Source organism: Ixodes scapularis, unplaced genomic scaffold (genome assembly GCF_016920785.2).
Source record: "Ixodes scapularis isolate PalLabHiFi unplaced genomic scaffold, ASM1692078v2 PGA_scaffold1__304_contigs__length_218370807, whole genome shotgun sequence".
Classification (NCBI taxonomy): Eukaryota; Metazoa; Arthropoda; class Arachnida; order Ixodida; family Ixodidae; genus Ixodes; species Ixodes scapularis.
In genome coordinates, this window is record NW_024609846.1 from 13,848,240 (window position 1) to 13,992,418 (window position 144,179).

At 44.4% G+C, this 144,179-nt stretch overlaps 1 protein-coding gene and 1 pseudogene across 1 annotated transcript; both read left to right on the forward strand.

Annotated features, from left to right (window-relative positions):
- The first annotated feature begins 38,759 nt into the window (after positions 1-38,759).
- On the forward strand, positions 38,760-81,348 carry LOC115329817 (enteropeptidase-like). Its single transcript, XM_029991490.2, has 6 exons — positions 38,760-38,808; positions 62,004-62,229; positions 64,890-65,100; positions 65,180-65,315; positions 76,335-76,606; positions 81,052-81,348. Exons 1-6 carry the CDS (start codon positions 38,760-38,762, stop codon positions 81,346-81,348), a joined length of 1,191 nt encoding a protein of 396 aa, XP_029847350.2.
- A 12,559-nt stretch (positions 81,349-93,907) lies between these two features.
- Positions 93,908-94,821, forward strand: LOC120841175 (annotated as a pseudogene).
- The last annotated feature ends 49,358 nt before the right edge of the window (positions 94,822-144,179 follow it).

The window sequence follows — 144,179 nt, forward strand, 5'->3', positions numbered from 1 at the left end:
TGTAGGCGTTACTGGTACGAAAACAAACGCAGAGCGCAAAGCGGCAGTGTAGCTAGAATATGTCAGCCGTGCCGACACAGTGGCAGACATGATCGGGAGACCAAATTTCTAGCGTCGTACGGCACGGGTCCATCGTTGTGGCTGTCCCACAAAACATCGGCGAGGTGAAAAACTGTGAAACTTTGTCCCCCCGAGATACGACGCATAACTATTGAAGTACTTAACGACGCAGCACCGGCAGCACTTCATGCTGTGAACCCAGCGCAACCGCACCACTCCGACTTCAATGCGTACCAACGTACGCGGCTTGTTTCGGTTTCGTTTTCTCTGGGGTTCTCACTGCCTACCTTCGGTACCGGCCGCGCGGCGGCGCGCCAGTCGCGTCGCACGGAGTGTATAGGAAGTTCCATAACTGAGTTGATCTAGTAACGGTGCACAAGACGTCGCTGCATAGACTCCATTTTGTTGCATCAGGTTTGCTGAGCGATTTCTATAGAATCGAAACACTATAATCTAGAAATATTGATAGACGAGAATAACATAAACATGCATGTAAGACACATAAAAACGTTTAGTTATACGAGTGATGAGTCCCAGCATTATAACTGCAGAGCTGCCAATATGAGTGGCCTGGCAAATAAACCAGAAATACCACTCGAAATACATTCAGATATCACGAATCATTGGCCTAAGAGTAATGATTCTTCTGTAAGGTGAATATTGTCACAGGATGGAAAGTATTAGACGCATGTAAAACTTAAAGTAAATGTTTGATGAAGCAATGTTGTTCTTCTAAAACGCTAAAAACGTACTACGGAGCTTGATTCCACGCACTAAGCGTTGTGCAACTGTGCCCAAGCAGGGCGCGACTGCTTCTATTTTACAAAAGGCAACTTCAGGAATGTTCCACACCAAAACACACCATGACATCCGAGAAGCAGCTGGACAAGCCTATTCTTGGAACTCGTCGTGTGCGTTGTACAAAATTAATCAATAACTATGAAGTACAAAATCATATAATTGAACCGGGTCTTGCGGTGCTAGAACTGCCTTCATCCGCATGGCAACTGGATGCGTCGCCATTTTCGCCAGGCTCAGCAATAAGAAATAACATTTCAGGTTTTCGCAGAACGACAAACATTTTGTTGCAAAGGACTCCGGAATTTGCGGCAACTTAGTAAAACGGCACTTAAAGTGAAGAACAAAACCTTTTTTTATCTGGCGAAAACAAAAAAAAAAAAACGACATAACTGTATTATCAAGCTGCACAGCGAAGCGACAGCGCATTGTTTGAAGATGGCATTGAAACCTAGGACGCAAAAACACTTTTTAGCTAACACGAACCCACGGAGGCAGATAATATATATATATATATATATATATATATATATATATATTATGTGCAGACGATACCCTTGCGGTATAGCATGCCCGGCGAGAATTTATCAACGATGGTTGTGGAAGTTTGTCGGATTCTTGCATATGACTTGTGTTCCAAATTCCGTCTTGTAGGTGTCTGCATGAACGATGGTCATGTCTTCGCAGCATACTTTGCACAGCATATGACTGATGACTTTTGATGAGTTAAGAATTTCTACCTTCTTCCACATGTGGGTAGTCGCTCAAGAGATAACTGCATTCACACAGAAAAGTTCAATCGTGGTTTTCCTGCCTGTAAACACAAACGAGACTGTATCTGCCAGCTGCAAGCTGAAGAGAGGTGCCTTTTCCAGATCGTATTTGCTGGACTCTAATGAAAACCTGAATACTCCTGCTTTCTGCCTCCATTGGCAGAATGAAAACAAAATTAAAACGCTATAGTACGGTCGCCACTTTGGTATTCTTGCGCATCTGAAGACATTTGAGTACAGTTGGCACTCAGATTATCTAACGCAGAAAATCTAAAATTAAAATTACTGAATCCAATAATAGTAAAAAAGATTCGTACTACTGATGCCAACAAAACCATGACGTCAATGCGCCCGTCACACGGAAGTAAATCCTTAAATCATATCGCACAATTGTTGTCTTACAAAACGTACAAGTTGCGCGCAAATTAATAAAAAAGTAATATATCGTGTTTTTTTATTACTTTGAGTGCACTCCCGCTGGTGTAAGATCAACAACACCTACCATATGCAGTAACACGTGGGGGATCAGTGGCCGAGCTGAATTCGGCCACCGATTCCCCCGTGTTTCTAACATCGTGTGAGTGCTCTTTGTTCCGAACTTTCCTTTAAGAAAGCTGTACTTGAAAGTATCCAAACACATTTGAGACCATACTGGAAGCTCTCTCTGCGCGCGGTTGAAAGCTGATCGCAGTGCCCCTGACGAGCCTAAAGTCTCCGCTAGCAGACAAACTCCTCGAAATGCATTGGCTTTGCCTATCTCCGCCCGAACGAGGGAAACAACAAAATAACACCACGAAAGTGTTTTCTTCTTATTGCGAAATCATTAACTTCTCCATGGAGTAAAGCCAACAACGTGTCCACAAAAAAAAAAAAAAAAAAAAAAAAAACGCGCACGAAATTACGATTTTTTTATTGGCTGAGCAAAACGGCTCCTATACTCGGCGACAACTTTTCCTGGCAATGCAGTGGAAGGTACGTCCCGCGTCCCCTCTCCCATTTCTAGTATTAAGGTGGCGATGCAAGCGAGTTGGTTCATGACTTCTGAAATTGGAAAACAGCGCGTAAAAAGACGAAGACGACGAGAGAAGAGCACAGGACAAGCGCTTGTCCCGTGCTCTTCTCTCGTCGTCTTCGTTTTTTTGCGCCCTGTTTTCCAATTTCAGAAGCCATTTCTAGTGTACGCAGGCTCTCCTCGTCCGCCATTTCCGGGGAGAGGAGGAGAGTCCGCGTACACTCAAAATGGGAGAGGGGACGCGGGCCTGTACCTTTCACTGCATTACCAAGAAAAGTTGTCGCCGAGTATAGATACCCATTTGCGGCCGCTGCACGAGAGCGCGCGCTCGGTCGCCGCCCGCTCTCGCGTCATGCGTTACCGGAGGGGGCTGCGGCCGCTTCACGAGAGAGTACACTCGGGGCCGCCTGCCGCAACCTCGGCAGTAGCGGAACGTGGCCGTCTACACCAGTACAGCGCAAACAAACTAAGGGAGCGGAAGAACGACATTCCAGCGTTCGCATTCACAACTTATAAGAAGTGCTTCGGTGTTCTCGGAATATTTTTTTTCTCACATTGTTTGTTAAGGACACGTACCTTCCGCGAAAAAATGTTTTTCTTGGCTCTTAAATACTAGATTTTTTTAGCCAAGAATCATTCTGAGGTCAGATCTCATGCAAGAAATGCGAACCAAGAACTTATCTTTGCTTATTTTTTTATTATTTATTAAACATTTAAAGCTTTTAAAACTTACCTATTAAGCAGCTCTAATGTTCGGATCATCAAATACGCCCTACCTTTGATGTTGAGATTAGCGCTTTCATGAATAGCTTGGTCATATCTGTTTTACCAAAAAGAAAATTGGCTAACCCTGCCGACACAATCGCCAGCTATAAATAAAAGAACGCGGCATAAAACCTATGACAATGTATTCACTACCACGACGTCAATATGCTGCGTGGAGGCGATTGTGCATATAAAATGTGAGGTCATTACAGAAATGAACGTACACGTACACTTAACTAAAAAAAACGAAGTGTGAAATAATTGGCACTTTACATATATGCGAAAAAAGAGCCTTATAACGGAAATGAAAAAGAAACTCGTTTGAAATAATACAATGCACACATTAAGTAGATGGCTAACTTCCCTTGCGCGCGATAAAGGCAAGCAATTGGAGGACGGTCTCACTACTGAGTTCGTCTTTCTGACTTTATTTTACTTTTTTTTATCAAACGCCGCGGCGCCCTAGCGACTTTTCTGCGCCTGATTTTCTGTTTCTATTTTTCTGTGTCTTTATGGGCGTGGACCCCGTGCTAGAGCCATCCGGCTGTTTATTGTTATGGTTGTTTCGTTTTGCATGCTTCGACTCTTTCTAAACCACTTTGTTGCTTATGGCCGGTTCACACGACCAACTGCTCCGCTGACCGATTGATCACGTCACGACATGTCCGCGGTTCGCCCGTATCCCAGGCGCATCCACACGAGGAAGACGACGATCAAACGCTAGCGGGGACGAACCGAACCTTCTCGCCACCTCACAGTGCTGCGAAACTCGAACATCGCAGCGTGGCACATTTGTCCAAAAGAGTAATCAACGTTTGCTACAGAGATAAAGAATCGTAGCCACTGTTACGCACAGATCGAGACAAACACCGTGATAGGCTTCGTGTGAAGTGCCACTAGCTTTACTAACCCAAGGCTAAAGTTTCATGCTGAACTGAGGCCACGGCTTCTTTTACTTTGCTTAAGTTTTCCTTCATACTCGCGACTTCTTGCACCTGTTTTTCAAGGTTCGTGACGCGTGCACCCAAGGCACTGATGCCGTTGTTTATCTGGTCAACTTTCATAGAATTCGTTTCTCGATTTTGGTTTGAGTCCGTGATCAGACTGTGTATCGCGTTTTTAAGTCAGTCTATTTTTTTCAGTATTCGTAACGGGTTATAATGCAATTAAATGCAAAGGTGCAAGCGAGCTGGACAAGAATGATGAAAATAATCCCTGGAGAAGGGGAACAAGAGGGACAGAGGACAAACACAATTCCCCAAACACGGCTAGGTGACTGGTGTGTGACCGAAAAAATCCGCCTGGTCCGGGTATCGAACCCGGGACCTCTCCATTACAAGTGGAGTGCTCTACCAACTGAGCTAACCAGGGGTTAGTCGTGAGTAGAGCAAACGGGTTTTATCAGCCAACACCAACAATGGTGAAGCTTGCAATTTAAGGTTGTGATTATAATGCAATTAAATGCAAAGGTGCAAGCGAGCTGGACAAGAATGATGAAAATAATCCCTGGAGAAGGGGAACAAGAGGGACAGAGGACAAACATGTTTGTCCTCTGTCCCTCTTGTCCCCTTCTCCAGGAATTATTTTCATCATTCGTAACGGGGCCTGGGTTCATTTCAACGTCTCCTGCGGTTGCCAGCAAAAGAAACATGACTGTTGCTACGTGAATAGCTTCAGAGATCCAGGCAACCATATGGCAGACACGTTCAGAAAGCGCATCTTCGCGGAAGATAAGGTTCGCTTTCTTTTGTTAGGGAGGAACGAATCGATCCAAGCCCGCTAAATCACAATGTGGGTACCCATTCCCAAAACACCCCGACTAAAGATCAACAAAAACACAAGGAAAAGGTGGGATTCGCAGCCACCGAAGATGCGCGGGTGTGTCCGTAGGTAATCATGGTGGGGTATCCCTAATCCGGTGAATGTCGACAGAAGTCGCAGTGTGGCCATATCTCGTCTGGTGGCAAGACAGGTGTAGGTCAATGAATTATAATCCGCAAGCCATCAAAAGTGAACTTGATGCCGTTGATGACACCAGGTTGCTGTTGCAAAACAAAAAGGGGATGGTATTACTTTTTCATGAAGAACCACGGCTTACCGCGCATGATGGCGAGTGTCATGATTGAAGGCTGCCTTCTTTACAGACCTTCCAGCGTGAGCCAAAGGAATCATTGGCTGTTCGAAGGTTCCGCATAAATCGGTTTGTTCCGGTAAAGCGCTAGGCTTTATCACTGGCGTGCCTTTAAGTAGCGCCTCATGTGTGTAAAAATTTACCTGAGGAAATTCAACTGTGTAAAATAATCAAGCATTGAAACGTTTTACCTACGGTGGCTGCCTGCTAAATAAAGATTCCTGATTGGCGCAACAGTTGACAGAGGGCAAAAACTCATCAACAGACAACATATCTGTCGCATTTGTTTAAGGTTTAGTGTTTATTTATTTTTTTATAAGAAATAAAGAACAATGCGCTAGCAACTCGCAGAACAAGAGCGCATCGCCTCAGGCTCTGGTGAGGAACAAAACGTGCGTCGGTTATTAGCATGCATGAAAGAGGCATCCGGTGTGGCAGCTCGTAGGGATCCCAGATTTAAGAAGTCTGAACCCATGGAAACCGTTTGCAATTTTTTTTTTTTTTTTGACGAACGCCTTTTGTTTATATTGGTTTCAAGTGCACATGCGTTGCGTTGCCTTGCGGCGAAGAGGAAAACTGGCGGCGAGGCGTATAGACGCTCGCAGACAATTACCGCGTTCGCAAGCTCATCGCAACTGAAATTTTAAACTCCTCCTACAAGCTACGTAACCCTGACTGAGCAGTTGAAAACACTCTCTATTCTATTCATGCCAACTGCCAATAGTCTTCCGTACCTTCGTCTCTTGCGTCAATCAGACGCTTTTCGTTAGCAGACGGGTGCCGTAAGATGGATATCGAGTTCTTCATATCTGTCTTTACTCAAGTCATTATGCTCTATTAGATTTTTTATACAGAAGATTCAGCGCCTTCAGACATCTCTGCGGAAAATACTTGCGCAATACGTTAAGGAGACAATTTATGGGGCTATTTAAATATCTAACGATTCATTTGACTCAACTGTAAGGCCGGACTCGTCCGAAAAAAATGAGTCATATTCATTTCCCGGTCTAGTTCGAACTCGTTCGTAGAGAGCCGTGTGTGGCTTGGTTCGGCATGTATTTGGGGTGTTGGGATGGAACCAACTCTCATTTACAAATGCGGAAATTCGGTCTTGGAGTCCCGCTAACTAACACAGAACATCCTGAATATACAGAATGCAGACAAAAAAGTGTGCAGGTTGTAAAAATTAAAATGCTACCCTTAGCGAAAAGTCGTTCAAAATCAGTATACTAAAAGTATACTGAAAGTATACTAATAGTGAACTTAGGGTATGTACTGAAACCGTACTAGTTTCACACTTTTATGAAACAAAATAGTGTACCTCTAGTACACCCCAAGTACATATGTAGTATACCATAAGTGCACCTCGAGTGTACTTTTAGCATACTATAAGTGCACGTTTAGTACACTACATGAATGCTTTTAGTGTACTAAATGTACACTACCAGTACATATATGCGGAGTGTCCCAGATAACTTCCACCAAACTTTAAAAAAAAAACAAAAAAAAAACGGAGCGTTCTCCGGGAGTGAAACCAACTGTACGCTGTTAAAAAAGTCTCTTGCGAAAGTGCACGAAATTGTTTTAGTGCGCCTATTTACTTAATTAAGAGTAACAAGCTAACTTTTTAAATCTTTGTTTAAAAGCCGAGGTGTGAAATGGAAAGTTGTAGAGCGCATTAACACCCAATTAAACCATTTTCAACAAGGTGCGCTTTGCATGCTCCTTTTTCCTAGCCTTCAAAAGAAACGCCCGCGAAATACAAAAAAATACCGCGTGACAACTCGCTTCCCCAATCACGGCGTGCGAGCGCGCCGCGAATGTGCGTGCTTTGAAGGCCGGAAAAAAGCACGAAAACGTATTATGTTTCAAACACTTTAAATGGGTGTTTCTCAATGCGCCCGGCAACTTTACAATTAACATCTTGGCCCTTAAAAGAATATTCGAAAGGTTAGCTCAATAATCTTAGTTATTTACATAACCAGGCGCATTAAAAAAATCTGTGCACTTTCTCAAGACACTTGCTAACGACAGTTGATTTCACTCCTGCAGAGCCCTCCGGTGTTTCTTAAGTATGGTGCAAGTTATCTGGGACGCCGTGTATGTCGGGCGTTTTGAATGGAAAGCACGGTCTCAAATTGACCAGAAAAATCGCCGCCTGCATTTAAAAAGCTGACTTTTCAAAGGTGTTTTTTTGAACGGCTGTATTCCAACCTGTGAAATTTCATCTTATACAGCTCCATTCTCGTGAAATGTTAAGAAACGCCGTTGACAACTCAATTGATGATGATAATGCAGAGGCGACACCACCGGGAGATGCACTCTTAAAAATGAGTCAGGAAATTAACGAGGAAATCTTTGGCAGCTCTATTCCTCGTGAGAATGACGTACCGGCCTCTTCTGAAACTGTGTGAGAAAAGCCATAAAGAAGAGGTGCACTGCATTTTTCAACTGAAAGTATGTATGTGTAGCATACAAACATTATGGTCAGTGTTCTTCACGTAATTGATAAGACAGAAATTGAAATCCTACTTATCACTTTATTCAAGTTTCCGAGCCTGGCTCACTGTACACTCTCCTTCGTGATGATGGTATGCCATTACATCCTGCGTAAAAAGAGAAGAGAAAATTAGCCTATGGCCACTCTATGATATAACATCACATAATTCGCTCAAAGGACCACTATGTGAGGAAGGCAAGATAGTAACAACTTCATCCTGACAAAAGGGCGAGGAAAATCGGGCAATATCGTTTCTGAAAACCTGATACCTGAAAGAAGCTCTAACACAGAGCAAACAAAATGATTGGCATTTTCTTAATGCCTCCTTTTCTTATGCAGTGAACACACATACAAGTCATACGCTATTACACATTCAGTGGTGCGGCTTGATTTATGATAAGTACTTTTTTATATAACTTCGAGCTTTTAGAAAAAATATTCAATATAATGGGTCGGACATAAATGGTTGCTATGAACTATCCTATATATTTACACATTATCTCATATCATAAAAGCACTAGAGCAGGGTAGGGCTGTACTGCATCAGTTATAAATTTCTAACCAATTAAAAGCTGGCATTTATTTAATATATTAGTATTGGCTATTATTCTTTGACAAAGAATAACTGGGCGAGTTGGTACGTTGGTAGTCTTTCAACTCCATCGAATATTCAGGTCCTTTTAACATTTTTTTCATGCTTTTGCTTTTTCTAACTGCTCTGCCTTTTGTAGCGGCTTTCGCCGCCACTAAAAAACGTGACATAGAAACTCACTTTATTCACAACACAAAATCGCAAACTTGGAAAGCGTGCCGCTTCGGCATACGCAGAGATCGCCCGTCTCTACGGCACAGGCATCAGCACGGGCAAGAAATCATGCTGCTCGCTCTTGTAACGTTTTTCACGCTAACGCTTTATGAAACAAATCGTTGACGAGAGACTGTTGGAACCACACCTCAGAACTAGCATGACCTGTGATTGCTTGAACTGCCGTCAGACTCTTGAACGCTCCGCAAAAGCGTCGTCGGGCGACCGTCGTAGGGACGGCGCCCAGGACAGGCCCTCGGTTGGCCCTCGGTTCCGCCGCACGCGAATCTTTCTCGCTCTGCGGAGAGAGCCATAAATTTTGAAGATACGCTCTTTTCAAATAACGAAATAAAACCGGGTAGAGCATAGTGAGAGTCCAGCATAGCTTAGCAAGCACACGGTACAAGGCAAAGTTTGAAACAGCGGCGCACTTCGCAGAAACAAAAGGAACTTCCTCACCTTCGCTTGCACCAGTCGGCCATGACTATCCGCCACTTGCGACGCTGTGTCTCACAGCTCTCAGTAATCGCTTGCTATTATTGAACACGGTATTCGTAAGTAAGGTATCTAAAATATCCGCAAAAACGGCTAAAACGTAAAAAGGAAGCGATGCTCGAACTCTCCGGAACTCAAACGGCGGCCGAACGGGCCGAACGGAAGCTGATTGCAATAGCGATGGTTTTGCGCAGTTTTCAAAAGTCTCTTCTTTTTGTTCTTTTTTTTCTTTTTTTAAGACAAAACTATGCAAATCAATATATTAATAATAATAATGTTACTTTATTATATTCGTAAAAAATTAACAAAACGTTTAGTCTATCTTAGGTTTTATCTAAACTTTCGGTTTTATTTTTCAGTGTAAAACCGAAACTATCTCAAGCAATTTCTCCCTTGTCGCCAAGGCTATTTTGATTCATCAGCGCATGCTCGCACCGCTGGTATTTCGGCTTTTCTGGAAGGATCGGCTCTCGCTGCACATAAATAATGAGGGTAACCTCGTGTTTTGAAACAATGAGCGTGCCCGTCTTTTTTGACGAGGGAAAGACACGTTAAATCTACGTCGATTTTTTACAGTGTGGAAATCTCGATCGACGGTGTTGTTCGTTGTTGCAATTGTCAATCTCTTTTCACGTGAATTGAGATGTCCTTAGAGTTTTGCAAGATAAATCTACACCATGAAACACTTTCGGTGAAAGCTTGAGGTTGTTGCATAAAGGCGCCGATTTCTCCAGCCAATTTCAGAGCGAGCTTCCATTCATAACATCACTTCGCTTACGCGGTTCTGGAGTTTATTTGCGCTGCATGCGACCATGCAAGGTGGAGGATCTTATGTCCCCATTATTAGCCGTGGTTTCTTTTGCCTCCTGTCTTTTTGATTGCTGTGGATGCAGATATCCGAAACAGCGTATAGTACGCTGAGACCTGCATTACAAAAACACCGGATTATTTTGGGTTATTCATAGCTATGAATAACCCAAAACTCGTCACCTTTTCGCAAATTGTTTCAGTTGGGCTAGAGTTTATTCATAGCCCCTTTAGAATTGAAAATTCAACATGGTCAATTACACTGTCAATTCAAAAAAGCTAATTAGGCAACGTACTGTGACGTTGATTTACTCATCTAATGTACACCGAGCCCCACAAATATTCTGTGAAAACGGCATCGGCCTATCTATCGCGTTTTTAGTGTGTTGATGTTAACAATCGCACTATATATATATATATATATATATATATATATATATATATATATATATATATATATATATATATATATGTGGGTGGTTTCATCTCAAATCGTGCAGGCAAAAAGGGTCGAATTTTTAATTTCGATGAAAAAAATATATGTTATGGCGCCGTTTCTAAAACCGCAGTCGACACAAACCGCAAGTTCGTCGGATTTTTTGTTCTCGACTTATGAATTTTTAAAGAGGCCGCGGCGAAAAACAGTGTTTTCCACACCCGTCGTGGGTCGGATGTTTCGCTTGATCTCCCGCCATTAATTTTCAGTCCACATTATATTATATTTTTTCAAGCACTCTGTGGACACATTTAAAAGGCTCCAATACCATGAAATATTTTTAGGCCTTTTGCTTTTTTTCTGTAAAAATGTCAAAAACGCCTCCTCGGTCAATTGTTGACGAACTTTGACAATTAATTACTGGCGATCTACTTGGGTTACACCGATATTTTTTATGTCCACGGAGAGCCCAAAACACGGTCTTTATATTTATTATAAAATGCCTTGGCTGTATAAAATATCCCTTGCGGTACGTTTACGTTAATATTATGCAAAAACCAAAAAGAACCATTTTTGAAATTGATTTTCTCAAAAAACCCATTTTTTATTTTTTTTATTTTTTGTTCAAATGTAGATATGATAGTTGTCTATACGAAAATTAAGCCTAGAAAGTGTATATTTTGTTTGTATATTCTACATTTAAGCATCAATATCGTACAAAAACGTGTTTTTACGGCTCGAAATGGACTTGCGAATTGCGCGTCTTCACAAGCTTGGAAATACTTTTTTTCTTTTTTCAACGTTCCCACATAAAAATGAAATACAGTATTTCCACCCTGATATATTTATTGATTATCTCAATTTTATTATAGGCGGCAAGCTACATTGGAGGAGTTCCAAAAAGAGAATGCAACACTTCTTAACAGACCAGCAGGTATCGTAAATTTTTAACGTGTAGGAGTCGGCAGACGTCTTATTGATTCGGGGCCCTCATTGGCCTGCATGAACGTCCCGCCCTTTCGGAGCCAGCAGATGACCACGACCTTTCGCGCTCGTTGTGTTAGATGGGACGGCCCGTGACAGTAAAGCGAGCAGCGCACCCTCTGTCACGAGGAGTGAAATGGTACGATTGTGTCGTTGACGCGGCGAACAGTGACAGCCACCCAGGAGGAGTCTGTCAGAGTATTGCACAAGGGAAAGCAAAGGAATCGTTGCCTGAAAGGATGAGGACACCACGGCCTTCCAATGTCGACGGTCAACAACTGTTCTGCCAGCCAAAACAACGCCGCGTGCGAGCTAAAACCGGCGGCGCGGGACAGAAATCCCGCAGACGCACAAACGAAGATGGGCCGCTTTCGTTAGGGATGTGGGAAAATTTGAAACCAGCCATCCGTGCATGCGTGAAACGATACCGCCTGTCTGCCCTAGCTTCGAGCGCCCTATCCTTACCTTGAAACGGCCGTGCTCTCTCTCTCTCTCCGGGGAGATCCGATAGCACCGAAGGGTTACCTATTAAACATGAGGAAGAAAACGAGAAGGGAGTGTTTAAGTTTAATTATCCCCACCAACCCGCTCGTTCTGTCCCTATAAAGGGTTATCTCTTTTGGAAACAGCAAAGCCCGGAGACTGACATTAAAACGAGCGTGTTGGTAAATATACTTGTGTTTGTATTCTGCCCGGAGACTAGTTGGGTCGAAGTCAGCCTCCTTGTCAACTATAACCGTTTGTGAAGAGTGGGCTTCTCCCGAGATGAAACGTTAGCGCCGGCTGACGTGTTCTTTTGAAAAAGGGAAGGGGAAAGAGAAAGTTTGAGTAACTGCAGAAACTACCTCGAAAGCTCCTCTCCCGATATGAAGCTTGAAGCATAGTCTCGGTTACCTTCTCGCGCATCGCCTGCTCGAATCCATTCTTCACTTTCTTTCGTACAGCCACTGTTCCGCACAGCCGTCGTGGATGTGCGTAATAGAGGGAGGAACAGATTCGAGCATCATCTGGACGCCGTCATCCTGCCAGACTTCAATGTCGTGGGACCGACTCGTGTGTGTTTCTTCGCCCTGCTGAAATTTGTTTCTCGGGAGCGGTTCTTTCTGAAAGTTTTTTTTTTTTTTTTATGTTTTCTAACTGTTTGTTAGCACTGTTCAGTTGTTGGGTTTATTTCGTCATGGCGTAGCGGCCTGGCGGTGATGTAGAGAGCGTGTTCGCACGCAAATTTGGTTGCGTCCCGTTTAGGGAATGCCCGGGGGAGCTGGTTTTTGTTCTTGCCATGTGCGGCTGAGTTTTCCCGTCTTTATTAAATTATTAATTTTTTTGTTTTTGTTTTACCTTTATGTGCCGTCGACTTTTTTGTCTGACTCTCCACCAGGCGTGGACCTATCGCCTTGCCACCGCTCGAACCTAAATACTTTTTTTTTTTAACGCAATTTTCGTTAAGATCGGAGTGGGGCAATTTAATTCCTCTTTATTTATTTTTATTTCCTACCCTTCTCCATGACACACTCTCTGTGTGTTTCGGACCGTTTCTGTGTCACCATTTTTGTGTATTACGGAAGTGAAAGGACATTCCCTGGTGACATGTGCGATGTGCGGTGAACAAGCCCCAGTGTTTGGTTTCGTAAAGAATTGTATATAATATATCGACGATGTGGTGACTTTCTTTGTCTTAGTAATATGACAGCTAATAGCTAGTCGTGCTAGTTTACTTTGAAAGGTTTATAAATCGAAAGAATACTACGTCTGTGCCTTTTGGTTATTGAAAGTCTACTAGGCCTGCTGATTTGGTTAGATATGTACCTCATGGTTCCCGCTCTTATCAAAACATACAGAAATATTCAATACCACAAAATCCGTTTATAATTGATTACAAAATGCAGAAGAAAATTCAAGAAAACTTTTTCACAATTCATAGAGCCGCATGGGTCGCTATGTCTGACTTAGGTCTTGCAAAACAAAGACGTCTTTTTCCCATATTGAGCCCTAAATATAAAACATACAAACAAAATATACACTTTCTAGGCTTGATTTTTGTGTAGACAACTATCATATCTACATTTGAACAAAAAATAAAAAAAATAAAAAATGGGTTTTTTGAGAAAATCACTTTCAAAAATGCTACTTTTTGGTTTTCGCATAATATTAACGTAAACGTACCGCAAAGGATATTTTATACAGCCGAGTCATTTTATAATAATATAAAGAGCGTGTTTTGGGCTCTCCGTGGACATAAAATTTATCAATGTAACCCAAGTAGATTGCCAGTAATTAATTGTCAAATTTCGTCAACAATTGACCGAGGGGGCGTATTTGACATTTTTACAGAAAAAAAAGCCAAACGCCTAAAATTATTTCATGGTATTGGAGCCTTTTAAATGTGTCCACAGAGTGCTTGAAAAAAGATAATATAATGTGGACTGAAAATCCATGGCGGGAGATCAAGCGAAACATCCGACCCACGACGGGTGTGAAAAACACTGCTTTTCGCCGCGGCCTCTTTAAAAATTCATAGGTCGAGAACAAAAATTCCGACGAACTTGCGGTTTGTGTCGACTGCGGTTTTAAAAACGGCGCCATAATATATATTTTTTTCATCGAAATTAAAAATTCGACCATTTTTGCCTGCACGATTTGAGATGAAACCACCCATATATATATATATATATATATACATACCCATTACTATAATTTGAGTACGCCGACTGCAAGCACTGAAAGTAAGCCTTTAGTACACTTGAGTGCACTCCTTGTATACTAATTTTGAACTACTTTTTACCGTGGGCACTACGATTCTACTACATGTACTAGTTTTGTACGGACGAGTATACTTTCAGTCCACCGCCATTTTTACTGGAAGTATACTTTAAGTACGCTTAAAGTATACAATCAGTACAAAGACCGCACTGAAAGTATACTTTTAGTATACTTCAGTACACTTCGAGTGTACTGATTTTGAACGACTTTTCGCTAAGGGTAGCGCAGCTATCCCGCCGGAGGCCTTTAAAGGTTCCTAGCGCCATACGTCATAAAATGTCGTCGTGTTATGCTTTCTCACGTCAACTGTGCCTTCAAATGAAGGACTGAAAACGCAAGCAGGCTAGTGTAAGAACGATAACTGACAAGCTACTACTAAAGGAATGTAGATGAAACAGAACATTTTCTCCGCTGAATACGCACTATATAAATTGTTCTGATCTCCGGAACCACAGTGAAGGATGAACCTGAGAATGAAATTAGACGTAAAGATGCGATCCGCCCACTGCGTGAGGACGATGAGCCGGCACTTACTCCCCGTTTGTTCCGCGCACGCCCCACTCACTTGTTTTATTTACATTCTAAGATCTATGTTTTAATTCTGATCCAGTGTGCAGCGCAGTGATTCACGCGACGAGCATTGCGCAGGAAAGTGAAATAGACAAACTTTCAAGTGTTGTTTTAATTTGTGCTACACGTAATAAATCGTGCATGGTTCTTGCGTGCCATTACAGCCGATAATTAGAAGACACAATACTGCTTTAAAACGCCGTTTGTTTTGTTACTTATGAAATAAGAAATAAAGAAGACAAGAAATACTTTCAGACAGTGGTTATGCCAATACAAAAATCGCTGCGTTTTTTTTTTGTTTTTTTTAGCAGTTAGTTACGTTTGCTTGCTGCCATAAAGTAGCCGCGCTCCAATAATCACCGTGAATTAGAAATATATAGGCATTGTGACGTCACGATCGTTTCTCGCGAAAAGAGCTGACGACATGCTCGCAGTATGAATGTTGGAAATTATTTTTTAGGACTGCGGCAACCGAGAAGAAAACAGTTCTTCGTACCAACCCTTGGCCCGCTTATCGACTGCCGGGACAAATATTGCTTTTGGAGTTGCCTGCGAGGTCCCTTCGAATTGAGTTTGGTCAAGCCTGTTTATCAGTTTTCAAGCGAAATGAGGAAAATGTATGCGATGCGGTCCCTGTACGTGAAAGCGAATATTGAGGGGCATCCTAAGGGTCCTTGATGACATAAGATGTTTTGCTTAGGACGTGCATTCGTACTTATAAAAAAAAAAGAAAACAGCGCTAAATGAACTGAAAGAAAATACGCAAATGAGCCGGTGCAGATCGAAAATGACGAAATTCCGAAACCGCGGATATAAAACGACGGAAACACTGAAATGTATCAAACACAGCTGCTGCGTCATTTCTTATCTGTAGCCTACGGTTGTTTTTTTTGTATTGTTCAGCGTTCAATGTTAAAACGTAAGAATCAAATTGAAATCAGGTGAATTAGGTACGACACCGTAACTAAATGAAAAACGTGGTGCTTCGGTAAATTTCCTATGAATTATTCAGCCTTATACTATGCGCAACAATCTAGCTGTGTCTTAGAATACGATATAAGGAACAGCTAACTGATCTGTGTAGGGCACGCTCAGGGACAGCGTTTATTGCGCAGTTTTAGCAGCTAACAGCGCTGTACTTGGACCTTGTTTAAAGGGTAACTGCAAAGAAAAAAAAGTTTTTTTTTAAATAGCCTAATTGGGACAAGCATGTCAAAAAACAATTTTTCCGCGAGAAAAAACATTTTTCACAGCAATATTTATTGCGTGAGACTCATTTTAGTTTGCGGCTATTTCGTCAGTTTTAAATCGCGCGCCACGAAGTTGTGATTATGTGACGTCAATCCCAAAAGGTTCTCATTGGCTAGGAGTTTGATTGACAGCTTAGATCTTGGTTGTTAAACCTTTGTTATAAGTTGCAATTTCCTTTTGAGCGGCATATTTTTACGTTTAAAGAATAACCCATGTGATGAGAGTTATTATTCTTTACAAAAGGTTTACAAGACGGGCACTTCCGTTTGGATTCATACAAACAGAAGCTTCGCCATTCTTTCATGGCCGCCGAAGTCTCTGCTCCCGCCTGTCTCGCCTACCTCGACTAACCGTTTCGCCTAAGTGATCAGTGTTTCGTCGTTTCGTACTGACCCAGGTACTTCTTAAAGTGAAGTAGTGTGTGTTTAGCAGCTGTCGCAGGTGTTAGTGATAGGAAGCGACGCGGGGTTTTGGCTTTCATAGCGCGGTTCTTTCGTCTTCCTCTTTGCTTGCTTAGGGTGCTTTTTTTTTTTTTGTTTGTTTGTTTGCGCGTGCAAATGCTGACTTTTCGGAGATGTCAGATGCGTGATCACGACAGTGAGCCTTCCAGCAGCCATGTCGCCCCGAAAGGAATGCTATTTGGCTGGAGGCAATCGGGCGTTCGCGTAGCGACCAACGTGTCTAGTTACGTTCTCGTCATATCGCTCTGGAGGCCGTCGAGATTGGGTCCATATCACAAGAGCGAATGACATTTTAGCGAACGGCGACATTTGAGCGAATGATCGTTTTAGCGAATAACGGGGGCGCGCGTTAACCCATCCGTCGCGCTGCGCTTTACGCCGCTTCGCGGCGACAGTCTGCGGCAACTCATTACAAAAATATGAACTCACTTGGCCCACCCGAAAACGCCGCTTCGCGGCGTCCGACTATTCGCTAAAGTGTCATTCGATGAAACGTGGGCGTTCGCTAAAACGTCATTCGATCAAGTGAGTGCCTCCCGTCGAGATTCGCCCCGTGTGCACCTAACGTCCGCGACTAGACAGAAAATAAATAAGCACTATGTCCACTACGTAAAAATGGTCTCAGTTCATGCATCTGTAGGCAGGTACGAAATCGTGCCCAAATTTATTCACACCGCACGATGCAACACGTCGCTGTGCAAACGCAGTCTAACACGAAGCATAAAAACGGCAGATTTAGGACAACAATTCGGAGTCCAGTGTTCAATTAAAACGACGTAATTTTGTTGAAAACGCCCGCAGCTTTATACTCACGGTATGCGTCGGGAAACTTCCACATTTTGAAACAGAACGAGGCAGATTTACTTTTAAAAACGTTCCCAGCGTCCTCCCGGACCAGTTTGACTGGATCAGCTGACGACGACGGGACTTATCTGGTTGAACGTCAACCCCACAACAACCAATTTGCGCTCCGTGTTAGCACCGCATTACACACACCACGAACGTTTCAGCTCTGTCGCATCGCCGTGTTGCACCAAACAGAACGAGATCGCCGAAACCAACGCAGCGCTGTCGTGAACCTTGGCTTGTGGTTGCGCACACGTGGATTCTGTGACTCCGTTCGCTTTCAAAGCGCGCACGACGATTACGAACGACACTTTCCGTCATCCGGGAACATCACAGGGGCACTTCTCAGGTCATGTCTTCGCTACATGTGCTCGCAAACCGCGTCAAACCATAACAACCAAAATAATACCGCGGCCTGGCGTAGTTGCCAGATCTTGCCGGAAGTCGAGACGCTGCGCCGTTCAACTCCGCAACGCAAGGAGAGTGAGGGGCGGGGCGTACTCCTCTTCCGCGGGGGTCGAAAGAGCGGGAGTTTCAAATGTGGAGAGGTTCTGACTCTACTAAATTACGTCCTGTGGCGTAAATATTGATAAAAAAAATAATTTTTTTCGCGGAACATTTGATTTGTGACATGCTTGTCCCATTTAGGCTGTTTAAAAAAAAAACTTTTTTTTCTTTGCAGTTACCCTTTAAGGCTCTTTTTGAGTGCCATTAGTGCATTTGAAATTCAAAGAAGCGAAGGTTTTTTGTGGGATAGTACACGCGCTTGTCAAGTATGATACCCTTCACGCCAATGTAGCCACACAATAGGTGCCATTCTAATGGAATATGCCGGGAGAAAAGTGAACATTTAAGATACTCTGGCGATAAAAACTCGCTAGACACTATTCCAAAATTGATTTTCAGTTGGAGCTCGCTGCTTACCAAATTTATCAAATGACAATCATCGTGATAACATAATTAACACCCTGGAAAACTGCGGGCACACGTACTCTAGAGCTTAAGCTATGAATTCGGTGTTTTGCAATGTTTTAAACTATTGTGGGTGGAAACACATTATATGCTATGCATGTAAGGAGGTCTGCACAGCAGAATACTACTCTATAAATGTTCATGCAGGTTGACTCGTTTAACTAACCTGATATTGGCATACACAATTTGTGTCAAAACTGGATTCCTCGTATCTACAGGGGACATGTAGGAATACGTTATCGAAAGCGCAGTGGAATCTGTCGTAAAAGGGTTCTTCTATTTAAGATTTTAAGATTTCTCTAATAGATGAACGACTTCTATCCTGGGGAATCCGCTTAATCAGGTCATCTATACATGACAGAGTAAAATGAGCCCAAATTCTTTAACCGGGCATTGCACGGCTAGGGCTGTGCGAATATTCGAAATTTCAAATACTTCGCTTCGAGTGCTTCCTGCTCGATTCGATTTGCTTCACACTTTTAATGTTAAACGTATTCTAGTTCTTCGAATATACGTAAACTACGAATAACACAGAACTCGTTGATTAGTGTCAACTCGCGATCGAGCGCCCTGTGATTTTTTTGGACTGCGCAGCATGGTTTCAAGCTTGGAAAACTCCTTAAAGCCAACCTAAGTAATTTTTTTTTAGTATGAAGCACTGAAATTTGCATCCGATAACACGATCTGTCCTTCGCATGCCGTGATTTCTGGATTGCGGAGTTGACGAGGTTGTCATGGCCCAAGCATGACCAAAGTCTTCGCCGCGATAGATTAGATGAAAGACTACGATTGGCATCGTCGTGAGCACAAACGCCACGAGCCACACTCACTACAGTCTCTCCTACAGTCACAACAGTAGCCAAGCTGCTATGGATTCGGATAGGGATATACGGCTGACCTCGGTTATCAACAATATGTGTTTGACAGTTTTAGTGTATCGTACTCTAAAGCTTTGCGTACGCAAATAAATTGCGAGTCGGGAGCGCGCATGTGCAAGACGCTATGGAAGGAATACCGTATGGCGTACGCACGCAACGCTGCGGAATTTGAGTGCCGGCTAGCGAATTTCGCGGGAAGCTCTCCAGGCACCTCGGGCCCAGCGAGAGCGCCAGTTTCAACATAGCGGTTGCCTCGACTGGCACAGCAAGGGCGACGCGGTGTTCTCGAAGTTCAGTGTAACGTGAAATGGCGTGGTGTTCAGGTTAGCAATTTTTTCCGGGACCTACCGCCGTCGAATCAGATCGCCGTGCAGCTAAGGGAGTGCATAGTGAGAATGGTCACCGCTCGCAATGTGGATGAACGCTGCGATCTGCTCAACACTAAGCCTCTTCGCGTAGTTCATCGCCGACGGACGAACGACTGTTCAAGAATTTGCCCAAGTTGTCGCTATGCACTGGACATCAGTAGGTTATGTGTTTCTTTCCGGGAAAGCATTGATAAAAGGTGCCGTTTCCAAGGGACGATTGACGGAGGCTCAGTGGTCGAATTTGGCTACGTACTCGTCCTCCCACCGTTGTAGCGCGCCCTTGACCAGGCAGCTGCGGGTTTGTTTAGTTTAAAATAAAATGAATGGAAACGTTTTTGTTTTCAACATTTCTTTTGCGAAGCATGGTAGCGCTATGAGCACGCGGAACTATACGGCCCTGGCAAGTTGAATTAAGAAGAGAATACGAGATATTTCCTCGGCAACGTAACGCACGTTTAAAATCGGTACGAGCCCGTCGTTTTTAGCGTACGCTATGCAATTGCTTATGGCGTACGTAAGAACTGGCAAAGCTATTTTAAAACTGTCTATTTTCCGCTTGATTTTATGGTTCTTCAGTTTTCCATATTCTTGTTTTTTTTTCACCCGTTGTCACTGGTAAAAATGAGAGGCTTGCGCCTGCCGCACAAAGAAAAAAGTTTTTTTTTTTTTTTTTTAGTTTATAGTTTTTTTTGTTCTTCTTTTTATGGCGGCCTTACTCGGCACAGCATTTGCGCAAGGTAATATGTTGCGCAAAATCAGTGCGGCTGCGCGGCGCAGTCTTAGGATCTCCGACTTTATGTGGCTTGCCGACCCGCCACCGCTTGTGCACTTCCGTTTACTTTCAGGTGGTGGCGTTCACTCGCGTAAGAGATTGCACAAAGTCGGTGTAGCGGCGCGACGCGATCTTCAGCTTTCTCTTTTGACTTTCCAACCCGCCTCCGCTTGTGTACTTTCACTTGCGTTTTGTAAATAAATTTTAATAAAAAACCCGTGGCTCTACGGTGGCCAAATGTAAAGATGTGGGCTTCACGGTAGCTAAGCGCGTGGACGTGCCCATGTAAAACACCCCTAGGTCCCACCTCGGCTCTGCAGGGGTCACGTTTATGAAGATAGCACCTCCATGGCAGAAAATTGTGATCATGACCGACTTGGGCTCCCCACGTAAAGCCCCCACTGTGTACCACCTAGGCGGTGCGTGGGTCACGTTAGCTATGGTGCGGGCTCTACTGTGCCAAAGTGCGGGCGTGTCGAACTTGGGCTACCCATGTGAAACCCTTGTGAATACCACCTTGGCTCTGCAGGCGCCAAGTTTACGGAGATGGGGGCGCCACTGCGGCAAAGCGAGGCATGCCCAACTTCGGCTGCCCATGTAAAAGCCCCGTGTGTCCCACCTCGGCTCTACGGGGCGAAGTTGCAATGCTGTTGGCTCCACGGCGGCAAAACGTGGGAATTTTAGAGTTGGTTTGCAAATGCGAAACACCAGTGTGTCCCACCTCGGTTATACGGGGTAGAAGTTGGGATGATATGGGCTGCATGGTGGCGAAGGGTAGGCATGCCCGACTTGGTCTACCCCCGTAAAAAAACACGTGGGACCCAGCTCGGCTTTACGGGTGCCGAATGCAATGATGTGCGCTCCACGGTGTTTAAATGTGGATGTGTCCGAGATGGGCTGCCCTTTGTTATGTGGGGGCAGAGTTTACAAACATTAAAACTCCATTGCTGAAAAGCATGAGCATGACCGACTTTACCTGCCCGCGTAAAATTCCCCATCGATTCCACTTCGGCACTACGGGATTTAAGTTAACAAAGGTGTGGACGACGGTCGCGAAGCGTGATTATGCCGAACATGAGCTGCTTGAGTAAAAGCCCCCTGGGTTCCAACCTTCGCTGTGCGTGGGCCATGTTAGCAATGGTGCCGGCTCCACAGTAGAAAGGCGTGGCGATGCTCGATTAAGACTGTCCATGTAAACCCCGGTAGGTTTCACCACGGCTCCGTGGCGGCCAAGTTATCAACAGTGTAGGCGCCACAGCGGCAAAGCGTGGGCATGCCCGTCTTGGGCTGACCTTATAAAAATCCGTGGGTCACAACTAGGCAGTGCGTGAGACATGTTAGCAATGGTGCAGGCTCCATGGTGGTAAAGCGTGGGCGTGCCCGACTTAGCTTGCCGAAGTAAAACCCCCGTGGGTCCCACCTCTGTCGTGCAAGGGCCAAGTTACCATTCAGGGGGGCTCGACGATGGCAAAGCGTGGGTATGCCCAACTTGGGCCGTCCGCGTGCAATGCTTCCGTAGGACCAACCTCGGTTATGCGGGGGCAGACTTAGCAAAGACTTGAGCTCCAAGGGGGCACAGCGAGGGCATACCCAATGTGGACTGTCCATGCGCTAACCCGTGGGTCTCACTCGGCCATACAGGGGCAGATTTAGCAAAGAGGCTGGCTTCAGAGATGCACCGCATAGGGATGCCCAACTTGGCATGGCCGTGTAATGTCACCGTGGGTTTAACCTCTGCTATACGAATGCAGAGATATATCAGAGAGGTGGGCTATAGGGGGCATGCCCAACTTGGGCTGCACATGAAACCCCCACGTCGGTTCCACCTCGGCCGAGTTAGCACTAAGGTATGCTCCACGGACGCAAGGTGTGGGGATGCTTAACTTGGGTTTCCTACGAATGTCCTGTGAATCCCACCACGGCTATAAGGACGCAAAAATGTTAGCATTGATGTGGGCTCAAGACAGCAACGAATGGGCATGCTAAACCTGGACTGTATGCGCAAGTCCCATGAAGGCTCTTTCTGCTAATATTCAGAATGTTTACTGCACTCTCTGAAAATACAACTTAGGAGATCCCCTTAATTTTATATAAAATCATGTAGACTTGTAATTGAGTCAGAAATTTAGAGTGCTAAACCTTATTACTAACTTATTTATCTACCTTCATGTTTAGTAGGTTCGTTTACCTGTGTGGAATTTGTTTACGCAGAACATTAATTGTTAAGCGTGAATCTGACACACCCTCACCAGAATCTTGTGCCAGTTTTAAAATTCGGTGTCTGCAGATAGCTCGGGCTGGTTATGTATCCCGATTACCTGTTCAACTCTATTTTATATAGAAATGCGGACAGGTTTTTTTTTTTTTTCTTGTTCCATTTCGTACACTTAAAATGCCCGATTTTTTTTTTTACAGTCTTGCACAAGACGTCTTAATAATCTATCAAGATTGTATGGTGGCCAGTAAGCAGATGCGAAATGTGAGGCATGCTCAATTTCGTATGAGCTACAATACCCCACACCCTAAGAAAATATTATATCACCCAGAACGAAATTCGTTTCCCAGGGCTACCTCATATGGGCTGCGCACAAGGGGGGCCGATATGGGGTTCTCACATTGGTCCCCTATGATTCCCACAAATAGGGCCTTTGTGAGCTGTCGAAGTAGTCCCCTTGTTTGTCTCCCCACTGAGCCCAGGTGGGCTGCCCAAGCGGGCCCCACTTGGGCCTGATTTGAAGAAAACACGTTGGATATACAAGGGCTGCACAAGTGGCAACCCCGTCGTCCCCCCTTTTGGAGTCGTCCTTGTGCTACCATTGGGACAATGAATGTGCTCTGGCTGAGCTTTCAGAAGCTGTGTTCGTGTGTTTTGTATGTAGCTTATTCCTTGACCACGCTAGGGCTTTTGATAAAACAGCCAACCTACAAAAGTGCCTTTCGAACCGGACCGAGCAGAAAAACTGAGCGTTCGTTCACTTCAACTCAAAACGCTTAAAAGGCTCCTAGATTGGTAGCTAAATTTAATAAAGTATAATATGAAAATAAAAAAAATATTATCACACGTTATGAAGTTCAATGTAATTGAATATTTAATCAAACATTTGAGCATCACAGGCCTCGCAGATGATATGTAAAAAAAGCTGCTGCGCTTTCTCTAAAATTCTAGTACCCCCATTCGGTTGCAAATCAAATTCGCGTCCACGCCGCTCCTAAGCTTACACTTGTCGATGTAAGTCGCTCTGGAAACGAGGACTGCTTCGTAGGTCACTTTGTTTCTCTTAATGCTTGCGCGCGATGTCCCATATTACTGCATAAATAAAATCTACGCAAAAAGAGCGCTAAGTTATATGAATTATCATCGACAAAACTGCATCACACAATTAGAGAAGCTTGGATACGTGCCATAAGGGGAAAGAAGGATGACGACCAACGATGTCGGCCGAACGAGCACTGCGAGATCTGATGCACGTGTTTTGTCATAACTCTTTCAATTTCGTAAGATGACGTATTTCTATGACGTGTTTCCCATGCACCTTGGTGCCTGGTTTTGCTACCGTTATCCTGCGCCGCTCCAAAAAACGCCGAAACGTTTGGTACGGTTTGATAGACGGTTTGCACCATTTGTTTTTCCCAAATCTACAATTCAATGTTGCCTGAGGAAACGGCAAGGTATCTTAAAGCTTCGGTGTCTTGCTATTGAACAGACCTGAAGCCCATCTTTTCGTTATATCATCGTAACAATCACCTTAAAATACACTTGCCCTCGCATCGATGACTTCTTGCGTTTTTCCTAATATTTGTCTTTTCTTCTAGAACAGAAGTGTAGACTTTAGGCAGAGCTGCTTTTTTGTTTCGTCTGCCTAAGAGGCGTCTCTTTCTGCTTTTTTTTAGCCGCTCAACAGCTTACGCAACATGGTAGAATTTACTGCTCTCTTAATAATGATATAAAAAGCAAAAGTAACAGGGGCGTTGATGCTAGCGCTTGGTTTCCGCCATTAGATATAGGGACAAAATTCCGAGAAACTCAAGTACTTCTACACCGACAGCGAAGTTAGGCTGTAATCGGTGCAGAGACGAGAGGTGAGGAAATCCGTAAATGCCGTTGTTTTATACAGCATTCACACGGCAATGTAGAGGTACATAGAACAGGTCTCGGCAGTAAAAGGAGCCGGAGTTCGCATTCAAACGGCGAATAGAGATCTCTTGCTGAGCTCTTGTTTCAAATCCTCTTTTGGATCTTATTTTCTCCCGCGTGTTCGGTCACATGAAAGCCCATGTAGGCTAACGCTGAATGCAGATATGTTTTCAAACACCAAGATATAAAAGCTTTACTTTAGAGTCAGATGAAGTAAACGTCGGAACACCACCTAATAAAGGACTTTGGTTAAATGGAAATCAACAACCTTCATGTGCAGCTACAGGGAGTTGCCTCGGGCCTATGAATTAAAACAGGAGGACCGCACATGTATAATATTGTTTTCTTTAATGCTGCATAATATGTAAAATATTTATAAACCCAACGTAACAGATTACGCTAGTGACATCAGTGGCGGTAGCACATAGCAGCCGCAGCATAATATACTATGATGATAATTTTAAACCAGCCAGGAAGGCTTTGCCTAAGCTCCTGGCTTGTGATTCAGCATGCCGGTTGTGTTACACACAACAAATACCCATTTTCTACGCTAGATTGTAATTCTTTATCTAAAAAACGTATCACTTGCTTTCTCTCGTGAAAGATATATCTTCGTCGCCATGGTACCGCCTACAGGCACATGGATTTGGGTGAAAACACTAGTGACATCAGCAAGAAGTGTAAGTTACTCAATGGATAAAAGCCGGAACACTAGAATTCAAACGCGCAAAATCAGGCTTGAGGAAAGATCTGTTTTTTTTTTTTTTTTTTTTTCTATTGATGATACGTACGTGACCACTTTGGTTAGACTTAAAGCGATGTCAACCTTCAAAGTGGTCTCCTCAATATATATATATTTATATATATATATAACTGAGAAGAAAAAGCCCTTAGTGAAAAACAGCAACAACAGACGGTTTAATCTTCGACGTTTCGGCCGGAGTCCGGCCTTCGTGTATATATATATATATATAATTAATGCCGAGCAACACTAGAAGAATTTAAATTTTATTTTTAAAGAGATATTTTACACACAGTGCTGTGAAAAGTTTATTTTACACCTATGTAGAATGATGATTGCATCTCACTAGGTAGGCGGCGCGCAGGGTTTTCCCGTATGCAATAAATTTACACATTTACTCTTCCGTTTACTTACAACCTAATGCCAAATATATTTTACTACAGTAACCTTTAGCTAATATCAATCTACGCTAAAAGTTCTGAAGGCCGCCCTCGTAAATGAGGTATAAGTCTGAACACTTTCCATCTTCAATGGAACTTGGCAAATCTGTCAAGAAAAATACGAGTTGTAAACATTACCTTCAACGTAAATCAGTTTAGTAGAAAAAACACAGAATTTTCACTTACTTAAACCACAATATCGAGTTAGTAACATTTTCGCAAGGTATTTCTTGTAATCCTAATATATTTTATGTACAAGTTTCAAGAAGTTTAGGGCGTCATGCTTCCACGCTTTATATTTAAGCGTTGTATTTGAAGATAACAACATCGTAAAATTAATAACTCTTCTATATTTAAGGTTGCGATAAAAATTGACCTTCAATATTATACAATGGTATTCCTATTCTTGACTCTCATTTTATGTTCGTAATGCAGACGTTTATACGCACCTTGACAATGATCAGTTGCAAAAACATTATTAATTTTCTTTAAGAACATCGCCATGATAATTAATTGCAAACCTGTAGAATATATTACAAATATTAATATTAACTAAAAATCAACTCTGAGAGGAAACGGCACGCTCTAATCTAGGATTCTTTTTTCTTTCCTTTTTTAACGTTAAAGTTTAAAAAGATAATCTTTTTATAAGTCTTTCATCAGACTTCGTGCAGTTCCTCATACATTTTGTGCATTGCAGCTTTAAAGGAAAAATTAACTTTTTTTACTAAAAAGCTTAAGCCATTGTAGACAATTACGGCGGGAGAGGTCGAAAACAAAGGGGATTATAAACGCTCAAGAACTTAAAAGATACAAGTGTCGGGCGAAATCACATACACATGGTGACATTCGGGAGTATCCTGCAGCTGGGTGGTGTCGGCCAACATAAAAAGAAACAGCCGACACAGGGAAAAGGAAAATACCCTCCTCTCTGAATTAAAATCATAAAACGAATTGAGTAGAGACGGGGAGTTTGGATTGAGATGCACTTATTTTTCTAGACTCCGTTTCACCGTAATATTGCCACGCGCGTCGGCGAGCGAGTGCGTGCGTGGCCGAGAGGTAATCGAAAACATAGTGAACGGGGAACAATCAGAGAATGGCGCGCAACGGGAGCTTGCTAAACAAGAAATAAAATTAATAGCGTTAGAGCGGGCAAGTGCAATTAAACGCAATGAAAGAAAGAATGAGATGTTTTTGCGAAATAATTTGCAGACGCTTCTTAACGTGATTAGAATGCCGGGGGCATTGAAGGACGACATTTCGTCTTTAAAAGATAAACTGGAGGTTCTATACTTCGTCTCACCCTACGATGGTCTAAATGAAGAAGCTACAAACCGCCAGATTCAATTACGAGCCACTTAGACATTGCGGGGTATTTCGCTTTGATGCAGGTATCGGTGCCCGCGTCCCGGATCACTGATAGGAATGGGCGGACAGTGGTTCGGATTCAGCAATGAGTTACTCAACAATTTTATAATGCATATAAAGCCACGACGTACTGCTCTTAAGCAGAGTCGAAGCTATAAAAATGACGCAGCGCTTTTGGATTCGAAACATTATTCGTCCGAACCTAATCAATGATAAGCTGTCATAGTTTAGCGTGGAACGTGATTGGACCGAGCGGCCCGTGGCTTTGGCCTTCAGTCCATCGTAGGATGAGACGAAGTATAGATAGATAACGATATCGCGGGGCGATTGTGAGAGCGAGGGCAGATAGGTGGGAAACTGGCGAAGTGCCAACTAAACGCGCATTGAGCCTCGAGAAAAACTACGCTCGGCGTATAAAGAGGACGGAAGAGTGACGGGCGGTAAATAAGAAATTAAATCTGCGTTTCGGCAAGTCACCGCTTATCGGCCGATCAGTCTGACAAATGTCGACTATAAAGGTGTTGGCAAGCAGCTGCAATCAGTAATAGCAGATATAGTAGGTCCGCATAAAAAAATGCGGCATTAAAGGCAGGACAATATTCACAAATATTCATAAAGCACGTAGTGTTGTAGAGTGTTGCGATGCAATGCGTACTCGCGTCGCAATGCCCCAGGTTTACTTGCGAAAGGACTACTCAGTTGAGACCCCACGACCTTTTTTTAAACATTTTGGATTCTGTGAACGTCGGAGCTGTCATTCGCAAAGGTGTACGCATGGCGCACAACAGTTGCTCGACTACACTTAAAGTCAACAAGGCGGTTGGAAAGCACATTAAAGCAAATCGATCCGTCCGCCCAAGGGTGTCCTTTGTTCCCTCTCTTTTTTCGTATTCATAAAGAATCTCTCTACGCTGGTGTCATTCATGAAGTTTATGGTTTTAAGTTTCACGCAGCCGAGGTTAGGGTTTTAGCTTATGCGGACGACATTGCAGAGTTTTGTACTGCCCGGGAGAGTGTTGTCGAAGTCGTCAACACGCTTAAACGTTTTTGTGATGTTAGCATCAGCTCGGTTAACTGGGAAAAGTGCCTGGGATTTTGGCACGGTAAGTGGAGTTCCAGTCTGAGTTTTTTTTTTTTTTTTTTTGAACATGCAGTGGGTTATTGTAACAACAAAATATTTAGGAGTCCCACTAGAAAACTACCAGGACAGTGACCCGTATTGGCGAGGGCATACGGCAGAGCTTCGCGAAAAGGTTGATAAAAGAAGGGGGAATGATTTGTTTATTTTCGAGCGTGCCAAAGTTTGAAATTTATATTTTTTTCTTAGCAAACTATGTACGTGCTACAAGTTTTGCATTGTTCGCGGGAAAGTGTGCAAAAAACTGCATCTTGTGTTCGCGGTGTTCATTTGGGCTCCATTTGGAAGCGATCCAGTAAAAAGAATCTTTTCCGGCGCGTGCGCAATGGGGGGCTTAGTTTGTCGCATTTGTTTTCGCGCCAAAATGGAAATCATTTTCTTTATTGGAGGTACGTTCGGGACCTTTTTTTGCACACTGTTTGTCAAGCGAGGCTTGCGAGCAGGTTTCCCGAGTTGATGTATTCCGCGGCTGCGCTGACAGGTGGCATTCATGGCCATCTCAAAGAAGTGGTTGAGTAATGTAAATTATTGTTGGTGAGTTTTTTGGCAGAGCACTTGAGCGACGTATCTTGCTTTTCCTGTGCCTTTATACAGGTCCTTATACCGTGCGGGCCCGAGGCAGGATGCTTTAACCCGTGTTAAGAAGAGGACATTTCCCGCAGGCATGAAGACTTTTTTTTTCAATCATATTCGGGTACCTTGCTTGTCGAGTCAAGGTTGGACGAGAAGGGGCTCTTTGTACCTTGGGGGGTTCACTGCTTTTTAACCAAGAAGCCCGACACGATCAAACACGTGTTCCTTGAGTGCTGGGATGGAGTCTTCTTCTGGGACGTGCTCCAACGCAACTTGATAAAGCGCCTCCCCCTAAATGCGCACTGAATACGTTTTCTTTCGGTTAAAAATGAGGAGGGCTTTCCGTTTTACTTGGTTATGTTGCTAGGGCTGCACGGTATTCGGAAGCCCCGAATGGGTGTGCGTCATGCCGACAGTGATTCGCGAGAGGCGCGGCAATATTTACGAGAAAGTGTTCCTTTGTATGAAGTACTCAAGGCGAAGAAGTGTGCCTGAGGGACTTCCACATATCGCATTGCGGCTGACTATGAAACCTTTTTAATTCCCATGACACCAGCCCTCGTGAACTGCGCTCCTAGTGATGTCGTTCTTGTATTATTAACGTCTTTGTTTTGTATCTTTAAGGTGCACATCCCGCAATAAGAAAAAGAAGTGCGTGGCCGAGTGGTTACTGCGCTTGACCCTTGTGCCGAAGCCCATGGTTTGATTCCTGGGAGCGACGCGTCTCTCATTTATTCTTGCTATATAGATTTACGGTAAGTTCGAGAACCCTGTTGCTTGTTCGAGGTCCGAATGCTCTACACGCCGAACCTTCTACGTCGATTGTTCCAGAAGCCCGCAAGCGTATATAAGGGGCTGAGCGTGGCGAGCCACAGGCAGTCTGGCCCCAGCGTTCGACTGTGCTCTTTCGTCGACTTCGACGCCCGCGACGCTCTGCTGTTATCTTCCGTTTCCTTTTTGTCCTGGGCACAAGTTCGCCCCAACAAACGTTTCCGCTCTCTCAGTTATTCCTTGTTTGTCACCTCGTCATTCGTGGCATTTTGGTGGAGGTGCTGTGTAACGCATGTCCGAGCAGCGCACCCCTCCGAGGGCTTGAAGTGGAAGTCCGACCTCAAGCTTCCGAGGACCCAACGAAGACCAGACTGAGACCAGATCGACTCGCCGCAATCAAGGCCTACACCCGGAGTACGGACCTTTGCCAACCGAGATGAGGCAGCCAACGAGACCAAAGATGGACCACCAGTCGTTGCAGACCCCTACCGCCGCCGCCATCGTTTACCTGCCCGTCGCACCGCGGATGGCTGCTCCGTTCGACGGCTGGCATTATGAAGACGTCGAAGACTGGGTCGACCAGTATGAACGCGTTGCCCGCCACAATGGGTGAACCGACGAGCAGCGCCTGCACAACCCTTATTTCTCACTTGAGGGAACTGCAAGGCGATGGTTCGAAAACCACGCAGCTTCCCTGACTTTTTGGGGCCTTTGCAAATCCGAGCTCACGCGTACGTGACAGAGCTGACCAGAGAGGAGGAAGGGGGCGACGGCGAGGTCCAGGTGCGTTGCAACTTCGTTTGTCCTGCCTGCTTCGATCTCCCGCCTTTCCCTGCGGTAATATTAGGATGTCTCTCGACAACGTGTAGGATGTGCACCAAATGTTCGAAACGTCCTACGTGTATATCGGCAACAAGCGATTCTTCAAAGTCAGGAATTCTTGCGGTTTGGCTGGGTTCGGCAAATGACAGCTTGTGCGCCGCACCATGTTGAAACTTCAAGGAGCCTTCCTTCTAGTTTTAGTGTTTGTTTGGTTGTCCTGTTTTGACCGCGTCGACATTTATCCTGGATTACATCTTTCAAGTCCGCTGTTACTATGGTATGTGCATTCCTACCTACTTGTTGGCAACGATTCACCGTTCTTCTACTGGCACCACGGCAAGATTATATATAGAATTATGCAGCGTCTGGTTCTCGCGGCAGCCGGGAAAGTAATTTTTCCTAAAGTCTCTTATTACAGTCTAGAATTAATACGGTTATTTTTTGCTTTGCAATCTTCTCAGTGGTATGAAAGCTTACAGTGCCTCTTCACATTTCACAGATGTCTTCACATTTCACAGATCGCTTGCACGTTTGTACTTGTCTACGGAATAGGCTGTAATAAACTTTTATGATAATTGAAAACATTTTCTTTTGTGTCGGTTTTCTTGCCTATTTGCAAGCACCTGTGCGAGCACATTATTTCTACGTGTTTCCTCCCTTTTATAAGTAGGCGTATGAGTTTCGGGATGTCTTAAATAAGTTTAAGCTGACCAACCTTCCGGAGGATACCGATTTAGGGATAGCAAATAATTTGCCTATCCGAATGGCGCGTTCAAATGTGGTCACGTGGCTGGTCGAACGGGCACCCGTATCCCATTATCACGTTTGAACCAAACAGATTGAGAAGTTTGCGACCCGTTTAATTCAAACAGGTCGACGAGTTTGCCACCAGTTTGAATTTCAAGTATTTTTTTTCAGTAGGGCAACGCCGGGGGATGGTTTTCAAATAGAAACCGCAGGGGGGCACCTCATGACACCGGTCGGGAGATGCACTGCTCCCGTTGAGATCCACGCCGGCGCGTGCCCTGTAAAGTTTGTCGTTCTGCAAGACTGTGCGAGGGACGTTATCCTCGGACTGGACTTTCTCTGCGAATTCTGCAAGACTGCGCGAGGGAAGTTATCCTTGGAATGGATTTTCTTTGCGAGTATGGCGCCGTCATCGAGCTCAGGGCAAACCAGTTGACACTGCGAAAGCCTGTTCTGACGCCGGTGGAAACAAACACGACGCTAACGGCGATCCGAGTTACCACCAACCACGTGAGCCTGCCGCCACGGTTTAGCGTTTTCGTCACCGTCATAACTGACGGAGCCATGCATGGTGAAGCTCTTATGAAAGGCAGCGTCCAACTGCTCCTTGAAAAAAAAATTGGCAGCGCACGAGGTGTAACGGATCTCTAAGAAGGACGTAAAACTGTTCTCGTGACAAACCTCTGAGAAAAGCAGCAACACCTAACGAATGGTACCACCGTGAGCCACGTCGAGGATCTTCAAACGGAAGCCGTAATCACTGCAATCTCTGAGGAAACCTCGTCGTCATAGCAGACGAGCACGTTGCCGCCGCAGCTTGACATAGACCCCGAGCTCCCAGCTCCCAAGCGCCGGCAAGTGGTGATCTCCTCGGCGAATACAGTGACTGTTTAGCCACGTCTTCTAAAGTTCGCCAAACACCAATGGCAAAACATCGCATTATTACTGGCGACGACGCGCTCCCTATCCACCAGTCACCGTATCAAGCCTCGTTAAAAGAAAGGGAGGTGATTCAAGATCAAGTCCAGGAAACGCTCGACGACGATATCATTCAACCTTCAAGAAGTCCATGGCCGTCCCCCGTCGTCCTTGTAAAGAAGATGGACGGAACCCTGAGGTTCTGCGTGGAGCTATCATCGACTGAACGCTGTGATGAAGAAAGATCTTTATCCGCTCTTCCGCATCAGCAATACGTTAGACCGACTGCGCCACTCCCGATATTTTGTTGCAGATGGACCAGAAGAGTGGTTACTGGCAGATTGAAGTCGAGGAACGCGACCGGGAGAAAAATGCCTTCGTCATTCCCGACGGACTGTAGGAAGTCAAAGTGATCCCATTCGGATTTTGTACAGCACCAGCCACCTGCCAGTGTGTCATGGGCACCGTGCTGTCAGGTCTGAAATGGCGGAGCTGCCATGTCTATCTCGACGATGTCGGGGTATTTTTACGGAACCTCGACGGACACCTGAGACGACTTCGTGCCGTGCTTCAAGCCATGAAGACCGCCGGCCTATCACTCAAGTCAACAAAGTGTTGGTTCGCCTATGGTGAACGAAATTTCCTTGGCCACGTCGTGAACCAGAATGGTGTTCTCCCTGACCCCGTGACGACCCGCGCCGTAGCTGCATCTATGCCGCCGCCCGACAAAGAGGCCGTAAGAAGATTCTTCGGACTCGGTGCCTACTACAGACGGTTTGTTCGGGACTTTGCCTAGCTGTCTGGACCCCTGACGAACCTCACGAAGGACATCGTAAAGTTTGAATGGACAGGAGAACACCAGCGGTCATTCGACGAGCTCAAACGAAGACTCTAGACACCCCCGATTCTTGGCCATTTCGACCAGTTCGCTGAAACAGATCCACACGTGGACACCAGAAACACCGGACTTGGCGCAGTACTGGTCCAAATACAAGACGGGGCAGAAAATGAGTCATCGCATACCCGAGTCGGACACTGTCGAAGGCGCAGAAGAACTATTTAATGACCAGAAAGGAGTGCCTCGCTGTCGTTTGAGCAATAACAAAGTTCCGTCCATATTTGTATGGAAGTCCTTTTTGCGTGGTCACGGACCACCACTCGCTCTGCTGGCTCGCGAATCTGAAGGACCCCTCCGGACGCCTCGCGCGGTGGATCCTACGACTGCAGGAGTTCGACATGACCGTGGAGTACTAGTCTGGCCCGAAGCACATTGACGCCAGCTGTCTGTCAAGGGTCCCATTCGAGGCCGCCCCTGTCTGTGTCAAAGACGACGACGATGAGTGTTGCTTCGGTTCTCTGTAGGTCAGCGACTTGGCAGCACTCCAACGGGACTACCCTGAACTGCGAGCGCTCATCGAGCACCTAGAGGGACAAGCGAGTGCGGTTTGCCGTGCTTTCTTACGAATCCTGCCTGCCTTCTCCATACGGCAAGGGGTGTATATGCAAAAAGAACATCGTCAACAACAACACAGCGTGGCTGCAGCCTTCGAAACAAGATCTTCCAAGGATGCCATGACGACCCAACGGCTGGACACCTTGGCTACAGCGGGACTCTCGTTAGGTTTCGAGAAATGTACTACTGGCCGAAACTACCGAAGACCGTTCACCTTTACACTCGATCATGCCACGAGTGTCAACGACACAAGAAACTGCCGACGAAGCCGTCAGGACTTCTGCATCCGATTTCTCCCCCATCCACGCCGTTCCAGCAGATCGGAATAAATTTACTTGGCCCTTTCCCACTGTCAACATCGGGAAACCGCTCGATGGTTGTCGCTACAGATCTTCTCACACGCTACTCCGAGACGAAAGCCCTTCCATCCGGTACGGTTGTTGAAGTCACCAAGTTTTTCATCGAGTCCATTGTCCTCCGGCACGGCGCCCCCGAATGTCTCATCACAGACCGTGGATCATCATTCATAAGCCAGCTGACACAAGAGATCCTTCGTGTCAGTGGCACCGGCCACGGTCGAACCACCGCGTACCATCCGCAGAGAAATGAACTAATAGAACAGCGAAACAAAACTATAGCAGAAATGATCTCCATGTATGCGTTCGTAGAGCACAAGACTTGGGACGAGGTGCTACCCTACGTCACGTTTGCTTACAACACGGCGGTGCAAGATACCACAGGAGTAATCCCGTTTCAGCTGGTGCATGGTAGAAAAGTAACAACCACGCTCGACGCAAAGATACCCTACACACCATCTGACGTTGGGATCCCCGACTCCCAGGTGGTTTCTCAACGAGCCGAAGAAGAAGCTGCGTGATCGTTAGTGATAACGGCAAACGTAGGCTGAAACTCGCAATTAATGCTTTATTTAATCAAAATTGACAAACAAGCCCTCGGGCTTAACTGCGATTGATAAAAAATGATCATTCGTAGAAAGGCCATCTGAAAACGTCGGTATGTTCCGTGTACCACGCGTCAGAAAGCACAAGAATCTCAAAATCAGAAAGCTGCGCAAAAGAAAAAAAAAAACACTTAAGATTAACACTCTCATTTTTAGCTAATCAAATATTAATATGTAAACAGCGATTTGATCAAGAAAACTCTTTTCCATTACAAGCTTCAAACTGAGAAGCAAACTCTCCCCAAGTACAGACTGGAACAGGAGAAGTCCCAAAACCACATCTATCCCATCCCCTGCGCGGAATGCCCTGCCGCCTACGTGGGGCAAGCAAAGAACCTCCCGTATCGCTTCCGCCGCCAACAAACACGCCGTAAAGAATTACGACGTTCAAGCCAGAGCCCTCACTGAACACCCAGCAAAACTGGGTCAGAGCCTGTCCCTTGACAAAAGCTAGATCCTCGACACGGAACGACACTGGTGTAAACGTTTGCACGTATAATCCTAGTACACTCAGAAAATAAAAGGTAACATCAACAGGTCGTCTGATACTTTCCCAAGCGTCTGTGTGTCAGGGCTCCGTCGATTCGTGGAAAAACCCGAATGCAGCAATCCCTACCGGCCTCCGTAAGGGGCTTCCCCCTCCGTCCAACCTACACTCACCCGTGAACAAGGGACCGAGCGTGGCCCGAAACGTCGCCGAATTTAGTTTTATTTCACTTTGGTTAGAGTTTCGAATTTCAGTTAGTCTATCTTCTTGTAGGTCCGTTTAATTGGCTTCGAAATCACCCTGTATGACAGGATAAATGCAGGTTGTTTTAAGGGTCCAGGATATTCGAAACTTTGATATCACTAAGCCTGGTTTTCTTCAGATATTTTAGGTTGAACGAAGTTGAGCGCAGTGCGACTCTTGTAATATAGAAGCACGTTCCTAGCCTCTAGGTCTGTAATGCTATACTTCGTTTCAACGTGGCTCGGTTAAAGGACAACTACGGTTTCCACACTCTAAGAAAATGGTTTTCTACATGCTACCTATGGGTGGTAAAACGTTGTCGCAAATAAAAAGGCCCTACACTCTAAAAAAAGTCTGTGCGTCTACTTTCACGCACAACACTCGGAGAGCCAATCAGCGCAACTTACGGAGGCAGCACAGCGAATGACGATGCCGAAACATATGCTTAGACCAAAAAACGCAGTCTGAGTTGTGACATTAAGCAGTGCAAAACGTCACGGTTGCATTGCTTAATGTAGCGACTCAGTCTGCGTTTTTTGGTCTAAACAGATGTTTCGGCATCGTCATTCGCTGAGCTGCCTCCGAAAGCTGCGCTGATTGGTTCTCCGAGTTTTGTGCGTGAAACTAGACGCACAGACTTTTTTTAGAGTGTAGGGTAAAAATGACAGCCCCACAAATAACAATTGATGAGGCTACGGATAAGTGCAGGAAACTAGACGTTTAATAAAGTTAACATGTGCCCCCCCCCCTCTTCCAAAAAAAAATAAGAAAAGTGAAGGTTAGCGTCGCAGGCGTTGATGCAGCGTAACAGCACGATCGTGAGCTGCCACGCGGAGTCCCTTTTGTACACGCGTGGGCTTCTTGAATCATCGGCGCAGAAAATTTGGCGCGTAGAACATTCTGACCTCGAATAAGCAACAAAGTTCTCCAATTTACTAGAACGCGGCGCAAGAAGTTTTTGCAGATTCTGTTAGTACCTGTCATTGGCCTTAAAGAGGCACCGAGACATCAAAATCAGATTTTAATTATGAACCCAAAACGATTGAAAACGATGCCGGGACATTACCCTCCAATTTCGAAACTTAGGAATTCAGTATTTGTGAAATGAAAAAAATTGTATTGGCTTAGCTCGGCTATGCCAGGATATACGTAGCGTGAGCTTATGCGCACAAGATGAGAGGCGCTATCAAGCGGCTCCGGTGCAGCGTCAGACTTGGCTACTGCGCAACGGAGGCGCACATCTGGGCACGCGGCGGCGCCAGTGCGTCTGCCCCGGCTATGACGTCACTCCTCTGGAATGCGCAGACCGGCGAAGCGGGCGCGGCGGCGGTGGAGCGCGCGGCGGCGGTGGCTCCGGCGCTCCAGCTGTGCGCCATGTGACGTCACTGCTCCTCGCGCATGCGCAGCACGAAGCACGGCTCATTATGCGAGCCACGCGAAACTGCTCAAAATCGGCCAGAACAATTTCCATAGGCCGATTTGAAGTTCCCGCGCGATCCGCGCCTGTGCGGTGATGTCAAAACTTGCGGTGCTCTGCGAGTCGACTTTCGTTCATTCCGCCGCTCCAAACGTTGCCAAACCGCCGTTGCCTCCGCGACGCGCGAAGCGAGGAGTTCAGGAGCGGGAGAGAAGGGCGCCGGCGGACCGGGGAAAACCGGTTGTGTGCCGTGTCGCGTGCCTATCGCGTCGAGTAGACGACCCTTGACGTCTGAAACGCTGCCCCGGCGGAGTCACAACCGAAAGTACGATACACAGTCATCAAACTCGGTTGTTTTGAACGTTTGACGATTTTCTTTTCGAAGTCTGAGAGGTCGTCGGGCATCTAAAAAAGACCACTTCATCCGATTCCCCGACTCACCGATCATCCTTTGCTATGTGCGTCGAGCGCCGCCATGTTTTCCGAGGGAGGATACAAATCCAGAAGGCGACATCACACCGGACTCCGATTTTTGAGATTTCAAAAAGAAGGGCCGTAGTGCCTTCGCAGTTGTGTTAGAAAACATGTTTTGCAATTTCCGTTATTGAATGTTAGAGAAATGTCGCCTACCAAGCTTCTAAATTTTATGATTTTTGACGTCACAAATCAAAAGACGCGGCGAGGTGAGGAGCGGGAGAGAAAAACGCGGAAAATAAAAAGACGCGCGCTTGGCAAAAGTTTTCTTAGCGAGTCGGCATTTTTTTTGCAAGTCTATGACTCCAACTTGGAGCGTTTTAGACAATAAAAAAACTGCCTTTGTGTTGTCAGTGCTTCTTTAATGTGGAAGAGTTAAAGAAAAAATCAACCATGGACTTTTCTTTAATTCAGTTTTAAACTAACTCGTCATAATAAAAACGACTCCCTTTAACCATTTCTAATAAATTAATTTTGATGCTCAGGGCAACTATATTTAGCGCCAATATCAACCAGATACAAGACAGCACGCTGGCAAAGCTTAAAGTTCTGGTATATATTCGAGTGGAGAAAAAATTAAATGAGATTTAAATATTTTTGCGGAATGTGCCATGTTTGCGATTTTTTTTTAGAAAATAACAACGCCAATACGTGATCAATATATTGAGTCAATTCGTTATACCTCGTGTCTGAGTAAACATTTCTAGACCCGCAGCCATGACAGTTTTGTTGGGAGAGGTGCTAGAATTGTCAACTTCGCGCAATCACCGGAAAGCGCTTCGCACTGAGAATGTGCTTCTAATTATTTTTTCTTTTACACAAAGACAAACAATTGTTTTGCAAAACAAATTTCGGGTTTGCTCTGCTGGGCATTGAGTCTACAAAATGTACATTTTTCGTAAAAATTAAAAATTACCACCGGACACGGTCGGCGAAACATATCTGAAAACCCCCTCTATGAACGCTCGAGATTAAGCGAGGGGCTTCAATTCAAACCGAGATGTAAAGGAATAATCTGCTATGCATAGTAACCTTCACCTCAACGTTTTGTGTAGGATAGTAAGGGGTGCGCTAAAACGATTGCTCAAACAACGGGTCCATTCAACTGTGTTGAGGTTGCGTAGCTCGTAAGCAGCATGCGTAACGGTCTACAGCCATGCAGATAATAAAGAGCTCCATGCGAGCGGCCGTTTTTGTTCTGAGGAGCACTGGACTGGTTCCTAACGTTGGAAGTAGCACCGACGTCAGGCCTCTTCCATGCGGAGAAGCAAGGGGGAGACCCATCATGTGCCGTTTCGAGAATCCTTTCCCCATTCTAAACATACCGCGGTGACTCAGGCACACAGGCACAGATGATTACGGCAATTCGCGTTCATGGACTGCCCACTCCCTGCTTCATATGAACGAGTCCTGGCGTTAGCGCTAGTTCGAAGATACACCAGCCGTCAAGCGCTCCTCACAAAAGAAGAAGCTCGCTCGCAAGGGGCTTTTTAGTATCGGTATAACTGTACGTAAGTGCAGCCAGAGGTTTCTCCCATTGATCGGTGGCTTAGATATAGGAAATAACCTTGTTCTAACGCTCAAAAACGAAAGCAGCGTTCTATAGCCTCGTGGGAAGGAAATATGAGCTCACGCCACTTCGGTCTCCTGCTTATTGTCAGCACATTTTTCGGTAAGTAAACATTCCCTCTCACGATCACGAAAAAAAAAAGAGTACCTGGGCTATTAGCCCGTAAACTTCAAGCAAAATTTACCTAGAATTTTTTTTTTGTGTGGTGGTTGAATTTTTTTTTAAATCTGAAAGATTTAGAATGTTCTGAAAAGAAATCAGAGGTCTTTTCGATAAGTCTCTAGCTAGTATCTACGAAATGCAAAGTAAAATCGGCAACTGCTAATATCTATGTCGCAAGACTGAACATGTTACCCTTTTCTACATTTCACATTTAGCCCGAACCCGCCCAACGCTAAAACCCGATGAGACGTGTAATGCCAAAAGTTTATGGTTTTGACTTTCCTCGTTTTTGTGCGTTTGAAATCACCGGCTAAATATAATCGGGCACTGATGTAAGCGCAGTATCACGCCTCATTCAGCGTGCTTGATTCATTCAGAAGGTGAAGATGGAAGCGCTGCGTTACAGAATGAGAAATCTCCTTCGTCCAGGACTCATCTTCTGGAATCCGAAGTTAGCGGCAAATGTGTCATTAAAAGAAAAAAAAAACGAAAAAAAAAACCTGAGGAGTATTTTTAGCACAAAGCTAAGATTGAAGCGAAAATATATAAGACTTGGTCTGTTGGTATTTGAGCCCGCTCTTTGACATATGAGTTCTCAAGAAACTTATGTGTTGTTCAATACACTGTGCTGTCTCAACGTCTGAAGCCGGCTACCTAGCAAATGCCTAGCTGCTTAATAATAGGATCCACAGTGATCCCATCTGCAGTCCAGAGTAAGCCAGAATGCGTAGAAATGTAAAAAAAAAACTTTCGACTTTTGTGTACAAAAGCTAAAGGACATAATTCATAGCATATCGTCGTTATGAGTTTCCCCTTTTTCGTTTTCATTGCTATATTCTGCACGTTGCTCATTAGTGAACTTGTAGCTTGAGTACCACGTGCGAAACTTGACTACTTGAGTGCTGAAATTATGACACCAAGTTCTGAGATAATCGTTAGAGTAAATTATTTTACAGAGTTCTCTAGCGTACACATATACTACATTTAACATAACGACTGAATTCGTATAAATATTGAAATTAGCGATGAATTTCAGATAAACACATTATATTTGTAATGCTTCCCACTTCAATTCTGTTAGGCGCTGAAATACTGGAATGGTATGCAGTGTTATTCTTTAAATCATTAAGTTATCTGAAATTCGGATTTTGGGCAAACCTGTTTTATGCTTTAAGTGGGTCTGGGCACCAATTAAAGTTTTGACCCAATTAATCGTCACAATTTATTGATTAATTATTTTATTATTCGGTTGCATTGACGTCCACGCATATAATATGTTAAAAAGTGTAAAAACTACATTTCTATGGAATTATTGTGAGAGGGCAGGCGCGCTCGTGTATATTTACCATTCTTTTAAACAAAAAAATATTTAATAAAAAAAAATAAAATCGTCAGTTGTTGACACAGCAGGAGTTTTGCATGCCACGCGTTGTTACTCACTGTAGATGAGCAATTTAGCCAGTGCAGTACGACTGATAGCGTGACGTCCTGAACGTGTACCAGGCAGTCGTGATACATGATCGCACGCTGGTACGATGCTCATCCAGATCTAAACAGGCGGGTAGGAGATTGAACTTGAATTAGCCGAAACTGGGGCGAGAACCCTAAAGAAAACTCAAACCGTAAAAGACAAAGGAAAAAGTGACAGGATGACAAAGTCTCATCTTTCTAATTTTTCTTACTACTTATTGCTGTGACATTCGTGGTGGAATACACAGCCTCATTTAAAAACTGACCCTGTACCCCCGTAAAGAAGGCAAACCATTATTTTTTTTTAATATCTCAAACATGTTATATAATATGTTATATATGTTATACATACTTGCAGCATGTTACAAAATTTACAACGCTCGATTACAACAAGAAATACTGAACTGGCTTTCCGTCGAACGCGATGGCGCAGCCTGCTAAAATTAATGAATATGAACCAAGTTGTAAAGCAAGCATTTTTAATTTCTCCCCATACTGTCTAACATAAAACAAAACCAATTAATTGTTTAGAAACTACTGATCACAACTAATGCATATAATGTTTAATCGGGAACTTTGCTCATCAATTATGCAGCACTAGTTTTCAGTCTTAATAAGCAATGCAAAAATGCGAGAGGTTTCACTTAGAGGTAAACATTCGACTGCATTTGCATTTTTATTTTCAATACTTTGTATTTACATTTTGCGACGTATATCGCGAGAATTAACACTTTATAACGATACATTTATTAAAAAAAAAAATTGAAATTACAAAGCAACTCGAAATCACGTTGGGGTTTTAAAGATCGTGGACTGTTACATTTTTTCTCGCCTTCGATACCAAACTATGGCCGACAAATCCTCAATACAATTTACGGTAGTCTATGTATATTGTATTTTACGGTTAATAGGGAGTTTGAGTAGAACGTTTTAGTAACCCTGATAACGCCACCCGATGCTCCGTTGATGCCTTCACACAGACAACTTATTGTTATATGGTATCGGTATCGGAGGTATAACAACGATCTACTCAAACTCATTTATAAGTAGCCCAGTTGCGTAGCAGCACCCTCCTATAAACGTCAGAGAGCACAAACTATCTGCACGCAACAGTTCGGGGGATCATCTGTCGGAGCATTGCAAGCGTTGTGGTTGCGAGCCGATTTTGGAGTCAACAACGTTCTTGCAAAAAGCGAAAGAAAAAACAGCGGGAGATTATAGAGGCTTTCTTTATTAAAAAGAAGAATGACAAGTGCATCAGTGCGCCATCTGTTAGCCTACTAGATAAAGAAGTGACCTATCTCGATGGGTGTTTGTAAGGTGTTTTATTGGCTGTTGGCGCTGTTTGAAATGTAAACGGTGGATGAGTTGTCTATAAAAGCGATGAACGGTCTAGCAATACAATCAGTTGAGAGTAGCACATCGTCCCTATCGTTTGTTATTTTCTGTTGTCCCTGGCTGTTTGCGCTTTTAAACCTTATATCATCTAGCAGGTTTATGCTAGCGGCTTCGATAGTTTCTCTAGTTAGTTTGTTCTAGCTTCTTCCAAGTACCGCGCAATTGTTTAGAGAGGGGAGCATCCACAATCTCTGCAATGAATGCCCAGACGACCTGAGTTAGCGTTAATGACGTTGTTGTTATGTTCTCGAAGCCTATCGTTAAGACAGCGAGCCCCCTGCCCGACGTAACGCTTCCCGCGGGCAAGAGGGAAAGAATAAATCACTCCTTCTGCACAGGAAATGAACTTGGTTTTGTGGTACTTGTTGCAGCGTTCTGGTAGAATATATGACCCGTTCATCCGCTTCCATAAGCTGGAAAGTTTTTGCGGAGCAGAGGAAACAACGTTGACGTTGACTCCACTCGCTAACTTTTTAAGCTTGCTGTTGTGGTCGCGGAGGGCCACTATGAAAGGGGTGGGAAGAGGCGTGAAAGATACGACCAAGACAGCGCCTCGGAAAGCCTGTAAAGATACTGAAAGGCTTACATTGCGTGGCGCGTGGGACGCGAGATGGTCGGTGGCAGGGGACCAACCAGGCACACCGGTAAAGGAAGACACGTCAGGCCAGCTCAGAGTTTTGATCAAGACTGGTTATATTTACAATATGTACAAACATCCAGAGACAGCGCGCGCCACTGTCAGACACGTGGCGCCATCTCTTTTGGCGCCATCTATGGCACACTACATCTTCTACTCCCATAATAGAAAATGAATGTTGGATAATTTGATATGGGACAGGGGAAAACAGCTTACGTTTTGAAGCAAATACAGAGTTCACGCACACAAAAATCCTACCAATCACTACTAGCAAAAAAAAAAAAACTATGCAGTGACGGGAGGGAATGTAAGGACGAAAGGAACTACACATAAGGGCGCAGTAATTACCGGGGACGCTTTGCTCTTTGTCGAGAAACATTCATTTAGACTGAAGTGTGCACCAAAAGCACTAGTCTTATAAAACAAAAATCTGCATGTCTGAATAACTGTAAATGTCAAATGTTCTACTCGTAGTGTGACTGGGTGAAAAAAAAAATCTAACACAGTCTCTCAATCGTTCCGGCAGGCGTCTCTGCTGCCTTAGGCGACGGTTATCCGACGGAGATGCCTGCGGAGTCTTACGGTTGGATGGCTCCGATCGATCGCGATCACTTGCTGTTGGTGATGATTCTAGCGTCACGTTAGGACTCTCTCCAAAGCCCTCTGTTAAAGTAGGAGCCACCGGGGGTTTGTGAAGTGCTGCAACCCCTGACCCCACGGAGCTCAGGGACTCCGCCGAGACCGTCGTCGTTGCAGAACTGGAAGATGAGAGCTCGCTTCAATAGCCGAATTCAAGCTCAGATCTACCTGAGGCGGTGCTTAGCATAGCACTGCTTTAAAGGGACCCTGCAAGGGCTTTTTACTGGTTTTTAGTTTGCACCGAACCTGAGCGTACTGAACCGTTATTTTAAAAGTTATAGGCAAATTAAAATTACAAAAGCAAGCAAAAAATAAGCTCCCTCATGACGTCCTTGGTTTCTTGAGAGTGGCCGTGAAGTAGAGGAGGGGTAGTCGCTTATCGAGCGCTCGCGGCTGCCGCACTCCGTGTCGACGGCACGAGAGGGCGCCACTAAACCATATTCTGGATAGGATGTATGCAGCGGGCAGCCAGAGCGGCTCTCGTTGCATTTGCTGCGCGATTAAATACTAATTCGGCATGACACTTCATTGGCCACAAACTACAGCAAACACGGGGTAAAGGTCAGTTCAGAATGTTAGCCACTTTGCGCTGCCATACCGCGAAACGGCCAAACCGCAAGACAAAGCTCCTCGCCGAAGGCCTTCGGAACGGTCGGAGCCGGTCGGATCCTCCTGTCCTTACGACCGCAGCGCCGCCCCGTAGATCCTGGACCTTTCCGTGTCGGCGCCTGATCCCACTACTCCTTTCTAGAATGCGCCGCCTTTTCCACCACTTGGTGGCGGGTTTGTCGACAGGTTATTTCTTGTTTCCGCACTTTATAAACTACATTCGTTTCTTGTCTGATCTAAAATACTGAACAAAAACAACTTTTGTAAATATTTTAAACGGTTCGTGCCACTTATATTTTGTATTTCGATTAAAACGAAGCTTTTAGCGGCTCTGACCAGTAGTAAGCCCAGGACCAAAGACGTCACATTTTGCGCGCTTTCGGTACCCCGGGTCGCCCTCGTCGGTGGAAGAGGTTTCCGCGTCGTCCGGTTAAAATATGACGCACTGATATTTAGTTACTCTCTCGGTGCCCGTTGGCTTGCCCGAACCCCAAGAGACGTGGAAGCCAGAAAAAAGGTAAACATTTAAATATGATTGCAGGGCCCCTTTTTAAGGGAACTGGAGGTTCAGGACCCTCCTCGCCAGTGACCTTGGAGGCCCGAACGGCAGGCAGGACAGGAACCGACGGGGCGCGGAAGGCCACTTGGGAGTTGGAAGCAGGAACGGCACCGGGGACTGGAGTGGCGCGAATGCAACCGAGAACCCCAGCGTCTTGAACGGTACAGGGTACCGCAGGGGCAGGAACGGCACCAGGTACCACAGGGATGGTACTGGGTACAACAGGAACGGGAAGGGCACCGGGTACCGCCGGGACATGGACAGCATCAGGCACCACAGGAACATAGGCTGCAGGAGCCGCTCGACGATAGACGACGCCCGTTGCCACAGGAACTTGGGCAGCGCCAGGGGTCGCAGGACGGTGGACGACGCCATGCACCACAAGAACATGGTCAGGACCTAGTGCCGCAGTAACATTGACGACATCGGGAGCCGCTGCGGTGTGGACGGCATCAGGGGCCGCAAGAACAGGAACGGCAGCATGGGCCGCAAAAACAGGAACGGCAGCAGAGGCCGCAAAGACAGGAGTGACACTCGGGGCCGCAGCACGCCGAATTGCAGGTGTCGGACCCTCAGGTGGCACTTGGCCCAGACTTAAAGCTGGAGCCGCATTGGACGGTGTTGTTAACATATCGCCATCCATAAGACACTACAATGTAAGCTGATGTTGTGGAGGTTTGAATGTTTTACGTATTATCTTGACAGCGTTCCATGTGGTTCCGTCATCTATTCTATACGTGTCTGGTCCTACTTGCTTATTTATGCGTTGCGGTGGAGCGTACTTGCTGCCCATTTTTTCCTCTAATGTTGGGTCGAACGCCTTCACCGATTGAACAGGACCAAAAGCAGGGTGCTGATATACTCGCCTGGGATCTGAACACTTTTTTTATCTTTGTTTGATACTTTTTGACTCTATCAGGAAGTCCTTCCTGAACGACATGTGGAGGGACGGCGGACTCTGGGGTCCCTCGCACTTGGAGATGCAGTCGCGTTCGGCGAGTGCGACCTTGTAGAAAAAATGCTGATGTTTCTCCTGCCGCTGCATGACGAGTACTTTGGTAAACACCGAGATATTCAGTAATGTCTTCAGAAAGCGGATGATGTTGGACGAGAGCCGACTGAATGACAGACTTAATAACTCGATTGAATCGCTCTACCTGCCCATTAGCTTGGGGATGGTAGAGGGATGACTTTACATGCTTGATGTCATGCGTCTTCAAGAAATCGCTGAACTACTTTGAAATAAATTGTGGAACGTTGTCTGTCGTGACCTCTTGTGGCGGACCCTCGCGGGCAAAGACAGACTTCAAGAACTTTATGACTGTGGCAGTCGTGACGTTGTGGGCTGGTGCCACTTCAGGCCATTAGCTGTTGTGATCTACCAATGTGGTAAAAAAAATCTTTCCTGAGCAGGAGCTCGTTCGAAGGGACCAACAATATCCCTACCAAGTTTTACCCATGGACGAGTGGGAAATTCAACTGGTTGAAGAGGTGCGGGGATGCCTTTGCGGGCTTATCTGTTGACTGACATACTGTGCAGTTTTGAACTCTGGTCCTGACATGCTGATTTAGATGCGGCCGCCAGTAAAGTTCCCTGATGATGCTGGTGGTGTGCGATATACCTTGGTGTGTTTCTTGTGCTACATCAATGACCTGCATGGTCGCGGAGGGTGAACGGAACCACTATCTTCTCTCACTGGAACAACAATGCATCTGTAACTGATAGCAGGTCTCTCACAACAAATATGGTTTGGCAACTTGTCTTCTGCAGGCCATGTGTTGGAAATACATGTCATGATAATTGGCAATACAGAATCTTTTGCAGTTTCTTCTTTTGATTCTTTCTCTGTGAAGCATGCAAAGACAATTGAAACTACTTCCTCTTCAAAAGCCGTACCTTTTTCGGTATCTGGGACCGGAAGACGGGACAGAACGTCGGCAACTACATTGTCGCTGCCTTTACGATACTTCATGGTGAAATGGAAATTGAAAAGTCTAGCCGTCCAGCAACTGATGCGTCGTTGAGGGACACCTGTCCGTTGAGTGGACCTTAATGTGACAAGAGCATGGTGATCGGTGTGAATATCAAAGTGTCGACCCCAAAGACATGCATGCCACTTTACGCAGGCCAATACGATTGCGAGAGCTTCCTTTTCTCCTGCGGAGTACTTTAACTCTGCTTCAGTAAGCGAGCGCGAAGCGAAAGCAACAGTCTTTAGCTGCTTTCCATGCTGTTGCTAGAGAACAGCTCCTAGCCCGTAGTAGGATACGTCGTTCGAGACGACGACTGGAAGATTGGTGTCGAACATAGCAAAAAGCGGTGCCTGTTGAAGACAGGACTTTAAACTTTGAAAACTGTCCTCCAATTCAGATGACCAGACAAAAGATTCTCCTTTACAAAGAAGCCTACGGGGGGGTTCTACGAGGGTAGCAGAGTGCGGGAGAAACTAACAGTAATATTCATCTAGACTTAGGAAGGCCTTCAACTGTGAAGGTTCTGATGAAACTGGAAAATTCAGGACCGAGTCTATCTTTGACGGAAGGGGTGCTAGGCTCTCCTCAGACAGACGATGGCCAAGAAAAGAAAGTTCGGACACACAGAAAACTGCTTTGTTGTTGAATTTCATGCCGGTCTCTTTGATACATCTGAGTATTGACGGAGATTGTCATCCTGCTTTTTGTGACACGATCCATAGACGATTACATCGTCCAGGTAGAACTGGATTCCTCAACAGTGATTCAAGATTTTGGACATGACCTGTTGGAAGGCCGCTGGCGCAGATGCCAGACCGAAATAAACTTGTTTAAAACGAAAAAGCCCTTCATGGGTAATAAACGCGGTTAAATCACAGGTCTTCGGGTCGAGGCGGACCTGGTGATATGCGGACGCAAAGTCCAACTTTGAAAAATGAGGTGCTCCACTGAGGGAGTTCATCGGTGTGGGGGAGCTAAAAGAGTCTATTACGACTGCCTGGTTCGCCGCCCTAAGATCGGCACACATACGGATCCCACCGTCTTTCTTTTTGACTACTACGATGGGGGATACCCATTCTTATGCGCTTACGCGCTCGATAGCGCCTTGGCGCTCGAGCTTCTGGATTTCTGCAGTTACAGCACCACGCAAAGTGATCGGTAACCGATGTAGTTTGGCCTGTACCGACGGAACTTGGGGCCGGACAGTGACAGTGTCAGTCTTCGAATTCTTCAAAGCCACAAGGAAGTTTAGAAACATCTTTCACCGGTGTTCAATGTGGACTCCATTGCGACGCACACGGATCGCTTGAAGGCTGGTCTCCGAAGACACCTTTACTTGAGTAATATACAGATGAGGTGGTCGGCTGATCGCCGAGAACAGGTGACGATTTTGGGGTGCGCTTGCGGGGAGCACTTGAAGGACTCGGTAGAGAACTGGGCTGACTTAACATGGCCCGGGAAGGCTGCGCGAGAGTCCGCTGAATTGACATGGATACATCGGAGTGGACTACACCACAAAATGTGACGAAGTTCATGCACGGCATCTGTCCCCAGCAGGGATCGGCCATTTCGAACAACGTAGAAAAGCATCTCGGCGGATCGCTCTTTGAAGCCGACTTTGGTCTGAAAACATCCCATGGCAGAAATAGAACCTCTGAGGTAAAGCACAAGAATGCGCGGCGGTTTCTTTAGCCAAATGTGCTGCTTGGGTTTGATTTTGTTAAGCCTGCTTACAGACAGAATTGAAACCTCAGAACCAGCATCAATGAGTAAAGGCAATTTGAATCCATCCACCTGTACATCTGCGTTGAAATTCCGTGGGCGCCACTCAGCGCGTTCTTTTGGAGGGACTTCCGGTGATCCAACAGTGCAAACGTTCGGCTGCTGCTCCACCTCGCCAGGAAAATTCACGATTCCATGGCTGGGTGTCTGGTTACGGCCAACTCCAAGCCGCTGGTACCGGCGACCGGCGGCCCGACCACGTCCCGGCGGAAAGGCCAGCTGAAGACGATCGGTGGCAGCTGACGACGGGGAAGAGCTATAAAATATACTACAATTAAAAAAAAAAAAAGAAAAGCTAAAAGAAATCTTGGTAGGCAGTGACACTGTGTTCGCAAACCTATGCAATTCCATAAATCATATTCATATTTGATATTTATGTATTCCGCTCAGGCTTTTAAATTTTCTGACAAAACTGTTGTGCGGCTGCTTGCTATGCTTCTTTTTATGTGCCTGTGCTTACAACATGTTGTCTTGACGGCATTTCTTACGCGAACGTTTTGCGCTATTTTGCGATGCTGTGCTAGAGCTGTTAGGGGCAGAGACCTCGTCAGGCATCACGCCTTTAGTCTCTTCCCACCTCTAGACCCGATCGGGAAAAAAAACAATAAAGAACTCCGGCGAACATTTGAAAAGTGACCCAGTTTGCCGCAAGAAAAACAAGGCATTCCTGAAGCAGGACATTCCTCACGTATATGGGGTCGACGACCGCAGAACTGACACGACTCTGCCCCGCGCCCAAGAGTTTGCGCGCCAGGTGGAGCATCACGCGTCGTTCGGCTAACGAAAGCGCGGATATGTGCGCGCGACTGGTGACGCGACGAGAAGGAAACATTTGCGGGAGAGGAGGAAACGGCATGCCACCGTCAGTCATCTTGTTCACGCCAAATGGAAGCCCCTTGTGCGATCTGAAGGGCGTTTGGCGTTCCAGAACGCAGAAAACTAGAGGAAAATTGGCGGTACCGATCGCAATCTCAAGACGCCTGTTCGAACTGCTGTGCTAGGAACACAACGCGTTCGGGGTTAGGTTGTCAAGCTCCCGCTGACTCTTGGATTACCCGATGTTGTACCCCGGATGAGGTTAACCCGGTCAAAAAGACTTCCGCGATGCGGTTTTCATGGGACTCACCAAAATCACAAAACGAACCTAGTTGCCTGAGTGTACTGAGGTAGTTGAGGACGCTCTCTCCCGGGGACTCGACGAGGGCGAGAAATTGTCTGCGTTGGACGATAACGTTAACTTTGGCAGCAAAATGGTCATCGAGTGCCGCTACGAGTTCGTCAAATTCAGAAATGGCCGCGCTGCTGGCGGGAACAGTTTTAGAAAATGTTGAAATTATTCGTTGGCCTTCAAAGCCAAGCAACGACCACAGCAGTGCACGCTTGCGCTTCGTAGAGCTTTCATCGGCCTCTATGGCCACAAGGTAATTCAAAAACGACGTTTTCCAACTTAGCCAAGGCAGCGCAGGGCCACGAGGCATGGGAAGAAATGCTGGTGCCGTCGGTAGCGAAGCCGTCGGCATCGTCTTACCGCTGCGAGACAATGCTTCAAAGGTTAATAAGAATTATAAAAATTTAACCCCAATTGAAAACGACAACAGTTTCCTGAGTCATGAAAAAGAGGAGGACGCTTCCGTGCTGTGCACACTACATGCGTAAGAGCAAAAGAACCATTCGAACGCGTTACGTCTAACGCTACTGACCTTCGAAATGGAACGTTGACGTTCAAAACGGCAGCAGTTACGCTATGTGTCGACAGTATTTTATGTATTAAATTTCATGCGGAAACGATGCGGTGGATGCAAATATTCAAAATGACCTTACATTTGAACGCTACAACATCAACTAACACACAAAAGAAAACTATACATTCCGGTGTTGTGACCACTCATCTCCGGCACGGAGTCTGATCAAAAGCTCACGAGAGGCTAAAATGGAAAAATTAATAAATACCTCGTCGCCAAAATGTAGTGATCGCGGAGGGCCACTATGAAAGGGATGGGAAGAGACATGAAAGCTACGACAAAGACAGCGCCTCGGAAAGACTGTAATGATACAGAAAGGCTTACATTGCGTGGCGCGTGAGACGCGAGATGGTCGGTGGCTCGGACCCAGGCACACCGGTAAAGAAAGACACGTCACGCCAGCTCGGAATTTTGGTCAAGAGTGGTTATATTTGCAATATGTACAAGCATCCAGATACAGCGCGTACCGCTGTCAGGCACGTGGCGCCATCTAGTTGTAACAACACGCACTATAAACATTTGGTGCCATCTAAATGACTGATGGCACACTACACTTGTGAGACAGGTTGTGAATATAAGGCACTATATAGAAACACCGTGAATATTCATAATGCACGCAAAACAATTGAACGAAACGAAGTGAGGATTAAGTAATATTTAACCATGCCTAAGAAGTTAGCTAAGCAGCTGATCAAATGAATATAAAATTAAAAGGAAAAGTAAATCTAAGATTAACTGCAAAAATCGACAACTCACGCGAGAAGATCATTACACACAGCAGTATACATCACAAATATTGATTTACGAACCCGAGCAATTTAACTATGCAATAAATTTAACCGGATTTCAAATACATCAAGATTCCAACAGTTGACAACTTAATTATTCAAATCAATCTGATCAATAATATTGCGACAAAATAAAGATAATTTAAAAACATCATTCCTGTACTGAAACAGAGCAAAAGTTCCTGGTATTTTTGGAGCGTGAGGCTAAAAGCTGAAGATACCGTTAGGATCAATCTTTATTAGGCCAGTTGCTATATAAAGTAGTTATTAATCTGGAAATACTTTTTTTGGTCATAGGTCTATTTATATGCCCATAAATATTAATATTCTGTACTGAGGCGCAACGTAATAAAACGTAAAACGTACTGAAAAACGAAGTACAAATACTGCACAAACATAATAAAAAACGAAGTAAAGAAAATAACAAAAATTCTCAGCTAAGAAATAAGCATCTTATTCAACCTTGTTTTTAACTTAAAGGGCAACTCCCCTCAAAAAGTCGACCCTATCGACATGACTGATATCGCTTTAGGGGGGCAAAATACTGTCATACCCAAAATATCACGTCAAACCGACGCCGCATTGCCGATTAAAGCCAATATTAAAAATGTTCTCCCGGCTTGGTTAGCGGCCCAAAAGCGGGTGAGCAACGCTGGCACCGGGTGAGCTAGTGAAGCAACACTGGGCAATGACGTAGGTTTAGTCCTACGCTCTCGTACGGACGCCGCGGACGCTTCGTTTCCCGTGGCATTCTGCGAATCTGCTGACGGCAAGAGCTGCTTACCACGTTATCCTGTGTTGTCCTATTTTTATTAGCGTCCAGGCAGTTAATTTAACTCCAGCATTGCTTTCGCGACAGCGCGGAAGAGAGCGAAGCGGTGCTGCTCGCTCACGCGCGTGTCGTGGAGCCGGAGAGACTTGCCGGACTCGCGTTGGGCAATGTCGAGCGCGGCTTGTAGTGCTGTGGGTTGCACCACCAATCCGGTGCACAACATGGACATGCGGTTCCACAAGTTCCCAAGAGACCGGAAGAGGCACAAAGTGTGGGTCGGTGCCGTTTGCCGGATAGACTTCGGAAGACCGTCGACTCCGAGCTCCGACGCGAAGCTCTGCTCCCAGCACTTTGCGCCAGACACCTATACACGGGATCTGCGGCTGCTGACTGTTGCGTGTTTCTCCACGAAACACGCGTCTTTGAAGAATGATGCGGTGCCGTCGCTGTTCGCGTCTGGCCGATCGTGCTGCTCCAGCACGATCGGCCAGACGCAGCAGGTCGCGGCTGATTTAACTAGCGTACACATAAAGGCACCTTAGCTTCAACAACTTAGACCGCTTGTGAATACATATGTCCATCTATCTCCCATTATTTCTTTTTGTCTAGGTCCGCGAGGCAGAAACAAATACAGTTACGCTGCGCCGGCACTGACCGCGTAATATTTATAGCAGTTGGATTCGCTTTTTGGCTGGCAAATTTATAAATGGAGACTAAAACTTACTACATTTGGTGCATATCAAGAAAGTGAAGCGGTGAAAAAGAAAATGTGCAACTTACCTTCTGTTTTAAAACTCCACGTGCGACTGAGCCGACATTGTCGGTGCGTCGGATCGGGAGCGCGGGACCAAAACTAGGTCATGCCGACGACGCGCCACTAGTATCAATGTTGCCAGGCTGCTTCAGCCGGTAGTTTCGGTTTCGCCGTGCCGCCGTAACGATACTTGGATTCGCGATATCTACAAAACTATACACACTACCAGAAAACAAATTATATCTCGTAATTCAGGGTCGCCGACTTCGACTAAATACATCACACACCAAATACGGTAAAAATGCAGAGGAGTTGTCCTTTAACATAATTATTTAAAACAAAAAATTTTTTTATGCTCGGATTGATTTACAGATGTCTGAATTCTTGTCATTGATGATGGCATATGTTGATAGTGAGGGTAAAAATAGCACTCCTATTCAAACGAGCAGGTGCATTATTATTCACTGTGCACAGAAGCTCAGAGCGTAAATATCACTGGGCATTATTTTGCAAAAATATCTACACCTTGGGATAGCCGTCTTTTATATACCACTTAATGAATTTATGAATAAATAAGCATTCACACTTATAAAAAAAGAATCTTAGGCATATATCTGTCATACCCCAAACGCACAAAATGTTCCTGTATGATCGCTATTTTTGCTGCATCGGGTGCGCTGCGCACATACCATACAATCGAAGCACTATTCTAGATATAATTAGAGACGAGAATAACCTATGTATGCATATAACACTCACAAAAACGTTTAGATATACGAGGGATCAGTCCCAGTATGATAACTGCAGATTTACCAATATGAGTGGCATGACAGATAAACTAGAAAGAACAATTAAAATACATTCTAATATCCCAAATCATAGGCCAACGAGTAATAATCCTAATCTCAGATGAATCGTGTCACAGGATGACAGTATGAGATGAATTTAAAACTTAAAATAAATATTTTATAAGGCGAACTTGTACCTATAAAACGTTAAAAAAAAAGGTATCACGGAGCTTGATTCACTGCACCGGCCGAAGTGCAACTGTTCCCAAACAGCAAGCGACCGCGTCTGTTTTACACGAGGCTAATTCAGGAATGTTCGGCACCAAAAACACCATGACAGCCGTGAAGGAGCAGGAACAGCCTATTCTCGGCGGTTGTCGTGTGCTCTGTGCATAATTAGGAAATACTTATGAAGTACAAAATGCTAAAAAAAATTATGGAATGAAGTAAAAGAAAATCGTACTAGAAACTCAACAAAGCCATGACGTCGATCCACCCGACATAGGGAAGAAAAGCCTTAAATTATATCGAACAATTCTTGGCTCGCAGAGCGTAAAAGTGGCACACCAGTTACAAACACACACACACACACACACACACATATATATATATATAGATAGATAGATACAACACGGGCACTTCACGTCATCGTACGTGGTCTCCGAGGAGGGTATAAACGAATATGTGCAGATGAATGAACCGTACTTAATCCAATGAATCAAAGAATCAAAGTTTTCAGGAACCCGCCGAAAGCCAAAAAACGGCAGAGCCAGGATTTGAACTCTGGGCCTTCCAATGTCCGGTCGAGTGTGCTAACCTCTACACCACTCCACCTTGGCTTTCTGGCGTTTCCTACCTGTCTTATTAATGCACAAGAAACGAAATGTGTCTAATCGGAGGTGTTCTGGAAACACACGCCGCCGCGTGGAACGCGGTACGACGCTTAGTGTCACGTGGTACGTGCTCGTTTGTGCTCCAGAAATCCTCCCACTGTTTGTCTCGCCCCGTGTACATGTAGTATTCTTTGTTTATGAGCTTTTAGAGACACGGTATAATCATCTGCGAGAATCAAGAGCCACGTTATTGAATATACAACACGGGCACTTCACGTCATCGTACGTGGTCTCCGAGGAGGGTATAAACGAATATGTGCAGATGAATGAACCGTACTTCATCCAATGAATAAAGGAATCAAAGTTTTCAGGAACCCGCCGAAAGCCAAAAAACGGCGGAGCCAGGATTTGAACTCTGGGCCTCCCAATGTCCGGTCGGGTGTGCTAACCTCTACACCACTCCACCTTTTTTTTTTTTTTTTTTTTTTTTTTTTTTAAAGCAGTTGTTTATTTACATGTTAAAAACATAAGTAGCAAGAATGAAGGAAATGAGGTATATACATATGTTAGAGCAGAAAAAGAACGTTACATATGTTAGACATTGCATTAAATGACCCAGGTGCAAAGTAAATCAGTTAAAGGTTACAACATTGTTAAAGAGTATAGTAAACTCGCCTCTGGATGTATATTACACTCAAAGATGTTAAAAGTGTATTAGAGTGAGGCACATGCGAAGGCGACGGATAGTCTTCCTGAGGCATGAAAATTTAGTGCTACCTTCTGACCTTTCACCAGAGTGTCTCTCAGATCTTTTTCTATTTCTACTGGTTCTAAAATTCTAATAGTCCACTCCAATTTGCTAGCAAAGTGTCGCCACGCAGGTTTAGGGTTCAGTGTGCACTCTGTCATGTCTAGCGAATGTAGGCCTAAAACCATGATTATCTCAGTCAGGTCAGTCAGCGTCCTTTGGTCGTGCCGCCGTAGGAATTTCAAGGTACACCAACTAATCTGCAAGTCCAGATCAAAGAAAGACTGTAGTTCGGCCCAAAATATTTCTGCATTGGAACAAAAAATAAACACATGCTCGAGTGTTTCTTCTTTACCACATAAATCACAATTGTGTGACCATGGCACGAAGAAACCCTTGGCCTGCTGCCACACTTTGACGGGAAGCACTTCCATGTGGAACTTGAAAAAGAAGTCTTTCGATGATGTGGCGACGGGCAAACGTTTTAGACGATTAAATACGTCATTGTCGGTTGGCTGGTTCTTCAAGGGTCTGTAAAGCGGAGGAGGAATCAGCGCGGAGACTGTAGCCCAATACAGTTGCTTACGGTTGCTTTTCAGAAGAAAGTCCCACGAAAAAGTGTTTTGCAGCAGGCGGATTGACTGGGCGATTTCTTTGTAAAAGAAAAGCACTCGAGAAAAGGGTGTAGGGGTAGCAGTGGTGACTTGCCATGCCATAAGTTGCGACGCACCGAGGTGGTGAAATGCAGACAGTATGAAGGGGTCTTGCTGATCTCGGAAGAAGAGGAAACGATGAATGACGAGCTTTAGGCCGACATTGATGAGACCTAAGCCTCCTTTTGCAAGACTTAGAAAGAGGTTTTGACGTCGCATTCGTTCCATGGACGATTTCCATATAAAAACAGCCCAGGAACGCTGAACTTTGTCTGCCGTGGCAGTAGAGAAGGGCATCACTTGCGCAGAATAGAGGATGGCTGGATATGATATGGCGTTGCACAGGTAGCTTCTTGTAAAAAAAAGAAATGTGCCGGGATTTCCATCGAAATAGCTTCGCTCCTTGTGCTCCGATGCGTTTCTTCCATAAGGACGCCGCACCTCCATGAAGGTCTAAGTTGGTCCCCAAGTAGGTCGTCACTGATTCTGACCACTGAATACCCATAAACTTAGAAGGTTTGGTTCCCCAGTCTCCGAGCCAGGCACCGCAAGACTTTTTTCGATTCAAAGAAGAACCGGAGTATTTGCTATAGCTCTCTACAAGCTCAAGAGCAATCTGCACTTCTTTCTTAGATGAGCATACAAAGGTAATGTCATCGGCATATGCAAGAAACTTCAGGACGTGTTCGGAAAATTGGAATCCAGCGATCGAAGTATTGTGAAGTACAGTGCGGCAGAGTGGTTCTAAATATAACGAAAACAGAAGGGGCGAAAGCGGGCAGCCCTGCCTTACTGATCTGCGCACAAAAATAGAGGTTCCTACATTCCCATTGATGACGAGTTTCATTGTAATGTCCGTGTAAATTATCGAAATCCATTTCTCAATGTAATCTCCCAGTTCACAGTGTCGTATAAGGGAAAATAGAAACTTCCGGTCGACTCTGTCGAATGCTTTACTTAGGTCTAGCTGAAGCGCAGCTAGGTGTGCATAACCTTGTTCAGCAGCTTCGCACATGATGCGCATCCGGTGAAGGTTGTGTGTGATGGAACGACCTTTGAAGCCGTAGCTCTGGTGGTCTCCGACGATATGACGAAGTCCTATCTCGAGTCGTCGTGCCAGTATTCTTGTAAGAATTTTATTATCCGTACAAAGTAAGCTGATGGGACGAAAATCGGATACTTCTGGTGCTCCCTCATTACGGGCTTTTTTGGGTATTAATACTACGTGACTTTTCCTCATTGACGGTGGCAGGAGCTCTCGTTTCCTGATGTCTTCAAATACGTGCACGAGAGAAGCGCCAACAATATCCGCAATTGTTTTATAAAATTCAGCACCAATGCCATCAGGACCAGGACTCTTGTTTGTAGGGAGCTCTTTTATCACTCGCTGTATCTCTCTCGGTGTTATGGGAGAGTTTATTATTTCTCTCGCTTCTTCTGGAACCTTAGGGAGTAAGGAGAGCACCTTCTCTGGAATATCCGACAAGGTTTCCGTCCTTGCAAATAGGTCTCCATAAAAGCTTTCAAACGCAGCGCATATATCTGATTGTGTAGATGCTATTGAGTCTTTATGATGAACCGCGGTGATAGCATTACGCTTGCGTCGTAGTCTTTCGAATGTGTGAAAAACTTTAGATGGCTGTTCCTCGTGTTCTAGTGTCAGCTCTCGACTTCGAATGAGCGCTCCCCAGTGTCGCTGTTCAATAAGCTGTTGCAATTGTTTTTTATGTTCTTAATATCTTCAATAAATACGCCTGGGCGTCGTTCTTCTTCAGTGACGAAGGATCGTAAAGCATTTACGAGAGCTAGTTCTTTGGCCTTTTTTCGTGCACTCTCTACAGAGCTTCGGATGACCGCTTGCACTTTCACATAAGATTTGAACGCTTCCCATTTGCAAGCGTCGATTGGCTCACTTTCGGCTAGAACGGTTAGCTCCTTACGAATTTGTTCGCGAAATACTTCATCTTCCAAAATTGTGTTGTTCATCTTCCAAGATTCAATTCCTGAACTACGTGTGGAGCGATCTGTCTGTCTTTTAAACGAGATGGACACTAGCGCATGGTCTGAGAGGTGAGTGGGATTCGCAGTATATTGAATCTTGTCACTGGGGATTTCACCTGAGATGTAAATTCTATCAAGCCGCGCATGAGAAGCACCTTGCCAATGGGTGAATTTGGGATCAAAACATTTTATGTCTCCTGTCGCGTCCTTGAGGTCGAAGTCATGAAGAATGTTTTTCAACTCCACTATGCTTCCATCACTTTTCCATCCAGAAGTTGTGCAATCGTTCCGCGACAGTACGCAATTAAAGTCACCCGCTAAGATAACTTTACTTGGGGTGTCTAAAGTTAAACGTAAGCTTTTGAAAAACGTTAAACGATCCGAAGAGTTGTTTGGTGCGTAGATGGAAACTATTCTGACTAATTCTTCGCCAACCAAAACGTCTATGGCAGCTGTGCGACCATCTGCTGCTAGCTCACAGTCAACGAAACTGCAGTGGCGTGAGGCTTTTCGCAGAAAGATAGCGGTCCCAGCACTTAGGCCAGAGGATGGAGCGTGATAACAATAATATGTATCCTGGAAGTAGGTGACAAGATCAATTTCTTGCTCCCTAGTTGAGATTTTGGTTTCCTGTAGACATATTATATCAATTTTGTGTTGATAAAGAATCTCTTTTAGCCATACCTTACGGCGTTGACTTATAAGGCTGGCTACGTTAAAAGTCCCGATTGTAAAAGCACCATAAGAATCGTCGTTCATTGAACGTATTAGGTGATGGAGCAAAGTGAAGCGTCTCTTACTGACTCTTCGGGTCCTCGTGGCCGGACAGGATGGAATCCTGATCGGTGATGGGAGATTTGGGAGATAGAGATTTTGTTCTCCTCTTCCTTCTCCTCTTTGACTCTGCCCGCTCCCATTGAGATGTTGAGGCAGGATCTGTGGTGCACAGAATTTCGTCTCCCTTTCTTTTCCCGAGCATTTCTTTGTCGCTGGTTTCGTCCATTTCGGATGCCTCTTCCTCTGGTTGCATTGACTCTTCAGCTTGGTCTTCAGGAACGAGAGCACTGAAAGAGTTGGTGATGACAATATTGCTCACTGTCTCCTTCGTTGCAGAGCATGACGACGCCGACCTGTCTACGCACTTCTCAGTCCGTGAGGCTGCCTCGACGTAGGCTGTCCTGTGAGCGGTGCTGACTTCTGCCGAAACCTCTGTTTGTGCTGTTTCTTCTTCGTCCATCAAGTAGTCTGCAGGAATCTGGAGAGATGCAGTCGTTCGGTTGGCGTACGTTGGGACACAGTCTTCGAGATCATGGCCGAATTTTCGACATGCGCTACACCAGGGAGCACGGCACTGGCCTCGGACGTGTCCGACTTGCCTGCATCGCAGACATTGCGGTGCTCTGCCAGGCACGGAGACAAGGACGGTTGTTCCTAAAATCCTGAGCTGATGCGGCAAGCTGTCCGCAGTCACACCTTCGTTCAATTCAATTGATAGTATTCTTGTGGTCGTCTCCACATCCTCGAAGCCGGAGTAGTGCCACTTGTCTCGAACGATGCTTTTTATCTTTCCAAACGTAGAGAACGCGCTGGCCACGTTTGCATCTGGGACGGTAGTTGGAACCCAGTGCACCTTCATGGACAGCGCAGTCTTGCTCCCGTCTATTATCAAACATGTTTTGTTCTTTACATGGATCTCTCGGAGCTGCAGCAGTCTTTCTTTTTCCTTGGCAGAACGCACTGTGAGCAGCCACACATGATTGTACTGGTAGGCCCCAAGCGAAGCTAGCTCATTTGGGTTGATGATTTTCTTCAAAGCAGGACCGAAATCGTCGATGCGGTATGGCCGGGCTGATGGGTCCCCATGAAGAATCAGTGAATTTTCGAGCAGCTTACCGTTGGGAAGGGGTGGCAGTAAAATCTTGTATTCCGTTGTACTTGGTGCAGAGGGGGCAGAAGCAGAAATAGTTTCAGAATATTCCCGGCTAGGCTTAGCCGTTGAGATTTCCTTTACGGAGCCCATTTCCAACGCGGCCATTCAGCTCGTCGTCTTCTTCGAACTCCTACACCACTCCACCTTGGCTTTCTGGCGTTTCCTACCTGTCTTATTAATGCACAAGAAACGAAATGTGTCCAATCGGAGGTGTTCTGGAAACACACGCCGCCGCGTGGAACGCGGTACGACGCTTAGTGTTCAATAATATATATATCGTGTTCCTTTATAACTTTTGACCTCGGCGTATACACCCGCTAGTGTAAGAGCTACACACGCGCAATACGCAGCAACACGTGGGGGATCGGTGGCCGAGCTGAATTCGGCCGACCACCGATCTTTACGTGGTGCTACACATTGTGGCAGTGTTGTTTGTTCCGAACTTGCTCTTTCATAACAGTGTAGTCCAAAGTGTATCCAAACACCTTTGAGAACAGTATTGAAAAATCCCGCTTCGCGCGGGCGAAAACTGATCGCGGCGCCCCCGACGAGCCTGGAGTCTCTGCTAGCAGACGAACTCCTCGGAACAGCATTGGCTTTGTCTATCTCCGCAAGAGGTAACCAACAAAAACACCGCGACGGTTTATTGTTTTTAGTTTTTGCTTTGATTCTTTAACACTATTTGCGGTTTCGTGAGTGAAGGATATCTATCTTTCTGCGAAAAATACTTTTGATTAGCTTTTAAGTCGCAGTTTTGTCTTTTTTATCGAGAAAACATCCTATTGGCAGAATTTATGCAAGGCATGCGAAGCAGAAATTAATCTTCGCACTGTTTCTTTTGTTCTTTAAAGGCCGGTTCTCACATGCAGCGAAGCGCTGATGTAGCGCTCCTCACGTGCCCTCAGCTACTTATCGTCTGCCATGAGCAACAGTTTTGACGGTGCGATACAAAGCTGGTGAACGCTCCCATCAGCACGCGCTTAGCGCGAGGTAAGCGCTATGCTTGTAGCGCTCCGCTGCATGTGGGAAAAGGCCTTTACCCCCCATTCACACTGGAAGCGGATCCGCGTTCGCGAAGCGGTTGCGAAAGCGGTTGTATAAAGATCGAGTGCAATTGCACGCGCATTTGATGTCATCGTGTGCGCGTGCAATTGTACTGAATCCTTATACAACCGCGTTCGCAACCGCTTTGCGAACGCGGATCCGCTTCCAGTGTGAATGAGCCCTTATACTTATAAATAATATTTTGTTCAAACTTATCTATGGCTCAACTCTATTGTTCCGATCAATCAATACGCGCTACCTTTGCTGCTGACATTGCCGTTTTCATGAATAGCATGGTCACACCTGCTTTGCCGAAAATAAAATCTGGCTAATCGATCCAACATCATCGCCAACTATAGAAATGAAATTCAGCGTAAAACCTATCTTAATATATTCACTACCACAGTGTCATAATGCTGCGTGGAGAATCGTGCGTATAAAAATTGAAGTCCTTACCGAAAGGAATATACACATACAATTAGCTGAAAGGAAAAAAAAACGGTGTTTGAAAGGATGCCTGCCACTTTTTACACTTCCGAAAAAAGAGAGCGTTATAGCGGAAATAAAAATGATACTCGTTTGCAATAATACAATGCAAATATTCAGTTAATAGCTAACTTCCCTTACGCACGATAAATGCAAGCACTTGGAGGACACTCGCTACTGAGTCTGTTTTTTTCTAATTTTATTTTACTTTTTTGGCAAGCAACGCCGCGGCGCCCCGGCGTCGTTTCCACGCCTGGCTTTCCGTGTCTTTCTTTTTCTGTGCCTTTCTGTGCGGACTTCATGTTAGAGCCATCGGGTTGTGTATTTTTATGGTTACTTTGTTTTGTATAATTCATCTCTTTCTCAGTCACTTCGTTGCTTATAGCCGATTCACACGACGCACTGATCCTCGGACGGAGTGATCACGTGACGATATGTCCGCGGTTCACCCGCATCCCAGGCGCATCCACACGAGGGAGGCGGCGACCAGACGCTAGCGAGAACGAACCAAACCTTATGCTTGCAACTCCACAGTGCCGCGAAACTCCAATATCGCTCCGTGGTACCTTTGTCCAAGATAGAAATCAACCTTTTCTACAGTGATGAAGAATCGCAAACCGCTGTTACGAACAGCTCGAGAAAAAACACCTTGGTAGGCTTCGCGCGAAGAACTACTAGCCTCACTAACCCAAGGCACGACAGTGACACAGGCAGGGTCCTGCTCGAGAAGTCTTCGGCGTAGACGTGACGAAGTTCTGCTGGACTCCGGACAAGGCGTTTAGTGACACCTTCACAGACTTTGCTCCCGTGCGGAACACTTCAGCACACCACAGCCATATGAAAGGTCTTGCTCGGTGAAAGGATGATTGGACGTGCAAGAATTATCGCGGCGTGCTAGACGAGTTTTGAAGTAAGCTCCTTGATACGGTCCCGGAGGAGTACCGGATCCTGCGGAGGGGCAGCCGGGCAAAGTTTCTGAACAAAGAGTTAAACCAAGAGTCGCGCGACAAAATAAACCAGCGAACGCACAAAACACAACGATGGGCCATTTTTGCATTAGGCGTCCGGAAACAAACAAAAATAGCTAAAAAAAGCATTGCACCTTTGCCAGACTAATCTCTTATCAAGTCACTCTCCCGTCAAAAATTCTGCGAATGAAAATGGGCTCGACTTTACTGGTCCGCGCGTCCGCGGACGAGAAGCGGATCGCAGGAATCAGTGACGTGACGGTTACATGGTACACGGTCCGCGGACGAAAATCGCGATTCGGTCCGTTGTGTGACTCGGCGATTATAGCCGATTCACGCTACAGACCGTATCGCCATTTTCGTCAGAGGACCACGTACCACGTGACCGTCGCGTCACCGATTCCTGCGACCTGTGCAGTGTTAATGAACTGGTCAAGCTCTGCACAACAAGCTTTTCCACACTATATCTTTACTTTTAAAAAAGTATATATTATTAATGATTATATAACCGCCTATATGCCCTCAAATAAAAACGGTTATTTCCTCATTTCCATTTACAGCAGGGGTATGCTCGAGGTACACAAGAGGGGAAAAATATGATTTAATGGAGATATGTGGACGAAGTGGAGTCCAGGGTACCGTTTCTGAACGAATTATTAATGGTACACCGGCGACTCCGGGTCACTGGCCGTGGATGGTGGGGCTGTATACAGCAGAAGATCAATTCTATTGTGGTGGCGTTTTAATTACCAGCCAGTTTGTCTTAACTGCTGCTCATTGCTATAGGTATGTATGCACCAAAACAAGGATTAAGCTTCGAGAGCCCCCCTTCAGTTCCGGGAATTCACATTGGTTAACGTGGGCTTATAAAAGTCGAGCTGTTGACGAAGTATACTATCTCAATAACCGTTAGCGGGAACATAGGTGCGCGTGTTCTCGGGTACTAACAGAGCGCTCTACCAGCCAGGCGGACAACTGCAGAGTGTCCGGATCGCTACACTGCACTCCTGTCATGCCGAATGCTCGAATAGCGTCTGATGTCAAGCGTTCCCCTGTTCCCGCCAACTATGATTAAGACCGTACGCAGACGAGGCAGGAGACATTTCGAGCTACGGTTACGTTATCCTTTACGGAACACTTCGCAATTTTAGTCAATGTCTATAAAGTGGAAAATAACCACGAGCTTCAAGTCGTTTTAAAATTCATTTATATAGTGGTTTTCGAGTATGCTCAGAATGTTTCTAATGATTATTTTTATAATTAGAAACTTAACGAGGGAAAATTAGTTAATTATTCGATTTATCGCAAAGATTAGCCACCCACATAATGTAGCCCTAGCCGTATAACTCACCGGCACAAACCGTATTCGCACATGTAGAATGAATGTTTTGCAATAAATTTGTTTGAATTAAAATTGAATACCCGGTATATTTGTATAAAAAAGTGGCGAAACGGCATTGGAAATTCAGCATATAGGTAATATGAACGAAATATACGCGTATGCGTGGAGAAGAAGCTTAAGTACTTTCATCATCAAATCGAACGAGAAATAAAACCCCTAACAAATTTTCGCAGTTTCAAAGTTCATTTTTAAAGAAAATCTCCATGAGTCGCACCACTGTCTCAAACTCACCGACGAAATTTATTGAAAACAGAGACGCAACAAATACTCCGACAAACACGGAAACATTTAATGCAATAATTATTAAAGTTGTTGTTGTAGCCAGACCGCTGTCTAAAGCAAATCCCCCGCCCCCCCCCCCCCCCCCCCCCCCCCGCGCGTATGGCGGGCGATGAAAAAGATATCGCAGTTGATTTTTTTTCGTTCATAGAAATGTATTAACAATCTCAACTGATTTCTGTGCTGCTTCTTTGTTGATCTGACTTTTTAACTTTTGGCGAAAGCTTTTTTTGTTTCTTTATGAAATATGTATTTAACAAAGTGCATCGAATTTTGTTTTGGATAACATGAAACGCTTGAGCTCGTAAAACAGGGACCTAGAGGAAGCCACATTTCAAAAACTGGGAGCTGAACATATGCGTGAAAATCACTACAGCTGTGAATAACGTTAACAAATCATATTTTTGTGCACATTTGAAGTAGAATACGTTTGTTGCGAGGGCCACAAGGTAAAAACGTAAGACGCGAAAATAAGCGTCAAAGCCAGGCGCATATTTCAGACGCAAATGTTAGAAGCAAAAAGCGTTTTCGAGGGAGGGCAAAGGCGGGGGGGGGGGGGGGGGGGGGGGGGGTTGAACTATTTGTTTTAGAAAAGCGCTGAAAGCTAGAGTGATTTGCTCTATGCTGGTGAGTTAGGCGACCAGGGGAACATAATGTAGGGGGCTAAGCCTCACATTAAAATTAATAATTAACTAAAATATGACAAATAAACTGGTAATCTTTGAAAAGGAACACATGCTTACAATCACAAGCATGCTGAGTGTCATAGAAAGCAACAGTCAGTAAATTTGACCAAGATTTAGAGCGCGTGAGAAAGGCGGCGGTGCGCTACAGCTCACACAACAGGCGCAACGCAATAAGCGACTCAAAGCACGTGCTTTCAGGCCCTTACGAAGTAAAGTTTTCTTTTCAGCACCACGCGACCAACAATCCCGTTGCAGAAAAATTAATTTGCTCGAGAAAGTCTGCACTGTGAAGATTCGAATATGGAACGGTGTTTAGTTCTGTTTAAAACTTTGTTTAGTTCGAGTCGCGAATAGTAAAGCGAAAAAAAAAAAACGGATACATATATTAACATTAACACCGTCGCGCACCTAGTTCACCACCGCGCTTCCCCCGAGCTCCAAATCCTTTTAAAATTTAATAAACAAATGATTTTCGATGACGCTCTGCAAGTTTATAATTGAAATGAAGCTTATTTTTACTAATTAATAGGTTAATTCACGAATTGTATATAAATTTGTATTTTGACATCTCGTGACGATTAGCCTCCTATATATGTCATCCTGGTCGTATTCCTCACGTGAACTGACCGCATTAGTGTGGTTTTTACGGCTTGTTTTCAGCAAAACTCTAAATACTTAAAGCCATAACAGTTGATAATATAATGTGACAGTGACTTTCATTGGCGATTTGCAAAGAAGTTTTCATTGGAATTGGCTGTATCAATCTTTATTGATTATACCTGACCCCCCCCCCCCCCCCTCCCCCACTAAAAAAAAAAGTCTGAGGAGTTTAGTTCTGATCAAAGTACGTCAGCAGTTTTTGTCTCCGTCCTAAATGGAGCGCTCGGTATACGAATACAATAATGTTTCTGTTAGTTCGTAGTTGCCAGGACTAAAAGAGACGTCGCCGTCAGTGACCACTTTTTCTATACATAACATTTGAAGTGGTGGAGGCGTTTCATGGTTTGACGTAGACTTAAGTCATTCAACATCAAAACACATTTTCGCCACTTCCCCCTTTATCCCATTAATGCTTCAAGAGACAAGAACACTGAAGGCTTTCTTTCAGTTCGTCTGGGAAGTACGAAACGAACTAATTTTACTATACACTGTCAACAAAACAAAGACAAAAACGTCCATCTGGAAAGAAGTGACACAACAGTCATCCACGAGGATCTGGAAGATCAGGTCATTTGCAGGGAAGTGGATTACGTCTGTGTACCCCTTCAGGAAAACTGTACACTTTTTATGGTGTGTATTCTTGTTAACAAAAAAGAAAAGCACCAGCTTTGAAACTGTTTTTGTTTAAACTACCGTATTTATTTTACAGAAGGACATTGCACTATTGAAATTAAAAGAACCGGTCAATATTACAAAGTATATTCGGCCAATCTGCCTTCCTGAACACTGCGAAGAACCGCCTTCAAATGCCAGCATCTATGGTGTGGGCTGGGGCAGAGTTTATGGTAAATGATTTTCTCGCCTCACTTTGTTCCAGGTAAAAATTGTCGTAAACAAATCAGAAAGAAGGACAAAAATTGAAAAATAATATGAAAATCATGCCCATCAATGAAAAAGAGTTTTCTGGAGTGTGCGACAAAGGCCTGTCAGTGACAGGCTCCGTCTGCTTAAATGCTAACAAAATGCGGGCTACGGAAAATGCGGACTATTACTTAGGACGGCGTGCAGGCACAAGCTAGTTTCTGAAATATCTGACACAAAGTCGATATTTTTGTCATGTTACTGGTTATTGATCGGGGATGTGGATAAATTTACTTTGAGATACAGGAACTTGCAATAAAACCAAGAACATCCTTATTGGCAGAATCACTATAGTAGAGCTTACATGGATGTCTCTCATTTATATTGGATATGTTATAGTATATATATGCCAAGCGAATAAGAGGAAATGAATACTGTAAACGACTTAATTTTCGCGAGGACTCAATTTTCGCGATTTTCGCGAATCATCTACAATTCGCGAAAAATAGGTCCCGCGAACAATTGCGGTAAAATGTAAACGCATTGGAGTTAACACTGAGATCCCACCCCGTCGCAAAAATTAGAACTCGCGAATGATTCCAAAACTTCAGCTTTGCCCTAAACCGCGAAATATTAAGCCCCCGAGCAATAAATCGTTTAGAGTATATACAAACAGAAAAGTTCAGGAGACAAGGCGGCAGCCTCGTGTATATAATAAATAGGTGTACAGTATGAATCTGATCTATTAGCATTACTGTTAACTGAGAGGTCGGCGACAAAGATATTAAACCAATGCTTGACCAAATTGAACCTTTTAGCATGATATTTACTGGCATGATTATTTAATCACTGCTAAAATTAACATCAAGGTTGTTAACATTGACGCGACTCTGTTTCTCCGGGTACACTGTGCTTACCACAGCCCAACTCGCTACTTCAAACGCCTACACCGCATCTACAATACGTAGCTAAATTATTTTGTGCAGCTAGAACAATCAAATTTAAGCAAATGGAAAAAATAAAAATAATGCCACGCTTTTGTGTTATTTAGTATAACATTGAAGAAAAAAATACAGTGATGCATAATTTAATGTTACAATGAAACTCCTCCCAGTAACGAGCGCCGTCTGCGTAATTGTGGTTAAACCACAAATAAAGGGATGCCCAACTTTCCTCTGCTCGTCAAAATACATTGGCATTATGCCGTTGTCTTGATGTTGGTTTGCCGCTCGTGCCTCATGTTAGCGTATACTATAACAAAAATAGTCAAAAAATACAAAATGAGGTAAAAATAGTTGCTGAATATGCTGGTCGACCGGAACTCTACCCTGCGCAAATGGTGACAGCGGGAAGCAAAGTCAGGGAGGGGGGGAGAAAGGAGTAGAAGGTACGGATGCGCAGAATATTACTTTTAAAAAGGTCCACTCGTATTAATGCTGTGCGTAAAACCTCGTTCCGTAGCTTCGGTTTTAAATCAGTTTAACAGTATACTAAGTAGCTGGCAGCTGGACATTCGTAAAACATACATTTTTTTAAGGCGGTAGACTTTTATTCTCAACAAGTCTCAAGGTCACCTAACGCGTGTGGCTGAAGTACTCGTGGCTGAAGCGATGGTGGCTGAAGAGTAAGCTCCGGTCGCCTAAGCGGCGATCGCGTACCAGCCGGTCGGGTAAGCTCGTAAGCGCCGGTAGCTGAAGCTGACGTGACCTGACGTCCTCGACGTCATCCTTGAGGTCGTCCTTGAGGTTGTCCTAGAGGTTGTCCTTAACGTCGTCCTCGAGGTCTTCCTAGAGGTCGCCCTGGAAAACCTTGACATCGTCCTCAGTGTGTGTACGGCATATAACAACCACGATTTCGTCACCGTACAATTTTCTCTCCTAATTGTTTTCGCTAATAATCGCCCTGTAAAGTTGCGGCATTGCGTCGCGTTTGATCGAATGAACAATGCTGCATACTCTTTTTTAACACAGAATATGTTTATGGCTAGATTTCATGAAAAAGTATAACGCTCGAGTGTGACGAAAAAGCGTTACACGCAGGCCAAGGTAAAATGACGGATATATAGCTTGTAACAGGCTATGCATAAGCATGCAAAACATATAAAATGTATAATTAGCCATACAATGCCGTAGATATTAGCGACCACAGATTCAAACTAGAGTGATTCACAATAAATCTAAGCGGGAATTGAACCCGGACCATGCGACCTGCAATTCGACATCTTTGCTCGGCGCTACAAGTAATTTTTTTCTTTATTTCGGCGCTACAAGTAGGAGATGAACAGAAGCACAAGCCAACGAACTGTATAACTTGCCGCCGACCCTCCTCTGCGGTAGCACGTGAATGTCTGCGGCGGGCGATGCTTAGTTAAGCATAATTGGTTATGCATGCTTCATCCGAAGTCGATATGCGAGGTATTAAAAAAAACAGGTTAAGCTGGTTTCAGCTTCAAGCTGGATTATTGACCCAGCATGCCCAGGTTGTCATGCTGGTGATGCTGGTGGATCTGCTCCCAGCTTCAAGCAGGGTTATTGCACCAGCTTGCCTAGTTTGACATGCTGATCATGCTGGTTAAACTGGTCATGCTGGTGGACATCCCGACTAGTTTGACCTATTTAAGTGAATACACAGGATAAACAAGCCCAGGTCCAACTCGGCATCTAATTTATTAGGTTTGTACTGCGGCCTGCCCACAAGATCTCAAATGCTACTAATCTTTGGTGCTGACACAGTACTAACAGACGCGCCGACAGTGGTTTTCGGTGCAAAACAATGTTATTAAAACCAGATTGATTATCTCTCAACACGAAAAATAGTAGACACACAGCAAAAACACCCAACAGCAATAGAAAATACTACAGATATGAGAGGAGCGAACCGTGGGTCCCGCCAGTAATCAGGGCGAAGCGGCCTCTTGCATGGTTGGCAAAGGCGAGGAAATCTGTGTGGCCCGGATGGCATTGGCGATACTTCTCAGCTCCACCGTCATTCACGAGCACACACACGTTCGAAGACACGAAGCGACGCCTCAGTCGGGACGTCTAACCTCTTCCCGCACTGAACGGACTGCCGCTCCCTGTCTCTTGAAAACCCGCTTCGCTTGCACCGTCGTTCAAGTAGTCTGCAAACAACACGCACATAGCCATCCCATCGAAAACCTGCCCAAGGTAGCCAAAGGTGTCTCAAATTCTCCGCTCCTACCAGTCTCACTCTCTTTTCTCGCACACAAATAAAGCTCGCAGCGCGCCTGAAGCGCCCGGTCGTCTACCAAAAACGAGAGGACAAAGAACAGGACATGGCCTCGTCAGAGCCCAACCCAACCTTGGTGCGCGCGCTCCCAGCAATGCCAGTTCGACCGCCGCTAGCCGACTTTGGCCTGCGCGCTCCCAGTAAGACCAGCTTGACCACCACGGTTATAAGTTCAACCAGCTTCACCACCTTGTCTCCCAGCTTGGCCAGCTTGTCTTCCAGCTTGACCACGTTGGCTTCATGGAAAACCAGTTTGACTAGTTAGGACCAGACAGGCTCCTAGCTACACGACATTGAATCTAAAACCAGATTCTGGTTAGACGATTCGTGTTTTTACTGAAACCAGACCGGGGTGTAAGATAGACAGGTGGGAAAACGAGAGCCAAATGAACGACCGGATTGTGTACCCCTCGGTTTTCTCTTTTTCTGTGGCGCCATCTATGTGGAGCACCGCAAACTCTCACTCCGGGTGGGCGCCCGGTGGCGACCGGCTAAACTGACGGAGATGGTTTCTCGTGGATTTCCGATGAAAGACTGTAGGGCTCTCGGATTATTTTGCGCACCCTCCCTTAAGTTCAACGCATATCCGATTCCAATTTTTTCCCTCTTGCCGCAGCACCATCTGTCGCAAATCGGGGGTACCCGCAAGCAGACGAGTACACAATCCGGTCACGGTGCTGCGGTAGGCTTCTATGGGCCGTTTCCCCACCTTTCTATCTTACACCTTGAACCAGACTGACCAGCTCGAATTCCCGCTTGCCCAACCTAAACTAGCCTGATTGCCGGTTGAACCAGTTTGACTACCACATTGGCCAGTTTGACCAGCTTAGTTACCAGCTTGACAAGTTGGTTTTTCATGCTGGAATAGGGGAATCATACCTAGCAAACATACTTAGTCCGCATTCAACCGTCAGCACAATCACAGCTTGTCCACCATACTTATGCCACAGTATAAGGTCGCTGGCGAATTATACTTCGTCCAGCATATTTGGTTGCCAGGCAGTCGCCGGCGAGTCACACTAAGTACTAAATACTTCGTCCACAGATGAATTCCGGCTGCAAGTCTTACCTAATCAAGCATGCTTAGCCCGCAAGCGACAGTTGACGGTTATTCACACTTGGCTCAGGGTACTTAATCCTGAATACTTCGTTCACAGGGGACCATCGGCAGCGACAGCCACCGAGAGGTGACTGTCGCTGGCAAGTTATACTTAGTGCAGAATACTTTGGTGGCCACTCCAAAGTATTCTGGACTAAGTGAGAGGCCAATCATTGGTGGCCACTCAACCTAGTCCAGCGTACTTATAGTCCGTTGCAATCTAAGAACGAAGGGCGAGGGTAAGACGGGCCGGAGAGGAGGGAGCAGACTGAACGCTGGAGAAGAGAGGGGAAAACCTCCTTCTCTCTTTAGCGTTCGGTCTGCTTTCTCCTCCCCGGCCCGTCTTACCCTCGCCCTTCGTTCTTAGGTTGCAACGGACTATAATAGGCACGCATCCGTCGGAGGGCAGTTGGACATAGTCCAGCATAGTAGCTGCAGACGACCGTCGGTGGAGATTTATGCTTTGCCCATCATACTTAGTCTGTAGGCGGAAGTCGCCAGTACGTTATATGTAGCCCAGTATACTTCGTCAAACGGACGATCGTCGGCGGTGAGTCATACTTAGTCCTGGAAAACAGTCCGCAGGCAACCGTCGGCAGCGAGTCATGCTCAGTTTAACTTAAGAGTACATCTGTCGTAGCCGACACTACGGCCTAATGAGGCCAGTGAAGCAGTTTTTCAAGCAGTATAAAACTGCATAATCGCAGCTATCACCTGTATAGAGATTAGCACACCCGACCGGACATTGGGAGGCCCAGAGTTCAAATCCTGGCTCCGCCAATTTTTGGCTTTCGGCGGGTTCCTGAAAAACTTGGATTCTTTAATTCATTGGATTAAGTACGGTTCATTCATCTGCACATATTCGTTTATATCCCTCTCGGAGACCACGTACGATGACGTGAAGTGCCCGTGTTGTATATTCAATAACGTGGCTCTTGATTCTCGCAGATGATGATGATACCGTGTCTCTAAAACTCATAAACAAAGAATACTACATGTACACGGGGCGAGACAAACAGTGGGAGGATTTCTGGAGCACAAACGAGCACGTACCACGTGACACTAAGCGTCGTACCGCGTTCCACGCGGCGGCGTGTGTTTCCAGAACACCTCCGATTGGACACATTTCGTTTCTTGTGCATTAATAAGACAGGTAGGAAACGCCAGAAAGCTAAGGTGGAGTGGTGTAGTGGTTAGCACACCCGACCGGACATTGGGAGGCCCAGAGTTCAAATCCTGGCTCCGCCAATTTTTGGCTTTCGGCGGGTTCCTGAAAAACTTGGATTCTTTAATTCATTGGATTAAGTACGGTTCATTCATCTGCACATATTCGTTTATATCCCTCTCGGAGACCACGTACGATGACGTGAAGTGCCCGTGTTGTATATATATATATATATATATATATATATATATATATTATATATTGGGCAGTCACCCTAGCGTGGTCCAATACACTAGAGAATAAAAAATAGGAATAGTCCAACTCAACCTCATCAAATCCGTAACAACTCTATGAGTGCTATTCTCATGACATTAGGCAACGAGACCTACAGCATCTGGAGGCCGTAGCCTGTTCTCAAGCAAGGCGTTTACCATGTGTCAATACAAAAGCCTGCATATGCAAACACCCTCCGCTTGATATTGATGATTGATAGAAAAGCAAGTTGATTTTTGCCTTACAAACATTTCATATGTTAGAAGTTATATTTGTAATGCTCTGTAAATCGAGGTGTGTGAACGTTTTGGAAAAATTGTAATGCGTGAGCTTTGAAATTCTCATTGCACACAATTCGGATGATTCTCTTCTCGAGTACATGCAAGTGAGGCATATTTGTAGCCGATGTGCTACCCCAAACAAGGAAGCGGTAATTTTATCAAGAGCAAAAGAAGAAGTTACAAAGAAGGACTAAGATGTGACTGGTTCCCCGGAGAAGGGGAACCAGTCACCTAGCTGTGTTTGGAGATTTATGTTTGTCCTTTGTCGGTCTTGTTCCCCTTCTCCAGGGATCATTTTCGTCATTCTTGTCCCGCTTGCTTGCACCTTTGCATTTAATTGCATTATAATTATAACCTTAAATTTGCAAGCTTCACCCTTGTTGGCGTCAGACTGGTGTCGGCTGATAAAACCGGTTTGCTCTACTGACGTCTAGCCCCTGGTTAGCTCAGTTGGTAGAGCGCTCCACCTGTAACGGAAAGGTCTCGGGTTCGATACCCGGACCAGGCGGATTTTTTCAGTCGCTCACCAGTCACCTAGCTGTGTTTGGAGATTTATTTTTGTCCTTTGTCCCTCCTGTTCCCCTTCTCAAGGGATTATTTTCGTCATTCTTGTCCAGCTCGCTGGCACCTCTGCATTTCATTGCATTATAATTATAACTTTGGAAAGTTTGCCTGCTATACAATGCACTTTGGCGTCACAGCTCATGCATTCATTAAATATCACATCGGTAACCTTCATAATTTGTACAAAGTCTATATTTATTTTTTGTTGCGAGAGTCCTTAGGTATATAAAACACTATATTTGGATCGAAAAAGTATTGCTTTTGTAGCATCTGCATTCGAATTGCTAATGAGTTTAAGATGACACAGTCACTTACCTTATGCAGAACGCTCTTTGCCGCACAAAATCCCGGTGGACAACTTCACCCGAAAAGAATAAACTGGTGTCGTCTGCGTAACTTATCAACTCTGCACTGCCGTCTATATTTAGTATATAACTGTTGTGTACATTATACCGAAGGACGTCAGTGGTTAAGGCACCACTGACGTCAGTTTCCTCGAGCTGGATCGCTGACCATCTGTCACGACACCCTGATGTGGATACTTTAAAAAAGCTCTCGATCATCATTGAGGCTACTCCTCGCACCTCGCCTGCATTTAATTCTAGAAGCAGAGTTTTAGGGTTTTGTGCAATCGAAAGGCTTTGAAAAATCAAAGATGACCTCCGATGTAATAAATTTCTTTTGGATATTGTTTAAATTAGTTGTTTAATTTAAGTAGCGCGAGTACCGTCAAATGCTCCTTCCTAAAACCGGTCTGGCAAGATGTTAGGGAAAAGTGCTTTTCAGGGAATGTGTGTAATCTGGTCTGTATTATTTTCTCTGGCCACTTCGAAACCGCTTTGAGCGCAGGAAAGGGTCTGTAAGTTCCTAAGTTGTTTTCATCCCCAGACTTGAAAATAACGGTACCATTAGCGACTCGCTGGTCGACATTGCAGCGCACAAAAAAACAACCACAACAAAACTGTCACTTAAGCTCTCCCCCACACAAAAAAAACCAAAAACAAAAAAAAAAACAAAAAAACTCTCATACAGGTTTGTCCATTGTGTGTGTAGAAACTTAATATACAGTTTTTTTTTTTGTTTTTTTGTGGGTGCTGCAACGTCGGCCAACATGAACAACCAACTCGCCCAATCTGAAGTTTGCACAGCTTAGCGACTCGCATTTTTGCGTTCTATGATACCGTGGCAATTACCATCCTTGGGAAAATTACGATTGTCGGTCAACAAAATCAGCAATCAATAATTTGGTGAATGGGGCCTACCGGATTCAATGCAAAGGAGCTTTAGAGCCGTGGAATAAAATGTGCATGCTTCCACAGTATTAATGACTCCCTCTTGATGACTCCCATCTGAAATATTCCGAGGAAACATCGCGTCTTTGTGGTTGTTTGACTTGATGAGTATGAATCGCATCTGAAATATTCCGAGGGAACATCGCGTTGTTAGTGGTTGTTTGGTTGTTTTTGGACATTCGCAAGTTGTTGATGTCTAATGAATTTCGTTATGCGCAAGATAAAAAGCGCAGGGTCACGGCGCCTTATTTCTGCGTGAGTGATCTAGTCTGTGATGCCCCACCTGCAAAGGCGACTAGCGCTCTGATGATGCGCTTTTGGTACTGCTTGATTGGCTTTTTTGGTGGCTGCGGTGGGACGTGAAATGAAACGGAGTCCACCGGCCACTGTTGGCGGCGAGCGATACTTAGTATACCATACTTAGCCCCTAAGTGACCGTCGGCGCCCGCAGCCGGTTCCTCTATGAAGCTTATACCTCTTCATGTTTACTCACGAAACCACGGGTAAAACATAAACGAACGAACGGTGAGGGCGCAAGGTAGCTGGTGTGCGCTCATAATTGTAGAATGTACGGAGACTGCGGTAGCGACACAAAACTACAGGAAGATAGAAAGAAGTCTTGAACGCAGCTCACATTTCCTTGCTTCAGAATCCATTTATTTATGGTGAGAACAAGGAGAAATGAAGGGGAAACCTGGTAAAGAGGGAACAAAAACCGCAAATGACACAGTCGCAGTTACAAAACACATGGTACGAACACAAACTCTAGCAGTCAGTTTGAGGTTCAAAAGACAGTGAAGTTGTATTTTCCAATTGACAGTTCGCAGTCCGAACAAACACAAAAAAAAATGATCTCAAAGCTGTGCATACTAAAGGACACGCATGCGCGCAAAGACGTAAAATTTACACAAATATATTACTTTTGCTACAGATGTTTTCTTCTTCCCCAACACAGAAGTAAGAGGTCAAGAAAGCTTTTGCAGTTGGCCTCCTGACATAGGGAGGGTTTATGTAGCGCATTCAGACGGTTTCCTATCAAAATTCTCTCTTTGAACAGACGTTTGATGTGATTTTATTTCTGTTGCAATTACAGATGTGAAGTTCCACAAAGGGACACAACTGTTGCTTTCTTAAATGGGTTATGAAATCTCCGAATGCGGATCCTTATTAAGGACACACCGTCTATGTTCGGTCAAACGGTAACTGACGCAGCGCTTGTTCTGACTAATATAGCACAAACCACAGTTAAAGTTTTGTTTAGAGAATCTCTCAACACACGCGACACTTTAGTCTTTTTTTTTTGTTTTGTTTTGAAGGCAACCATTTTGAGATGATGTGAACTTGAGTCAGCCTTTTCGAGCTAAAGTATATGCTAAATGATATATGGGGCCCAACGTCAGCGATATAATTGAGGTTACGGGATACTCAAAGAAAAACGGCAAGGCACACATTTTTGCTGTTCGGAACTTTTTTCAGCCTTTTTTTCGGAGGAAACAATGTGTTAAAACTGCTTGGACAGTAGCTTTTGAAGGTATCTTGCTTCGCTGAGATGGCTGAACAGTTTTTGTATTCTATACAGTGAGCGCACGATTTTTGAACTGCGTTACTTATCAGATTGCAAAGCAGACCCAATTTTACAATTTTTTAATGACAGCTGGTGAACGATAGGTTTTGCCGTCACCTTACCATACGACCAACACAAACCAGTCTGTAGTCCTAACTAAATGTCTAAATAGTGGAGAGGGTTTTTTCCCCGGCCTCTTTATTGACAACCGCAGCTCTGGGGCCTCCCTACACACTGTGGTTTTATTTGAGCTTGCTAAAATTTGAAATGCGCGGCGTTGAGGGCACCTCTTTTGTATGTTTTTGTTGGCACTGTGAACTATCGGTTATAAATCCAGCTTCACCGTCTTTTTGACCTCAATCTGTCCGATACAGTTCGTGTTCGTACCGTGTGTTTTGTACCAGAAAGTGTGCCATTTGTGGGTTTTCCCCTTCTCCATGGTTTCCGCTTTCCCTTTTCTTGTTCAGGCCATATATAAATGGATTCTATGGCGATAACAATTCAGGTGTTTTTGGTACATTTTTTTCTTCTTCCTGTCGTTTGTTGGCCTTCACCTCAGTTAAAGTGGCGAAGGGGGCCGAGGTGGTTCATGATATACAATTTGAATGCGCTCACAAAGCCGAGGACAAAAAAGAAAGGCGAACAGGACGAGCGCTCGTCCTGTTCGCCTTCCTTTTTTTTCCCCGTCTTTGTTAACGCTTTTAAATTTTATTTCGCCTTAGTCTCAAGTAATTGTAGAATTATGAAACAACGCACCAAGTGATAGCGCAGCTTGCGTAGGATCTCAGAGTTTCTAGGAAATTGCAATTGGTAGAGTGAAAGACAGGATTAACCTTCTCCTTCGCGATTAACTTCAGTTGCCACAAGACAGTTTTTTTTAATTCAATAGTACTAATTATTCACGGCCTTACTCGCGCCCATCAAAAACAGAAGCCGCAAAAACCTTATCATAGAAACGTGCACGTAAAACACTCTACTCCTGAACAAGTTTAAACTTGTCTTAATAATTGTGATGAATCCGAAGATCACAGGTCTGTGTTGAGTGTGCATCGCATCCGAAACCAGCCAAAGCTCCAAGCAGTTAGCAGAAAAATTCATAACCCACGCATGACACACGTACGACATATTCTGTGTTCCCCGGATTTTCTCAAAATAATCAAGGCAAGTTTAATTCTGCTTTTGACGAAACATAATATTGACAAATCTTTAAGAAAAAACCTAAACATATTATTTTTACTGTTTATTAGGGAGCACGTCGGTAATGCACAAATTTATTTTACGTAGATGTAACTCCTTCCTAAAATGTATTATTTTTGCATGGCTAAACCTATATTCCAATTCCCGGATTTTGTTCATAAATATATTGTTTTATGTTTTAAATTTGGGTAAACATATTCAGTTCTAGGAACCTTCTAGGTATAAATATTAAATGATTACTAATCGGTTATGGGTTACCCAATGGTAGGCTAAAATATCCTAATCGGTGCACATTCCTAACAAGAATCTCATATTTCAGAATTCTATGCAATTGATGGAATGTATTACGATGAGACGTATGAATCATCAAACGAAGGAAATGAGAACGCCATCAGTTCTGATGGTGGTGAGAGTTCAGCAAAAGAGACGAACTATGCGTCGACGTCGGAATTAGGAGGCTTTTTGATAAAATCTGACCCACAAACCTTGATGGAAAGAAATATATCCTTAATTACTAATGATCAATGCAAACGACAGCTTGCCACAGCTGTTCCAAACTACGCCCTATGCTCCAAAGGGGGAATATGCTATGTAAGTATGAATAATTCTGATTCCATCATAAAAAAAGCTTATTTGGTCGACATATGCACGAAGAATAAAATGACTCCTCGTACCATGAGACACGCGCATGCATTTGTAACTAAGCTTAACTATAGCGTTTTCTCCTGAATAAATCTAAAAATTCACCTGCCTGTATGGATGTAAACAATTTAAGAATCGTACTCTACTCGGAAATGCGAGATATTGGTTCAGTTTGCCGGTGAAAAACAATTTGTTAATGGGAACTGTAAATGAAAAACAGGCTTCACAACTTGTGTTAAAACGTTTTCATACTGTATTCGACTGGCCCGTTCTAAAACAAGCGGAAAACGCTATGGTTATTTTCGTTCTTGTACTCGGTAAATATATTTCTTTAATTGGAAATGAAGCTTGTGACATTCCTGGCACCTAACTTCAAAAATATATCAAATGTAAAAAAAAAATAATTGCACAGAACGCATATTGCGTTGCAGCTGCTAACCAACATGGTTACAGTGCTCATTGAAGACAAGTATATAACCATAAAATAAATAGGTCCCATGAAGAAAAAAAAAGAAAACCCGGGTTTTCGGTTTAGATATAAAAACGGCGTCTCAGAAAGCTGGAAATTAATGAGATTCTGACTCTAGTTGTTCGAGAACGCATACGGTTAAAAACAGGAAGTTACTTAAATACAAAATTTAAGGATATACAAAAAACAATCATGAACCGACGTCTATTTAAGCTTAATAGCCACTCATCACCCCTTTCATGCATTCCCTGGTACGTCCCCATTGAAAATCGGGACTTCCTACAATATCGTGAAGTTCATATTACTGAAAACATGGCATGGAACGCCCACTTCGTACATATCACTCCTAACGCTAGCTCCATGCTTGGTTACTTAAAACGAAATTTTACTTTAGCACCAATGTCACTGAAATTACTTTTATTCAAAACCCTGGTACGCTGTCAATTAGAATACGCTGCAGGAATTTGGGATCCCGGTAACACAAGACTCATATCGAACATTGAAGCCATTGAAAACAATGGCAGGCTGTTTATCCTTTGTAATTATCATCGTTCAGCCAGTTTGCCATCCATGAAATCCAACTTGTCTTTTCTCCTTCTTTCTCTGCGCCGTAAAGTATCTCGTCTATCGCTTTCTCATAAAATGCACTACCCTTTCCCTACTCTAAAAGAAAAAAATATTCTCCCTCTCCCGCACATCTCTTTTCGCTTTGATCATCAGTATAAAGATGGAATTCCCCAGTGTCGCACCTCCGCCTATAGCTTGACTCTTTTATGCCCAGGTAGTCATCCGAGTAGAACTACCTTCCCGCATTTTTAGTGTGCACATCCTCGATTGATTTTTTTTTCTTTTTTTTTAGATTTTCAATAACAAGCGATTTTGTTTCAGCAGGCACTGTGACTGCTGGTAAATATTTTTATTCGTTTTCATCTTTGTATATTTCTGTGCTTGCCCCTTTCCTCTATAATGCCCTTGGTCCCTGAGGGTACTAAAATAAATAAACAAATAAATATCTTTAAAAGCAAAAAGCAACTTTATAAATGTCTGTGGCATCTGTTTCAGGAACGAAAACACCTGTCAGCAGAAAAAAACAAAAAACAATCATTGTCGTTCTTGTTGACATCTTTTTAAATAGATGCAACGAACGCGCAGAGTGCCATTCTCATTAATTGAAAAAAATATTAGACTTAGGCGGATGTCGGCTCACAAAAAAATTCAATGTTTCTTTCGTATCCTTTGATGAAAGTGATGCGCTCCCTCGTTCTCTCACCACCTCTAGCGAAACATTGTCAAAAGTCCCAGCTTTCTGCAATGCGTAGTTTATTTGTACGACCTCCAGAAACGGGTTTTCCTTTCTCAATTGAACCCGGTAGAATATTGATACGAATTTCAGAGCGAGGGTGAGCGCCCTTAGCTGCCGACTGTTTCCGATACAATTGCGCAAGAACATCCCAAGCAAAAACTTGCAACGTGATCGATCCGACCGGAAATGCTGAATGTAAGCGAGGCTGTGCCGCTGAATTCAGCATTCGACAATATTTCAGTGAAGTGTTCACGATTCCTTGTTGGAACCACTAGAGATGGGTAAAGCGTAAATGTGTGAATGTCAAAGCAGAGAAACGAATATGTTTGTTTGTCAACTCTTGAAATATGAAGCATGATCAAATTACAACCATCCATGTGCCTTTATGAAGGCGAACGAAATTGTACTGTATCAGCAAGTGGGGCAGAAGTAGACAACGCAATATACAGGTGTTAGGTTTCGACACGATTATATATTTTTTTGTTTGATATCGATACAAATACAGTTAAGTCTTTTTAATATGGACCCCGTTAACATGGATACCTCGCCATATGGATATGATTTTTAGGGACAATCTGGGAAAATACGTGCATTTTTGTCTCGTTAATATGGACAACTCGCATTAAGAACGATATTTTGTGGGCACGGAGGTAACCACATTAACGAGACTTCACTGTATATTTCTCATAATGATAGGACGAGAATCACACGACTGCACTCTTCCCCATTTAATTATCAGGCTCCGTGGACATGAGATAAGTGAAAAACCGTCACGGCAAATTGGCTACTTCAGTGAAATCTAACATTTCACTTTTAATTATTAGTTTCATGAAAGTATCAATCGCAGTATTGGCTCCAATTAATATAGGAGGCCATACAAATTTAAAATAAATTGTGAAAAAATAATGGATTTTCAGGTGTCAATCAATCTTCCAATTCGATTTTTTTTGGCAAAGGGGTGGGGCCAATTTTGAGTGTCCGCAAAAAATTGCGCCGCAAACGTCCACAATGACGCTTAGGAGAATGTATGTGTCCATTTCAGTCACGTCATTACTACTTTAGCAGCACGTCCACGGTGAATGAGCCGTCGACACAGTGCCGTAATAGTGACAACATAATTGAAAAGACTGCATCACTCTTTTAGGCGACATTGCGAGCAGGGCTTCGGCGCTCTATATAAGCTCAATTTTCAAATCTGGAAAAGAACAAAGTGGTGCAAGACTCAAAAACCCTTTCTTTTTCTCAAAGTCATTAATTTGGTAAAACTTCTAAGACGTATTACCGTAATTATTGCTATCGTTACATGCTTTGCAAAACCGCGATCAAAATGTTGACCAACAAATCTTGGTTAATTAGCCTACATTTTGTGACGCTTATTTCAGCATAAAGCCTTCATTGAATTTGATAAATTAAAGCTGAAGACTGCAGCCGTGTAACTCTCGACGTTTTTTTAAAAGTCTATTCAAGTAAAAATTAAACACCTTGTTGAAGAAAGCAGGAATTCACAAGAGTTCTGTCAAAGAAGTCGCTGCAGGCATTTATACATGTTTCCCCCTGCTTGGAGAGGTTGTCGGATGCCGCTCGCGAGAAAAGACTCTGTTGCCTTCTTGAATCATTTGTTCACCACAGCCATGACATGCGCTTTTAAGTAGAATTGTAGCCCTTTTATTGTTTTCTGAAAGGTTCAAGCAACTGAAAATCGCGAAGTGACATATCCAGTCTCTAAATCGAGATGGAGAAAAACCTCCTAACCTTCCTGAGCTAATGCACCCGGCAAAGTGGTCGAACAGCAGGACGAGCGTTATTGTGTAACAAAATCATACCAGAAGAAAGCGTGAATCGTCTCGTATTCCCAATGGCTCTATGCATCGTGCGCAACGCGCCTCTAGTTGCAGTGTTTAGCACATGATTTTCAAGTCAGCGACTTTACATTTTGCCAACAAAAGCCCTTTATGGTCAGGCATACTTTCGACGGATACCAAGTTGCGCCCACCTAGTTGTCAATGGCGTCCAATAGAAACGAGAATTGCGGAGAAGTTAAATGATTCCTCGCTTGTAGTTTTCTCTGTACTCATTGCGATGAGTTAAACTTCATCAGGCTCCGCCTTCGCCTGTGCACGTGACGTGGCATAAACCTGTTTAGATTGATCACGTGTTACAAATAATTTAATAAACTTATTTCAATTTTATAAAAGGGTGGTGAGTGCGTTCGGACTGGTTTATGGCGGTATTGCCGTATATCTAAGGAAGCTTGCTATATCTCTATGACCATTCTTCATAAAAAATAAATACTACAAGTGATGCACAATTTTTGTTTTTCACATGAAGATAACGACTTTGGAGACCCCAAACGAAAAGTTGGAACAAGGGCGGTAGACGTTTTTAATTCAGCAGCTTTTTTTCCTTTCACCAGAAGGTAGAATCTACACACCTACACATGTAGTTCAGAAACAAAACAACAAAAACAAAAAATTACGAAAAAGTAAAGGCAGCTAGTATGGCGCCAGACACCAATTTTCTGCCATGAATCAGTTGCAGTGATTTGTTATGATGATATCTCCGCTTTATTTGTTTAATATTTTCGAAATTCATTTAGTAAGAAATCGTTTCCTTTGTTTTCAGGGAGACAGTGGAGGACCGTTGATGTATCAAAAAAAAGGACAGTGGTTTCTTGCTGCCATTAATTCTGTTGCAGGCGGTCATTGCTATAACCCTGCTCGGCCAGCGATACATGTTATGGTGTCCCACTTTGTTGACAGCTTAATTTTTCCCTTTATACGGCAATATCAGAAGTCGGAATCAGCAAAGCATAACTTATGTATCGACGACGAGGCTCGAAAGCGATGTGTAACTACCTTTTATGACTCGTACAACATGTCAGTAGAGGATTCAGAAGGAGACGACGAAACTAGTGAATAAAAAAGTTAACAGTTTATCGTATACTCATGTCATGCATCTTCAATTCCCTTCTTATAATGAACCTTTCTAGCAAGCGTTTTAGGGTGAAAATACACTAGCGTCGCTTACAACAACAAGCGTCAAAATTTACTTAAGGGTAGTATTTTTGTTTTGTTCAACCAGCATTAAGGGCACACGCAAACAGAAAATTCAAAAGGTCCACTTATCTTCTGTGTTTGTTCTACCCAGCACCATACCTTCGCCGAGGGAGTATTGCAACGAAAGGGCGAATGCAAGAAGCATGGACTAGCAACAGAGAACAGAAAGCACTAATGTAGGGTACATACGTTCATGGGGCCCTTAACGCACTTGCGTAGTCGTTAAAAGAGCCCAATCCATACAAAGGCGAAGGCGCTAAGAGCGGTTAATCAGCACTTCCTGCGTTTTAGTGTAGCGTCCTTTGCTAACGGAGTTCATAGTGCGCTTATGTCTCCACATGGGCCTACGCTAGTCTGCTAAACTTGCAAGTGGCCGTTTAAAGACGCTGGCGTGCATTCCCGACCAGCGAAAGCTCGCGTGTTTACTCTCATACGAAGACAATGGCAGATACGTCAATGTTGTAATAATGTCATGATCATTGTCGTCTCTCATATCGTTCTTAACTCAGACCGGCGTGTAGTATAAGAATGTAAGGGCGCAAACGATCTCATTAAGATTGAACATGACACGAACCCCGAGACGGCCGGTAAATTCTCCCGCACTCTCAACGTCTATGTAATGAGTAGGACATCACTGCACAATGCATAATATGTTATATGGTATTGCTTATTTAAAACGGCACTGAACTATCCTTTAAAAAAAAGTCTAGTCATTTCTGAAACAGTCCTTGTGGTCTACTTTCCATTACTCTGTGGCATTCAGGAATTTTCTATACATCTTGTTTCCAGAGAAGAAACCGAATATTTTGTACGATGTAATTGGGCTACAAAATTGATAAAAACAATTTTAAACCCTTGGCTATAACAAACGTAAAAACAACTGCGGCGCTTTGCTATGGTAGTAGTCGTGCACCATTATGAAATTAAATATTATTTCACATAATTTGAATTCGCTCGAACTAACTTTAAAATATTACGTGACATATGTTATGAAAATGCGATATATCTGCAGTATGAGCTTTCAGGCTCGGTTGTCTCTCTGCATTCGATTAGCTATTTTGAGCATGTCTTGAGTTTTCTGTTTTATGTACTTCGCTCGAAAATAAGGGTGCCGCAACGTGATTTTCGTTTGAATGTCACTGATAGCTAGAGTTAGTGGGTGGAACCTCAATAATATTTTACACTGCGTAGCATTTAGTATTTTTTTAAGTTCTCTTGCTTGAATTTTCCACTCTTGCTTTTGCCCTACCGGGCTAGCAGTATTGTAACACAAAATGATTAAAAATAAATAAGAAATTGTTTCTTTATCTGATTTTGTTGTTCTACTAACGCTTAATCGCTCGCTCCTTACCTTCTGTCTATACGTAAGTACTGTCTGGAGAGTGCCTCCACTATTCACTGGCATGTACACTGAACGGCACTGTTAGAGCGAACATGCCTACAGCGCACCCTCGTGTTCTGCTCAGATATTCTGTGGGCGAAGCAAAAAGTGCGTTTGAAGTTGTCGCTAATATGCCACAATTCAGCACTCTAGAAATGTTTAGAAAGTATATTTTGTTGTAAGACAAAAACATAGAAAACTTGCATCACAAGGGAAATTTGGAATGTAATTCATAATTTAAATATCAGCATGCGTAAATGATTTGGAAGACACGCAAAATATTTTATGGGACCCCAAAATTCTTTTAAAATCGAGACTGCTAATTTGTTTATTTTTTATAAGCAGCACTAAAGGCAAAACATGCTAGAAAAAAACTTGAGAGAAACATTGCAAGGTTCTGTTTAAAGGTAAAAAAGCATTAAGCTTTTGGGGCATCTGCTCTGTCCGTTTTTCGACGGGGGACTACCGATCTTTATTGTAGTAGGCTCGGTCGCCGATCGAGGTTTGTCTTGCTGCTGTCAAGCGGAGCCACCAACATCCATCGCTTGACATCACCTAATATATGGGACTCCATGGAAGAAACGAAAAAGCTGCAATTTCTTATCGTAGTCATTCGTTCTCCAGAATGAAACTTTCATCGTGTTTTTGGGAAATGACCGTTTCTATTCTGGGCGCAAATATAAAACGCGTTAGAATACCAACCTCTTTTAAATAAAGGTTCAGTGTTTGTTGGTCGAGAGTTGCGACTTTGTTATGCGTAAGCTGTAATACGGTTCAATGAGACAAAGGTTGCCGAGAGCCAGTCTGGAGTCGTTCGTGATCTCGAAGACATCAGAGCTTAGCAGACCATAAGTTAGAATGGCTTTGCTTTGGATATTCGCTTCATTTCAAGCGCCTGTACAAAGTAGTTCTGAGGCAAGCTTTTTTTTGAACCACTGCGTGGGATTATGCGACGAACTGCAACTCTGAACGAGTCGTTCGTTTTGTTCAACGTGTCATTCATTTAGCAACCGAAGCAAGCGACGCCGGCACAGCCGGTGGTGCTCCGGCACGTTTGATTGTTTTAATCAGCGTTCAAACGCTTAACACATACCTATCATATCACCAAACACCTGCTATAATGATCACAGCACATCATTATATACTTGTGTCTGAGCAGCGCGTACAAGCTTTACCATGCCTACTTTTGTGTGTTTCTCCCTTAGAATCGGGTGCATTGCCTTGTGTCAAGCAGTGGCATCCGGTGGTGCTACCGACGGGCTTCCGATTCGCGATCCAGTTTACTACAATAGACATCAGAGCACAGAACGAGGGAATGAATATTCATTGAGAGAACAAAGGATAGCTTGGTTACTCGTGGAGAACGGCACACACTGCCGACTTGTGTATAATGAGGTGCGAATTCCGCTTTTCTCTTCTTTTATCTTCAAGCAACCCCTACCCCGAGAGGCACATTAAAAACTCCAGTTCATTGGATCTACGGTGTGTCGCAATATGATTTAGAATGGGCAAACGGCGACCAGCCAGTACAGACCACGCTGCGTAACAGGCAGCGAGCTAGGATTCAGAAAAAAACTTTACTGGATTGTGTTTCTACATCAGGTCGCACAAGGATAGTCTTTGTCATATTTTAATCCGAAAGCATTAACTGTCCCAACGAGCGCAGGCGACGTTCTCTGTGACCGCGAAAAACGCCTCTAAAATAAACGGCAGGTAAAATGACTGCGAAGCGCCATATCAGGTGCTTCGTCTCTGTAGTCGGTGGAGCGCTCGAGGCAAAAGCGAACACGTCTCAAAAATAAGAAACACACACACACAAAAAAAAGACTGCAACGCAGATGCATCGTCACGGGCGGAGTGAACCCCCTGCGGGGTTCACTCCGCCCGCGCGGTGAGATATCGTGATGTCACCTTCGAAGCGCCGTGTGCAATCGGAAGACGTGGCGCGGTGCTCGTGGGAATGCTTTGCGTGTGGGAATGCTTTCCCATTTCTACAAGCAGCGTTTCACGCCTTTCGCGTAAGCAGTCATAAGTGCCCTCCTATGTTAACGTAAAAGTATATATGAAAGCCATGTTCTTGAGAGGAGCTTTCTGTTACATGCGAACATCGTAGCTAATGTTCTTGCAGATATAAAAAATTTTGAAACTTGAGACGTCCACTGATTGCCAAGGTTTCACCGTTTGACTCTCCACAGTCGTCAAGTCTGCACCAAAACACGGGTGTAGTAATCATTTATACATTTACTTTGTATCTTATTTCGTGTCCCATGAGTGCGACAGACATCCACCAACCAGGAGGCTAGATTACGGTACATTTATGCAACTGGCCTGATACTTCTGGTCAGGCAGGTTGAGGCTAATGTAGCCAAGCTCACACTCATTAGTGGCATCCACACAAATTGTTGTGAGGCGAGATGTCAGACAGCACAAAAGAAGCATTCACCGCCTCCAGAAGGTTCTTACGAAACGAAAAGCATGCAAGTGTACGTCAAGAGCGACACCCGGGCACTGTCAGACCCGAAGGCTTTGTGTTTGGACCGGCATAAAAGATACCCTGCCAATATAATTATTGGCAAAGTCGAAATCATCGTAAGAAGATTCTGACGGCTCAAAACACGGTAAGGAAACAAGGAAGTTGAAATGTTTGTTTAAGTGGCTGAAGCTCTGAGGAAACTCCTCTGTGATTGCATCCAATGGAAAAGTCGCAGTTTCGCTTGCTGTGCTGTAGTGCCTCTAGGAATCTAGCAGATGTGGAGGCAAGCAACGTTACTGGCCTTTTAAACATAGCAGCCTTCCTGAACGGAGGAGTTTCGTAAGCCCCGTGACTAAGAGGAATTTAACAAATATATAATAACATTCAAGCGGTCCTTTACTCGAGCTATTTTTGAACTTCTTTTTCCAATGTGTTTCTTACACAATAATCTATCCTCGGCAAATCAGACCTAGCCAAAGTCGATCCCCTACTAAAAAAAAAAAAACATATGGCGCCTTTATGAAAATAAACGGGTCTATACCGGTAACAGTTTAGCCATAACGGTCACCAGTTTGCCAAAGGGGTCGCCCATATGGCTCAAAGGGGTCCCCCGTATGAGCCATAACGGTCACCTATTTGGGCAAACAGGTCACTTCTTTGGCAAACGGGTCACTCGTCGGGGCAAATGGGCGACTCGTTTGGGCAAAGTTGTCGCACGTTTGCCCAAACCGGTGACCATGTTGCAAACTGTACCGGTTTAATTAAACGGCTCTCGGGAGCCCGTTTGATATTGAACGTACAGATCGGCGGCCTGGGCACGCCTAGCTGTTTCAGCCGTGGCAGCCAATGTTTCCGGAAGGCTGGGAGCGCCGGTTCATTGATTTCAGATCATCCGCGTAATGCAAGTAATTGTATTTTTATTTGAAGTGCGCTGATGTGCGCTTATACTGCGACTAAAACTAGCACATTTTTTTTTCTTTTTATACGTAAACGCGCGACGTTGGTGAGCCGATATTGTTGACAGAACTTTAAAACTTTGTCCACCTTTTTGCCTCAATTTTCTTATTCAGCTCGAATCTCTCTCGCAGAAGACGCGACCGCATGAAAGAATGTACTTCTAGAGTCCGCTTCACTTCATTTCAAGACGCGGCGAAGGTAGCGCGAACACGTGCCTGCAAGAACATCGAACATTGCGAGAGCACGCCCGCCGTTGCAGCAGTCAAATTACGAGCTCGTAATGGGTGCTTCTTTGGCTCGGGCGCAAGCCGAGCTCATGGCCGACGCCACTTGCAGCGTGCGTGCTGAAATGCGCGCGTTTCGCCTGCTTTCCAAGGCTGCAAACGCGACGTGCAGTGGCAACTCCAAGAGAGAAGAAAAGCGTGTGTACAGCGGTCCGTGCACCCTCTCCCCTAGCATTGGCTGCATTGCCACAAAAAGCCAACCGCAAGTTTTTTTTGTTTTTTTTTAATGGAATGCGTGAGGGAGAGGGCTGCGAGGTAGGGGGGTGGGGTGTCCCGGGGTCTTGCTCCTTGACCTTGCCGTCTACCCCTTCCTCCTCTCTGGTCGGCTCTTTCACGTGACCAGAGAGAGGGTAGGGCATGCTCCACGCTGATAAGCATAGCCAGATCCGACTGCGCGCGCGTTGACAGTCGCTCGTTTCTTTGTTTGCTTATTTTCCGTTGCAACTTCGTTTGTCCTGCCTGCTTCGATCTGCCACCTTTCCCTGCGGTATTATAAGAATGTCTCTCGACAACGTATGGCATGTGCACCAAATGTTCGAAAAGTCCTACGCGTATATCGGCAACAAGCGATTCTTCAAAGAAGTCAGGAATTCTTGCGGTTTGGCTGGGTTCGGCAAATGACAGCTTGTGCGCCGCATCGTGTTGAAACTTCAACGAGCCTTCCTTCTCGTTTTTGTGTTTGTGTGGTTGTCCTGCTTTGACCGTGACGACAAATATCAAGGATTACATCTTTCAAGTCCGCTATTATTATGGTGAGTGCACTGCAAAATACGTGTTGGCAACGATTGACCGCTCTTCTACGCGTACTCTTCCAGGTTATCCGTAGAATTATGCAGCGCCTATTCACGCGGCAGCCGGGAGAATAATTTCCCCGAAAGTCTAGTTGTACAGTCTAGAATTACCTCGGTTCTTGTTTGCTTTGCAATCTTCTCAGTTGTATAAAAGCTTAAAGTGCCTCGCACATTTCACAGATCGCTTGCACGTTTGTACTTGTCGTCAAAAGAGGTAACAAACTTTGAGGAGAATTGAAAACAATCCTTTGTGTCTGTTTTCCTTTCCATTTGCAAGCACCTACGCGAGCGCATTTGTTCTACGTGTTTTCTCCGTGTTATAAGTACGTTTCTGAGTTTCGGGACGTCTTAAATAAGTTTAAAATAACCAACCTCCCAGACGATACCCATTTAGGGCTAGCGAATCTGAATGGCACGTTCAAACGTGTGGTCACGTGCAAGGTCGAACGGGCACCCTTATCAAACGGGCACCTGTATCAAACGGGCATCCGTATCAAATAGGTACCGTTTCGAACGGGTACCGTTTCAAACGGGTACCTGTATCCCATAATCACGTTTGATTCAAATGGATCGACAGGTTTGATTCAAACGGGTCGACCAGTTTGAATTTCGAATGTTTTTTTTTCAGCAGGAGAGCCAGCAAAATGCCCATATATTATGAGGAATTCTGAGAGTAGAAGCTTGTCGAGAGACTCTATCTCCTTTTTCAAATTCTCCAGAAGGTGGGCAATTATTTGTTTGAGACAAAGAATTTCTCTGCAAAGATCAGCATCGTCACCAATTTCGGACAGGAGTTCTTCGTCCCTCTGCTTCTGGATTGTATGTTTTTTCTAAAACAGGAAAGTCGAAATAGAAATATACGTGTTTAGCATCTTTAATATATTCAGCCTAATATCTCAGAGAAGCGTTCTTAAATTGTGTTCACATATTAACACTTGGGCCATGTTTCAAAAGGTACTGTACGAGCTTTTACTGTACTCCGCTCACCATTAAGCTCACAGGGCGGTGCAGCCCGTGTGTGGCGGACCGGACACTTGCCTGGCTTTTATCACTTGATCCCCCCCTCTTCATGTGAGCATGAGCATGATCATGTGACACAATACAAACAGTTGACTTTGACTGGTCCACCCAGCTGGGAGCGTTCACTGCCCTCTTAGTTAAGGGGTAAATGAAGTACAGCAATGCAATGGTGACAACAGCACTAAACTAAAACTTCCCGACAAAAGTACTGGCTGTTCAGGTTTCTTTTGCCACTGCCCGCTTGGCCGTGTAATGTTGTTGCTCACTCAATCCTGGCTTCGGCGTTGACACTTAGCTTCTTGGCACAAAGAGCAAAAAACACTTGAAAACATTTTGAATTCGTAAATTGTTTATGGGTCAAAGAAAATAGAGCATTCCACGAACCACGAGTAAAACTGCTTGTTATTTATGAGCGGCCTTCCTTATCCCAACGCTCAACTAGAGCAGTAATCGCGCTTACAGTTTGTAGCGGAATGCTGCAAGCTTTACGTAGATTAAGCAATGAACGGCGTTGACCCTGCAATAGCTGGCAGACATGTAGTAGTGACGACAAAAATCAAAAGCCTCTCGAATGCTGTTTGTACACACAATAGCCTCGCCATAGATCAGCTTTCTTCTTTCAGATAGCACTAGGATCCATGATGCAGTGCGGTCGCTTGGCCTTCACAAATCTTCCATGAATGTACGGCTGCAAAAGTTTATGGATCGTGGGAAGAGACTAAACAAATTATTTAATGCAGTGCCTCAAAGTATGGGCATGCTTCTTGAGTGTAGATGAATATTTGAGGGATGACGAGTCACCCACACCCTTAAGGTACGTCCGAAGTCCAAGGTAGTGCCACAAATAATTTCTTTTTTTTTGTTTCTTTCGGCAGCCCGTGAACATTTGCGACCGATAGCACAACCACTTTGTGGGCACACATGGCAGTCAACATTGAAAGCTGTTTCTAATGGCCTCTTAGAGCATTCAGGACCTCCCTTTCTCTTTTGATATTCATGCTCTTGAAGTCAAAGTGGATTAAACAAAAGTATAATTGTGCCCTTTTAGCCCCCAATTACGTAAAACAAAGTTCTTCCATATAGGTTCCATTCACTGACACTCACAGCAGAGTCTGATACTTCTGAGCAGGTGCTTGCGTCGAGCTTCTACAGCACTTCAGAAGCGTGCATTCCACAACACTAAGGTTCTTGTTATTTGCGGACAGTCAGCGGAAGACTGTGAGCACGGACTGAAAAGTGAACTCGAATATGTCATCCAGGTAATATATGAAATCATGAAACTAATTATATAGCTTACGCCCGTCTTTCCATGACCTGCCACAGGAACAGCCTTGCTTTTTGTCTTAATTAATATCTCTATTTTCCTAAGAAGCTTGTTCTTGTCAGCTAAATTAAAAGAAGAAAGTTCTGTGCTTCAGAACCATGACATATATTCAGGAAATCTCACACTAGCCTCCGGAGCAAAGGGTGAGAGGATTCTTGTAATCCTCAGCGAAAAAAACGCGACAGTGAGGCCCGGTAAAGGCATACCAGACATGGCTCACCCTCAACTGCCATAACGGTACAATCAATGCGTAAAGGCGGTCGGCGTAGTACAGACTATCGTTATCTGAGCGTAAAAGCGATCTGCTAAAACTGCTTGTTCACCCTGCTTTTTGAACACCGCGCGGTCTTCCTCCCCTAGGATATGATAATAATATATGCACAGTGACCCTACCTTAACTCAACTATCAGTTGCACCATTTGCTCAATGCATGTTTTACGTTTAAGAACTATAAAGCTAGGTTCTCAACGGAAATGTCCATCACTAGAGCAGGGAAGGAGCCCCTGTTCTGCCACAGCACGTGGACCATAGGCTCCTTTGACTAGAAGAGTTTACGAATCGCACAACTCTTTATGTAGACGTTTCCGACAGCATCATACTTATTCTCATCCTCGAAATAGACGAGCACAAACTCGGCGTCATTGCATTCAGTCAGAACAGACAAAGAGAACGGTGCATACAAAATGTGACGACTGCTCAACGGATTGGATTAGCATATATCTTTTCACGTTGAAACCTTTTTGTACTTGACCGATAATAACGCACAGGAAAAAAAATGTATATACTTGTCAGTAACTTAGTTCGACTAATTAAATTTTACACTATACTTTGTGCTTTTTTTTTTGTCGAGTAATTTTTGTTTTGCGCTTTGCGTTGCAAGTTACCGGGGTGGCAGTAAAGAAGAATCCGGGGAGCGCCACGGTCGATCCGCCAGTTTTAAACGGTGCATATTTTGCTGTTTGCCATGCATTGGACCCGCCAGTTGTGGCTACAGAGTCCTCGGAGAAAGCAAAGCAGATGTTTCACGTGATATTTTTTGCGTGCACGCGCGAAGACGGGTCCTTACGACACCTGAGGCAGCATTTCAAGCTCCGAACGCGGAACGTTTCGTTTATTCCGGTGATGGTTCATTATGCCGCGTGGGCGTAGCAGCTGCACCAAGAGAGCTCGAAACGATTAAAACTCTACGAAGAGAAGTTTTGTCTGCTCCCAATGTTCCTGAAAATCAGCGTGCGAAAACGACAGCCCCCACCGCAGACATAGTTACGGATAAGGCACGTCGACTTCGACGAACTTCCCGTCGTCAGCTAGTCGTATGGCTACCGTGTCTTTTATTGCGACTTTGGTATTATTTATTGCACTTGATAAATAGCAATGTACATGCGTGCTGGTGTTGGGGGTACGCCGACGCCCATGGAACTAGTGGGCCCACAACACCTTCGAGGAGGATAGGAAATCCATCTTGTCATACATTTTTTTTTTTTTTTGACAACTAACTGCCAGATGCGCCACAACGAACGGAGAACGCCTGAAGACGCCGCCGCCTGCTCTCTGACTCTACGAGGTCGGTGCACCGTTTTATGCGCAGCGTCGTCTGCTACTCTAAGCGATGGTTGCGTCGCCTTTCTTTCGACCTTCAGAAAACCACCGTCGCTTCATGAACGAGACTGGGCGTTCGAGTAAAGGTGAACAAAATACCAAGAAGTCTACGTAGTTTATTTATTGACTAACATCCGCGAGACGCATTTCAAAAACCAAAGAACTCGCGGCCAAGGCATTTCCCTCTGAGATCCGCTTGCTCGCCGCATTTGGGTGGTGAATATTGATTGTTGCCTTTATATCAGGTGGCAGCTTGCGCCACCTAACTTTGAATTATTCAATTGAAACATGCTTTCCTTTGTTTTTCTTTTCTACCATACCTAATCTTCCCCTCCCTTTACCTCTCTACGATTATCACCGGGCAGGTAGAGTACTTTCCAGGAAGACCTTTGCACCGGCTGCTCTTGTTGCGAGCAAGCGGGGTGAAATTCCAACGCAATTAACCAGTCGCCAGCTCACTCAAGAACAAAATAAAACTAAAAAAAAAATCAGCAGCCTTTCATTTTGTATAAATAAAAAAAAAAATGCATTACCGACTCTATTACTTCTGAATCAAAACTGCTTCTAACAAAACACTGAAACTTTCCTCTGGATTGACCCGGCTACACGTGGTTTGGCGCAACCGGCTGTGGCGGAGAAGCGGGCGGGCGTCAAAAGAGGCCTTAGCGTGGTTGCACTTTCGCATGGTCAAATGGCACGGACTCGCCACCGTTGGTGGCGAGTCCGTGCCATTTGAAAGGCCAAGTTACCCGCGTTGGCATCCTCGCATTTGAGTTGTACTGCACAGCCATTCAGAATGAACAGGCAGAAACCCGGTTCCCTCAAGAGGTATTTTACAAGCAACAGCGAAGTCGTAAGTACCTCTCAAGCGGATCGTTCAAGTGCTGTTATACGGCACTCTACGCGCTCATCGAAGTGCCGTCCTAAGCTTTTCAATACGCGCCATCACGAGAGCAAAGAAAGAGTCTGCCGCTTCTGCAGGTTGAACCTTATGTTTAGATGATTTCGTTTTTTTTTCTACGTTCCAATCACTCCCAGCAGCGCGACAATTTAGGGACAAGGCTAGAAAAATTCTCCATTCTAGCTAGACTTTAAATGAGAGGACAAGGTGGGTTAGACCTTGGCTTAGACTAGTGTATTGTTACTATTGCACAGTACTTCGTATTCGGAGCACCAGGCTACGTAGATCTATTATCAGCATGTAGGAAATAAGGCTTTACTGCGTCAGACTAAGCTTACGCTGTATAAATGTGGAATAAATATATTAACCGGTGATATAGGTACATTAAAAATATGGCACATAATGTTCCATATTTTGAGAGTTTCAATTTCCGCTCAGTAAGCATAGTACTTACATAGATGGACCGTAGCTGGCATGATTTAGATACAAAGAGTGAGTGCTGCTAGCAATTTTGATACGAGCTGTCAGCCGGCATTTTTTCGCCAGGCCTACTTTGCCATCTGCTGCCACAGTAAAAACCGCAAAACTTTGCCGGTAGTAGTTGCATGATTAAGGGCAGCCAACGGAGAACCACTGCCTGCATTATTTTTCTCTGGCTGCAGTACCCTATAAACCTATCTATATAATGCTGGCAATACAGTCACATGTTTGCAGCCAGCAAATGGGAGGAAACTGCCAGCATTTTTCCTCCCAGACAACTATGCCGGCTGCCGGCAAACTAGGCTCTTCTTTCTTTCCTGAAGTTCAAGCAAAGTGAACGTCTCTGGAGCAAGGTATACTTGCTTTGAACTTGTCAAGCAAGGTTGGCGAATGGAAATTTACTGAATGTCGCCTCTGCTAGCATGAAATTATACAACTGCATTTCAGAAGCTCATTTTTTACATATGTTTGAATTTAAAGCACTAAAAGAAAAATGTTTTTTTTTTCAACGTGATAGGTCCCACGACGTATCCAAGATAGGTGGGACTAGTTTTTTGAAGATGCAGGCTGTTCCGAACCTCAGAACAGGGCAAGTTCCAATCAGCTTGCAATCATCCCAATTCTTTTTTGACGAAAGTATGGGGCAGAGGATGCAAGTGTTACCGAAGAAGAGAGGAGCTTCTGCTCGAACATTTGTGTTTCAAGTTTTGATGAAGCTGATGACGGAGACAGGACCTCCTGCGTTGAACAATACCCATTTGATAGCTGTGTACAGGAAGGTTTGGCCCACACTCCCCTTTTTGATGGGTGATCTATATCTTGCATTGAAATTTCTGTCAACCTGATGAACTTGTTAATCAAATGCAACCTCACGTGAGAGTTTCTTTCGGCTTCGTTATTTGCTGTCAACTAATTTCTGCCCTCCCACATACTTTCCCGACAATGATTTACACTTTTCTCAAGCTCCTTTCCAAGTGCCGATCCGGTGATCCAGCAAAATAACATTTCTTTTGCAATAATTGCCATACTTCTGTTTCTCCCGGAATCTAAAGCTGTCCATTGTGCACCAAGTGACTTATCAAGTGCGGCAGATTTTTACACATAGAGTTAGCTCGAACGCTGCGCTCATTCTTAGAGGATGAAAGGATGCATGAATACTTCTCACCACCAAAACCATGGCATTTCTGATCTGTATAGTGATCTAACACCTAGATGGGGTTGAATAAAAGGAGGTGAGATCTGGAAGCGGCAAATATGACTTTTTTTTATTCTGGTACACGGATGCTGTTAAGGTATTCAAAAGCTCTACATTTTCCTTGTGGCCCTTGCACTGTGTGATCCTTGAACTGCCCGCACGACTACGCAAGAAATTTCAGCTCACTTGATGCACCATAGTTTTAAACTTTCAACATGCACCATTTAACAGATCTCGGTCTTTCTCTAAGACGTCGGGGCACCATCTGCGCACCGTCTGTATTTCTTTTTGAAGATAGAAATGGTGAACTATTTAGAGTTATCCAAAGTACTGGGGCAATCGACAAGAAACTCGCTTCTCTTGTCGGGATCGGAAATGCTCTTAACTCAAATAAGGGACGCATGCATAAGAGCTCTGCTGCATTTTCTGTCTTGAACAGAATTCGGAATGTTCATTTCCTAAAACAGACGATTGACGGATCTGTAAAACTCCATGCACGCCAATGTAAAGCGAACAGAAGGATAGCAAGTTCCTTATCGACCCAGCCTATATTGGACAATGCATTGATCTACAAGAGGGCGAATGATTGGTTGTGTCACTTTCACATCTAGTGTTTATTAAAGCCAGAAACTTGGAAATAACTGAACAGTCAGATTTACTACTGAAAATGGTATCTGCTATGCATCCGTTGTGTGCTTCATAACGAACAATATCGAGGTATATGCTGTCCTCCACGGTTTTTTTTATCGCTAATTCTGCGACAAAACAGTACACGAGAACATGACCTACTTTCTTTTCAAATGTGTTCCTGTGTATTCCGCCGACAATCAGTTTCTCAATGTCTTCCCTATCCTAAAAAGAAGTACGCACATTTATTTTGCTTCTTGACTGCATTGTGTCCACACCAATTTTGTTTGAGATGAATTTGTAAAGGCCAGTAGATGGCTCCTTTCCTAGTTGTTAACGTACATGCCCCTTGGACATTATGAGCTGCAACACGTGATCAGAACCTTTGCAATGTTGTCTTGAGCTGGCCGCAATATGACATAGGCTTATTGCAGAGAAGGCCCCTTGTAATCGAACTTTTGGTTGCACGCCAAGAGATCCTTATGTGGCCGAAATCAATTCTTAGTCCTCTCCGCTGGGGTGTGCCAAGTATCCTTCATTGGTTTGACACGTACACACCCAAATGTATCATTACCTTGTTTACTACAATAACTCTTGCAAGGTTTCACTTGATCAGAATCACCTTTCAAAAAGGTGTTGCACAAATGAACTTGGTACGTACGCATGTTGTGCATTGATGTTGGACTGAGATGGTCTTACATATCAATTTTGCTTCCAGTTTATAGCAAAACGAAACAGCAAAATATAATATATGTGGTTAGTCTAAATTAGTGTTGGGGCGAATCACCAGAGGTTCGGATTCCGACTTATTCGGGAGTTTCCAAACTTTCCAGGACGAAGATTCGGAGTTTCGGAAAATTGGTCGCGCGTCCGCTATTCGCAACTCCAACGCCCTATAGGTGGCGGGGCGGCAGTTCCAAGATGGCGGAAGAGACGGGGATAGATTCTCTGGGGTTTCGCGTGCACCTGCTCGCTGAGGCTGGTCAGTGCTCTAAAACATTATTTATTTCTCTACAAATGCTAAGTGGTTAGGGCAGGGTTATATTACAGGTGACGGAGATGTTGACGCGCGTTAGAAAAATGAGCATGCTGATATTTAAAAGTTGCAGAAACTTCGACTTGCGCAGCTTTGTGGTGGACGAGCGCGTTTTACGCACCGGCCGCGTCACTGTTTATGGCACAATATTATTGAGGGTGATGAAGATATCGTGTTCGCGCTTTACCTGGCCATTAGTGCTTTAAAGAGTGAGCCGCGCACGGTGACCGTCAAGGTTTGCAGGAGCCGCGTTCACAGTATTGATGTCTTCGAGTCACAGGCTCACAACTCGCTGCTCACCGTCTCGGTTTTAGTGTATTACAACACGTGATCAAACCTCTCTACGGTTATGGATAGGAAGTTTCTTATCGCAGGCTACCGTGCGGTGTTGCATTACAACCGGAGGCTCGCGCTGCACCTTTGAAGTACAATTTCCAGCGCGTGCCAGGAGCGTTGCCGTGCTAACGGTAGCCTGCGGTTAAGCTATGCCTAAACTGCCTGTTGCCATAATCGGCTTGTTTAGGGGTTTAGAGGTTCTATTTATTGCTCTACCAAAAATACATATTTAAATATGCCGTACGTTTTTTTTTTTGTTTTTTTTTTTTGTACCGTGTTATTTGCAACGTTGCGGCCCCTCTCGCCAAATCGCCAAAACTGCCCGTTCTAAGCTCTCGTCACGAACGGCTGGCTAACATAGACGCGCTTAAAATGTTTGCGCCGCTTTTTTATTTACCTTGTAATTACCTGAAAGCAAGTACGCGTATATTATAAAAGTGATTTGGAATAAATGGTCATGTTTCTACGGCCTTAAAACGCAAACCCATTCCCGACATCTATTGCCCGACATATCGTTGTGCGACGAGTTTTCTCATACTTAGGGCAAAGAATAGACTTTTCGTAAAGCGTACGTTAGAGCTCTACATTATTAGGGAGTTTTAGTAGACCGCGTCTCCCCCTCCGCTAGCCCTCCGCTACGAAGAAACCGTCACTGCGCCTGCGCGCCGATGGCCTTGGCTGTAGAGTTCCGGGTAGCGGAGGGGCTTAGCGGAGGGGGAAACACGGTTTACTAAATCTCGCTATTAGCGGGAGCGTTTCCCGTCACGTTGAGCACAGATCGAGCTGGCGGTCATGCACAAGACCAGAAATCCGCAGCGATATACAAATGTTCCTTATAAAATTCGACATCCAGGGGTGCTATTCTGGTCACAAACGGTCACGTTCGTGTTTCTCGAAAACTCCTCCCCCCTACGAACCGCGCGCTCCTATTGGTAACAGCCCGCGTGATAATTCCACGCGGTTCCCATGGGAACGTTCGCGAAACACGAAAGCAACTGTTTGCCGTAACTGTCACTCTTCGAGCTCGGACCGTGACGACAAAGTGACGTATGACCACGTCAGACCTACGTAGCACATAGCGGAAGTCGCGTAACTAGATTAACTGCGGTATTACTCGACACACCATACTCTCTGTTTCACAATGAGTGCGAGCTAGCGCGGGTGTAGGAGCTACAAGAACGTGCTCCGGGCTTTCAACGTCCCTGTCGAGCAGGCGCGCTTGCGCAGTGCAAACCAACGTTCGTGCAAGCATCGTTTGGGGTGATGTGCTCGTGCTTTTTACTTCTGTTTCTATTGCACGAAGGGGAACAAGCTTTGGGCAGGATTCTAGAGCGTAGAAAATGGCGGCGATGCTTGTTGCGCAATGATGGCTCGATTAACGCGTAGAATGGCAGGTTTTTCGCGAGCACCCGGTAGCCTCCCTATTGGAAAATTTCGATGATAGAAAGATGATGGAAAAGGCTCATACAAGCGTAACCGTAATATGGGACATCCTATACAAGCGAAACCTCGGCTCCAGTATAGTGGATTAAAGCGGAATGATACAGGTAGGCGGAACCATACAAGCGTGTCGTATTATGGGACATCCTATACCAGCGTAGTGGATTAAGGCGGAACCATGGAGGCGGACGGAACCATACATGCATAACGTAATATGGGACATCCTATACCAGCGAAAAGGCGATACCAGCATGGTGGAGCCGTATGGCTCCACCATGCTGGTTTTGCCTTGTCACTGTTGTACAGGGCGATTTAGTTTTAAGCTTTACGTATATGTTTAGAAAGGTCGTGAAAGCTAAATTAATGCGGTTTGTGCAGGCGAGTTATACGGCCAGGTGTACATAGTATAGGGACCTAATCGTAACAATCAGTCAGATAATTAAATACAATTTGTCAATTAACTTTTTAATTAGTGGAAATGAAAATATGGTTTCAATTAGAAACTTGCTGAGTCATTGAAAACCACAAAATCAACTCTTTCTAGAAGGATATAATGCAGGGGTAGCATTTTACGCATTCTGTAAAAACGCTTTATTTGGACGAGTTTCTAGGTTTCAGTTTCTTATCAGAGCTCATGTGTCTGCGCCCACAGTCCTGTTCCCCAGGGGCTTAGACGCGCAACACATGTGCGCCTTGCTTCCCTCCATCCTACGAGGGAGGCGAGGGGTCGGCTTCGCACTGCGGCCACCGGGCAGCAGGACCGCAGGTGCAAAGATGCGCTCTGCTAAGAAACCGAAGTCTGGAAACGCGTCCAAATTGACCATTTTTTTAAAATGCCATAAAATGCTTCTCTTGTCTTAAATCTTCACAAAGAAAGTTGATTTAGTGTGTTTTGATGACGCTTAGCAAGTTTCTAATTGGAACCATGAATCTATTTTCACTGATTAAAAATTTCAGGAACATACTATACTTAGAGAGAGGCTGAAGCGGTTTTGTATTTGAGAAAACACTTTTAAATCTTCTTCATATGACCTCCAGAATCTCAAATATCAAAATTATTTGATAATTTTATGAATCGAGGCTGCATAGAGTCATTTTTAAAGCGCTGTGAAAGCACTTCCCTGGAGAGCGACGTCACAAAAGCAGCTTTCGAAATCTTTGCTCACGCATCTTCAGCACCTATCAAAGCTATGCACGCACGTGCTATTTTTTTAAAGGGCAAAAAAAATGTGTCCCGACTGGTGCCAATGCGAGAGAATATACCTAGAAAACTTGCGATTGGACGCGCGGCCCTTAAGCGACAAACGCTTCGCGGCCGAAAGGTCTTCTTACGATGTCACTATTGGTAGGAGGTTTTTTTTTGTGTTTTCTCACATTTAGTTATATCTTTGTGGAAAACGAATGGGATATTTAGGTTTGCGGGATAAAACTACGCTAGAATGAACCTCCATCTAGTTTTCTGAAAGAAATCTGGCACATCTCTGTAATAACCCGACTGAACATTACAAATTAGTCTTTTATACTATGCCGCCCTGGCCATGCAACTCACGTGCACAGACCGCGTAAATGTAGCTTTTATGGCTTTTTTAAAGTCTGTAAAACATACAAAAAAACACTCTAGAATGTCCCCCAATACGATACAATTGTATGGTTCCTTTCCCGCTTGCATTGTTCAAGAAAGACTTGTGGACATCCAGCGTTTCATTGGAATGCTGGATGTCAGCGAGTCTACATTAGTGAGTGGTTTCAAACAAACATGATGTTTGCACACCAGTAAGCTCTTATCCAAGGCTCACCAGGAGCACTAAGAGCAGAGGCAAAATGTCGTGACCTGGTAAATTTGGTTGCAGGTATTTATTTTTAGAAGAACTGCAAGCAGCAAAGCTTAACTTTGCTCAAAAGAAGATAATTAAAAATTCAATACTGAACAATGGTGTCCCTTGAGCTGTCAGACCAAACTCCCACTCTTGCCATTCAGGAGTTCCTAAGGATCAGCACAACCCAGATTTGTGCTGCAAGCGCACCTGCAATATAAAAGTTGAATAAACATGAGATGAAATATGAGACGTTGAGAATACTCTGTAATGTGAAATTAGAGCACAGATCTTGAAGAGGAGTATGGGAGGGTATGCCCCTCCTCCCCCTCCCCTGCTACTCTTCGGCTCCCTCCCATTTAGCGGGAAATTTCCCTGAATTTAGCGGGAAAATGTGCCCACTAAATTTAGCGGGTTAAGTTTTCCACTAAATTTAGCGCGGAAACCCCTCCCAGTTTCAGCATGAATGCAAAAATATATGCAGACTAGACCTTGTCCTCAACACAAATGACCTCAACACAAATGCAGTTTTTCTGCTAAAAGTAGCGGGGAAAATGACGTCGCATGACCATGTCATGTCATCCATAAAAAATTCAGTTTCTCAGCTAGACTTAGCGGAAATATTAACGTCACATGACCGCAACATTAATTCAATTTCCTGCCAAGTTTAGTTGGGCGGTTACGCCGACAGCGACGCCGCAAAACGCGGAAACGGGCGCTAAGAGCTGCGCTAAAAAAACTAAATGCATCAGGTGAAATAAAGTGAAAATTAGAGAAGAAAAAGAAAAGAGAATCTAAGATCAGGTTCTCAGATCCTTTCTTTTGTCCGTTCTCAAATGTTTTGATTTCAAGAAATGTTTATATCTTTATTCATACCCAGAGAACCCCTCCCAGTTTCAGCATGAATGCAATAGATCAATGCAGACTAGACCTTGTAAACTATAATGCACATGAAAATGAATGTTCGCCACATAGTCATGTATGAGTCGGTGGCTCAGATCTCTAAATACATTTGTATTGAGGAACATTCTTGAATAAAACTTCTAGGCTTCGAATTCGACAGTTTGTATTTCCATAAGGAACACTGTATGGCACTGATTTTTTTTGTGACACATCAGAAACAGCACAGCAGTGTCATCCTTGCCAACCTAACAAGAATTTGTATTTTTTTTTTGTTTTAGCATGGCATGTGCTATTCTAATGCTTATACAGCCTCCTTTAACAAAATTTCCTTTGTAGAGCTTTCTATTGGTTCTTATTTAACTCGCACGACAGATTCGTGACGTACTCGGCATCAACAGTTTTATATATTAATGTAATAGGGAAAGACAAGATGTATGGTCTTGAGTACGGCTCAACAAGCACAGATGTTGAGAAAAGTACTGAAGAAAACTCAAATGTCAAAATAAAAATAAGCTGGAATGTGGATACAATTAAGGACATGGTCATAAATACAGTAGCAGATTCAATATGAAGAATACGTGTTAGACGCACACTCAAAGAAACCTGCTGCATCTATATTCATTCAAATTATTTCGCAGAACCCAGCGCTGCAGTCTCGGGTGCGAGTTCGCTGAATGAGTCCACTGAAAATGAGTGCAGACGGAAAAAGCAGTTTGATCTGCGAAAATGAGCACTACATAGGCAAGTGACATGTCATTGTTACTGTTACAGTGCCGAATGTTTCAAACTGCCAGTCGCATCATTCTGCGAGTTCCATCCATATATTACAGGGTTTGGCTCTCTCGAATGCTTGGCGAGAAAAATGATGAACTGGAAATGTCTAGCGTAGTTCTAGAAAAACTACTTCCAGATTCTTAACTCAGCATCGTAAAGAATATAAAAAGTTTCTAGAGAGAAGGTTAGTGCAGGAGTTGAATAAACTAAATACTTAGTTTTGCGAAACCATCTTGTCGTAGTAAACGTATAAGTTCCCCTAGGTAGAGCTCGTCATTACGGATGATTGTGCCCATTGCATACCATAAAAATTTAATTTGCGACCTACAATATTTACAGTCTCAACCAACTCTGAATAAGTGGAACACTTGGCACGAAAGATTGGTCTCACCATGACTGTCTGCAAACATCCACATAATAATTTCCATAAACCTATGCATTTCAAGAAAATATTTGGAGCGAGCTGTTCAAACTGCCATAACACTTTTTAACACTAATAGAAAGCCTGTAGTGGGCCACAACTTAAGCAGTTTTTACTTCATTATGAAGGGCAATAACAAATATGTGAACCTTAAAACTAGGCCTGCACTGAATTGCTTTCTTAAGTTGAACGTGCTACGCTCGGTTCAATATATTATCTTTGCAGAGCTGACAATGTGCAAGTTCCCATTTTTTTATATTTCACATCTCCCGGCTGCTGGGTGGGCTAGGTACATAAGATTGATGACACCAACGTAACACAATGAATATTTTAAGAATTTGTTTGGGTATAGCACTAGCGAAGCCATCTGCGGGAAGTTATTTCTGTGACTCCGTCGAACCTACATCCGTGGGCTTTAAGTTCACATGTGAATCATGTCTGCAGACGCCTTTTTGTAATTGGAACTCCATCCAACCCGAGATTTGAATATTTTTTTGCATTATAGGCTTAGTAGCGCTTTTGCTGTTTCACTTCAAGAATAGGTAAGAATGCTTATTTCGAGTAGCATACCTAACACTTGGTGGCATGAGGACTCCCTTGTCGTGATGCTAATCGAAAGTCACAGGCAGGGAGATACTGTGATGCTCTTGTTGCTGGGATTACCTCCCCCATGGTCCTGGCCGGACCACAGAAGAAGATTGAGTCCAAGCTTGTGGCCACTAGGATCTCCAGATCTTGAGGCAACCAAGTAGCTGGAAATAAAAACAAATCACAATCAAGTACTTGGCAGAGCTACATTAGAATGGCTAGCATATTCTTTCGTGATCAGCACATAGGTCCTTTTGTTTTTATACTTTGTACTTGTACCTATTAAAAAACTGCTCCTTCACAGCCACAGTCATAGGCACACCCCAGGACAAGGCCACACAGGCCTTGAAATGATGGGTACCGAATTAAGGCGAATGATCAAATGCATTCATTTAACCCTCTTTCACGACAACCTGGGAGATTTCTGTCAAATATTCACATTTAACTCTAAAGACTATAAAAAAACAACTACTGCAATGCAGAGCTGTATAGTGGGAGAGTTTAGCCAGTGGGTGTGGTGACAAAGGTGCCGGAGAGGAGGAAAGGGAGGAGAGCGCCGAAGGAGGGAGAGAGAAGGCAGCAAAAAGGAGACGACCGCTATTTTGACGCAACGCTGTTGGCGCGGAGCACTGTTGAGGCTATGTGCCGTCTGCTACTGGGTTATTTCATTTTTGCCTTTATAAAAGTTTGCGTTTAAACATGGAGAAACTTCTTTCTTTAGGTTATTAAGCCACCGAGGAATAACACTATATTATTTTATTGCCAGAGCCTGCCAAATAAAAGCAAAGGGCAGGTGTCTGGATAGAAAGAGTTTAGTTGGCGCACCAAGAGGCTAACCAATAAAAATTGGTACCACCCTGCGCAAAATGCCTAAAAAGCGTGGATCTCTACTTGACACTAACAGCGGCACACACTATCTATTTTACTGACTAAAGGGTACTAGATCACTATTTTCAGCTAACTAGTCAAACTAGATATTCTTGCCAACTTGCTTTTTAGGCAAAATTTTAAATTTAAAAGAACTATTAAGACAACGGCTAAGAAAAAAGCAATGGCAAAACCAACAATCGAATTCACCTGCTCTCCAGTAGCACGACATCTATAGAAGGCAGACCTGCAGAATGAGCAAGCAGTCTAAAAAAGAGTATCTCCCATGTATAATTTGTTTTCATGCTGCCAAGCAAGTGCTGGAAAGAGGTTTCACGACATTAACAAAATTTCTTGCAATCAGTTGAGAACAAGTTAGAGCAGTGAACTTGTCCTTGCCCATGGCATAACGTTTTAGTGTTGCCCATGGAAACTCAAATAAATTTGTAAATAAAAACAAAAAAAGACTAACCTTCATAAAAAAATCTAACTTTCGCAAAGAAAAGTTATCTTGAACAAAATATGCGGGATACAGTTGTACAGCATCCATTTGTATGCTGAATTAATTTTGAGGCGAATCTGCGACAATGAAAAGAAAGCGCCCGAGTACAATTAAGGGAAAGACAGAAAGGATGCATACCTACAACAAAAAAATTTAGAACGACCACGGGCAGGAACCTCTGGTGAGGCTCTCGGAGTGACTCCCTGCAATGGGCCTGCGCAGACCAGAGAACAAGATCGGTCAGAGCTTGCAGCCATAAGGTGCTTCATACCATGAAGTTCCAGAAGTAGCTGCAATTGGAAGCAAAGTGCATTTCATTTCTCTGCAGAATGGAGAGTTTAATAGCTAGTATGCATTCATAAGGTGATACAGTCACGAATGCAGATTTTTCAATGCAGCACTATATCACCAAATTGTTAACCGTGCCGGGCAACACTAAAAACCGAGAGCATTATTCAAAACTATCTCAGTTTAAAGTTAACCACGGCAGAAGCTGCAAGCCATGTGACCTTCTAGTTGGATGCCATGGTACGTCGAGCTTACAATCATGTGTCACACTGTTTTCACTGCAATGGCTTGTAGTGTCAAAAGTGGTCCAGCTTAAAGAGATGCAAAGTATAGACGTTTGTGAGTGGGGCCCTGACCTAGTGTTGAGCTACATTGCGAGGAAGGACGTTTCAACCGGGATGTTTGCTGCCTGTATCCACACGACCAGCTTGTGCACAGCGATTGCTCGAGCCGAGTACATGTCCTCGACAGTGCCATTATTTGACAAGCAGTTTTATGAATGTTAAACATGACTGACTTACAGAGAGACTGCATCTCAACGACTAATGACTTGGGATACCCAACTGAATACTGATATAATAACTAAATGCAAAACAATTACCTGGCAGGCATGAAATTTTTCAACAGGGTGGGTCGACTCCGCATTAAGTTGAAGGAGTCCATGCGTCAGGCACGTAGCCAGGATTTTGTTTCAGAGGGGGCCCACTCATGACAAAATGCTGTATGAGGAGAAGGGGGAGAGGAGGACACATGCAAAATGGAAGATTTCGGAGGGGGAGGGGGAAGGGGGGGCCCGGGCCCGGGCCCCATGGGCCTCCCCCTGGCTACGTGCCTGCGATGCGTAATAGGACAATACAAACAAAAATATGCCTTAGAATTCCTTTTGCACCCCCAAAATGATGTGTTTTTGAAGGTAAGGTACACAATATTCTTGATTCAGAAAGTGCCTCAGCTGTACAAATGCATATACAGTAAGGGCACTCGCCAAGCCTATTCTCCTCAGATCTGTGCAGGTTAAGCCAAGTTAGAGTATAGAGGTACACGCTCACTGATAGCATGAGAAAGGCAGGGAGAAGTCTCCGTTGTTCCACCACCAGCCCGTCTGCTACCTTCGATGACGTTTCAGCGCCTCATGAGCCTGGAACGAGCACATCTGTCCAAAGTGGGGTGAAAAGCACAAGCACGTGCTGGAGGACGCCCAGCCATTCTCTTTTTGTCATCGGCTATTCTACATATTTTAGTATGACATATTTTTAAGTGAGAAAAAGTATTGCAAATATGCAGTCCAACTTTGACCATAATAAAGAAGTCTGATAAAGATAACAGTTGCCATTCACCATTTTCCAAATAAGTGCTCCCACCTATCGGAACATCTACACATGTGGTGCGTGAGTGGGTTCAGGACTGAGACGCTAGAAAATGAAGCGCTCACAAGGCTTGTCTGGCCCTTCCAACCATGCGGGTACATTCATCGCAAATCCCAGATTTTTAGACAAAATGGTTTAGAACAAGCAAATCTTGTCTACGCCCGAGGTAGAACATTGAATTGTGATTCCCCCATATTGTTCCAACCATCCTTCAACCTGCGGTACCACCTGCAAATGAACTATGTTGTGCTGCGGCACGCGTCCATGCTGCCTGCTTGAGAAGAAAACCACTGCTCGTGTTGAAGACGACATCCCACAATGTACAGGCAACAATGTTTAACGAACTAAAACAAAATTGATATCATTCAATAGACACAGATAGGCTTACAAAGTGTCGACACCATGATTGTTGTTGTTGGTTTTACTCCTGCATACAAACATAAGTGACTTCCTCTTTCCTCCGATGTACAGTAAAACCCCCTTATCTTCGTGGCCCCTATTTCTTCTCGAATCGGTCACAGAGGACATAATCACAGCCACTGAATTCTGCAAAATCAAAGGCCGCGAAAATTAAAGGTTTGCCCACATTAAAGAGTTTACTGTTCTTCCGTGTGTCACATAATGTTAACATTTCAAGGAGGCTGAAGGTATTGGTTTAAAGAAAAATTGACCTATGAAAAAAAAATGCCCGTCTCCAGGTTAGGCACGCGAGGTTCTTTTGCACTACCTATAAGGCGGCAAGTTTGTTTCGGCAAAGCTTTTGGTAAAACGGAGTCACAAAAGTAGCTATAATTGGCATCAACTATTTTGTGCTGCATCATAAAGCTAGAGTAGATTCCAGAGTGCTTCGGCACAGCGCTGTTTGTTGCGAGAGCATATGTGGTTTATTGTTGCATCCCATTTGCATAATCTAGAGAAACTAGCGCTGACACAGTTGGAGCACTCCAAAAAAAACAGCCGACTGTGGAAACATTGAGAGATGCACACATGCAAACTGTGCATTTCTTAAAAACGGATTCGAGCAAAGGTAAAAACAATATGTATCCTTACGGCGGCCATACTTGGCTTTCCCAAGCATGACCACTTTTCCTCGGTAGCACCATCCAGTAACTCTAGAATAGCAGTATTTTTTTTTTGAGGTCAGTGATGCATTTTAATTAAACACAAATGGTTGGTTTATAACTTTATATGATGAACCAGCAGCCCCTATTTTCTTTAAGTGTAACGGAGTGTCTAACGTTACGTCCGACGGAACCCGAAATAAAAATTAACGTTACGCCCAACGTAACTGTCAAGCATTCGAGTTGCGTCCGACGTAACCCAAAATAAAAATTAAAGTTACAGTATTTACTCGAAAATAGGTCGAACCCTATTTATTGGATCCACCAAGAACAAAAAAAAAAATTCAAATATAGGTCGATCTTTTTTTTTTTTATTTTTAAGAACAGGGGAAATTTTGGGCAAACGAAAGAAAAAACCTTTATTTACATCTCTCAGCTAAATCACGGGGCGATGCCAAACACTTCATCACCGTCAGAACTTCTGGACATGTTATCATCGTCCCAAGCTTCTTCAGCTGGGTAGACATCCTCGCAAATTCGCAGCAATACTTCACTGACACCGTTGTAAAATGACGACAGGAAACGAAAGAAGGTGCGAAGCGAAGGAAGACAAACTACCAAGACGCAAGCAAAGCCGCCGTGTCGCCATGAGCAACACACGAGCCGAGCCGCCCCAAGCAACTAACAAAAATAACTTTTTTTTTTTTTTTTTTTGTGCGCGTTTGCGAGGATGGAGGGTAAAGTGCATGGCGCATCGCGTTCCTCTCCTTACCCGTTGCCCAGCAAGGGGAACGCTAGAGGCGCGATGTCGAAATCCGACGCCCGACCGGCCACCGCGGGCGGCGAGCCATTTCGGCACCCGAAAGCTTTTTGAAACAAGAAGCGGCGCGGCTCTACGGCAACGCCGGCTCGGTGACTCGATAGCTTCATGCCTCCGGTAGGGTCGCAAAATTTGGTCGCGAATGTAGGTGTCGAAATTCTTTAGTCACAATTTCCAAGAAGAAGAAGAAAAAAAAAAAAAAAAAGAAAAGGTCGACTTATTTTTGAATAAACACGGCAGTCAGCCGCGCGACGAGACACACATTATGAAAGCGATTGGCGCGAGCGACCGAGGCGATGAGCGACGTTTTCTAGAAGCCCAAGAATTGAGCGGCGCAAGCAGCGAGAGTGAGAAATCTTCGGCGCTCGGCGCCAGCTCTCGTAGCTTCTCGCCGTCGCTCGTCTCGTTGATCGCTATATTGCTAACATGCCGTTCAGAAAGGCGCTCTAAGTGCTTACCATTGCATTGGGACCAGCCTCGCATCCAACAGTAACCAATCTTTTTTTTTTCTTTTTAGCCGCCCATGTAGAAGTTAACATCGTACATACACCGTTTTCAAGCATGGCTCCTCGTTCATTGCTCGATTTACATTTTCGGCAAATGACCGCAATGAAGCACAATTATTCTAGTTCAAAATTGTCACGAACACTTGGCACGCATGCTTATACTGTAGCGCACCTAACGTAATTTAAAAGTAGAACGAAAACGGGACGAGATTCGCTTACCGCTTCACGGATCCTAGGCCTTCGGATCCTAGGCCTAACGGCCGTACTTGGAAGTCGCCTGCGGTCCGGCGATCGGACGAGTCGAGCCGGCCTGACGCAGGCTGACCACGCCTGGTTGAACTATGAGAGGCGCCGTCCAGTTGAGAGCCAGAGACGCAGTAGAAACGGACCGCAAAACATCTGTCCCGTAACCGTAAACGAGCCAACGGCCCCCCACACCGCTCTATCTTCGCCATCTCCGCGACGACCGGAAGTGGAAGCCGCGAAGTTAGAAAAGCCGCGGAAGCGGAAACCACTGGGCGGAAGCTTTAAGTTTCGGTTTCGCTTTTCTCCAACGCAGGCTACGGTCGCTACGGTTTCGGGCTGGGGGGTTTGTCGGGTTTGTGGCTGGTTGCGACGACGCGAGGGGCCACGAAAAGACGCCAAGTTGGCCGAGTACAAGTCACGGCCCACGATACGAGCAACGGGCCGTTTGCCGCTGTCGACCGGCGATGCGGTATCCGCGGCTTGGTGTCACGATCGGCTTGTTGCCGTGCACGTTGACTCAAAGCTCGAAGTTATGCAGTTCCGTTCCGGCACCAGCCGCACCACGTTTTCCGGTGCATCGCACGTGGAGGCCTTTCGACGCATTCAGTGAACGTAAAGATCATGCCCGCTGTCTCCGGTGCTGTGGAAGAAGTTGGGAGACGGAAGGCGTTTAGGACTCCAGGCCGGGCCGCCGGTTCACTCTGAACGAGAGGCGACGTGTGTGTGCACGCTTTGAGGAAGCCTCCGCGTTTCGCCGCGCTAGACCTCGCCGATCGCGACCGGACCAACCGGACCCCGAGTCCGAGAGGCTCTTGCGGAGCCAGGAACTGCACCGAGGTAGGAGCTGCTCGTTCTGCGCTACCATGCAGTGCTCTACAGTGCTCGGAGCTCTCGGTGTCATTCGTGCTTGCACCGAAGCCTTTGTGACTCCTTCGGACGCGCAAGTCGTACTTCGCAAAGGTTTGGGCGGGGCCGGCCTCGCCGAGCAGCTCCGCTATATTCCGCTTACTTATGATCGCAATAAAAGCTTGCGTTCTCGGGAAAAAAATTGCGGGACCGCTCTCCGCGCCGCCGACGAGGTTGGCCGCCGCCATGTTCTCAGCTGTTCACTCGCTCCCGCAGCGAGCGCCTTCCGATAATCCTCCCCGTTCCAAAATGCGATGCGCTTTGCCCATTATGCCGTTTACATGACCGCATATTGAATACGGCAACTGGATTCAATGCGACTAAGTCGCATTCGTGTAAACGTGGCTTATGTTCTTTTTCGACATGTATGGTGTATGTAACGATAGCGGTGGTGAACGATGGACGTTTTCGTTGGAAGATGGCGGTCGTCTTTCTGCATGTATGATTTGGTTATACCGGTGGTCCTGTGGTATAAGCGTTTTGTTGGAAAGACGGCAGTCGCCTACGTCATCGGACGCAAAATCATACCAGCCACACCGAATCATATCGGCAAGCAAAATGGCTGCCAGTATAGACAGACCCGGAGCCATAGCGGTGCCGGTATCTCCAGTTGTGCAGAACGCCAAACCAAACTAGCTGCATGCGTAACACAAAGAAATTATGGTGGTGTCATACCAGAACTGTACAAGCAGCAGGTTTGTTTCTTGTACGTTTTTCCAATAGGGCTTCGCGATGCACGACGACTGTTTCTGGCGACCATACCGCTTGTCCAAAAGCACCGTGCCGTGTGATTGCAGTGTGACCAGCTGCGCGACGAGAGACGGCGACGATGAGAGATGATGATCGTCGAGCAGCAGCAGACTAATTGAATCGCACTGAGATTTTTCGCAGCGGGGAACTACAAGAGCGCGGTTGCCACCGATGATCACATAGCTAATGCCCAGTGGATGGTGATCAGAGCCGTGACGGCCGTCGCGAGTGTCGCTGTCAACCGGATGGGAAGAGACGGCTGGGTCGACGAAACCCCGAACCGAGGCAGCTGAGGCATGTGCGAAGGAAGGCTTTTGTCACCACCACGACCAGCACTCGACGTCGTGGGGTGCGTTGACGGAACCTAGAATCTAACAGAACCTTCGTCACCATCATCATCGGTCTGAAGGAGATCGTCACCGTTCTGAAGGACTCCAACACTTTTCCGCAAACACCACTCTGTCATTAACAACTTGGTGGTAAGTTTGCGTTGAAATTGCAGGGTTTCTACCGCTTTGAAGTTAGTGCACGTTTAGTACCTATGTCTTCAGTTGACCATTTGTTGCGGTTTGTAGCTACAGTCAATCACGCAATAAAATCTGAATGGGTTGCTGATGGCATTTTATTGTATCAACTAGATATTTTACCTTTTCACGTCAAGCTTCTGGAATTGCATATCAGTCATCGGACAGTCCTAAGAAACACTTTTCGATGCCCTGCAATGAACTACGAACAGTGTGTCCTAAAATGAATCGTTAGTTGCTTAGACAGGAGGAGTTTATTCTGACGGAGCATGGTAACATTGTTACCCAGTGTAGGCGAGGAATTTAACCAGTGCAATCTTGTCGTCATCTCGTGACCAAGAAAAATAATAGATACAATTGTCCTCCATTCAACACCCGTGTGTTTAATGTAAAGGTTATCATAGAAATTAAAAAGATTGTCGTTTCAAAAGTGACTCGTTGAAATTATAGAGTAGTGCGAGCTGGATTTTTTTTAAAATTTGTCTGTAATGCAGAGCAAATACGCGCTGTTGAAGCAGAGTAGATGTGTGAAGGAAAAGCGAGCATATGTACTAAAGAAAGAACCGCTACGTAACGTGAAAAACGTGAGCAACTATCTTGCTATTGTGGTACGAATTCAGTGGCTCTGCACATGCTTATGGCAGCCTGTGAATGTAGGATGCTCCCCTTATGGTATCATCCAGTGGCAAAGCTAGGGGGGGGGGGGCTTATCTTCGCCCCCCTCCCCAAATCCGGCGGGCCCTAGAATATACACACAAATTTCGACAACCCCCCCTCTCCCCAAGTCATAAACAACCCAGCCACCTCAAACCCCCTCCACCCTCACCCCCTTAAAAGTTCCTGGCTACGCCACTACTATCACCAGCACTCAATTGATAGTCAACATTATCAAGATAAGCGAAATTTTCTTTATTTTATGCACCATATAGGCAGTGTTTCTGTCTTTATATGCGTGCAGGCAACGCACACACTGTAGAAAACACTTGTGTGAAGCCTGCGTTCACAATGCAGTCCCCCTCAAACGTTCAAGGCGTTAAGGTATTCCACAAATTAAAATTTTCAACGAAACGCATTAGTTTTGCAAAACGCTGGCAAACTTACGTTGCGTTTTACATCATTCACCTTTGTCGTCCGATGAATCAGCAGTCAGCACTACACAAACCTCAATGAGCTTGTGGTTTGTTTTCTTGCCGTTGGGGCGATCGCTGGTGGTCGTGGTGGCGGCACAACACAATATCGATGATGGAAAGATGATCGAAAAGGCTCATACAAGCGTAACCGTAATATGGGACATCCTATACAAGCAAAAAGGCAGCTCCAGTATAGTGGATTACGGCGGAACGATACAGGTAGGCGGAACCATACAAGCGTGTCGTATTATGGGACATCCTATACCGGCGTAGTGGATTATGGCGGAACCATGTAGGTGGACGGAACCATACATGGATAACGTAATATGGGACATCCTATACCAGCAAAAAGGCGATACCGGCATGTTGGAGCCATATGGCTCCAACATGGTGGTTTCGCCTTTTCACTGTTGTACACGGCAATTTAGTTTTAAGCTTTACATATATGTTTAGAAAGGCCGTGAAAGCTAAATTAATGCGATTTGTGCAGGAGAGTTATATGGCCAGGCGTACGTAGTATAGGGACCTAGTCGTAACGATCAGTCAGATAATTAAATACAATTTGTTAATTAACTTTTTAATTAGTGAAAATGAAACTATGGTTTCTATTGGAAACTTCCTGAGTCACTGAAAACCACAAAATCAACTCTTTTTAGAAGGATATAATGCAGGGGTAGCATTTTACGCGTTCTGTAAAAATGCTTTATTTGGACGAGTTTCTAGGTTTCAGTTTCTTATCAGAGCTCATCTTTGCGCCCACGGTCCTGTTCCCCAGGGGCTTAGACGCGCAACACACGTGCGCCTTGCTTCCCTCCATCCTACGAGGGAGGCGAGGGGGCGGCTTCGCACTGCGGCCACCGGGCAGCAGGACCGTAGTTGCAAAGATGCGCTCTGGTAAGAAACCGAAGTCTGGAAACGCGTCCAAATTGACCATTCTTTTAGAACACCATAAAATGCTGCTCTTGTCTTATATCTTCACAAAGAAAATTGATTTAGTGTGTTTTGATGATGCTTAGAAGTTTCTAATTGGAACCATGGGTCTATTTTCACTGATTAAAAATTTTAGGAACATACTATAATTAGAGAGAGGCTGAAGCGGTTTTGTATTTGAGAAAACACTTTTAAATCTTCTTCATTTGACCTCCAGAATCTCAAATATCAAAATTATTTGCTAATTTAATTAATCGAGGCCGCATAGAGTCATTTTTAAAGCGCTTTGAAAGCACTTCCCTAGAGAGGGACGTCACAAGAGCAGCTTTCAAAATCTTTGTTACGCATCTTCAGTGCCTATGAAAGCTATGCACGCACATGCTATTTTTTAAAGGGGCAGAAAAATGTGTCACGACTGGTGCCAATGCGGGAGAATATACCTAGAAAACTTGCGACTGGACGCGCGGCCCTTAAGCGACATACACTTGGCGGCTGAAAGGTCTTCTTACGATGTCACTATTGGTAGGATGTTTTTTTTTTGTGTTTTCTCACGTTTAGTTATATCTTTGTGGAAAACGAACGGGATATTCAGATTCGCGGGATAAAACCACACGAGAATGAACCTCCATCTAGTTTTCTGAAATAAGTCTGGCACATCTCTGTAATAAGCCGACTGATCATTACAAATTAGCCTTTTATACTATGCCACCCTGGCCATATAATTCACGTGTACAGACTGCGTAAATGTAGCTTTTACAGCTTTTTTTAAAAAAATCTGTAATATACAAAAAAAACACTCTGTAGAATGTCCCCCAATACAATATGATTGTATGGTTCCTTTCCCGCTTGCATTGTTCAAGAAAGACTTGTGGATATCCAGCGTTTCATTGGAATGCTGGATGTCAATAAGTCTCTACATCAGTGAGTGGTTTCAAACAATTATGATGTTTGCACCCCAGTAAGCTCTCATCCGAGGCTCACCAGGAGCACTAAGAGCAGAGGCAAAATGTCGTGACCTGGTAAATTTGGTTGCAGGTATTTATTTTTAGAAGAACTGCATGCAGCAAAGCTTAACTTTGCTCAAAAGAAGATAATTAAAAATTCAATACTGAACAATGGTGTCCCTTGAGCTGTCAGACCAAACTCCCACTCTTGTCACTCAGGAGTTCCTAACTTGTGCGTAGAGGATCAGCACAACCCAGATTTGTGCTGCAAGCGCACCTGCAATATAAAAGTTGAAAAAACATGAGATGAAATATGAGACGTTTACAATTCTCTGTAATGAGAAAATACAGTACAGCTCTCGAAGAGGAAGATGGGAGGGTATGCCCCTCCTTCCCCTCCCCTCCTCCTCTTCTGCTCCCTCCCATTTAGGGGGAAATTTCCCCACTAAATTTAGCGGGTTAAGTTTCCCAATAAATTTAGCGCGGAAATTGATGTCACATGACCTCAACACAAATGCAGTTTTTCCGCTAAAAGTAGCGGGGAAAATGACGTCGCATGACCGTGTCACGTCATCCATAAAAACACTCAGTTTCTCAGCTAGACTTAGCGGAAATATTAACGTCACATGACCACAACATTAATTCAATTTCCTGCCAAGTTTAGTTGGGCGGTTACGCCGACAGCGACGCCGCGAAACGCGGAAACGGGTGCTAACAGCTGCGCTAAAAACTAAATGCATCAGGTGAAATAAAGTGAACATTAGATATACTGTAAGAAAAAGGAGAATCTAAGATACCGTTCTCAGATCCTTCCTTTTGTCCGTTCTCAAATGTTTTGATATCAAGAAATGTTTATCTCTTTATTCATACCCAGAGAATTCCTCCCAGTTTCAGCATGAATGCAATAAATCAATGCAGACTAGACCTAGTAAACTATATTGCACATGAAAATGAATGTTTGCCACATAGTCATGTATCAGTCAGTGGCTCAGATCTCAAAATACATTTGTATTGAGGAACATTCTTGAATAAAACTTCTGGGCTTCGAATTCAACAGTTTGTACTTCCATAAGGAACACTGTATGGCACTGATTTTTTTTGTTTTTTGTGACACATCAGAAACAGCACAACACTGTCATCCTTGCATACCTAACAAGAATTTGTATTTTTTTTTTTTAGCATGGCATGTGCTATTCTAATGCCCATTCAGCCTCCTTTAACAAAATTTCCTGTGTATAGCTTTTTATTGGTTCTTATTTAGCTCGCACGACAGATTCGGTACCTTGAATTCTCACTCGGCATCAACAGTTTTATATATTAACGTAATAGCGAAAGACAAGATGTATGGACTTGAGTATGGTTCAACAAGCACAGATGTTGAGAAAAGTACTGAGGAAAACTCAAATGTCAAAATAAAAATAAGCTGGAATGTGGATACAATTATGGACATGGTCATGAATACACTTAGCAGATTCAATATAAAGAATATGTGCTAGACGCACGCTCAAAGAAACCTGTTGCATCATTATTCATTCAAATTACTTTGCAGAACCCAGCGCTGCAGTCTCAGGTGGGAGTTCGCTGGATGAGTCTACTGAAAATGAGTGTAGACGGAAAAAGCAGTTTGATCTGCGATAATGAGCATTACATAAGTGACATGTCATTATTACTGTTACAGTGCCGAATGTTCCAAACTGTCAGTCGCATCATTCTTTGAGTTCCCTCCGTACATTACAGGGTTTGGCTCTCTCGAATGCTTTGCGAGAAAAATGACGAACTGGAAATATCTAGAGTAGTTCTAGAAAAACTATTTCCAGAATCTTATCTCAGCATCGCAAAGAATATAAAAAGTTTCTAAAGACAAGGTTAGTGCAGGAGTTGAATAAACTAAATACTTTGTTTTTCGAAACCATCTTGCCGTAGTAAACGTATGAAGTTCCCCTAGGTAGAGCTAGTCATTACGGATAATTGTGCCCATTGCATACCATAAAAATTTAATTTGCGACCTACAATATTTACAAACTCAATTAACTCTGAATAAGTGGACCACTTGGCATTAAAGATTGGCCTCACCATGACTGTCTGCCAACATCTACATAATAATTTTCATGAACCTATGTATTTCAAGAAAATATTTGGTGCGAGCTGCTTAAAACACAATAGCACTTTTTAACAAGTGCTGATTGTTGGGCAAGTTCGTACGGTACGTTAGAAAACATAATTGCGCTTTAAAGACGGGGACATAGGAAGGACAGACACCACCGAGTGCTAACTTTCAACTGATTTAATTCAAGAACCTCAGCGTAAAAACACACCGCGTCACCGCACCACATCTCAACCAATCCGTGGCCCTGCCACGGACCGCAAGTACGCCAACTCCTTATCCGCCAAGTCAATTGACGCCACACTGACACAACACGTGCCAGAACTATTTATAGCATCAGCCTCCATAATCTCTCTAACAGTCATATCTTTGTGCCTAGCAAGAACAGTAGACAAAGCAAATAATGGTTTGCACTCGCAGTGATGATCTGTCGTGTCACTGTCATGACTGCGGGTGCAAACAATTATTTGCTTCGTCTACTGTTCTTGAGAGGCACGAAGATAGGACTGTTAGCGAGATTATGGAGGCTGACACTATAAATAGTTCCGGCACAAGTTGTGTCAGTATGGCGTCAATTGACTTGGCGGATAAGGAGTTGGCGTACTTGCGGTCCGTGGCAGAACGGATTGGTTGAGATGTGGTGCGGTGACAAAGTCCGTTTCTACGCTGAGGTTCTTGAATTAAATCAGTTGAATGTTAGCGCTCTGTTGTGTCTGTCCTTCCTATGTCCCCGTCTTCCAAGCGCAATCTTGTTTTCTACCACACTTTTTAACACTAATAGAAAGCCTGTAGTGGGCCACAACTTAAGCAGTTTTCCCTTCATTATGAAGAGCAATTACACATATGTGAACCATGAATATAGGCCTGCACTGAATTTTTTTCTTAAGCTGAACCTGCTATGCTCTGTTTACTGTATAAATCTTTGCAGAGCTGACAATGTGCAAGTTCCTGTTTTTTTATATTTCACATGTCCCGACTGCTGGGTGTGGTAGGGACATAAGATTGATGACACCAACGAAACACAATAATTATTTTAAGAATTTGTTTGGGTATAGCACGAGCAACGCGATCTGCGGGAAGTTTTTTCTGTGACACCGTCGAACCTACTACATCCGCGGGCTTTAAGTTCACATGTTAAACATGTCTGCAGACTCCTTTTTGTAATTGGAACTCCATCCAACCTAAGATTTGAATATTTTTTTTTGCATTTTAGGCTTAGTAGTGCTTTTGCTGTTCTAGTAATAGGTAAGAAAAATGCTTATTTCAAGTGGCATACCTAACACCTGGTGGCTCGAGGACTCCCCTGTCGTGACGCTGATCGAAAGTCATAGGCAGGGAGATACTGCGATGCTCTTGTTGCTGGGATTATCTCCCCCATGGTCCTGGCCAGACCACAGAAAAATATTGAGTCCAAGCTTGTGGCCACTAGGATCTCCAGATCTTGAGGCACCCAAGTAGCTGAAAATAAAAACAAATCACAATCACGTACTTGGCAGAGCTACATTAGAATGGCTAGCATATTCTTTCGTGATCAGCACATAGATCCTCTTATTTTAGTCATAGTCACCCCCCAGGACAAGGCCACATAGGCGTTAAAATGATGGGTACCGAATTAAGGCGAATGATCAAATGCATTCATTTAACCCTCTTTCGCCCCAACCTGAGAGACTTCTGTCAAACATTCACATTCAACTGTAAAGACTACAAATAAAACTACTACTGCAATGCAGAGCCGTATAGTCTGTTCTCAAATGTTTTGATTTTAAGAAATGTTTATATCTTTATTCATACCCAGAGAACCCCTCCCAGTTTCAGCATGAATGCAATAAATCAATGCAGACTAGATCTTGTAAACTATAATGCACATGAAAATGAATGTTCGCCACATAGTCAGGTATGAGTCAGTGGCTCAGATCTCTAGATACATTTGTATTGAGGAACATTCTTGAATAAAACTTCTGGGCTTTGAATTCGACAGTTTGTACTTCCATAAGGAACACTGTATGGCACTGGTTTTTGTTGTGACACATCAGAAACAGCACAGCAGTGTCATCCTTGCATACCTAACAAGAATTTGTATTTTTTTTTTTAGCATGGCATGTGCTATTCTAGTGCTTATACAGCCTCCTTTAACAAAATTTCCTTTGTAGAGATTTTTATTGGTTCTTATTTAACTCGCACGACAGATTCGGTACCTTGAATTCTCACTCGGCATCAACAGATTTATATATTGATGTATTAGTGAAAGACAAGATGTATGGTCTTGAGTACGGCCCAACAAGCACAGATGTTGAGAAAAGTACTGAAGAAAACTCAAATGTCAAAATAAAAATAAGCTGGAATGTGGATACAATTAAGGACATGGTCATGAATACAGTAGCAGTTTCAATATGAAGAATACGTGTTAGACGCACGCTCAAAGAAACCTGTTGCATCTATGTTCATGCAAATTACTTCGCAGAACCCAGCGCTGCAGTCTCGGGTGCGAGTTCACTGAATGAGTCCACTGAAAATGAGTGCAGACGGAAAAAGCAGTTTGATCTGCGACAATGAGCATTACATAGGCAAGTGACATGTCATTGTTACTGTTACAGTGCCGAATGTTTCAAACTGCCAGTCGCATCATTCTGGAATTCCATCCGTATATTACAGGGTTTGGCTCTCTCGAATGCTTTGCGAGAAAAATTATGAACTGGAAATGTCTAGCGTAGTTCTAGAAAAACTACTTCCAGAATCCTAACTCAGCATCGTAAAGAATATAAAAGTTTCTAGAGATAAGGTTAGTGCAGGAGTTGAATAAACTAAATACTTAGTTTTGCGAAACCATCTTGCCGTAGTAAACGTATGAAGTTCCCCTAGGTAGAGCTAGTCATTACGGATGATTGTGCCCATTGCATACTATAAAAATTTAATTTGCGACCTACAATATTTACAGACTCAACCAACTCTGAATAAGTGGAACACTTGGCACTAAAGATTGGTCTCACCATGAGTGTCTGCAAACATCCACATAATAATTTCCATAAACCTATGCATTTCAAGAAAATATTTGGAGCAAGCTGTTTAAACTGACTTAACACTTTTTAACACTAATAGAAAGCCTGTAGTGGGCCACAACTTAAGCAGTTTTTACTTCATTATGAAGGGCAATAACAAATATGTGAAGCTTAAAACTAGGCCTGCACTGAATTGCTTTCTTAAGTTGAACGTGCTATGCTCGATTCAATATATTATCTTTGCAGAGCTGACAATGTGCAAGTTCCCATTTTTTTATATTTCACATCTCCCGACTGCTGGGTGGGCTAGGTACATAAGATTGATGACACCAACGTAACACAATGATTATTTTAAGAATTTGTTTGTGTATAGCACTAGCGAAGCCATCTGCGGGAAGTTATTTCTGTGACTCTGTCGAACCTACATCCGTGGGCTTTAAGTTCAGATGTGAATCATGTCTGCAGACGCCTTTTTGTAATTGGAACTCCATCCAACCCGAGATTTGAATGTTTTTTGAATTTTAGGCTTAGTAGTGCTTTTGCTGTTTCACTTCAAGAAGAGGTAAGAATGCTTATTTCGAGTAGCATACCTAACACTTGGTGGCATGAGGACTCTTTTGTCATGATGCTAATCGAAAGTCACAGGCAGGGAGATACTGTGATGCTCTTGTTGCTGGGATTACCTCCCCCATGGTCCTGGCCGGACCACAGAAGAAGATTGAGTCCAAGCTTGTGGCCACTAGGATCTCCAGATCTTGAGGCAACCAAGTAGCTGGAAATAAAAACAAATCACAATCAAGTACTTGGCAGAGCTACATTAGAATGGCTAGCATATTCTTTTGTGATCAGCACATAGATCCTTTTGTTTTTATACTTTGTACGTGCACCTATTAAAAAACTGCTCCTTCACAGCCACAGTCATAGACACACCCCAGGACAAGGCCACACAGGCCTTGAAATGATGGGTACCGAATTAAGGCGAATGATCAAATGCATTCATTTAACCCTCTTTCACCCCAACCAGGGAGATTTCTGTCACATATTCACATTTATCTCTAAAGACTATAAAAAAAACTACTACTGCAATGCAGAGCCATATAGTGGGAGAGTTTAACCAGTGGGTGTGGTGACAAACGTGACGGAGAGGAGGAAAAGGAGGAGAGCGCCGAAGGAGGGAGAGAGAAGGCAGCAAAAAGGAGACGACCGCTATTTTGACGCAACGCTGTTGGCGCAAAGCACTGCTGAGGCTATGTGTCGTCTGCTACAGGCTTAATTGATTTTTGCCTTTATAAAACTTTGCATTTAAACATGAAGAAACTTCTTTCTTTAGGTTTTTAAGCCACCGAGGAATAACACTGTATTATTTTATTGCCAAAGCCTGCCAAATAAAAGCAAAGGGCAGGTGTCTGGATAGAAAGAGTTTAGTTGGCGCACCAAGAGGCTAACCAATAAAAATGGGTACCACTCAGCGCAAAATGCCTAAAAAGCGTGCATCTCTACTTGACACTAACAGCAGCACACACTATCTATTTTACTGACTAAAGGGTACTAGATCATTATTTTCAGCTAACTAGTCAAAACAGACAACGGCTAAAAAAAAAGCAATGGCAAAACCAACAATCGAATTCGCCTGCTCTCCAGTAGCACGACATCTATAGAAGGCAGACCTGCAGAATGAACAAGCAGTCTAAAGAAAAGTATGTCCCATGTATAATTTGTTTCCATGCTGCAAAGCAAGTGCTGGAAAGAGGTTTCACGACATTAACACAAAATTTCTTTCAATCAGTTGAGAACAAGTTAGAGCAGTGAACTTGTCCTTGCCCTTGGCATAACGTTGAGAATAAAAACAAAAAAAGACTAACCTTCATAAAAAAAAATCTAACTTTCGCAAAGAAAAGTTATCTTGAACAAAATATGCGGGATACAGTTGTACAGCATCCATTTTTGTGCTGAACCAATTTTGAGGCAAATCTGGGACAATGAAAAGAAAACGCCCGAGTACAATTAAGGGAAAGACAGAAAGGATGCATACCTACAACAAAAAAATTTAGAACGACCACGGGCAGGAACCTCTGGTGAGGCTCTCGGAGTGACTCCCTGCAATGGGCCTGCGAAGACCAGAGAACAAGATCGGTCACAGCTTGCAGCCATAAGGTGCTTCATACCATGAAGTTTCAGAAGTATCTGCACTTGGAAGCAAAGTGCATTTCATTTCTCTGCAGAATGGAGAGTTTAATAGCTAGTATGCATTCATAAGGTGATACAGTCACGAATGCAGATTTTTCAATGCAGCACAATATCACCAAATTGTTAACCGTGCCGGGCAACACTAAAAACCGGGAGCATTATTCCAAACTATCTCAGTTTAAAGTTAACCACGGCAGAAGCTGCAAGCCATGTGACCTTCTAGTTGGATGCCATGGTACGTCGAGCTTATAATCATGTCTCACACTGTTTTTGCTGCAATGGCTTGTAGTGTCAAAAGTGGTCCAGCTTAAAAGAGATGCAAAGTATAGACGTTTGTGAGTGGGGCCCTGACCTAGTCTTCAGCTACATTGCGAGGTAGGATGTTCCAACCGGGATGTTTGCTGCCTGTAACCACACGACCAGCTTGTGCACAGCGATCGCTCGAGCCGAGTATATGTCCTCGACAGTGTCATTATTTGACAAGCAGTTTTATGAATGTTAAACATGACTGACTTGCAGAGAGACTGCATCTCAACGACTAATGACTTGGGATACCTAACTGAATACTGATATATTAACTGAATGCAAAACAAATTACCTGGCAGGCATCAAATTTATCAACAGGGTGGGTCGACTCCGCATTAAGTTGGAGTCGATGCGTCAGGCACGTAGCCAGGATTTTGTTTCAGGGGGGGGGCCCCCTCATGACAAAACGCTGTATGAGGGGGAGGGGGGAGAGGAGGACCCATGCAAAATGGAAGATATCGGGGGGGGGGGGCGGGCCTCATAAGCTTCCCCCTGGCTACGTGCCTGCGATGCGTAATAGGACAATGCAAACAAAGATATGCCTTACAATTCCTTTTGCACCCCCAAAAAGATGAGTTTTTGAAAGTAAGATGCACAATGTTCTTGATTCAGAAAGTGCCCCAGCTGTACCTCGGCTATTCTACCTCAGCATATGCAGTAAGGGCACTCGCCAAGCCTATTCTCCTCAGCTCTGTGCAGGTTAAGCTAAGTTAGAGTATAGAGGTACACGCTCACTGACAGCATGAGAAAGGCAGGGAGAAGTCTCCGTTGTTCCACCACCAGCCCGTCTGCTACCTTCGATGACGTTTCAGCGCCTCATGAGCCTGGAGCAAGCACATCTGTCCAAAGTGGGGTGAAAAGCACAAGCACGTGCTGGAGGACGCCCAGCCATTCTCTTTTTGTCATCGGCTATTCTACATATTTTAGTATGACATATTTTTAAGTGAGAAAAAGTATTGCAAATATGCAGTCCAACTTTGACCATAATACAGAAGTCTGATAAAGATAACAGTTGCCATTCACCATTTTCCAAATAAGTGCTCCCACCTATCGGAACATCTACACATGTGGTGCGTGAGCGGGTTCAGGACTGAGACGCTAGAAAATGAAGCGCTCACAAGGCTTGTCTGGCCCTTCCAACCATGCGGGTACATTCATCGCGAATCCCAGATTTTTAGACAAAATGATTTAGAATAAGCAAATCTTGTCTACGCCCGAGGTAGAACATTGAATTGTGATTCCCCCATATTGTGCCAACCATCCTTCAACCTGCGGTACCACCTGCAAATGAACTATGTTGTGCTGCGGCACGCCTCCATGCTGCCTGCTTGAGAAGAAAACCACTGCTCGTGTTGAAGACGACATCCCACAGTGTACAGGCAACAATGTTTAACGAACTAAAACAAAATTGATATCATTCAATAGACACAGATAGGCTTACAAAGTGTCGACACCATGATTGTTGTTGTTGGTTTTACTCCTGCATACAAACATAAGTGACTTCCTCTTTCCTACGATTTACAGTAAAACCCCCTTATCTTCGTGGCCCCTATTTCTTCTCGAATCGGTCACAGAGGACATAATCGCAGCCACTGAATTCTGCAAAATTAAAGGCCGCGAAAATTAAAGGTTCGCCAACATTAAAGAGTTTACTGTTCTTCCGTGTGTCACATAATGTTAACATTTCAAGGAGGCTGAAGGTATTGGTTTAAGGAAAAATTGACCTATGAAAAAAAATGCCCTTCTCCAGGTTAGGCACGCGAGGTTCTTTTGCACTACCTATAAGGCGGCAAGTTTGTTTCGGCAGAGCTTTTGGTTAAACGGAGTCACAAAAGTAGCTATACTTGGAGTCAACCATTTTGTGCTGCATTATAAAGCTAGAGTAAATTTCACTGTGCTTCTGCACAGCACTGTTTGTTGCGAGAGCATATGTGGTTTAGTGTTGCATCCCATTTGCATGATCTAGAGAAACTAGCGCTGACAGAGTTAGAGCAAAAAAAAAAAACAAAAAAAAACAGCCGACTGTCGAAACACTGAGAGATGCACACATGCGAACTGTGCATTTCTTAAAAGTGGATTCGAGCAAAGGTAAAAACAATATCTATAATTACGGCGGCCATACTTGCCTTGCCCAAGCACCAGGGCCGTAACCAGGGGGGGGGTTAGGGGGTTGTGACCCCCCCGAAATTTTTTTCTGGGTACAGCCCTGGTCGGTGCACTGGCAGCCAGCCTATGTTAATCTCCACCTCTGCGCACCCGCAGTGGCGCCGGTCGGCTACCGGGTACCAAACCGGGAGCGGTTCTCCGGTTTGCTGTAACTCTCCATTATATGCCACCGATGCACATGATTCATAGGCGAAAATAAGACAATAGACACTTTCAAAATGGCCGCCATTGTCCCCGAAAACCCCCCCCCCTAAATTTTTTTCTGGGTACGGCCCTGCCAAGCACGACCACTTTTCCCTCGGTAGCACCATCCAGTAAGCACCAGCAACACGCCCATGAGACGCCGCCGACTCATGGATTGAATGACGACCCGCCTGAGGTCTTGGAAGGAGATCCGGAACACTGCTTTAGGCCAGATGTTGTATCTGGAGGGGGCAGGGACTAAAAGTAAAAATTAACAAATTTATCTGAAGCGCTACATTCCTATAGCATAAACTCTAGGATAGCAGTATTTTTTTTTTTTGAAGTCAGTGATGCATTTTAATTAAACACAAATGGTTGGTTTATAACTTTATATGATGAACCAGCAGCCCCTATTTTCCTTAAGTGTAACGGAGTGTCTAACGTTACGTCCGACGGAACCCGAAATAAAAATTAAAGTTACGCCCAACGTAACTGTCAAGCATTCGAGTTGCGTCCGACGTAACCCAAAATAAAAATTAAAAGTTACCGTATTTACTCGAAAATAGGTCGAACCCTATTTATTGGATCTACCCAGAACAAAAAAAAAAAAAAAGAATTGAAATATAGGTTGATCTTTTTTTTTTTTTTTTAAGAACACCCTGTTGGAAAATATCGATGATGGAAAGATGTTGGAAAAGGCTCATACAAGCGTAACCATAATATGGGACATCCTATACAAGCGAAAAGGCAGCTCCAGTATAGTGGATTACGGCGGAACGATACAGGTAGGCGGAACCATACAAGCGTGTCGTATTATGGGACGTCCTATACCGGCGTAGTGGATTATGGCGGAACCACGGAGGCGGACGGAACCATACATGGATAACGTAATATGGGACATCCTATACCAGCGAAAAGGCGATACCGGCATGTTGGAGCCATATGGCTCCAACATGGTGGTTTCGCCTTTTCACTGTTGTACACGGCAATTTAGTTTTAAGCTTTACATATATGTTTAGAAAGGTCGTGAAAGCTAAATTAATGCGATTTGTGCAGGCGAGTTATATGGCCAGGCGTACGTAGATAGGGACCTAGTCGTAACGATCAGTCAGATAATTAAATACAATTTGTTAATTAACTTTTTAATTAGTGAAAATGAAACTATGGTTTCTATTGGAAACTTGCTGAGTCACTGAAAACCACAAAATCAACTCTTTTTAGAAGGATATAATGCAGGGGTAGCATTTTACGCGTTCTGTAAAAATGTTTTATTTGGACGAGTTTCTAGGTTTCAGTTTCTTATCAGAGCTCATCTTTGCGCCCACGGTCCTGTTCCCCAGGGGCTTAGACGCGCAACACACGCGCGCCTTGCTTCCCTCCATCCTACGAGGGAGGCGAGGGGGCGGCTTCGCACTGCGGCCACCGGGCAGGAGGACCGTAGGTGCAAAGATGCGCTCTGGTAAGAAACCGAAGTCTGGAAACGCGTCCAAACTGACCATTTTTTTAGAACACCATAAAATGCTGCTCTTGTCTTATATCTTCACAAAGAAAATTGATTTAGTGTGTTTTGATGATGCTTAGAAGTTTCTAATTGGAACCATGGGTCTATTTTCACTGATTAAAAATTTCAGGAACATACTATACTTAGAGAGAGGCTGAAGCGGTTTTGTATTTGAGAAAACACTTTTAAATCTTCTTCATTTGACCTCCAGAATCTCAAATATCAAAATTATTTGCCAATTTAATTATTAGAGGCTGCATAGAGTCATTTTTAAAGCGCTTTGAAAGCACTTCCCTAGAGAGCGACGTCACAAGAGCAGCTTTCAAAATCTTTGTTCACGCATCTTCAGCGCCTATGAAAGCTATGCACGCACATGCTATTTTTTAAAGGGGCAGAAAAATGTGTCACGACTGGTGCCAATGCGGGAGAATATACCTAGAAAACTTGCGACTGGACGCGCGGCCCTTAAGCGACACACACTTGGCGGCTGAAAGGTCTTCTTACGATGTCACTATTGATAGGATGTTTTTTTTGTGTTTTCTCACGTTTAGTTATATCTTTGTGGAAAACGAACGGGATATTCAGATTCGCGGGATAAAACCACGCGAGAATGAACCTCCATCTAGTTTTCTGAAAGAAGTCTGGCACATCTCTGTAATAAGCCGACTGATCATTACAAATTAGCCTTTTATACCATGCCGCCCTGGCCATATAACTCACATGTACAGACTGCGTAAAAGTAGCTTTTACAGCTTTTTTTTTAAAAATCTGTAAAATACACAAAAAAAAACACTCTGTAGAATGTCCCCCAATAGAATATGATTGTATGCTTCCTTTCTCGCTTGCATTGTTCAAGAAAGACTTGTGGATATCCAGCGTTTCATTGGAATGCCGGATGTCAATGAGTCTACATCAGTGAGTGGTTTCAAACAATTATGATGTTTGCACACCAGTAAGCTCTTATCTGAGGCTCACCAGGAGCACTAAGAGCAGAGGCAAAATGTCGTGACCTGGTAAATTTGGTTGCAGGTATTTATTTTTAGAAGAACTGCATGCAGCAAAGCTTAACTTTGCTCAAAAGAAGATAATTAAAAATTCAATACTGAACAATGGTGTCCCTTGAGCTGTCAGACCAAACTCCCACTCTTGTCACTCAGGAGTTCCTAACTTGTGCGTAGAGGATCAGCACAACCCAGATTTGTGCTGCAAGCGCACCTGCAATATAAAAGTTGAAAAAACATGAGATGAAATATGAGACGTTTACAATTCTCTGTAATGAGAAAATACAGTACAGCTCTCGAAGAGGAAGATGGGAGGGTATGCCCCTCCTTCCCCTCCCCTCCTCCTCTTCTGCTCCCTCCGATTTAGGGGGAAATTTCCCCACTAAATTTAGCGGGTTAAGTTTCCCAATAAATTTAGTGCGGAAATTGATGTCACATAACCTCAACACAAATGCAGTTTTTCCGCTAAAAGTAGCGGGGAAAATGACGTCGCATGACCGTGTCACGTCATCCATAAAAACATTCAGTTTCTCAGCTAGACTTAGCGGAAATATTAACGTCACATCACCACAACATTAATTCAATTTCCTGCCAAGTTTAGTTAAACCGTTACGCCAACAGCGACGCCGCGAAACGTGGAAACGGGTGCTAACAGCTGCGCTAAAAACTAAATGCATCAGGTGAAATAAAGTGAACATTAGATATACTGTAAGAAAAAGAAGAGAATCTAAGATACCGTTCTCAGATCCTTCCTTTTGTCCGTTCTCAAATGTTTTGATATCAAGAAATGTTTATCTCTTTATTCATACCCAGAGAACCCGTCCCAGTTTCAGCATGAATGCAATAAATCAATGCAGACTAGACCTAGTAAACTAAAATGCACATAAAAATGAATGTTTGCCACATAGTCATGTATCAGTCAGTGGCTCAGATCTCAAAATACATTTGTATTGAGGAACATTCCTGAATAAAACTTCTGGGCTTCGAATTCAACAGTTTGTACTTCCATAACAACACTGTATGGCACTGATTTTTTTTGTTTTTTGTGACACATCAGAAACAGCACAACACTGTCATCGTTGCATACCTAACAAGAATTTGTATTTTTTTTTTTTTTTAGCATGGCATGTGCTATTCTAATGCCCATACAGCCTCCTTTAACAAAATTTCCTTTGTATAGCTTTTTATTGGTTCTTATTTAGCTCGCACGACAGATTCGGTACCTTGAATTCTCACTCGGCATCAACAGTTCTATATATTAATGTAATAGCGAAAGACAAGATGTATGGACTTGAGTACGGTTCAACAAGCACAGATGTTGAGAAAAGTACTGAGGAAAACTCAAATGTCAAAATAAAAATAAGCTGGAATGTGGATACAATTATGGACATGGTCATGAATACAGTTAGCAGATTCAATATAAAGAATATGTGTTAGACGCACGCTCAAAGAAACCTGTTGCATAATTATTCATTCAAATTACTTTGCAGAACCCAGCACTGCAGTCTCAGGTGGAAGTTCGCTGGATGAGTCTACTGAAAATGAGTGTAGACGGAAAAAGCAGTTTGATCTGCGATAATGAGCATTACATAAGTGACATGTCATTATTACTGTTACAGTGCCGAATGTTCCAAACTGTCAGTCGCATCATTCTGTGAATTCCCTCCGTACATTACAGGGTTTGGCTCTTTCGAATGCTTTGCGAGAAAAATGATGAACTGGAAATATCTAGAGTAGTTCTAGAAAAACTATTTCCAGAATCTTATCTCAGCATCGCAAAGAATACAAAAAGTTTCTAAAGACAAGGTTAGTGCAGGAGTTGAATAAACTAAATACTTTGTTTTTCGAAACCATCTTGCCGTAGTAAACGTATGAAGTTCCCCTAGGTAGAGCTAGTCATTACGGATGATTGTGCCCATTGCATACCATAAAATTTAATTTGCGACCTACAATATTTACAAACTCAATTAACTCTGAATAAGTGGACCACTTGGCATTAAAGATTGGCCTCACCATGACTGTCTGCCAACATCTACATAATAATTTTCATGAACCTATGTATTTCAAGAAAACATTTGGTGCGAGCTGCTTAAAACACAATAGCACTTTTTAACGAGTGCTGATTGTTGGGCAAGTTGGTACGGTACGTTAGAAAACATAATTGTGCTTTGAAGACGGGGACATAGGAAGGACAGACACCACCGAGTGCTAACTTTCAACTGATTTAATTCAAGAACCTCAGCGTAAAAACACACTGCGTCACCGCACCACATCTCAACCAATCCATGGCCCTGCCACGGACCGCAAGTACGCCAACTCCTTATCCGCCAAGTCAATTGACGCCACACTGACACAACACGTGCCAGAACTATTTATAGCATCAGCCTCCATAATCTCTCTAACAGTCATATCTTTGTGCCTAGCCAGAACAGTAGACAAAGCAAATAATGGTTTGCACTCGCAGTGATGATATGTCGTGTCACTGTCATGACTGAGGGTGCAAACAATTATTTGCTTCGTCTACTGTTCTTGAGAGGCACAAAGATAGGACTGTTAGCGAGATTATGGAGGCTGACACTATAAATAGTTCCGGCACAAGTTGTGTCAGTATGGCGTCAAATGACTTGGCGGATAAGGAGTTGGCATACTTGCGGTCCGTGGCAGAACGAATTGGTTGAGATGTGGTGCGGTGACAAAGTTCGTTTCTACGCTGAGGTTCTTGAATTAAATCAGTTGAATGTTAGCGCTCTGTTGTGTCTGTCCTTCCTATGTCCCCATCTTCCAAGCGCAATCATGTTTTCTATCACACTTTTTAACACTAATAGAAAGCCTGTAGTGGGCCACAACTTAAGCAGTTTTCACTTCATTATGAAGAGCAATTACACATATGTGAACCATGAATATAGGCCTGCACTGAATTGTTTTCTTAAGCTGAACGTGCAAGTTCCTGTTTTTTTATATTTCACATGTCCCGACTGCTGGGTGTGGTAGGGACATAAGATTGATGACACCAACGAAACACAATGATTATTTTAAGAATTTGTTTGGGTAATCACGAACAAGGCGATCTGCGGGAAGTTATTTCTGTGACACCGTCGAACCTACATCCGCGGGCTTTAAGTTCACATGTTAATCATGTCTGCAGACTCCTTTTTGTAATTGGAACTCCATCCAACCCAATATTTGAATATGTTTTTTGCATTTTAGGCTTAGTAGTGCTTTTGCTGTTCTAGTAATAGGTAAGAAAAATGCTTATTTCAAGTGGCATACCTAACACCTGGTGGCACGAGGACTCCCCTGTCGTGACGCTGATCGAAAGTCATAGGCAGGGAGATACTGCGATGCTCTTGTTGCTGGGATTATCTCCCCCATGGTCCTGGCCAGACCACAGAAAAAGATTGAGTCCAAGCTTGTGGCCACTAGGATCTCCAGATCTTGAGGCACCCAAGTAGCTGAAAATAAAAACAAATCACAATCAAGTACTTGGCAGAGCTACATTAGAATGGCTAGCATATTTTTTCGTGATCAGCACATAGATCCTCTTATTTTAGTCACAGTCACCCCCCAGGACAAGGCCACGTAGGCGTTAAAATGATGGGCACCGAATTAAGGCGAATGATCAAATGCATTCATTTAACCCTCTTTCGCCCCAACCTGAGAGACTTCTGTCAAATATTCACATTCAACTGTAAAGACTACAAATAAAACTACTACTGCAATGCAGAGCCGTATAGTCTGTTCTCAAATGTTTTGATTTTAAGAAATGTTTATATCTTTATTCATACCCAGAGAACCCCTCCCAGTTTCAGCATGAATGCAATAAATCAATGCAGACTTGACCTTGTAAACTATAATGCACATGAAAATGAATGTTCACCACATAGTCATGTATGAGTCAGTGGCTCAGATCTCTAAATACATTTGTATTGAGGAACATTCTTGAATAAAACTTCTGGGCTTTGAATTCGACAGTTTGTACTTCCATAAGGAACACTGTATGGCACTGATTTTTTTTGTGACACATCAGAAACAGCACAGCAGTGTCATCCTTGCATACCTAACAAGAATTTGTATTTTTTTTTTAGCATGGCATGTGCTATTTTAATGCTTATACAGCCTCCTTTAACAAAATTTCCTTTGTAGAGCTTTCTATTGGTTCTTATTTAACTCGCACAACAGATTCGGTACCTTGAATTCTCACTCGGCATCAACAGTTTTATATATTAATGTAATAGGAAAAGACAAGATGTATGGTCTTGAGTACGGCTCAACAAGCACAGATGTTGAGAAAAGTACTGAAGAAAACTCAAACGTCAAAATAAAAATAAGCTGGAATGTGGATACATTTAAGGACACGGTCATAAATACAGTAGCAGATTCAATGTGAAGAATACGTGTTAGACGCACACTCAAAGAAACCTGTTGCATCTATATTCATTCAAATTACTTCGCAGAACCCAGCGCTGCAGTCTCGGGTGCGAGTTCGCTGAATGAGTCCACTGAAAATGAGTGCAGACGGAAAAAGCAGTTTGATCTGCGAAAATGAGCATTACATAGGCAAATGACATGGCATTATTACTGTTACAGTGCCCAATGTTTCAAACTGCCAGTCGCATCATTCTGGAACTCCATCCGTATATTATAGGGTTTGGCTCTCTCGAATGCTTTGCGAGAAAAATTATCAACTGGAAATGTCTAGCGTAGTTCTAGAAAAACTACTTCCAGAATACTAACTCAGCATCGTAAAGAATATAAAAAGTTTCTAGAGATAAGGTTAGTGCAGGAGTTGAATAAACTAAATACTTAGTTTTGCGAAACCATCTTGCCGTAGTAAACGTATAAAGTTCCCCTAGGTAGAGCTAGTCATTACGTATGATTGTGCCCATTGCATACCATAAAAATTTAATTTGCGACCTACAATATTTACAGACTCAACCAACTCTGAATAAGTGGAACACTTGGCACTAAAGATTGGTCTCACCATGACTGTCTGCAAACATCCACATAATAATTTCCATAAACCTATGCATTTCTAGAAAATATTTGGAGCGAGCTGTTTAAACTGCCATAACACTTTTTAACACTAATAGAAAGCCTGTAGTGGGCCACAACTTCAGCAGTTTTTACTTCATTATGAAGGGCAGTAACAAATATGTGAACCTTAAAACTAGGCCTGCACTGAATTGCTTTCTTAAGTTGAACGTGCTATGCTCGGTTCAATATATTATCTTTGCAGAGCTGACAATGTGCAAGTTCCCATTTTTTTATATTTCAAATCTCCCGACTGCTGGGTGGGGTAGGTACATAAGATTGATGACACCAACGTAACACAATGATTATTTTAAGAATTTGTTTGGGTATAGCACTAGCGAAGCCATCTGCGGGAAGTTATTTCTGTGACTCCGTCGAACCTACATCCGTGGGCTTTAAGTTCACATGTGAATCATGTCTGCAGACGCCTTTTTGTAATTGGAACTCCATCCAACCCGAGATTTGAATGTTTTTTGCATTTTAGGCTTAGCAGTGCTTTTGCTGTTTCACTTCAAGAATAGGTAAGAATGCTTATTTCGAGTAGCATACCTAACACTTGGTGGCATGAGCACGCCCTTGTCGTGATGCTAATCGAAAGTCACAGGCAGGGAGATACTGTGATGCTCTTGTTGCTGGGATTACCTCCCCCATGGTCCTGGCCGGACCACAGAAGAAGATTGAGTCCAAGCTTGTGGCCACTAGGATCCCCAGATCTTGAGGCAACCAAGTAGCTGGAAATAAAAATAAATCACAATCAAGTACTTGGCAGAGCTACATTAGAATGGCTAGCATATTCTTTCGTGATCAGCACATAGATCCTTTTGCTTTTAGACTTTGTACTTGTACCTATTAAAAAACTGCTCCTTCACACCACAGTCATAGACACACCCCAGGACAAGGCCACACAGGCCTTGAAATGATGGGTACTGAATTAAGGCGAATGATCAAATGCATTCATTTAACCCTCTTTCACCCCAACCTGGGAGATTTCTGTCAAATATTCACATTTAACTCTAAAGACTATAAAAAAAACTACTATTGCAATGCAGAGCCGTATAGTGGGAGAGTTTAGCCAGTGGGTGTGGTGACAAAGGTGGCGGAAAGGAGGAAAGGGAGGAGAGCGCCGAAGGAGGGAGAGAGAAGGCAGCAAAAAGGAGACGACCACTATTTTGACGCAACGCTGTTGGCGCGGAGCACTGTTGAGGCTATGTGTCGTCTGCTACTGGCTTAATTCATTTTTGCCTTTATAAAACTTTGCGTTTAAACATGGAGAAACTTCTTTCTTTAGGTTTTTAAGCCACCGAGGAATAACACTATATTATTTTATTGCCAGAGCCTGCCAAATAAAAGCAAAGGGCAGGTGTCTGGATAGAAAGAGTTTAGTCGGCGCACCAAGAGGCTAACCAATAAAAACGGGTACCACTCTGCGCAAAATGCCTAAAAAGCGTGCATCTCAACTTGACACTAACAACGGCATACACTATCTATTTTACTGACTAAAGGGTACTAGATCATTATTTCCAGCTAACTAGTCAAACTAGATATTCTTGCCGACTTGCTTTTTAGGAAAATTTTTAAATTTGCAAGAACTATTAAGACAACAGCTAAAAAAAAGCAATGGCGAAACCAACAATCGAATTCGCCTGCTCTCCAGTAGCACGACATCTATAGAAGGCAGACCTGCAGAATGAGCAAGCAGTCTAAAAAAGAGTATGTCCCATGTATAATTTGTTTCCATGCTGCAAAGCAAGTGCTGGAAAGAGGTTTCACGACATTAACAAAATTTCTTGCAATCAGTTGAGAACAAGTTAGAGCAGCGAACTTGTCCTTGCCCTTGGCATAACGTCTTAGTGTTGCCCATGGAAACTCAAATAAATTTGTAAATAAAAACAAAAAAAACTAACCTTTATAAAAAAAATCTAGCTTTCGCAAAGAAAAGTTATCTTGAACAAAATATGCGGGATACGGTTGTACAGCATCCATTTCTGTGCTGAACCAATTTTGAGGCAAATCTGTGACAATGAAAAGAAAACGCCCGAGTACATTAGGGAAAGACAGAAAGGATGCATACCTACAAGAAAAAAATTTAGAACGACCACGGGCAGGAACCTCTGGTGAGGCTCTCGGAGTGACTCCCTGCAATGGGCCTGCGCAGACCAGAGAACAAGATCGGTCAGAGCTTGCAGCCATAAGGTGCTTCATACCATGAAGTTCCAGAAGTAGCTGCAATTGGAAGCAAAGTGCATTTCATTTCTGTGCAGAATGGAGAGTTTAATAGCTAGTATGCATTCATAAGGTGATACAGTCACGAATGCAGATTTTTCAATGCAGCACTATATCACCAAATTGTTAACCGTGCCGGGCAACACTAAAAACCGAGAGCATTATTCCAAACTATCTCAGTTTAAAGTTAACCACGGCAGAAGCTGCAAGCCATGTGACCTTCAAGTTGGACGCCATGGTACGTCGAGCTTATAATCATGTGTCACACTGTTTTTGCTGCAATGGCTTGTAGTGTAAAAAGTGGTCCAGCTTAAAGAGATGCAAAGTATAGACGTTTGTGAGTGGGGCCCTGACCTAGTCTTGAGCTACATTGCGAGGAAGGACGTTTCAACCGGGATGTTTGCTGCCTGTATCCACACAACCAGCTTGTGGACAGCGATTGCTCGAGCCGAGTACATGTCCTCGACAGTGCCATTATTTGACAAGCAGTTTTATGAATGTTAAACATGACTGACTTACAGAGAGACTGCATCTCAACGACTAATGACTTGGGATACCTAACTGAATACTGATATATTAACTGAATGCAAAACAAATTACCTGGCAGGCATTAAATTTATCAACAAGGTGGGTCGACTCCGCATTAAGTTGGAGTCGATGGGTCAGGCACGTAGCCAGGATTTCGTTTCAGGGGGGGCCCACTCATAACAAAATGCTGTATGAGGGGGAGGGAGGAGAGGAGGACCCATGCAAAATGGAAGATATCGGGGGGGGGGGGGGCCGGGCCTCATAAGCCTCCCCCTGGCTACGTGCCTGCGATACGTAATAGGACAATACAAACAAAGATATGCCTTACAATTCCTCTTGCACCCCCAAAATGATGTGTTTTTGAAGGTAAGATACACAATGTTCTTGATTCAGAAAGTGCCTCAGCTGTACAAATGCATATGCAGTAAGGGCACTCGCCAAGCCTATTCTCCTCAGCTCTGTGCAGGTTAAGCTAAGTTAGAGTATAGAGGTACACGCTCACTGACAGCATGAGGAAGGCAGGGAGAAGTCTCCGTTGTTCCACCACCAGCCCGTCTGCTACCTTCGATGACGTTTCAGCGCCTCATGAGCCTGGAGCGAGCACATCTGTCCAAAGTGGGGTAAAAAGCACAAGCACGTGCTGGAGGACGCCCAGCCATTCTCTTTTTGTCATCGGCTATTCTACATATTTTAGTATGACATATTTTTAAGTGAGAAAAAGTATTGCAAATATGCAGTCAAACTTTGACCATAATACAGAAGTCTGATAAAGATAACAGTTGCCATTCACCATTTTCCAAATAAGTGGTCCCATGTATTGGAACATCTACACATGTGGTGCGTGAGTGGGTTCAGGACTGAGACGCTAGAAAACGAAGCGCTCACAAGGCTTGTCTGGCCCTTCCAACCATGCGGGTACATTCATCGCAAATCCCCGATTTTTAGACAAAATGATTTAGAATGAGCAAATCTTGTCTACGCCCGAGGTAGAACATTGAATTGTGATTCCCCCATATTGTGCCAACCATCCTTCAACCTGCGGTACCACCTGCAAATGAACTATGTTGCGCTGCGGCACGCGTCCATGCTGCCTACTTCAGGGAAAACCACTGCTCGTGTTGAAGACGACATCCCACAGTGTACAGGCAACAATGTTTAACGAACTAAAACAAAATTGATATCATTCAATAGACACAGATAGGCTCACAAAGTGTCGACACCATGATTGTTGTTGTTGGTTTTACTCTTGCATACAAACAAAAGTGACTTCCTCTTTCCTCCGATGTACAGTAAAACCCCCTTATCTTCGTGGCCCCTATTTCTTCTCGAATCGGTCACAGAGCACATAATCGCAGCCACTGAATTCTGCAAAATTAAAGGCCGCGAAAATTAAAGGTTCGCCAACATTAAAGAGTTTACTGTTCTTCCGTGTGTCACATGATGTTAACATTTCAAGGAGGCTGAAGGTATTGGTTTAAGAAAAAATTGACCTATAAAAAAAATGCCCTTTTCCAGGTTAGGCACGCGAGGTTCTTTTGCACTACCTATAAGGCGGCAAGTTTGTTTCGGCAGAGCTTTTGGTTAAACGGAGTCACAAAAGTAGCTATACTTGGAGTCAACTATTTTGTGCTGCATTATAAAGCTAGAGTAAATTCCACTGTGCTTCTGCACAGCACTGCTTGTTGCGAGAGCATATGTGGTTTAGTGTTGCATCCCATTTGCATGATCTAGAGAAACTAGCACTAGCAGAGTTGGAGCACTCAAAAAAAAAAAAAAAAAAACACACAGCCGACTGTGGAAACATTGAGAGATGCACACATGCGAACTGTGCATTTCTTAAAAGTGGATTCTAGCAAAGGTAAAGACAATATGTATACTTACGGCGGCCATACTTGGCTTTCCCAAGCATGACCACTTTTCCCTCGGTAGCACCATCCAGTAAGCAACAGCAACACGCCCATGAGACGCCGCCGACTCATGGATTGAATGACGACCCGCGTGAGGTCTTGGAAGGAGATCCGGAACACTGCTTTAGGCCAGATGTGGTATCTGGAGGGGGCAGGGACTAAAAGTAAAAATTAAATTTATCTGAAGCGCTACATTCCTATAGCATAAACTCTAGGATAGCAGTATCATTTTTTTTTTGAGGTCAGTGATGCATTTTAATTAAACACAAATGGTTGGTTTATATGATGAACCAGCAGCCCCTATTTTCCTTAAGTGTAACGGAGTGTCTAACGTTACGTCCGACGGAACCCAAAATAAAAATTAAAGTTACGCCCAACGTAACTGTCAAGCATTCGAGTTGCGTCCGACGTAAACCAAAATAAAAATTAAAGTTACCGTATTTACTCGAAAATAGGTCGAACCCTATTTACTGGGTCCATAGAGAATAAAAAAAAAGTAATTCAAATATAGGTCGACTTTTTTTTTATTTTTAAGAACAGGGGAAATTTTGGGCAAAAGAAAGAAACAAACCATTATTTACATCACCCTCAGCTAAATCACGGGGCGATGCCAAAAACTTCATCACCGTCAGAACTTCTGGACATGTCATCGTCGTCCGAAGCTTCTTCAGCTGGGTAGACATCCTCGCGTATTCGCAGCAATACTTCACTGACACCGTTGTAAAATGACGACAGGAAACGAAAGAAGGTGCGAAGCGACGGAAGACAAACTACAAAGACGCAAGCAAAGCCGCCGTGTCGCCATGAACAACACGCGAGCCGAGCCGCCTCAAACAACTAACAAAAGTAACTTTTTTTTTTTTTTTTTTTTTTTGTGTGCGCGTTTGCAAGGATGGAGGGTAAAGTGCGTGGCGCATCGCGTTCCTCTCCTTCCCCGTTGCCCAGCAAGGGGAACGCTAGAGGCGCGATGTCGACATCCGACGCCCGAGGAGCGGCACGGGCCACCGCGAGCGGCGAGCCATTTCGGTTACCAAAAGCTTTTTGAAACAAGAAACGGCGCGGCTCTACGGCAACGCCGGCTCGGTGACTCGATAGCTTCATGCCTCCGGTAGGGTCGCAAGATTTGGTCGCGAATACAGGTGTCGAAATTCTTTAGTCACAATTTCCGAAAAAAAAAAAAAGAAAAAAAAAAGGTCGACTTATATTCGAATAAACACGGCCACGCGACGACACACACATTATGAAAGCGATTGGTGCGAGCGACCAAGGCGATGAGCGACGTTTTCTAGAAGCCCAAGAACCGAGCGGCGCAAGCAGCGGGAGTGAGAAATCTTCGTCGCTCGGCGCCGGCACTCGTAGCTTCTCGCCGTCGCTCGTCTCGTTGATCGCTATATTGCTTACATGCCGTTCAGAAAGGCGCTCTAAGTGCTTAACATTGCATTGGGACCAGCCTCGCATCCAACCGTAACCAGTCTTGACTTTCTTTAAAGCCGCACAGGTAGAAGTTAACATCGTACATACATCGTTTTCAAGCATGGCTCCTCGTTCATTGCTCGATTTACTCCTCGTTCATTGCTCGATTTACATTTGCGGTAAATGACAAACCGCAATGAAGCACAATTATTCTAGTTTAAAATTGTCACGAACACTTGGCACGCATGCTTACACAGTAGCGCACCAAACGTAATTTAAAAGTAGAACGAAAACGGGACGAGATTCGCTTACCGTTTCACGGAGACAGACGCCTTCGGATCCCAGGCCTAAAGAACTCGGAAGTCGCCGGCGGTCCGGAGATCGGACGAGGCGAGCCGACCGCGCTGACCCAGGCCGACCACACCTGGTTGAACTATGAGAGGCGCCGTCGAGTTTAGAACCAGAGACGCAGTAGAAACGGACCGCAAAACATCTGTCCCGTAACCGTAAACGAGCCAACGAACCGCATCGCGCTATCTTCGCCATTGTTCGCCATCTCCGCGACGACCGGAAGTGGAAGCCGCGAACTTAGAAAAGCCGCGGCAGCGGAAGCACCGAAGCCACTGGGCGGAAGCCTTAAGTTTCGGTTTCGGTTTCGGTTTTCTCCAACGCCGGCTACGGTCGCTACGGTTGCGGGCTGGTGAGTTTGTGGCTGGTTGCGAGGACGCGAGGGGCCACGAAAAGACGCCGAGTTTGCCGAGTACGAGCAACGGGCCGTTTGCCGCTGTCGACCGGCGATGCGGTATCCGCGGCTTGGTGTTACGATCGGTTTCTTGCCGTGCACGTTAACTCAAAGCTCGAAGTTCCGCAGTTCCGTTCCGGCACCAGCCGCACCACGTTTTCCGGTGCATCGCACGTGGAGTCCTTTCGACGCATTCAGTGAAAGTAAAGATCGTGTCCGCTGTCTTCGGTGCTGTGGAAGAAGTTGCGAGACGGAAGAAGCATCAAAACCAAGGCGTTTAGTACTCCAGGCCGGGCCGCCGGTTCACTCTGAACGAGAGGCGACGTGTGTGCCCACGCTTTGAGGAAGCCTCCGCGTTTCGCCGCGCCAGACCTCGCCGATCGCGACAGGACCAACCGGACCCCGAGTCCGAGAGGCTCTTGCGCAGCCAGGAACGGCACCGAAGTAGGAGCTGCTCGTTCTGCGCTACCATGCAGTGCTCTACAGTGCTCGGAGCTCTCGGGTGTCATTCGTGCTTGCACTGAAGCCATTGTGACCCCTTCGGACGCGCAAGTCGTACTTCGCAAAGGTTTGGACGGGGCCGCCCTCACCGAGCAGCTCCGCTATATTCCGCTTACTTATGATCGCAACAAAAGCTTGCGTTTGTTCTCGGGAAAAAAAATTGCGGGACCGCTCTCCGCGCCGCTGACGAGGTTGGCCGCCGCCATGTTCTCAGCTGTTCACTCGCTCCTGCAGCGAGCGCCTTGCGATTATCCTTCCCGTTCCAAAATGCGATGCGCTTTGCGCATTATGCCGTTTACATGATCATATATTGAATGCGGCAACTGGATTCAATGCGACTAAGTCGCATTCATGTTAACGCGGCTTATGTTCTTTTTCGACATACATGGTGTATGTACGATACCGGTGGTGAACGATGGACGTTTTTGGTGGAAGATGGCGGTCGTCTTTCTGCATGTATGATTTAGTTATACCGGTGGTCCTGTGGTGTAAGCGTTTTGTTGGAAAGAAGGCGGTCGCCTACGTCATCGGACGCAAAATCATACCAGCCACACGGAATCATATCGGCAAGCAAACTGGCTGCCAGTATAGACAGACCCGGAGCCATAGCGGTGCCGGTATCTCCAGTTATGCAGAACGCCAAACCAAACTAGCTGCATACATAATACCAAGAAATTATGGTGGTGTCAAACCAGAATTGTAAAAGCGGCAGGTTTGTTTCTTGTACGTTTTTCCAATAGGGCAGAGGAAATTTTGGGCAAAAGAAAGAAAAAAAACCTTTATTTGCATCACTCTCAGCTAAACCACGGGGCGATGCCAAACACTTCATCACCGTCAGAACTTCTGGACATGTTATCATCGTCCCAAGCTTCGTCAGCTGGGTAGACATCCTCGCAAATTCGCAGCAATACTTCACTGACACCGTTGTAAAATGACGACAAGAAACGAAAAAAGGTGCGAAGCGACGGAAGACAAACTACAAAGACGCAAGCAAAGCCGCCGTGTCGCCATGAGCAACACGCGAGCCGAGCCGCCTCAAGCAACTAACAAAAATAACATTTTTTTTTTTGTGTGCGTTTCCGAGGATGGAGGGTAAAGTGCATGGCGCATCGCGTTCCTCTCCTTACCCGTTGCCCAGCAAGGGGAACGCTAGAGGCGCGATGTCGAAATCCGACGCCCGACCGGCCACCGCGGGCGGCGAGCCATTTCGGCAACCAAAAGCTTTTTGAAACAAGAAGCGGCGCGGCTCTACGGCAACGCCGGCTCGGTGACTCGATAGCTTCATGCCTCCGGTAGGGTCGCAAAATTTGGTCGCGAATGTAGGTGTCGAAATTCTTTAGTCACAATTTCCGAAAAGAAAAAGAAGAGAGAGGAAAAAAAAAAAGGTCGATTTATATTGAATAAACACGGCAGTCAGCCGCGCGACGAGACACACATTATGAAAGCGATTGGTGCGAGCGACCGAGGCGATGAGCGACGTTTTTTAGAAGCCCAAGAACCGAGCGGCGCAAGCAGCGAGAGTGAGAAATCTTCGGCGCTCGGCGCCGGCTCTCGTAGCTTCTCGCCGTCGCTCGTCTCGTTGATCGCTATATTGCTAACATGCCGTTCAAAAAGGCGCTCTAAGTGCTTACCATTGCATTGGGACCAGCCTCGCTTCCAACCGTAACCAGTCTTTTTTTTTTCTTAGCCGCCCAGGTAGAAGTTAACATCGTACATACACCGTTTTCAAGCATGGCTCCTCGTTCATTGCTCGATTTACATTTTCGGCAAATGACCGCAATGAAGCACAATTATTCTAGTTCAAAATTGTCACGAACACTTGGCACGCATGCTTATACTGTAGCGCACCTAACGTAATTTAAAAGTAGAACGAAAACGGGACGAGATTCGCTTACCGTTTCACGGATCCTAGGCCTAACGGCCGTACTAAGTCGCCTGGGGTCCGGCGATCGGACGAGTCGAGCCGGCCTGACGCAGGCTGACCACGCCTGGTTGAACTATGAGAGGTGCCGTCCAGTTGAGAGCCAGAGACGCAGTAGAAACGGACCGCAAAACATCTGTCCCGTAACCGTAAACGAGCCAACGAACCCCCACACCGCTCTATCTTCGCCATCTCCGCGACGACCGGAAGTGGAAGCCGCGAAGCTAGAAAACCCGCGGCAGCGGAAGCCACTGGGCGGAAGCTTTAAGTTTCGGTTTCGCTTTTCTCCAGCGCAGGCTACGGTCGCTACGGTTTCGGGCTGGCGGGTTTGTCGGGTTTGTGGCTGGCTGCGACGACGCGAGGGGCCACGAAAAGACGCCAAGTTGGCCGAGTACGAGTCACGGCCCACGATACGAGCAACGGGCCGTTTGCCGCTGTCGACCGGCGATGAGGTATCCGCGGCTTGGTGTCACGATCGGTTTGTTGCCGTGCACGTTGACTCAAAGCTCGAAGTTATGCAGTTCCGTTCCGGCACCAGCCGCACCACGTTTTCCGGTGCATCGCACGTGGAGGCCTTTCGACGCATTCAGTGAACGTAAAGATCGTGCCCGCTGTCTTCGGTGCTGTGGAAGAAGTTGGGAGACGGAAGGCGTTTAGGACTCCAGGCCGGGCCGCCGGTTCACTCTGAACGAGAGGCGACGTGTGTGTGCACGCTTTGAGGAAGCCTCCGCGTTTCGCCGCGCTAGACCTCGCCGATCGCGACCAGACCAACCGGACCCCGAGTCCGAGAGGCTCTTGCGGAGCCAGGAACTGCACCGAGGTAGGAGCTGCTCGTTCTGCGCTACCATGCAGTGCTCTACAGTGCTCGGAGCTCTCGGTGTCATTCGTGCTTGCACCGAAGCCTTTGTGACCCCTTCGGACGCGCAAGTCGTACTTCGCAAAGGTTTGGACGGGGCCGCCCTCACCGAGCAGCTCCGCTATATTCCGCTTACTTATGATCGCAATAAAAGCTTGCGTTCTCGGGAAAAAAATTGCGGGACCGCTCTCCGCGCCGCCGACGAGGTTGGCCGCCGCCATGTTCTCAGCTGTTCACTCGCTCCCGCAGCGAGCGCCTTCCGATAATCCTCCCTGTTCCAAAATGCGATGCGCTTTGCGCATTATGCCGTTTACATGACCGCATATTGAATGCGGCAACTGGATTCAATACGACTAAGTCGCATTCGTGTAAACGTGGCTTATGTTCTTTTTCGACATGTATGGTGTATGTAACGATAGCGGTGGTGAACGATGGACGTTTTAGTTGGAAGAAGGCGGTCGTCTTTCTGCATGTATGATTTGGTTATACCGGTGGTCCCGTGCTATAAGCGTTTTTGTTGGAACGACGGCAGTCGCCTACGTCATCGGACGCAAAATCATACCAGCCACACCGAATCATATCGGCAAGCAAAGTGGCTGCCAGTATAGACAGACCCGGAGCCATAGCGGTGCCGGTATCTCCAGTTATGCAGAACGCCAAACCAAACTAGCTGCATGCGTAACACAAAGAAATTACGGTGGTGTCATACCAGAACTGTACAAGCAGCAGGTTTGTTTCTTGTACGTTTTTCCAATAGGGTCAGACCGTTGGCTGCTTCCTCCGTGCTCGCGGAAACGTGGTTTCCTTTGTGTAAAAGGGAGGTTTTGAATCAGGATGCATGGCAACGCTGAATGAAGGTATATTACTGTCTTCATAATCTCAGCAAGGCTACCGTACGAGCCACAGCACCACCACCACTTTCAGGCTTCATAACACCGGCACAAATAGAAGCCAAGTCTTGCATCTCGCCAAGTGTTATATTGGAGACGTTAAACGCCAGCTCACTGTGCTCTTCGACCCGGTCCTGCCGCCGAATGGGCTCATCCAACAGCACGGAAGCATTCGTGTGCGCGTTGACCGAGTGACCGATCGCATGTCAAACCCCAGCCGCGGTCGATCCGACGAGCATCGCGGCCATGTTCTTTCGAGTTTAACTCGCCAAGGGTACGGTTGTCGAGTTAAAACAATGCAAATAGTCCCGTGCATTCTTGTTCTTACGTCATTTTGTCGTCACAACCGGAACTCGAAAAATGACTGTTAGCGGCAAACAGAGGCTTTCTAGTTTCACGAACGTTTCCATGGCAAAGAGCGTTGAATCGTCACGCGCAATGAAGCCAATGGGATAGCGAGGTACCTATGTAGGGACGTGTAAAAACGTGGAAGCCGTTTTCTTTTCTTTTTTTCTTTTTTTCACGAGCTTTTCTGCAAATGTAAAAATAAGTAAAAAAGACTGCCCGAGATTATGCGGTCGCGTCCATTTCTTCAGCGCCGAAAGAGAAGAGCATGGCATATGGGGACTACCGACGTAATCACTGCGGTGAGCAAAGCGAGCAAAGCATTTTTAAAACTGCACGAAAAAACTTTCCTGCATCATCCACAGCATGTTCACAACCGGTGCACTCTGCGTAGATCTCATGACTAGTCATATATAACCACAGAGTCGTCGTCAGCTCTGTATCCATTTGAAGTCTCCTTCACAGGCAAACAGGAAATTTCATTTGCAGCTTATGCTCACGGCGGCTTCACAAAGGATGGTCGGTGTCGCAGCGTACCTTCACATAATATTTTCTTTTCGTAATGCCATCCGTATCGTGCAGAAACAGGGAAAGCAACCACGCAAGCGAGACACAAACACCACAAGGTCGTTACCGCGGTTTTCGCCATGTTTGTTTTCAAAGACCGTAGCGGAAGACTTCGAGAAAAAAAGCTGAGATATCTTAGCTAAATTTACTTTACGCCGTAATTATTGAAATATTCTTTCGTATTTTATAAAAGGATAGTATTATTTTTCTCTGTTTCCTTCTATTTTCCGGAAGGTAGCCTTTTCTCCGTTATTCGCTTGTTCTAAGTCCCGGAGGAAAGGAAGAAGATAACAAAAAGAACAGAGGGAAATGCAGGGATTTCTTCGCCCCAACTGGATGGACACGTCACCGCGACGTAGGGCATCGTCAGATTCTAGCTGACCGCGTGCGTGAACCCGAACGTTGGGGTGGAGCCTCAAACAAGAATCATTCTAGTTTGAGGCTCCGCCCCTTCTTTCTCGATACGTCACAGCTCGAAAGGTACCCGTTTGCGACCAGAGTAACACCCCAGGTCCTTCGTGTTACGCTGTCGTGAGGCGGCGCACAAGAATCCCTATTTTAACGCGTTCACTTTTTTCGTTACAACAGCTTCACGCATGAAGCCCGACAGCCCCTGCCACCTCTCCCGCTCCGCCGCCGCCACTGCCGTCCCCGTTCCTCTAGTTCTCCGCTCGTCCACGGGAGGGCGAGCGGCGGGCTGGAGTTGCGAATACTGAGCAGCTACATTGCATATTATTCGCGAAAATTAATCAAATTTGGTTACCTTACGGCTCTACTGAAAGTATGACTGCCACAAAGAAACTAATTCATTTAGATAATTAACAATGAAATATTCAAAGATTTTCTTATATACTTGCATCGATATCAGTGTTCTGAAAGTGATAAGTTACATTGCATACTGAATTGGGCAAGAGCTTTTTTTGAAATGTTAACTGAGAACATAAAAATAGTGTTTGTTTTCCTCAAAACAGCTAACCTTTTTGTAAAACATTTCAAAACAAACTATAGAAATTATTTCGTCCCTTATGTAGCACCGAGTACACAATGTAAAAGCAGCACTTTCCTAGCAATAATATAAGGAAATGCAAACATAGGGGGACTATTTATTTGTTTAATATCCAAGTTATGTCACTTATGTCTTGAACTGAAATGCCAAACAAAAACGTTGACTGTAAAATACTTAATGTTTGTAAACTTGGCGAATTCCTGAATTCCTGAACATTTCGGACGTAATGTTACATTGGTGACATAAGTTATATTGAAATTCTAGTGAAAATCAGCACAAATAATCTGAAACTTTAGCTTGCCAAAACTGAATTTTTGGGTTCTTTGTGCTATTGAGCTCTCGAGCAATGAGTCATTTACATTTTGCAGACAAATCAATTTTTTACTTGGTTTTTTAACTTATTTATATAAATAATTGAAAACCGGTTCCTAGGTCAAGCTGTATGTATGACAGATAACGATGTACACACCTCAAATAAAGCGGTATATGCCAGATAAGGCTGTATATCCGCCAGATTAGGCTGTATACATTCCAGAAGGCTCTATATGCGCCAGATAAGGCTGTAGATAAGGTAGAAAAAGGCTGTATATATGCAAGATGAGGCTGTATATACGCCAGGTAAGGTTGTACATCGGCCGTATATAATGATATAATGTTGATATGGTCAGATATGTCCCAGATATAAGATTTCCATACGGAAAATGATGCATATAATGTTTGGAGCTTACCTCGAGCGCATGGACGTAGAGGGCGCTGCGTCGGGGGAGCTCGGAAAAATGTAGATTCACCTCCGTGCACACTTCAGGGGTGTGGTCGCCGAAGCATTCACTGCGGCTAAGCTAGCTACAAAGACTAAAATTAAAGTATACCCCGTGTGGTTTCAGTATCGGTTTGCTCCCGCCTGCCCCTCCAAGCAGCACTGTCATCTTTTTGTTCCGTTCCGCGCCATGTTTATCTTATGTTTTTACTTTTACATGGAAGTATTTTTAAACGTCTTCCGTTAAGGTGTGGTTCTTCATTGTTTCAAAATTGCACATCTACGATGATCAACACCTCACGTTATCGCAGGCGGCAAGATTTAGAAATTACTTATTAACCCGGAATTTTATCTCTCTCAAAACAAGGACGGTACAGT

Excerpts from the sequence above, each read along its gene's own strand:
- LOC115329817 (XM_029991490.2), top strand. The coding sequence starts at position 38,760 with ATGAGCTCACGCCACTTCGGTCTCCTGCTTATTGTCAGCACATTTTTC. Across the intron at positions 38,809-62,003 it reads TATTGTCAGCACATTTTTCG|CAGGGGTATGCTCGAGGTAC; the intron begins GTAAGTAAACAT and ends TTCCATTTACAG. Across the intron at positions 65,316-76,334 it reads GGGCTGGGGCAGAGTTTATG|AATTCTATGCAATTGATGGA; the intron begins GTAAATGATTTT and ends CTCATATTTCAG.